Genomic DNA, 127,980 nt, shown 5'->3' on the forward strand with positions numbered 1-127,980 from the left:
GGCAATATATTGGTGTTACATGAAAGATTCATCCATTAGAGGAATGAGGAATTATATTCTATTCAAATAAATTTCAAAGTCAAGTTTGACATGACCATTGGTAATAGATGTGGTATTTGTTTGTAATAGCCATCCTTTTGGATAAGACTAATAAATCTGCTTCAGTGAGAGGAGATGAGATTGCTCCTTTTGTTTTGCAATTCCTGGAAGAAGAAGGAAAGCATGCAGGGAGTGGAGGAGTGGAATTGATTCTTTTATTCTCTTAACATGGGCTAGACCTCTCATTTTAAAGGTGATAGAGATTTTTCTATTCTCTCTGCTAGTGGCATGTTGGAGTGGACATTTCCATCATCTATGTTTATCATTACTCACTGCTTCCCATGTGTGAAGGAGGAGGAGTAACTCATCTGATTGTTTAAAGAGAATCTAGGAAAAAGAGGCACCTTCTGTGCCTTTCCATCTGCCTTCCAAACAAAGCCTGATAGTCATTCTCTCTCCCCATTCATTATCATTCTCTCTCTCTCTCTCTCTCTCTCTCTCTCTCTCTCTCTCTCCCCCCCCCCCTTCCTCCCTCTCCTCTCCTCTTCTCTCCATCTCTCTGCCTATAAACTGATGAGTAAATCAGGCAGTCCCTGCCCCATTTGTCTAGACATCTTCAATTCAAAGTGGAAACCAGGAAGGAGGAACTTCCTCCTTTTTTAAATACAACCAGAGACCCTGAACTTTGATTAATAAAAGAGACTTGGTTGGCTCTTCATAAAGGATGCTATTGAGCTTTCGTTTTTAGTTCTCTGTGAGCACGAATTACCACATAGAACTGGGAAAGAAAGAGGTTGTGTCTTAGGTCTCTACCCCTCTAATACATACACACTCATCCCTAATTTAGAATTAGGAATATTGAATAACTTTACAAACTGAGGGGTGTGGTTTTTTTTGCCAATATATAATTATTTGACTTACATTGAGAAGATGAATTAATAAGCAGCCTGGCCATAATAATGTTTCCTAGAAAGGTCTCTTTATGACCTCAAAGTATCATTAGAGTTCTGTTCAACAATTCCAGTAATTTCAGACCATTTGCTAACACAAGTGAAAAAAAAACAAAAAACTTTTCATAGATCAAGCAGGATTAGAGAGTGACATTTCTCAGGAAAATACCAAGAAATTTTACATGAAGAAAAAACATAAATAAAACAAATGGCTTAATACCTACTCCGATTGATTATAGGATCCAAAGTACCCAATGAAGGTAAATACAAACTATAGAGTTCATCTTTTCAATGAGACTTATATGCTTCAGGTCCTTCTCAAAAATAATAGATTAAAATGCAACTGTGCAGTTGAATCGGGGCTTATGGGAATGTCCTCTAATGGAACAATTTTTTTTGGAGTAATTGCAAAGAAGGCAATTTTGTGATTTTTATTGAACAGCACAGAATAATTTAAGGATGTAAGAGCACACACTTTCCATAAGAGAGAACACTTTTACTGGAAGGGCTGCCTCTGTTTTGCAGCCATGGCTGGGTACATTCCAGGAGTGCCTCCGTGACTTTGATTAATTACTTTCCTTGTATTCTATTTTATTAGGTGGTCACACAGTGAGGAATGAGGACTAACGTGATCAGAAAATAGCTTCTGTTGTATCAAAAGCTTAAAAATAGTATTGAAATGTGGTGAATCAGGGAAAAAGAAAACAAATGGCCGTAATGAGGATCTCAACAGCTGCTTTCTTAACATGGGATCTCCTGTGTCTGCATCCTGCACCCCGGCTCTGGGGTTAAGAATTCAACCCAAATTCAATTATTTTTCAACTATATCATCTATATATCCCTCTATGAAAAGGAAATGAGAACTTAAACAAAACAATAAACAGATGTCTTAACACTTCACAGTCCAAGCTGGTTAGACTAGTTACAGAAGGCAGTTATGCATGTTGAATGAGCAACCATTACAACTGGAAAGACGCAGAGTCGGCACGATGGTTTATACAGACCAAAACTGAGAGCTTGGAAAATCCTAAGCTCTCAGATTGGCTTGAAGAACAGTAAACAGTATGATCCCACATGGAAACTGATTAGGTGTGACTCTCTATATGTACCCTAGCTGTCAACCCACTGACCTCCCGTTTTTTGACTTTACCCACAATGCAACTCTTGGTGGTCAGAACCACTTATTTGGTCTACCGTGTGGTTAATACTGGAAATTGTTCACTAATTATTTTGTTTGTTTCTCCTGTCATTCCAGCTAAATGTACTTAGGGGGCCACAGAGCAGCTATTCCACTTTATTAGAGTTCCCAGCAGTGCCTGGACAGTGCTGGGAAAAAAGAGGTGATGAGCATCAATATTCAGAATGTTGCTCCCTGCGGCCCTTAAGATAAAATTCAAATAGCTTATCCTGCTCAACAGGGGCCCTTCATCCTGCCCTGCCAAGCTTTCAGCTTTATGTCTCAGCACTGCCATTATCTGCCTCACCGACACTATGTTCCACGTATACTGAATTTCTTGCAAAGTCTGAGTCCGCGTCGTACTCTCTTAATTTAGAACTTTGCATGTGCTATTCCTTCTTGCAGCTACATTTTCCCTTCCTCCCAATCACCTGAATTATATCACTAGTGACTTGACTTAGATATTCTTTATCATTACTTGCATATTCTTCACGAGGCTAGCCCTGAGACCCAAGACTGGGGTCCACATCCCTGCAGGGCACCTCTGTCATACCCTATGCCCACCACTGTTGTAGCACTTACCAGACTGCATATGAAGGCCTTATAAATGCCCCTTTAGCTGGACTGCCTGAAGTCAGGGTGTGTGTCTGGGTCATAGTTCTAGCTCTTGAAATCAATAGTTCCTGCTACATACCCAGCCTTCATTTATATTTGCTGAGTTGATCAACAAATGGATGATTGAATGGATGTCCTAGCCTTGTGGGTGACTCTCAGTGATCTCTGCTAATAGAAATTATCTTGCTTTAAGGATTCTAAATATTTCGTCTCTCATCCCAGACATTCTGTTTTAGGAGGTAGTCTGTTCATTTTGACATATTGTGGGTACCAACTGAAGATTGTCCTGGAAGCTAAAACTTAGAATATAGTTCTTTGTACAATTGCAGGCTTTGGTGTTGATAAAGTAATGTGCCTTTTATCAAAACTATTTTTAAAGAGTCTGTATTCATTTTCACATAGAAATCATCATAAAGCTTTTAGTGTGGTACGTTATACACAGCAGGTACTTAATAAATGCTGGCTAAGTGAATGAATGCACAGAATAAGTCTTGCCCAGGAAAACACTTTACTAATAAAATCAGCCTATACCCATGAAAGTTCCCACGGATAGATCAAGAAAACTGAACAAATTGAGACAAACTTGTAAGTTTAGCTTGAAAATTATTAACCAAACAGATACTCAAGGGCTTGGTTTACATGACTTATTTGGCTTAACAACCAATTTAGTGCAGTTTTTAAAAATTATTTTTTTTATGTTCGCATGTGTGTTTATAGTAAATATACTATGCCTTAATTACTATTTTAATTAATTTTTCATTTTTTTCCTACTAGCTGTTTTGGCGATCAGGTAGACAGGTGAAAGCATTGAGGTCTGTAGTCTTGCCTCACCTGAGGAAATGCGTGTCTCTTTATTTCCTTTTTCATTTCCTAAGGTGGAGGGAACTATGAAGTCCGGAATGCCCTTTTGTTCTTCTCTCTTCTTGAGGCTCTTCTGTAAACATCCCAGAGTCTTTGCTTTGCAAATAACATTTCTGGCCTGTCCTTGATTTTCTGAAATCCTCAGGAGAAATCAGTCTAATCAAAGATTATTGAAGTCTGTTGGCATTATGGAACTCACTTGAGTCAGGACTGAAAAAGTCAAGTGGTGTGGAACGGAAAGCAGTCATCCAAAGCAGCTCATCCTTGGAGGGATTTGAACGAAATTTTTAAAATTTGAGAGATGAATAATGGAAAACATTTAACCTTAAACAACAAAGGTGACTAGTGGTATCAGTATCAGTAGGAGTTTTGCTAATAGATTTGCTTTCTTATTCAGCAGGCATGAGTCTTCTGGCAGTCCTTATGTCAAACTGTCTATTTTTCCATTGCATCATGCCACAGAGTTGAATCGAAAATCAAAAAGAATTCAGGAGAATGTGGCAGGTAGATAACGATGTCATGCACTACTAAAACTGAAGAAAGAAAACCATAAAGAAAATGTAAAAGTCCAAATTATGGTTTAGTTTGATCACTAAAAAACTCTGTTCAATCCCTCGTAAAGCTCAAGAGGAATTTTCATACCTTGCCAGATGGCAGTTAAAAATGATCTAAATCAATGTTTTATAAGATTGATATACTCTTTAAATAGCACAGTTTTGTGAAAGATTCGGGAAATTTGGATTCTCATCATGTAAATAATAACGTAAGAAATTATGATTATGTGACCTTTTTCTTTACAAAGCACTTTCAAGGGATTTATTAACTTTATTTGCTCCTATAGTAAACCTGTGGAATAGCCGGGATACTTATTTTCCATTTCACAGATAAAGAAACCAAGAATTAGATGGGAAGGTGAAATGAGGTGGCCAGAGTTAGTTATGTAAGTATTTTCCCTCTTTTCACTAAATCCACAGACATTTTATTTTCCTCTAGTTGACAATCTAGAGTAGAGCAAAATGCATCACTTTTTTGCCAATGTCGTTTTAATTCAATTTGGTGATAAGTTAAAATCATTTTGTACTGGGGAACTAAGTTTCTACAAAGAGAAAATAGATTGTTTCTCTTGCTCAAAGATGGGAGAGCAATGAGGACAGAAAAGTAGATTTCTCTATCTGGAGTTCCATGAAGTCAGCTAGTTGGCTCCTCAGGGTCCAAATGTGAATGACATTAACAACTATTACTTGGATTTGAAAATGAGTTAAATTAATTTACAGATGCTGTAACTATCCACCAGGAAGGGAATGGATAAATTATCTGGGATCCAAGCGTGTGATAAAACATTGTAAAATGAATAAGCTAAGTAGAATGAGTAGGAAAAAATCACAGAACATAATTTTGAGGAAAAAAGTCAGAAAATATATTCTGGTAGGTATATCATTTATAGAATATATTATTTAATATAACTTACACTAAATGTATATGTTAATAAGCTATATAACTTTTAATATAGGTAATATATGACATATCATTTATTAATACACATATGGTAAATATATGAATACACACATAGGTATGACATACATCCCTCATGAGTGGAGCATGCAATCAGAAATTAGACTGTATATTTCATGAGGGCAGAGACTTATTTACAGATATTTTCCACACCTAGAAGAGTACTAATAAATGGTAGGTATTCGATAATTATCTGAATAAACAAATGAATGAATAAATTACTATATCAAGAGGAGAATGAGAGGAATGGAATGGAGGAGGCTTTTAGGTATATTTGTAACATTTTCTTTATAAAGGAGTTAAGATGCATATATAACAAAATGATGTCAATTAAGTCTGAGTGATGAGTTTTTCTATTTTTTTGAAATATTATGTGATTTATTATTAATATTTAAGAGCATGTGTAACACTTTTTTCTTATATTGGATATAAAAGAATTACTACCCCCCTCCCACTACCACCAAAAAAAAAAATCTTTAGAAAGTCCACTTTCTGTTCCATAGGAGAAACCTTTCCATGCACAAATCAGAGATTCGTCCAAATTTTAGATGTTGTAGAATAAAACTTGAACTAATAGTTGAGCTACCACTCTACTTAAAGTCACAAGTAATAATCTTATTTTGTAGAAAAATTGCATTATCTCCTTGATAAATTTTAAATGAATTTCTAGAAGCAATAATTAACTATAAGATGAGAAAGAGTAGGTATAACTTTAAAGCAGAGTTAACTTAAATCATCTATCTTTGGTGTAATTACGTTTATTCTGATTTCATTTCTCTATGGAAGAAAACACAACAAATATATACAGCAGGCTAGACACTACAATAAGAACTAGATAATCAGAAGTCCAAGACATAGTTCTTGTCCTCCATCATCTCACAGTCTAGCAGGCAAGTTAGAGAAGTAAATCATTAATTGTGACACATCATGATAACTGCTGTCACAGAATTATTCAGAGGAGTTTTGAGCACAGAGAGAGGGTTCTTGCAACCTGGGGATATGAGGAAGACTTCTGGAGGGAAATCATACACGAGCTAGACTTGAAGGATAAGAGTTTGCCAAACAGAAAATTTAATAGGGCGAAGAGTTGGGGGTAGTGAGGGATTTTTTTCCAGGCAGCAGGGCCATATTTGTGAATTCCCAGTGGAATAAGAAATCATAGCATATTTGGAAAGTTACAAGTAGGACAATCAGCTATAGTCTAAAGATGTGTTTTGGATCATGGCAGAAGTTTGGAAACTGAGACAGGTATAAGACCAGGAAGTAGCTTACAATGCCAAAATAATTCTGGACTCTATCTCACAGATTATAAGGAACTATTAAAAACATTAAAGCAATGAACTAACAATCAGATTAGGCATAATGTCGATTAGAGGAGGATGGTTTGAAGTGGGTCAAATTGGATATAAGGAGAAAAACTAAAAATCTATTAAAGTGAGAAATGTTCAGATTTCCCTAATCTATGACAGTGCCATCGAAATGGAAAGGAGAATATTAATTAAAGACACATTTAGGACATCAAATCTATAATATCTGTGGGTACAACTTTCAAGAGCAAAGATTGTGGCAGTTTGATAAGATTGCCATAGTTATTGCCTTCTGTATCTGTCTCTTTGCAGTGTGACTTTGCAGCCCCTTCCATCAAAATATGGAGCTTCTTGCTCCACACTTTGAATGAAGGCTGGCTTCATGCCCTGCTTGACCACGAGAATGAGGCAGATGTGACACCATGCCACTTTGAAACCTAGGCCTCTTAGCTCTGGAAACTGATGTGTTTAACTCTGTTCTCGCCTAAAAATCCACTAAAATAACAGTGAGGGAAGTAGTTTTTAAAATGTTTAAATACTCATGGGCGTCAGAGGAAAAAAGCATCAGAAATGATAAAAATACTGGAATTAAATTAATTAATTTACTATCAAAATATCTAATAACACAGATATTAAACTGGTATAATTTGTTTACAAAGTGTTTCTGTTCATGGATCCAACACATTAACAACTATTACTTGGAACTGAAAATGGGTGAAATTAATTTACAGATGCAGTAACTTGATCTAAATAAAAAGTCATAATATGTAACTAAATCGTCTACAGCTACGCATATTAAATCATCGGGGTGTTAAAACTTTGGGCATAGTTTCTACAAAACACTGACTTTTTTAATTATTAGTTTCAGGTGTATAAAGCAACATAATAGTTAGACATTTACACCCCTCACAAACCCCCTTCCCCAAGCTACTACCCCTCTGACATCTTGAAATCATTGCTGATGTTACTTCAGAAGATGTGTCTTCCGGTTGTCTTATGGTTGATTTTATACTACAATTCCCATGGTGGATGACAAATGTGGGCAATATTTTAAGCAAATTATAAGTTCATCATCATCTTTCTTGAGAAATAGAAATTTAGCCCCTAATTGATTATTAAGTATGCACTCTTATCATTCTTTACCTCATTTCTGTTTTAAAGATTTATTGTGAAATTTAAAAAATGTTATCAGAAAAGTATAAATAAGCAACTGTTGAATTACAATATACAATAAATTATAAAACCACCTTATCAAGAATGTTCCAGTAACCTTCTAAGCACTCTATGGCAGAATAGATTAGTCTCTATTTCCCACACCTGTTTTGTGTTCACTTAACCTGTAATTTCTGAAGTTTTCCACCGACCCCAATTCTCACTCAATGGCAGTCTCGCATCTTTCTGAATCTCACAGGTCATAGCATCACTGGCTAGCACAACTAAAGCTAGCAATAGCTTCACATACTTCTCCCACCACCCTCTGGAACTGAGACGAGTCATCTTCCCCTAACTTCTTGCATCTGAGTGTATTCCGTTCTATCAGCAAGCACTCTCCATGCCGTCTTTGAAAGGAAAGCAGTTGTTACCTTGCATCTGCTGTAGAAAGGGTTGGGAAGAGAGGAATGAAATGAGTCTTTAAGTGTCTTTCAGATTTAACCATGTGTTAAAGAACTCTGTTCCCTGCACAGGAATCTCAAAACTATGTAACTATGGCAAAAGTTGGAAGTGCACAATGGAGGTCTATGAAACCCATCCCAACTTAGTAAATGTACCTTCTAATCATAACGCTTCACTTCAAAATGAAAAATTCAAGAAAAATGTTAAACAGGACAATAAGCTTCTATCTGACCTGCTTTTGGCAAACTGGGACATAAAATCTTCTATTTTGTGCCCTCTATAGTCCATCCCCAGTTCTTGATCCAACAGCGTAAACCAGGGCTCAGGCTCCAGTACCAGGAAGCAGAACCAGTCAGAAGGTACCATGAAAGCTGCAGGGAGGAGACTCACTCTTGGCTTTCAGATTTCAGTCTCCCATCCCTATAGCTGCCTTGTCTTTGAAGACTCACACTTTGGTTACACAGATTATAAACCCTCAGCACCAAGGTACTCCAGTTAATACTTCATTTCATATACGATGTTTAAGGATCTAATATGTTCAAAGATGCATACAAGGCACAGTCATTGTCCTAGAAGCAGCTCCCAGTCTTATGGAGATAATATGTATGCACCGGGGGGCGGGGGAGGGGGCGGGGAATGACAGCATTTCTCCTTCTTGACTTCCTTTTTAACGTAATATCTCTTCAGGTTGAATAACTCCATGGTCGTCTCCCCCTTCTCATCTCTGAAAGAAATATTTATTCCTAGTCAGCCCAGGAAGTTGCTCATCAGAATGAGGTAGAGAAGACTGGGGACAGAGAATATGTTTAACCAGCAGAGTGTGTGATTGGATTAATCAATTCTGTGAACTCTGTAGGAGACATGCTATGCTTCCTGATGCCCAATGACCTACTGAGATTTCCTGAGTCACCTAGTTGTTCCTTTCACAATCAATACGTATGATTTGCACAGGGTCAGGATGTCATTTCAGAACCATGAATATGTGCCCTGGGCAACTTTTGTACCTTCTCACCCATGGCCTCCCTTATCACTCTAAAAGGCAAAAGGCCTAAATTATGCTATTCCTCAGAAAAAGCAGTGGAATTGTTCCATCTTTTCTTATTCTCATCCAAAGCCATGTGCTGTACCTTATGGAGGAAGAGACAACTTCTGTACTCAAAGTTCAAAGACATTAGGAAGGGCCTGTGTCAGCACTCACCACATGTTTGCTGGGAGGGCAGTCCATTAGCAGGGGCTCAAACCTTTCAGTGCACCATTAGAGATATTGGAAATCCAGTGCCATCCTCTTGGAGAGAAATGGGTACCATGGTATAAAACGACCACAGTGTCCTTATAGACAAGGCATTCACCCACCCGTAAATACTCCCACTGAAGTGGGTAAGCATATAAATCATCTGGTCCATCATTGTTCTTACAAATGAGGAAACTGAGACCTGGAGGAAGGTAAAGTTGTCTCACACACAGTTAATTGTGACCAGGACTCAGGTCTTCTGATTCCTCACCCATTGTTCTTAGAGGAAAAAGATAAAGCTGAGTATAGAAGACACCAGGTAGGGTATGAATAGAAGCGAGAAAGGGGTCCAGGAAGAGAAAGGGAATAAAATAGGAAATCCAGTGATAGCAGCAAAAATCATTTATGTCTCAGGTGCCCCCAGATTAACTATAGGGTCAGTAGGAATAATAGCATTGCAGGAGTATGTCTCTGCTCTCACCCACGCCACCCAGAAACAGTATGTTCCTGGGCCTTGCTACTCCAACTGTAGAACTCAGACCAGCCACATCAGTCTCACCCAAGGCTTTGGTAGAAATGCATAATCTCAGGCTCCACCCCAGAGCTACTGATCCAGAATCTACATTTTCACAAGATCTCCAGGTGATCCAAGGGCACGTTAAAGTGTGAGCAGCACTGACTAGGATGCAGGGGGGTAAGGTCCATAGGCAGCAACTCAGATCACCCTCCACTATCCCCCTCACCCAGACTCTCCTCCCCACCATCATCCTCCTACAGAAGCCAGGACCAGCTGGGCTGATACAACACCTTGTTATTTCAAGACCCCAATTCACAGGATTTTCTATATAGCCTCAGAATTCTCAAAGAGGAGAAAGGGAGAGTCACGATACATGAAGGTGGGGAGGCCACAGAAAAGTGCCTGGACAGTTTGAATAAAAGATTCTAGGACTGTACAGATGTGCATATAACTTAGATCTGATTTCAGTGTTTTTGTTTGACTTGGTTTGATTTGATTTGATGTGTTTGTTTTGTTTTGTTTGCTCATATCAGGTATCCACTTCACGAAGCAGGCAAATTGAAACTGTCCCACAGACTATTCCCTAAGTGTCTCATTCTTCCTGTTCCATAGTAGTTTATACATGACTCTATTTTATAGTTTTTTTTTCCAGATAAGCACTCCTAGAAGGCAATCTTCCTACTAGATTGTGAGCTCCTCATAGGCAAAATTGCATGTTTATTTTACCATCCTAACAGTTAGTGGCCTACATTGTATAAGCAACCAATAGTGAAAGATTTAAATAGCGAAATGAAAATGAATGAATTGAAGCAAAATGAAGGAGAATGAATAAATGAAGTAGAAAAGAAAGTCCTCACTCTGGGCTTAAACTCTGCTGTTACGTATCTTGTAGCTAGACGGAGTCACATGAGTCCTGAACTTCCGGTTGCTTCATTCGTTACAGAGAAGTCAGCCAGCTGTGTCCTGGGATGAGGTAAGAACCCAGGAACTACAATTTGTAACACACAATCAGCAAATCACATTACTTTGAAATTCTTAGGTGAGAGTCACCATCCAACATGCATTCATTACACAGACCCAACTTTCTTTCTTATACTCTGTTCTTGATTTACAATATATATGAAAGGAAAAAACACCTTATCAGAGGGGGGAAAAAGGAGCAATTTTGTTTTCTCTTTTCCTCAATACTCCTAACCACCAAAAAATTAAAATATTAATAAAATGTAAGTGAAATCTTAAAAATAACCATTTTCTAGAAGTACTTTACACAAACTCATGGCAAAAGTGTTCTCTGTAACCATTTGCTGGCACACATTATGGATCTAACAGTAATGATAACACCAATGACAGTCACAAAATTTAACTACTACTTAGATATGACAAGAAAATGTAAAGTCTCTATTTTTCCTATAACTAGTCCAGTGTTTCTCTCAAGCCCCCGTCACTGGACTACCAGAAAAATAAATTAAACTAATGTCCAATACAATAAACAGTCTCTTTAGGAAATAGCTTTCCATTTGTTAAAAATACTAGTTCTCTTTGATATGTCTCACCTAGTCTGCTTTTCTCCTTAAAATGGTTTCTGGCTTGTAGGGTAAGGGGTTGGGGGAAGGCTTCTGTGTCTTTGGAATCCCAGGAAAGAATTGGGGTCCTGTGGAGCAATGTTATCATCTCTCTCTGGTCTCTACATGCTGCAGACATGGAGGGGCCTCTCAGATCTCACTTCTAAAAACAACTCTGCCCAGTTGCAAGGGATTTATGGATAGCCTCTAGCTGTTAGCTCCTTCAAGTTCTGCCTCAACTTTCAAGCTAGGGTCACATCTGGGAGGGAGTGCTTTGACCAATATCTGAGCAAGGGAATGATAATCTAGCCATCCACTTCTTTTGGTAGTCCCCTGCCAATGCATGAGCGAGGTGGTATGGGGTCCTGGACATGTCTATTCCATGCAGACCAACTTTGCTCTGGAGTGCCCCATTGGACCAGCAATGACTTCCATGACTGCATTTCAGTCGCATGGCCTCCCCTGCCCGATTCTTCCTCTTCCATTTTTCATTCACGGTCTATAGGATGGGAAGTAAGAGAAAGCAATGTCTAAAAAAGCTTCAGAAAGTTGCATCTTCAATAATAAACAAAAGCTTGGTAGAAAGACAAGATGGAGAACCATCCAGATGGAAGGAATGAAATATGCCAGGTCTCTGAGGTATCATGGCGGAACACTCTTCCTCCCCTGAAGTTCCTATTGGAGCATCTCCATAAAGGACTAGACACCACACATTTAGTCCTAATGCACCCCTTATCCCAAGACCCTTCCAGTTCACAGCAAATAAAAATGAATTGTGCATTTAAGAAATCAGGCTGATCCATTGGCTTATCTATCTTTTTATAGCTATTTTTATTTAATTTTTTAGTCATAAAATCGTACACAGAAAAGGTTAAAATTTCAGCTCTGTAAAGGAGAGATAATAATCCTATATGAAGAGAGAATGGGGAGGGCATATAGCGATTGTTAAACTTATTAAGACTTTAAATTTGTAGAATAAATGATCAGTATATTTATGTATATTTACATATATGTACATGTAAGAGTGACATATGTGGAGTTTGGATTTGTTCCAACATATGGATTTGTTCATTATATGAAAAAAGCCTTTTTAATGAACATATATTATGTACATGTGCATAATATATATTCACATGTATTATCACATATATTACATATCACATATAACATATATTTACATATATTAAGAAGACATTCTTTACATAATGGACAGAATCAAAAGTGACATTTCATATTATATTGAATTCTGTGCTTCAAGGGTTCCAATTATAATACAGTCTCAGTATATCTGAATATATACATATTAAAAATTAAACCTTTAGTTTAGCTCTGACTGGAAATGAATAGAAATACAGATCACAAAATAGAAACCCTTCTCATTTATTTTTGTTGCATGTAACTTTCATTTAATAATATGACTCTTATGAGGATCAAATCTTAAGTGCAATAAAGGAAAAGCACAGATCACGGCTTGCTTCATCCAATACTCTGAAAAGGCTGTTAAACCACTAAAGGGGCTCAGGTTGGCACGGCCACCTTTTTTTTTTTATTTTCCTAAAAATGCAGGAAGCCTGAAGGTTAATACACAAAATCATTTCCACCAGTCCCATGAATTTTGAAAAGCCTCCTGCACTGCGCTGATTTTAAATTGCAGAATGGTTCAGTGCTGTAACCCTGACTCTCCTGCTACCATAGCAACCTGTTGGTTCAGAATGAATTGAACTATGGGATTATCTCTAAAGCAGAGGGGGGAGGGGCTTCTGCTTTATTTGTTTTTTAGTCAGCTCACTGTGTAATGCCTATGAATGGGAAGGACAAGAAGGAATGATTCTTTTTCCTTTAAAATCTATGTAGCATTTTAAAAACACTATGTTTATTAAATAATCATGTCAAGTCTACAAGATGTAATTTGTCATTGCATCATCATTAAAATGTAGAGAACAAATAAAATCAAAACTAAAGTCTTCATTATCTCATTGAAAATTCACTTTATTTTAAAAAGATGGGATTTGGGCGGTGTGCAGAAAGGACAATCATATGAAATTGGAACTTGATCTTTTCAGTTTTCCCTGCCCATATTGGGTAACTTTAGCATAAACGGGGATTTTAAGCTTAAAATAAACCTGAAATGTTGGTTCCTACCACCTACAGACTTCTGAACATTCCAGTTCCCGGGAAATGGCCCCAGCTAAATTGGAACCCATGACAGATGGAATCAGAAGTCATTGCTTCATCACAAACCACTTTCTCAAAATAGCTGCAGCACAAGAAATGATCCTGTTTGTAAATGGAGCAAAAGTGCTTTCACAATGTGGTCTATTTTTGTGGAAATACATTATATACACTTCTTACATCCCTCTCTCTACGTAATGTCCTCTACTAGGATTTACACAACACAAATGGTTAATAGCTGTCGAATAATTGATCAGGAAATTCTACCTTATATTTAGCAACTACCTCATTCTGGGCACTGTAAAGCCACTTCACAAACATTATTGATAAATTCTTAAAATAGCTTGTAAGGTAAGTATAATCCTACCTCAGATCCAGTCAGAGTAAGTGCCTGATCTACTAAGTAGCAAAGCCAGGATTTTACTTGGTTTTGTTTTGTTTTATTAGCCCAAAGCCCCTTCTCCAAGTAAATGTTCCATCAGGTCAGAAGACTTTCTGGAATTGAAATCTGAATGCCCTTTGATCTATGATACTGAACTGATATGCCAATCAACATTAGAAAGACTAAATTATTATGTGGTGGTCCAAACTCACCCCATAATACGTGAGTGAAAACTTAATTGTTTCAAACAACAAGCTCTTGAGAGTTTCTAGATCTCAGGATTAGAAAATTGTCAGTTAAAAAGTGATGTCAACTATAATTTAATACATATAGATGTATTAAATATATATGTATATATATACACATATATAGTCACAGGATGTGGAGTACAGCATAGGGAATCGAGTCAATGGAATTGTGACAGCTATCTACAATGTCAGAGGAGTAATAGATTGGGGGAGGGGTTTATCACTTTGTGAGGAGTAAAATGTCTAACTATTACATTGTTTTGTACATCTGAAACTAATAAAAATTAAAGTATGGCAGCTGAACAATGCTGTAGAGGGATTTAAATTTTAATAAAATAATAAAAAGCTCTAAAAGAAAAAAATTAGTGATGCCAGAGTGAGAATTTAGGGATAGATTCAAACCCAAGTTAAAGCAAATATTAAATTCTGTACTTTTTAAAGCATAAACCCCGGCACCAGCCTGAGATGTCAGATACTCTGAAAACACCAAGGTCAAAGAGCTTCTCATACAACTATGGGGGATGCACAATAGGCACTTCATCTTTTCTATTAAATTGAACTGAGGTTACAGAGGTACATGCACAGACTCCATACAGCAGAGGACAGCAAAGAGGAAGGTACGCTTGATAACATCTACTCATTTATTCAATACGTGTATAATAAACAGCTGACATGGATGAGGCATCGGTTGGGCATTGTAGAGGCTATCGAGGCTGTTCAGAGCAGATCCCTGACTTTCAGAGCTGATAATTTAACAGTTGAGATAGATGCATAAACATGACTAGCCATAGCTATATAGCAAGACCAAGAGAAATAAATATTGCAATGAAGGTAAAAGAAAATCACTGTGAAAGCCAGGGAAAGGAGCCATGGGTGTACTGTTAATGGAAGTGGCAGCATGTGCACTAAGCCTCAAAGAGTGACTAAAACATGGAAGAGTCCCTCATCTGAGGAAGCAGAAGCATCAAGATATAAACGTGCTGGAGCAATGGGAAGTACCGATGTGATTCTTACATCGTTATGTCTTATCATAGACTTTATAGACCATTCTTCACCCAATCCTTTCAACCCTCCACCCACTGTTCCCCTGATGTCTAGAAGTCATGTCAATGATATTGAATTAATGAAAGGGCTTCAAGGAAAAAAAGAGTCTGATAAAATAACAAACCTCAAGGTATCAACATAACATTTTTACTTGAAAATATCCTGAGAATAGGAAAAAGAGTGGTTACAGACATATGTAAATGATATGGAAATTTGCTATAAATACACATGTGGCTTTGGCTTTCCAGAAAAAATCTTGCTGGTGATTGCTATAATAAACCTTCTGGAAAGCGATACTATCTGAACACTTGCAGACAAATTGTCATCTTTGTTCCAAATCAAAAGGCTTAAACTCACCAGGAAAACCACTGGCTTTTCAGTCCCTGGTTCTTTTCAGCCATCAGAAGTTTCCTGGTCAAAACCCAAAGGATTCCCTAGACTCCCAACTCTCCGAAATAATAGTCCCAGCACAAATAGTTTTAGCTGTAGTAGCTACGTATTTGGGCTTGCTAACGTACATCAGCATGTGACTAATGTCCATTGCATTTATAATAACAGTAATCTCTTTGTTCTATGGAGGTAAAATAACTATAATTCTCACCTATGTTCATAAAAACGACAACGTAAGTTTAATTTTGTAATGCTAGAAAGCATCTTAGAGACTTGCCTAATCGTGGCATAAGTCCTTCCAATACTACATAAGTTAAGTTGAAAAATATCTGGGCCCAGTTGTCACAAGCTGACATCTCCTACCTGCCCTCGTCCTGCTAAGTCACAGAGGGAACTGAGCCCCAGTGCTCCTGCTACACTTCCTTTAGGTGAAGATGAGACTTGCCATAGAAGGACATTAAAATCTGCATCAGGAATTTTATTTGATTAATTTAATTCTGTAAATTTTTAATTATTTCATTAACATCATTAACTTCCATCAATTTAATTCTGTAACATTTTTAAATGGCCTTAAATCTGTATCAATATAACAAAATTGATATTTCTTTTATTTTTTCAATAAGAAGTTACCTTGTTTCACTGTTCCAGAGTCAAAGTCAATTTCCATTATTTCTCTTTTCTTTTTTATGTCCCTCATTCCTAATTCATTAATTTAGTCAATAACTAGTTTCTATGAACTTCCGATTTCCAGTTACTGATCTAGGGAGCTGGAGGTATAACAATGAATAAATAAAACAGTAACTACCTTCAAGGAGATTACATTCTAGTGAAGGAAGAGTAGGTAATAAATAACATAAAATTATAAATTAAGAATGTTAGATGTAATCATGGTAAGGATACGAAAAGTGTGTAGGATTTGAAGTTTTATAAAGAGTGGCATTGAGAAGTCAATATTTGTACCAAAAGACTTGAAAGAAATAAGGGGGGAAAATGCAAACTTTAAAGGAAAAAAACTTCTGAAAGAGGATATAGCAAATGCAAAATGTTGAGATGGGAATATTCTTGGTATATTGAAGGAACAGGGAGCAGGCCAGTGTAAATGGAAAGGAGGGAGTACTGGAGAGAACTAGGAAGTGAGGTCAGAACCAGCGCATGTAGGCCATTGTATTAACATAGCAGTAATTTTGGTTCTCACTTTTCAGTATCATTCGATCTAAATTATAACTGGATTGTGCTTGTTGTTGTGTTTAGAATACTGTGAAAGGAGAGTGGACACAGGGAAAACCAGTAGACGGATATCCCAATAACCTAATTTAGAGATTATTATGGTTTGTAGCCTGTTGGTAGTAGTGAAGTGGTAGGAAGATGGTTGAGACAACAGGATTTGAAGCCAATTCATAAAGATGTTAAAAGATAAAGAGAGGAGTCAGGGACAAAACAATGGTTTGATCTAAAGAACTGAGATGGAAAAGGCTGTGAGAGAAGCTGGAATTCTGTCAAGGAGTAGGAAGCCAAGACTTCTTCGATGGCTATTTTACCTATTGAATATCCATGTGGGGATGTCACCTAGACAGTTGAATTATTGAGTTTGGAGTTCAGGGAAATATTGTGGGCTAAACATACAAATTTGAAAATTGTTGACCAATATTTGGTGGTAAAGACGTTAGGCTTGCATGGGATCCCCTAAGGAATGAGTGTAGATAGAAAAGAGAAGGGTTCCAAGGTCTAAGCTCTGATCTGCAATGTTCAGAGATTGGGGAGATGAAGAGGGACAGCAAAGGATACTGAGAAAGAGTAGCCAGTGAGGGAGGGAGAGCCAGACATGTGTCGTGGCCTAGACACCAAGAGAAGAAGGTATTTAAAGGTAAAAAAATAAATAAATAAAAAATAATAAAAAATAAAATAAAGTAAAAAGTAATTACATTGTCAAATGCTGTTAAATCAAATAAGATAAGGACCTGGAATTGATTTTCAGACTTGGCAATATGGAGGTCATTGTTGATCTCACAAGACTCATTTCTGTGAAGTGGGGCCAAAAGCCTGACTGAGAGGGTTTGAAAATGTGAGGGAGAATTTGACTAAGTCCACCCAACTCTTTAAAGAGTTTTCCTGTAAAGGGAAGAAGAGATATGAGCCAGTAGTTGTAAAGGGCAAGTGGGGTCAGGACAGGTTTTTGTTTGCTTGTTCATTTATTTTGTTGGTTTTGCAAATGAAAGAAATTGCACCCTATTTGTATGCTGGTGGGGATAGTCCAGTAGGAAGGCAAAGCTGATGCACAGAGAAGGGGAGAATTCCTGAAGCAAGAAGGCAGCATTGAGTGTGCAAATGGATGGGTTAATAAAGCTGGAAGCACAAACAAGTTACCCACAAGAACAGAAGAGCAAAGAGTGTGTTGCTCCAAATGCAGGTAGGCAGGTAAAGGTGGACATGGTAGTCTGTAGATCTTCTTCTCAAGTTGCTTTATTTTTTTCACTGAAACATAAAGCAAGATAATCACATGAGAGTGTAGATTATGGAGGCAGGGCTGGATATGTGTGGACGGAGGGGAAAATATTATTGTCTAAGGAGAGACTGAATGGGTTAGAGGTACATTAAGATTCCAGGAGAGCATTTTGGGCCACTTGAAATCAATGACCATGAATTTAAAGTGAAATCAATCATCAGTGTGGGTATGTGTCATTCTCCTGCTATGTTCAGTTGTAGGAGAGAAGGTACAAGTGGGTGGAAAATTGGACTGAACTAGAATTCTTGGTGAGCAAAGAAATTACAATGAAATATGAGAGACTGAAGGGAGTTAAGAATGTTTACAAAGGAGTCATTATAATGATGAACACAAAATTTAAGCTTGACAAGGTGGGTGGTGAATCACAAAATGGATGAGAGAAAGTGGAAAGATGGTAGAATCCATGGGTTACATTTTTTGGTGGGTGTGGGGAATTATTGGAACTAGGGCACTAGAGGGAGTACACTGGAAATATAGAAGGTGGTTATTAGAGTGAAGTGTTTAGAATTTAGATTTAGGGTAGGTTGAAGTTAATAGTAAGGAAAAGATCAAGGGCATAGCTATGCAAGTAAATAGCTGACAGAGGATGGAGCCTGGAAACTGTTAGAGAGGTCATCTTCAAGGATATTGAAATTGACAAGTACTAAGACAGGGGCAGTGCTTTAAAAAAGTAACAGTGAGCCGGAGCTATATTTTTTTTAATGCATGAGGGGAAGTGACCTGGGGCAGTAGATGACTGCAATAGCCAGGGGTAATGGGTGGGGTACTGGCCGGTTGCATGACATTTAAAGTAGCAAATCGAAATAGTGTACACCTTAAATTCAGACAATGGTATATGTCAAACACATTATAATTTTTTAAGTCCATTATTCCAGCTGTTATGGCTGTCCGAAGTGTTGGCTTGACCTTTACTTGGATTTTGTGAACTTCTGTTTATGCTTTTGATACATCTCATTAGACTTGGTTTTGCTTTCACTTGCATCTAAGATAATCCACATTAATAATAAAGCTGTATATTAACATACCACACTCCCCAAAAATATTGAAAGAAAAATGTCCCATAAGCAGCCAAAAGGAGCAAGGAAGAGAGTTTTAGGGGAAGCAGCAACCTCACAGGAGACGTCAGTTTGCTTTAGAGCCAGGAGGTAAAAAGAATATTCACCGAAGAGGCTGAGGATGCAGGATCTTTGCTGATGACTGACCTTGAGTGCCAAAGGGCATAATTAACAGTGTTATAGATTATGGGAAAGAGTAGAAACTGGAGTCCAAAAAGGTGATACACAAAGTTTGGTGGTGAGGGCGGGGTGGGTGAGTGTGGGAAATGGGAAGTTTCCAAGTAACAAGACTTGGAAGTTTCGTTATAAAGGGCACAATCTGTTTGTCCTAATTGTCCCACAGGCAGGTAGGCTGTGGGTGTTGAGGGGAGGGAAGGCTTAGTAGGTGGGGATCTTGCCAAAATCATACAGAGTGCTAGGCTCCTATCTGACTCCTTCTGATGAGGCATGGACTCCTACAAGGGGTGCAGTCTTAGGGCACAGGCAGTTTCTTTCTCCTTCTAGTGGTAGCCTGCAGACAGTGTCTGCTTGAAGGGCTCAAGCTCCTCCTTGACTTCTGCTGAAAGAGGCTTCTGGGCAGGGAAAGGGGCAGTGTTGCCCTAATCCCAACTAATTTTTCATCCACATCCTGGATGGTACATAGAGGTTTATTTTCTTATGCTAGTGAGCCATGTATTAAAGCACTTATGAAAAAAGAAATCTTCGGATCAGAAATAAATAAATCTGATAACTCAATAGCTGGGGATATGGTGGTACTGCAATAAGGCAAAGATGTTTGCTGACTTCTGTCTGAGAGAAGTCAGGAGGAGAATATAGATCCCAAATTAAATACCTCCCCAGCTGTCAATCCTGATGCTTGCAATGCCATCATTAGAGAATCATGGAACTTCAAGCCTGAGACTAAGATAAAAGCATCCCATTGTAGCTGAACGCATGTGGGTTTGGCATCCCATTGGTTTGTGTATAAATCCCAGCCTACATCCTCATCAGCCATGTTGTGTCAGTGACTTGCTTTCACTTCCTAACCTCTCCATAGGGCAAGTTTCCGTTGGGTGGAGACATGTGCATAGTTCTCATTTCATGCTAAGGACTCTCATGGAAATAGTCACAGGGCTGATTTAGTATACTAGGAGTGACTTACTGCATGAAGTAGAAAGTTGCAGAGAATACACAAAGGACAGAAGGTGTATGTGGACATCAGCAAAGCGTGGCACGTAAATATGTACCTAAACTTTCAGTCTCACAAGCATCGTGGCTCTCTCCATAATCTTCGATTCATAGTACTGTCTTGTGAGGTAGTAACTTTCTATCTTGCACGTATTTGAGTGAAGACCACTTATTAGAAACACCATAGAGATAATGCACCTGTAAGTTCTCTTCCTCTTAAAGATTTTAGAGTTCCATGAAATTGCATAGAATAATTGTACAGAAAAGAGTCTGGGAAAAGTTATAAAGTAGGAAAACCTACATTCAGTGTTTTCCTCTTGAATTGCCTTGTGACATTCAAGGATTGCCTCCCCTCCCTGCCCCTGACGAGAGAGAGAGAGAGAGAGAGAGAGAGAGAGAGAGAGAGAGAGAGAGAGAGAGGTGTCCTCATTTAGAAGTGACTCATACCTCATGAGCCCCTCACCATCACACCTCCAAAGTCCCAATTCTCAACTCAAAGGGCATTTCCCAGAGAGTCTGTAGTTATGAACATAAGCTTTGGTAACTCATTATGCTGGGTGACTCTGGGAAAGTGATCTAACCTAAGTTTTGTTTTTCCTGATGTAAAAGAGGGATAAGAGACTCTTGACAGTGGTATAGTAGAGACCAATTGAAGTAAAGTGTGTGGAGTGTTGAGTGTAATGCCTGGTGCACAATAAGCATTCAATAAATAGTAACTATTATTTATTTCCTTGTTTTTATTTCCTTGTTTTTAAACATTGTTGTTTTGTTGCTCTGTATAGTTCCTTGCTGCTGTTGTTTTTGCTTTGCGGCTGATTCCCTGTCGATGTGTCAGGATGCTAATATCTCCCCTGCTGCCCGAAGTAATGCATGTTGTAACAATTATGCACTGCCTAGCCCATTGGGGATTCTCTCTAGCACTAGGGCTAAAGAGAGGGAAGCTGGTGTGTGTGTTCCCACTGTATCTGCACCCACTGACTTACCTGACAGTCAATTTGGGGGTCCTTTAGCCCTTTTCAAGTCATGCTAAAGAGGCAGAAGCCTTGTATTCTGGGGACCAAAGTGACCTGGGAATAGATAGGTTGTTTCCAAGTCTATAGTTATTTCTAATTGCCCTGTTCACAGCTTTTTTTTTAATGCTGGCTATGGGTATGGAAGAATTAAATGTTTTTATTTATGTAAATCAAGGGGGAAAGGTATAAATATGACAACAAAAGGCAATAAATATTCCATATGTCGTATATATGAGAAAAATCTTATGCAAGCCTTAGGTAATGGGCTGTTAGAGGATGTTGCATTCCACAAGCATATAGTATGATCACATATTTACAATTCATCGTTTCTTACCTGGGTTGGCTGTGAAGCTAATGATTTTCTTTTGGCTCCATACTGCTTTGCTCCATAGTCATTGTCTCTGGTTTTCTAGAATGAAGAGTCCACAGTTGTCCAGAAATAGCATTTATTAATCAACAGTAAAACACACAATAGAAAAGGCCTTATAAATAAAACTATATATTTATAATGCTTTATTTTTTTTTGCTTCAGTACTCCACAAAACACTACAGACAGTAACAAAATAATTCAATAAATATTAAAAACTTTCAAGAGAATTATGACACTCTTTATCATATGTGAGCATAAACAATGCCACAACCATTAGATACACTATTAAACACGACCATAGATATCTTTCTCAAGTAAGGGATATAATTACTTTTTTTATCCAGAAGTCATAACATTTGCACATATCAATACACAAGAGAACAAGTCAGAGTAAGTGAAGCAGACACCCAGTGGAATGGAGTCATCTGCCTGTACATCATTTAAAGGTATTACAGTGTTAATAGGAGAGAAGTCAACACACTAAAGAGAAATGCTGGGGTTTCCGTAGGTGGGAGGAGTGAAAGTAGGGCATTTCATGAAAGCCGCTTACATATTTTCCATTGCTCTCTTAGCAATATGCTCCCTTCCCTTTTCTGCCTTTTCTTGGTTGAGGTATTCCAGCACTTTCATTAACAGATCTTCATCCAAGTACTGTCTGTTTGGGGTATCATCATTCTTCGGGGGCCCCGCAGGGAGCCTTTTGCTTACCGCAGCCAGTTGGTCAGTTTCCTGAGAGCTGCCTTGACTCGAATGCTCTTTGATGGTCTGCTGGATTTGGTCCCCCTCCTGTGGGTCATCTTCAGAGGAGACTGGACTGGGAACTCGCTTCACCTGGTTTGAATTCATGATCTCAGGGTATTTAACCAGCATCCTGGCCAAATACTCTCCCAATTCTTGATCCTGGTCATTCAGGTTTTCATATGCCATTTGTCTGTTTTCAACCTCTGGCATCCAGGCACCTTTGGAAAGCTGGTTTGCTCTAGCTCCCCCACGACCATATGGGAGTCTCGGCAGAACTTTCTCTCGGTTATACTGACTGGGAAAATATGGAGGCTTTTGATTTGCAGCACTCTCCATCCCTAAAAGATTTAAAATGTCCTCAACACTGAGCCCATCTTGCAGGGCCTCTGTCACAGCACGACCAGGTGTTTTGGGGTAGCCATTCTTGGAGATTACCTTATTTTGGAACATACCTGGCTTATCTAAATCAACCTCAGAGATATCATCTAGGTCAGCAGGAAGTTCAAGCTCTGGTTCCATTGACCCATTTGGCTTCTCTCCAGTTTTGAGCATGTCAATTAAGTCTTCAGGGGGTATCTGTAAATTTCTTGAAATTTCAATCAGCTGATAAATAGATTGAGAATCAAGTGGTTTCTCAAGAAGCCTGGTTGTTCTTTCCCCAATTTGCCCACTCAGTGATCTCCCACTTCCTGCAGCATTCACTAACCTTTTCAGATAGGCAATTACTTTGGAGACATCATTGGAGAGTTGATCTTTACTCTCTTTTCGGAGATCTTCATCCTGGAGGCCCAACTGCCCTGAACGCTTCATTTCGTCATTGATTTGTTCATTTTTTTCAGTATTCTCTTTGCTGTCCCTTACCTCTTCCTGGGTTTGACTTTCTATTTTTTCCTCTACTGGGTTCCAATCTTCTCCACCAACCACATCTTCATAGGCAATGTTATTGACTTTGTAGATGTCATCTTCATCATCTGCGTAAAGCTTTTGCTCCTCGTCAACCCTCTCACGCTTCTGATTGTTTGGTCCCGTCAGTTTCCCCAGCTCTTGGAAGACAGATTCCAGGGTAGCAAGACTTTGAGGAGTATATTGTTCCTCCACTATTTCATTTGTGCGTTTAAAGGGATTATCCCTGGAATTCTCTTCATACATAGGAGGAAATCGCATGTGTTTGAGTTTTCTCTCTGGCCACTGTAGGGTCTCATAGTCATCAGGCATGTCAATTGGAAAGGTCTTCTCTGAATTCAAGGCATAGGGCTGGTTTTCTTTCAGTGCAGACTGAGGCTCATTTTCAGCCTGTCTCAAGGCTTCAAGTATGATTCTCATCCACTCATCTTCACTCAGGGAATCCCTTGAACTTTCTGGCCAGTGACTCTCATCACCATTTTCTTTTTGCTGAGGGGGAACAGAGATACTTTGGTAAGGCTCATTGTCTGGGCTGCTTTCTTCTTTGTGAGCTTGTTGCCGGAGTTTTTCTATGTACTCCAAAGCCCTGATCATTTCAGGACTGGGAAATCTTCGGACATTTTCCAATCTGAGGTCCGGTTCTTTCTGAAGCAGCTGGTTTCGTTGAAATGAAGCTGCTTGGGCTCCAGAGATGAGGAAAATTAAAGGGATAAGAGACAGCGCTGCTCCAAGCCAGTGAATCTTAGTTTCTGCCATGTTTGAAAGATTTCCTTAAAGACAGAAAACATGCGTTAACACAAATGAAGCACAATAGAGATACTATAGCAAAAGAAGTAATTAACCATTGAGGGAGGGGGAAGGAAACATAGCAGAGATTACGTCATGTTCAATTTTGGGTGACTCTTTTTAAAATCCATAAATATTTCCTACATGATCCTCACAAGCTAACCACAGAAATCTAGCAAAATCGTTACCTATTTGCATCAAATTTGCACGGCATTCACTTGGCTAAAATAGTGACAAAAACACTGATATGGGGTTTCTCTAATTTTATTTTTTAATTTATAAAACATATAGTTTGTTTTTAGTACACATTGTTTCTCTATAAAAAAGACTTTCCAAAATGAGTTTTAGTTATGTTAAGACACACAAATTATTTTCTTAAGGCTGTATCAAAAAAAAGTGTGGGTTAGTTCTTAAATTGTTAATCTAATTTTGTCGTAGAACTATAGCAGCAGTGACGTTATTACATATGATGAAATGTTAATGTCATTCATACTGAATTACCTTGTGGATGAGCCCCACTCACAGACATTTTTCAGAAATAACTTATCCTCATTTTGACACCAAATCCAACTATCAATTTTGGAAGGTCTATACCATAATAACCACCACAGCATGGATCTTCTTAGATCCAGATCCCAGCTACATAGTAGGCTAACCCAATGAAGTTTCTTTCTGTGTAAACATATTAAAATAATAAATTAACCTGCTGTAAAATAGCAATACTCTACATTTCTTCTAATAATTGTATTGTCAGTCACTGTCTTGCAAAATGCAATTGTGGTTATATTTTTCATCAGCCCTCGAGAGTGTATAGTAAATAATAACAGATGCTACAGAGAGAACATAAATTTACTTAACCAGTCTATTTCTGAACTTGTGAGTGTTCAGATTCAGCTTGAATAATGTCTGTGTCTATTTTAGTATGGACCTGTGAAATCTTAAATGACTCATACTGTCTAAAAAAAATCTTAAAATAACCACTGTGTAACTCCCAGTTTAGATATACACAGACGATGTGTTGAATTCTTCCTACTGAAAAATTTTCATTCATTTTTTTCCTCTACTGCCTTATTGTCTCGTATATGAATTAACACAGGTATTAGTTCTTCTATGCTTTACATTTGCATTGCTAATATTGTAAAACTATTTTAACACTTGCAATTTTGTTGCAAATAAAGTAAACATAAAGGAAGTTTACAAGTTTGTTAATGACATCATATCTGGATCATGGTTTTGTGATATATAAGCTATGTAGGTACAATTTTCTGTTAACTTAGATATCAATTATAGAAAATATTGTTTACTAGATCATATTGGTATTTAAAGTAATGTTTCAGTCTTTAGAGCTCCAAATGGTTATAGTCATAGAAATTTCTTTAGCACAGATGCATATATTTATTAAAATGATTCTCATTAAGCAGGCTGTGAAAAAATCTCTAAAGGCATGTCAGAGAAAACTTCTAAAATATTTACTATGAATCAATGTTTACTAAAATAAATTTTATTTATAAATCCTGAGGTCTAAGTAAAACTACATTATACATTCTTCTTTATATTATTTAAGGATTAATTTAGCTTTATTAATATATTTCCAACATTGGCACTTGAAATAGTAATTTTAAGAACCTTATTAGTAAACTTATTTTCTTTTAATCCACTATCCTGAAGTATTTTTAACATATGAGTTATGTGCTTATATTTAAAATCATTATCTTGTAGGTGAACTTCACTGTCGAGTTGGAGCACAATACTCAATGAAGTTATTTAAAACAAACTAACAAGTGCTACCCTTTTGTCATTTGTAAGGTTCAGTTTGGATGACATAGTGCTTGCCTTTGAGTAAGACTCAAGGGATTTCTTTCTCGGGTAGCAGCTCTTAAGATGGTTTCAAAAGCTCTGGTATTCTATGTAGGGTTTGGACTAAAGCCTCATAAGTTAAAATGTCTTTTCTATTGAAATTAGACTGGAACATTGACAAACACAGGTAGATATATCTAATTTGAGCAATTCAACTAGTTAGGATACAGAAAAAAGAAACATTTTTCCCATTCAAAGTCTTCAGCAAAATATTGTACATCCTTTTTCAATCAAAGCATAATAATAATAGTTTATACAGTTATGAATGTCTTCCTAGTATGTTCAATATTACCATCGCTCTGTGATTCATGGTCATATCCAACCTATAACCCAAGATAATATTTTACCCTGAATAAAGGAAGAAGCCTGTGTTCAAGATCATTCTCATCTTCCTTTTCTGGGACTAAAATTGGAAAATACTGTAAGCTCCTTCAGACTATACCAATTCCAAAAAAAAATTGACATAGTTAATTTTGCAAGGTAAATGTCAAAGAAAAAAATAGTTCCAAAATTGATTCCCTCTATGACTGATGTGTTTAACAGCCTTTTGGTCGTTGAAAACTTACTGTTAAAAATATTCAGCATATAAATTATATCCCTGGCTTTGTATCTGGTTCTTCATGGAAAAAACAATAAATCGAGGAAAGAAACAGAATATCAGGCTTGGTTAACTTTACATTAATATGTGTACTGACACTAAAATTCTTAACTTTTTCATGCTTCTTACATATGACTATCTAAATAACATTATGGTTAATAAATATCCAACAGCAACTGATATAAATCATAGATTCAATCCCATGTTTACATACACATATAGTATTTTTACATTGGCTGGTGAGCAGCAGGTTGCTATTCATTTATTCTATAGATATAGGCTTGTCAAACGATCTTTTCTTCTCAGCTAGGCATTAAAGAAAGAACAAGCAATGTAGAACTTTCCAGTAAATCAAAGGGAAAAGCAGTCTCACCTCCTTTTTATATGGCAGAGAAGGTCCAGAGCATGTTCCTGCTGGTTCGCTCAGGGCTGCTCGGCCGTTTCAGCACCCGGACAGCTCCTCGGCTTATAGGGAGCCGCGGCGCCTGACTCCGCACTGCCACACTGACGTCACTCTGCTCGGCCACAAACCCGAGCACAAGCGAGCTTTTTCAAAGAACCCGAGAGAAAATAATCACTTTATGTATTTTTTTTTTAATGCTGCCTGCTTACGCCACCTGTCTTTTTGTGGCAAAAATTGCAGTTTTCTTTTTTCTTTTATCCAAATCTTTGAGGCTTCAAACAAAATATTCTGCACAATTTCCCTTGGAAAGAAAGAAACCTGTCAGACAGACATGGCTAATTGCAATATAATCTCAACTGCATTCTAATATCTTTTGATAAGGTTTTCTTGTTGCTGTTGCTATTGTCGTCATTGAAAGAAAGTTCTACAGGCAAGGATTTTTTTTTTTTTTTCATTGCCCACAAAGAAATTCTATTACCATTTCCTGGTATGCTCCAAGAGGAACGGAAGACACATTATGAATACGAAAAGTCATATTTCATATCACCACAAGCAGCATTATTTTTTAACTCATATTTACCTGAATAAAAAAAGAAAGTTTTCTTTTATATATATATATATGAGTAAACTTTAAGGCTCTGATGACTTGGAATTTTGCTTTAGAGCTTCAATGTAATTTTGAAATTGAGTATTCTTAAGATTTCAGGTCTAGTAGTGATAATTCTGTGTGAGTCTGTTGGTATCTTTTTCAATATCTTATCTCAAAAAGGGAAGCTCAGAAGTGTTAATGAAAATACTTCCATTAAGGAAAAAGAAAAATTCTTTCACAGTTACAAAAAGAATGTGACACATATATAATTGAAATTCATTAGCAATTGAGAGGAAGTTGGACTATAAATATTTTCTTTCTTCTCTTGAATCTGATTAAATTAAATACCTTCCGTAAGTGTGACCAATCCAGGGAATAATTTGGTACTAACTCCCAACTTCATAACCATTGTTATGCTTTGCCAGGTAACCTGACTATGTGTTTTAATAATTTGTATAGTATAAATTTTAACTTTATCTCCTTAAAGATATGAGTTTCTAAAAACTATATAATTTGAAATATACTTTAAGTATGCAAAATAATCTTGTTATTTAAGAGATCCCTTTATATCTCTGTTAATAAATAATCAGCCACCAATTTATCCATTCAATAAGTTGCAATGCATACTAAGTACCAGATACAAAGATTATATATACATATATATACATACATACATATATATGTATGTATAGTTTTTGAAGGTCCTTTAGTGTACATGACAAATAAGACAAATCAATTATTTTGACATACATTGGAAAGCAGTAAGAAAGAGGTTAGCCAGCAGTGTTTGAGGAGCATTGTGGAGAGCCAGTTGGTTCAATCTAGAAATTCAGGGGGAAAAATTCAAGAGGAAGAAAACCTCCTGGGAAAAGAAGCTTGAGCTGAAATTTCTCATTATCAGGTTTTATAAAAATGATATCTATGCTAGGTAAATCACAGTAGTCTTGAACTCCTCAAGGAAATAAGAACAGTTTAAAACCTTAGGTAAAAAACAATTTTGGGAAAAGGGGTCTTTGGTTTCCCCTCTTTTCTCTTCCGGTGCAGATATTTGATTTTCCTAGATGAGCTGGAGACTAACTATGGATTGACATGGAACTCATACAGGATCAGACTGGAGTCCTACGGCCAATTCACCCAATATACTCATGCTTCGTAATGGGCTCTTAGAGCATGATCAAGTGCTAGGTTGAAAAGACATGAGTAAACCTTATTTCTCAAGCACCATCTCCATGACACCAGCTCATTTTCTGATATCTCTGCTAGCTTTACACAAATGATAACATTTTCTTAAATCTTGACAAAGGCCACTCTGAGTTTGACCTGATTTGCTTTCCAGTAGTTCTGTGTGGTCAGTTGAACTAACCAGTATCAACTCAACCTCAGAAAATTCTACAATGTTACTCTTAAAGAGTTGAATTGGTTCAGAATAGGTCTCAACAGTCCTCAAGAAAGTCACCTTCGACCTGGTTAGTTCACATATGTAGAACTGAACATTTTTGACAAGAACAGGAAGCTATGTTCCTTCAAAGGCTCCAAAGTCAACCTCTTTCTGAGAATGTCTTTAATCATCCAAAAATCCATATAAGACCTCACTCAAAAACTCCAAGTAGAAGTGAGCTGTCAGGAGACAGCTGCTGGGATGGGCTGGCTCCATCAGCTATAGAAGTGGGTATAGAACGTAGGTAACTGAATTCCTGCCTACTATAACATACTATGATAAATACTTACCATTTACATTCCAAGCACTGTACTTAGACATTCAGCAACCTCATTTAATTCTCATGACAACTATAATGGATAGCTATTTTTATCTCTGTTTTGCAGATGAAGAAACTGAAAAGCAGAAATAAGAAAGAAACTGAAACCCAGAAATAAGTTAGTGAGCTATTGTTCCTTCACTCATAATTCATAGAGGTAGGCTTTGAACTTAGCTCTTTCCAATGGTATTTCCATAATAAAGACTGTGGTTTAGGCCCTCTGCTACATGCTGGGAATACAGAAATGAATATGCAAGGAACCATTCATTAAAGATCCCAAGTCTAGAATGTAGTCACTTTGACCACATTCCATTTACCAGAGGCCTGTGTTTTATAGGTTTTTTCAATGAGTTATATTTAATATATCCCTATAAGTCATTAATTTTTGGCCAGAAGTTGTTTGTTATAAAGGGAATTATTTTCTTTAATAGAAATCTAACATATATATATATATATATATATATATATATATATATATATATATATATGGTGCCAAAAAAATGTACACATTTTAAGAGATGTTATTTATGTATTACTTTTCAAAGTTGAATTCAGTTACAGTAGTAATGAGTAGTATGATGTTCGTTCAAAAGATGGTGTTAATCAAATGAATGCTAGCGTCATTCATTGTACTACAATTTTAATATAGTTTTTTCCTTTCTTAAAATGTGTATACATTTTTTGGCACCCTACGTATGTATGTGTATGTATCTCTCTCTCTCTCTCTCCCTCTCTCTCTCTCTCTCTCTCTCTCTCTCTATATATATATATATATATATATATATGATCATTTTAAATGTTCTTTACAAAATTTTAATTTTCTGTTAGGTCTAAATATATATATATATATATATATATATATATATAGAGAGAGAGAGAGAGAGAGAGAGAGAGAGAGAGAGAGAGTCAGAGAGAGACAGAGAGACAGAGAAACCAACCTTTTTGTTGACATGAAATCTTTTAGAGCATGTATAATATATTAAAGAAAACTTATAAATCTTTTTTATCACTAAACCAGACATAAGATCATTTTAAATGTTCTTTACAAAATTTTAATTTTCTGTTAGGTCTAAATTGCAAGCTATCATTGCCTCCAAGAAACAAAGCTCTATATCTTGGACATTTTCAAAACAATTATGCACTGTGTATGATAATGGTTTTTACTAAATTAGTTTGCAACCTCATTATGGTGTAGTTAAGATCAAGCTAATCAGTCACAACTTAAATCTAAGCAATTAGAATGGACTCATTTGTTTTTATAATCATATTTTTTCATCTTGGTCATTTTATTCTTTGTTGTTCAGCTTCATATTTCATTTAGACCAGATTTTGATTCTTCGGTCGTTTGTACAAGTAATCCTCTACCTTAGTAATCCTTCAGTTTGAAATTAATCTCTCTTCTGCGCCATTGCACTTCTCATTTTGTTTCAATTTATTATGCATGAAGGCGATTAAGATCCAAAAGGCCCATGTGTCTTCTTTCTCCTGTTTCCCCTATCTCCTTCTTTCCTGTCTCTGACCCCTCCTTCATCCTTCTCTTCCATGCGAAGACAAGACTCCCATGGAGGAGTCCAGTCTGCTGTAGTATAACCTGTGGTTCTCCAACATTCACTGGCGGGGGCGGGGATTGTCTGCATTGCCTTCCCCTGGCCCCTGAAGGCCTGAGCGACTTTTCATTGCTCACTCCTCACCTGTCTTCCCTTCTTTTCCTTTTCCCTCTTTATACTCCTTGTTAACTCTTTACCTCCCTGATGCATTGCTTCCAAAACTTACTTAACCCTTTTCTTTTAGTTATAGTGCACTTTCTTTATTAATAAATGTTCCTGTTATAAGATCACTTTTTTCAACAACTATCAGAGAAGAATGAAGTGTTTTTCCTCTTCCGTTGCAAAGGCAGAGCTGGCCAAATTGCTATTCAGAGAACGTATAAATCAGAAGCTGGGTCCACTTAATTGAATACTTTAACTACCTAGTTTCCCAGATGAAATCTATTAGGAGTCAGGAACTCTGTTTTCTACCACTGTACCCTCATGTCTAGCCCAGTACCTTGCACATAATGGCTGGTCAAAAATATGTTGTGTTGGACTAACATTTTCTCAAAGATTCACAAACTCCATGTTGGAATGTTTTAAACCTTTCAAAGTGTCTTTAGGCAAATGAACCGGCTTTATTCATCTGAGCTTCAGACACTGCTAGCAAATTAATTTTTGGTTTTTAAGGATAATGTTCCTTCACTATAGGAGCATTATATGTTTTTCTACTCTTTCTCATTTTATAAAACATTTTCCTGGTATTTGACTTATAATTGGAAATTGCACGTAAAGTAAAATGAACCACTTGTTTATTCTTTGTCTTTTGTGCGTGTTTTTTTTTTTCTTTTTTTCTTTTCTTTTTTTTTTTACTTTTATGAAGGTGTTGATGGCCCTAAATGGACTAGATAACATTTAAGACCCCTTCTAATTCTTGGACATTGTGCCTCTTTTCTGTATGAAATTGAATTCAGCTGTGAAGTTATTTTTGCATTTATCTGCTAGATATTAAAATATGATCTTTCTCATAAACCCTCAGTGAGAACCATTTAAACCAAATAAATTTAGGCTATCGTCTCCATTGCCTTTGGAGTCTGGAACCATCTGGTGCTTGGAGAGAAAGAAAGTGTCATCCTCTTAATCTAATACCATGCGTGTTTGAGCATCTGCTCCCTCAGTGGGTTTGGGGAGAAGGAAGTTTGTGCACTAGGAGTTAATTACTTTGCTTAAAACAACACTAAATGTCTCAATTTTTCTAATTCTTCAGGCATCATTGTTTGGCAGATCAATGTTTTCAGTATTTACATGCAAATACTTTAATAAGGATATTTTCTGTTTGGAAACAGCCCAACTACACACTCCTTCCCATCCTTTTTATCAGAAGACAAGGGCCATGTAGGAAAGTCTTCAAGGTCAAAGTCAAGTATCTTCATGGTTGAGTTTAGCATTTTGTGTCCAGGGCTCCCACTGATTCACCAGATGACTTTCATAGTTCGCTTTGAAGGGATTTTAGAGTGCTATTTTGGTAAAATGAATATATCACCTCTGGAGGTAGGTCACTTGCATATGTATGAAGTAGGGAGCTAAAAAAAGGCTCCCCGACCTAAAACCTTCTCCCCTAAATCTAGCCACTGTGTCTGTTTTCCACATCACAGGCAATTTTTTTCTTGGAATTTTTGGTACAGAGACCAGGAACAAATCAAATCATCTAATTACTTTGACACTGAAAAAAGAAAGCTATGTTACAGGTGGGGTAATTTAGAGCACATGTTAGAACATGCTGTGATTCTCAAACTGTGGTCCCAGATCAGCAACATGAGCATGGGGAACTTGACAGCAATGAAAATGCTCAGATCCCACCAAATCTACTGAATCAGAAATTCTGGTAATGGATCCTAGCAATGGGGGGAGGGGTTTAATCCCTAAAACCTCTCCAGGTGATTCTAATAAATGCTAAGGTTTGATGACCACAGAGTTACAGCATAAGAAGGCAGACCTGAGAGAAGGGATAAAGGGTGGGCCCTGAGAAGCCTCAAAAGTCAGAACAAAGACCCTAGAAGAGAAGTAAGAACCCTGACAATGGGGAAAGTCCAGCGAAAAATGAAGTCAAAAGGAACAAAGAGTGATATGTCTGACTAATTTACAGTTTTCCTTTGCCCAGCCCCTTTTTTAAGTTCCTTAGTAACCCTGATGTGCTTAGAGATCGAAGCCCCCATAAGCAAACATTATCAGAATGAAACATATCTGTAGCGCAGTTCCTTTATGAGTACAGGTATTTGAGTACAGCAGCAGCTTCAAATATATGGGGGAATGAAGCCCCAGCATTGCTGCATAGGGCTTAGAACTGGGAACATTTCAATATATTACCTCTGGTATAAATACTAAACACTTGACTACTTAAAGCAAGTCATGTCAATACTATAGTAAATTCATTCCCTATGTCCATCAAAAGATACAGTATTATCATGCCTTTTTCTTTTCTTTAAATATTTTACTTTAGGGGGTTAAAGTTTCAGTTGACTTCTTTTGACATTCAATATTATTTTATATTAATTTCATGTATATAACAGTGGTTAGACATTTATGTAATTTAAGAAGTGATCCCCCTTTGCTGTGAAAAAACTTCTAAATTTGATGTAATCCCATATGTTTATTTTTTCTTTTACTTCCCTTGCCCCAGGGGATGTATCAGTAAAAATATTACTCAGAGTAATGTCTGCAGATTTACTCCCTATATATTCTTCTAGGAGTTTTATGGTTTTGGGTCTTAAAAGGGAACCCTGAATCATTGTTGGTGGGATTGCAGATTGGTGCAGCCACTATGGAAATCAATATGGACGTTTCTCAAAAAACTGGAAATGGAACTACCTTATGACCCAGCAATTCCACTCTTAGGTATCTATCCAGAGAAATCCAAGACGCTAAATTGAAAAAAATGTATGCACCCCTATGTTTATTGCAGTGGTTTTACAATAGCCAAAACTTGGAAACAACCGACATGCCCTTCTATAGACAACTGGATTAAGAAACAGTGTTACATTCATACAATGGAGTATTATGTGGCTGTAAAGAAGGATGAAATCTTACCATTTGCAATGATATGGATAGACTGAGAGAACATCATGCAGTGAAATAAGTCAGTCGGAGAAAGACAAATACCATATGATCTCACTTATATGTGGAATCTAAAGAACTGAGCAAATGAGCAAAGTAAACAGAAACAGTCTCAGAAATATAGAGGAAAAACTGACAGTTGCTAGATGGCAGGGGGTGGGGATGAGGGAAAAGGGGAAGGGATTAGACAGCATAAATTGGTAACTACAATATTGCCACAGGGATATGAAACACAGTTTGGGGAATATAGTCAATAATGTTGTAAAGATTTTGTAGGGTGTCAGATGGGAACATGTCTTATTAGGGAGACCACTTCATGGACAGTGTAGATGCTTGACCACTGCACTGTACACCTGAAGCTGAAGTTGAATAATATTGTATGTCAGCTATAATTTAATATATACTATATAGTCATGGGATGTGGAGTACAGCATAGGGAATAGAGTCAATGGAATTGCAATAGATACATACAATGTCAGCGGGGCAATAGATTGGGAGAAGGGGTTATCACTTTGTGAGGGATGAAATGTCTAACAATTGCATTGTTTTGTATACCTGAAACTAATTTAAAAAAAAGAAAAGAAAAAGAAAACCCAAATTGGAGGAAATGTTAAAAAAAAAAAAAAAAAAAGAAGGGATTCCCCCTGACTAGTGTAGTACCCATCTGGAACTATACATACTGTGTTTCCCTGAAAATAAGACCTGACCAGAAAATAAACCCTAGCATGATTTTTCAGGATGACATCCCCTGAACATAAGCCCTAATGCATCTTTTGGAGCAAACTTTAATATAAGACCCGGTCTTATTTTCGGGGAAACACTGTAGAAATTACCATATCATTGACTATAATTCCTATGCTTTACTTTATACATCCCCATGACTATTTTGTAATTACCAATTTGTACTTTTTAATCCCTTCCCCTTTTTCACCCACGCCCAATCCCCCTCCCTCTGGCAACCATCAATATATTCTCTCTATCTATGAGTTTGTTTCTGTTTTGTTTGTTTATTTTGTTCTTTAGATTCTACATATAAGCAAAATCACATTTCATCTGTCTTTCTCTGTCTGACATACTCCACTCAGCATAATACCCTCTAGGTCCATCCATGGTGCCACAGATGGCAAGAACCCATTCCCTTCCATGGCCAAGCAATATTCTACCATATATATGTACCACCCACACTTTATTCATTCTTTCTTCGATGGACAGCCAGGCTGCATCCACATCTTGGCCATTGCAAAGAACGTTGCAATGAACATATGGATGTACATGTCCCTCGAAGTAGTGTCAATGGGTGGGACTGATCCTCTGGCTGATTGGTTATAGGGTTTGGCCATATCCACAGCTTGCAGGCTGTTATGCAGGGGGCTTACCCCACTAAGTGGGATTCACCCCAGTAGGCTCTTGTGCCTGTTGATACTGCCCTTTGTGTGTGTCACTTGTGGGGCTAATTGGGTGGTGCTCTGCTGTGGTCTGAAGCCAACCTTCAAGTCTGTTCATTCTGGGGTCTCTTGAGAGAGACTCCAGTGCAGACCCAGATCACTCACTGCCTGTGACTGGCCGGGGACTACCTGGTAGGAGTTACAAAGCAATCTGCAGTTGGTTCACTGTCTGTGCTAAAGTTGTAAGTGTGTGGGAGAGGCCACACTAGGAACCGAGGATGGCTGCCACCATTACTGGGCTTGGGGTAGCTCTGCAAAAAGCCAGGCCACCCTGAGGCCTCCTGCCACCTATCAGCTCCCTTAAGGTTGAGCCACTAATATAGATTCAGGTGGTATGCAAGTCAGGTGAGGCAGGGTCTCAGGGAGTCAGTAGAGTGGTCACTAGGTTAATGTAGATTCTGATTTGGTGCCAGTGCTGAGCCTACAAAAATCTCAGAGCATTCTGAGGCTATGGTAGTCGCCACCCACGTAGGGCCTGTGGACTCTGATAGGTTTCCACAAAAGGATGCAATGCAGGTGCAGTTGGCTGCTCACTGAGAAAGTGCTTCAGGTGTTTGGGGAATTTGGGGGAGGCGGTATCTCAGGGAGTCAGCCAGATGGAGTAAGCGGAGCTCACCAGACCAATCAGATTCAGATTTGGCCTTGTGGGGGGTGGGCTCAACACAGGAAAGATGGCGTCCGCTTGCTGGCTGCATACAAGGAGGACCCCAAACAGAAAAAATGGGAGGCTCCAGCCCTCCCAGCAAAGCCACATACCTAAGCCTGCTCCCTGTATGCCTCTGATGCCTCCTAAGTCACCGTCCTTCCGCCAGAGCCCAGGGTAAGTGCCTGCAAGTGCGTCTGTGCATGGGTCCCTTAAGAGTACATCTGGGTTTCCCACAGCCTTTCATTCCACCCAGATGGTTGGAATGCTGTGGGGACAGAGCCCCAGAGAGCAGTTTCCAGGCTCTCGGCCTCACGTGGAAAGGTCCTGGCTCGGATAGAAGATGGCCATCAGCTGTAACTAGTTGGCCATCAGTTGTAACCAGGTAGCCATTGGCCATTGATATAACTGCCATGGCTGAGCTAGCAAGCACAGATTGCAGTTAGCAAGGGATTCGCTGGTAGGTTGATTGGCAGAGAAGTGGATGGTGGATTGCAGCTAGCAAGTGGCGTTGGTTGACAGAGAAGCGAACGGGCTTCTGCTTCCTCCAACCCAGCGGCCAGCAAGAATATAGTGGTATGACTCCCCTATCTTTGGCTCCGTTGTTGTTCCTTTTTGGCCTCACCATATCCTATGTTCTTGTGCAGGGAGCGGGACCAGGGTCCTTTCATGACAAATACCCACTGTTTTTCATAGCTAGATATTGTGGGGGCTCCTCTTCCTGGCACCAGTACTCTGGGACAGAGGGCCTGGTATGGGGCTGGGGTCCCACATTCCTCTGGGGGGAACCTCCATGGCCAAGGTATCCCTCCTGATTTTCAGCCATCACATGCAGGTGTGGGGCCCGTTTCACATCTCTGCCCCTCCTACCAGTCTCGATGTGGCTTCTTATTTATATCCTTAGTTATAAAACTTCTGTTCAGCTAGACTTCAGATGGTTCTCCAGGTTGATTGTTCTATAATTTAGTTGTAATTTTAATGTGTTCATGGAAGGAAGCATGCACAGTGTTTATATGCTTTGCCATCTTGGATCTCCTCCATGCCTTTCTTAGATGGCACACTAAAACGTTTTTGTTTTTTTCCTTTTTTTACATCTTTAATTTTTTTCTCATGTCAAAATAGTTTTAAATGTAAAATGAAATTTCGATTTAAATATATTTAACCTTTTCCTCTAGCTTTCCTAGAGATTTGCTCACTAGCCCATTATTTATTTCTGTTGTGAAAGCTATTGATATTTGTAAAGAACATCTCTTCCTCAACTTATAAAGGTTTCATTTTGCTGATTCTTGCATAAATACAGATGGGTTTATTTGAGTACAAACTAGCTCATAAATTATGATTGGAAGGTATATAAAATGTCATATATTCTAATCTAGTCTATTGCTTTTATCTGTCACATTCCTGACAAATAGCCTTTCAGCATATACTTAAATACCTTCAATGAAAAGTAACTCATTACCTCCCAATGTCACCTGCTCCATATTTGGGCAGCTTTATCCTCAAATATTTTTTCCCTTGTACTGGATTGGAGTATGACTCTTTGTGGGCTTCAACATGGATCCTAGTTACAAACTCCAGGGCTACATGGAGCTAGTCTCAGTCCTCTTCCCTGTGACCAGAATCATGCCTCAACTCAGTCTGCTTTTTGTAAGTGAAACAGTTCTATTAAATTTTCTTTGTGAGTCATGGTTCTGGGCCCCATCCCCAAAGCCCATTCTTTGGCTCAATTCAATTTAAGACTCTCAAACAGCATTTATCTCAGAGTGGACATCCTTCATCCCAGTCTCTCTGCCTAGAAAGACTCCCCACCCCCCACACCGCCTGCTTTTCCCAGTCAACCTCTTACTTAATATGAAACACAGTCACCATTTCCTCAAGAGAATCTTCTCTGATTTCCCTGACACAGAAGATTCTCTCCAGAATATTCTCTCATGGACTAAATATCACTCCTGGTTAGTACTTATTACAATTCTATTGTAGCATTTAAAAAAATATATAGATTATTCTCTTCCAAGTTGACTGTAATCTCTTGGAGGACATGAGGTCAGGGATTATGTTTTGTTTCTTTCACTGTATACCCAAAAGCCATCCAAACCAACCTTAAAAACAATAACACCTACAAATAAACATATCAAGACCCAAGCTTACCCCATTCCCTCCCAAGCTCTTATTCCTTTTCAATGTCCTCACATGATCAGTTATAATCTCCAACCTTCAGTTTTAACCTTGGAGTCATTATCTGCTCAGTTCATTCCTGCACCTTCTGACTCTCCACTCACTCACCCCTCTTCTTCCCCAGCTATTGCCAATTCTTCCCAGTTGTTCCTTTCTTATTTATCCATTTTCATAGCCCCTTCATATCCCCTTATGTTGGGTTTTTCTGAGACTCTCTCTAATCTTTCATACATGTCTTTTTCCTCCAGGAAGTTAAGTGTCGGCACCTTAAGAGAAATAATTTCTACTTCTAATCTGAACCAACACTCAGGAAATGCTGTTGACAGAATGACTGGGGTGTTTGATTAAAAAAAAAAATCAAACAGCTCATTTATATTAATTTCTTACTAAGTACAAACCATGAGTCTTGATCCTTAAAAATACAGTAGCAAATTATCTTTCAACATTTTTCCATTATGAGTCTCCTCTGCTTAACTGATGCCAACTGGATTAGCTTTTCATAGTCAAGGTCTTTCACTGCTTGTTTTTTTTGTTGTTGTTTTGTTTTGTTTTTTGTTTTTTGGTTTTTTTTCTTAATATTCTCCCATACCTCTCCAGTCTCAACTCCCTGGATTTTTTTTTTTTTTTTTCAGTTATATAAGCCTCTCTACCAGAAGATATGTTCCTCTCCTCGGGCCTATCTTCATCCACATCATTCTCCTTGCCCCAAAATGGTCTACTCCTCTTCTCCACCATTTTGATTATTTAAACAGATATTAGTTGATTCATCCCTGCAGTGAAATCTTCTTTGATTAATCCCAATCCTCCCCCTTATGCAGTTACTTCATTTATTAGCACATAGATTTTTAACTTGTAGTCCATAAATCCCATAAAATTTAATGAAAATGTATATGGCTATTATAGTGTGCTTTTTATGAGGGAGCTCCAGAGCTGTAAACAGATGCTCAAGTGAGCATGTGACCTTAAATTTTGTTGTAGCTCTTAGTACTATTCACTAAATATTTCTGATTCTCCCCACTTCTGGGCATATAATAGAATTATACTTCTTGGACACTATGGTTGGGTGGCACAGTGCAATAAGTTCTAGCTGTAGAACTTATAAGCTTAGAGTTAACATATTACAGAGGTTACTTTCCTTCACCATAGCAGAAGATAAGGTTTGGAATGGGGGCTGCTCACACAGGCTTCTCCCAGAGTGACTGCCATGTGCAGAGTTGCCTTCAGACTTTTCATGGGCATGTAGTGTGAGCAAGAAATAATGTTGTTTTAAGCAACTGGTTTAGGGGGATTGTTTGTTACCACATATAACCTAGCCTATCCTGACTGATACAAATATTGAAGTCAACTAGTTTAACTTAAATATCTGTAGCCTTACAGATAGTCTTATCCAGAGAAGAATGATGAGTTGGCAAAGAGGAATTTGTGCTATTTTCTGCTGGAAGCTCCTGTTTTCAAAGGAGACAATCAGATGCATCTGTGTTTCCCAAAGTATGGCAAGCATATCCTCAGTACTATTGGAAGTGATTTTATGCCAGGCATAGACATAACATCAAGTAACATTAAATTACATAATTTAAAATGTATTCCTTGTGTAATTTTCCAGCTTATATAAAGAAGAACATTTCAGTTGGGGGCTGGTATGTCTTCAACACTTTTCTAGCACTTGAAAATCTTCCTTTTTTTGCATTAGGTCCAGAGCTTTCTGCAGGTTACAGGATCTAACCAGAAATGTATTAATATCTTTATATTTTTATTGGATGTATGGTTTGTGTTGCCTCCTATTTATGTAGGTGATAAAATTTTCAAGTTGGAGCAGTGATACAAACCTCTTTATATTTAGGCTTAACAAAATACTCAACATGGAAAAAATATAGTAAGTAAATAATAGTACTGATAATACTTAGAGATAAAAATAATTCTTCAAATGACTAAGTTTTTGAAAATTTTGTGTTCATTGTAGTTTAACCTTGAGTGAGGCTTAATCCTCGTGTTTGGATCCAAAACTATGGTTGTATAGTCCCATCTCCCTTCCTCTTCTTCCCATCTCCAAGAATGCTGTATTCAATGACAATTTTTTTTTTTTTTTTTTTTTTTTTTTTTTTTTTTTTTTTTTTTTAGCTTTAAAAACATTTTAGTCCTGCAGTAAAATTTGCCTTAGAACAAATTCCACAGGCAGCAGCTGTGAATGGCATATGCTAGAATACTACTGGGCCTCTGTCTCGCTGTGTGGCCTCAGGCAAATTACTCAACTTCCTTGGGCCTCAGTTTCTTCATTTGCCAAAGGAGGGTAATATTACGTAGGTTGAGGGCCTCTGAGAGTTGCTGCAAGGATCCAATTACATTGTAGTCGTGGAAATGCTCCGGAAAGTTTGAGGCGTTCTGCAGAAGCACTGCCTGATTATTATTTACCTTCCAATCTCTGGGAATTCACTGACACCGGGTTTGCAATGTCTGAATTGTAACCAACCCGAAAAAAGCAAAACACAACTTCCTTTATCCCCAATGTGATTAGATTCATGACAGCAGTGCCAGACAAGTCATTTGCCACGTCCCCTCAATGAGAAAGAAGGAAAGAAAACGCAAGTATTTGCGTAACTGCTGGAAGCAAGTTCCGCTCGACAGGCAGGCGGAGGTGGAGTTTCTTCTGGGAGGCTGCTGGTAGCACGAGTCGCCTCGACTTCAGCCGGGGGTGGCGTCAGACGGATGCATTTAAAGTCAAAACGCACACAGCTATAGGGACTAAGCCGTGAGTCATGGCCGCTGGGGCTGAGAAGCCGGCGAATCGGCACCTCTGAGTGAGAGCGAACACCTCCTTTCAGACCAGCGCAGCCGCAGCAGCCTCCTCCGCTCAAGGCCAAGTTCACGGCTTAATCATCAGTTTCTCCGCACAGCCCCACAGGAAGGGGCCTGGTGGAGGCAATTTGCACATTATGCATTCATAGAGGCGAAGCCATTCATTACATTCACCCCCTGGCTCTGTCCTAACGAGTCTCGCGAACAAGGCTGAAATGTCAGGACGCTTTGGCGTCTTTTCTTGATAGAACTAACGACAGGGTGCCCATGATGCAGACAGCACAGCAGCTGTGTTTCCTAGGACGTAGGAATGGGGCTTCGCCGCTTCAAACCCCGGAGTGACTGTCACCCGGAAGGTTCCCAGCCACGGTGGCTGCTGAGCCTATTAGAGTGTTCTGAGCCAATGAGACTCTTCCGAGCCCCTTTTGGGCTTTTATTTCCTGACCTCAACTCTGAAATCTCTAAATTGCGTGGGTCTGTGTCACCAGTATACATTAGCTGAAGCAGAATTTGGGGTCTTTTAACAATAGCGATCAAAAGCCAAGGATACAAATTCCTGATTTTCGCCTACACAGGTGAATTCCTTCCTTCTGAACAATATGCTTCATTACTCTTCCTTTCAGCCGAAAGTCAAGAATCATCCATCTATTAAAAGGAGAAAGAGGCAATTAGTGGGCAAGTTCTGGCCCCGCCCTGCCTGAGTATGAACCTTACCTCTGCCACTTATTAGCTGGGGAGGCCTCATCAGGTTATTCTCTTGGGGCCTCTGCTCCCTTCTCCATAAAATAGAAATTATAAAAGTAGGTACATCATAAGGCTTTGTGTGAATTCAACCAGAACAGTAAGCATTCAATAAATACAGTACTATTATTATTAGCAAATATTTACTGGATGTTTTCTGTGCCAAGCATTGCATTAAGCAGCGAGGTCATAAAGTAGATAAGAGCCAGGGCCGCCCACTCGGAGAGGAGTGGGGAAAACATCTGCACACACCTCAATGCGGCGAGCTGGGCTAACTGTGCACACAAGCAGCCGTGGGGGAGAAAGACCACGATTAGTTCTGCGTAGGAGGGCTGAAGCAGGGAACCTTTGAACTTGGCTGTCTAAGACAGATGGAAGCTGCCAGGAGAAGAATAGAAACATTTGCTTCCTGTCAACGTCTCAGGCGGTCAGGATCTTTACACAGGAGGTTCTTCCCTTGTGACCCATAGGACATGTGGCTGCTCTGGACATTCACCTCTGGGTTCAGAGCCTCTCTCACACACCTGTGCTCCTCCAGAAGACGCTGCATGTCCCAGGAGTTAGCTGTGTTTCCTAAACCCAAAGATACGAAAGCCAGTAAAAGGATGCATCTATTACAAGAATAAGAAAGGGACTTGCTAAAGGCCAAGATATTCTGTATTGTCAGAATATTCTGGTCTTTGGACCTTGGGATTAGAATCGCATAGCTTTTATAAAAAGCCACAATAGGACAGAGATAAACATTTTTTAGGAATTCTTGGATCAGAAAAGGTAACATAGGGAAATGAAGGGTATGGTATAATTATCAGAGCTAATGTTTATTAAGCTTACTCTATGCCTTGCACCTGACAATTACTATATCTCTACAACTAATCTATTAGGGAATATTATATGTTCAACTGTATGAAATTGCCTTTTTGGGGATAAAAAAGTGGTTGAATATAGACAGTTTTATGTGATTAAAACTAATATCACTATTTTGTTGATGAGGAAACTGAGTCTCAGAGAGTGTCAGGAACAGACACAAGTGATCCATAGGTTTAATTTCTAGCTGTACCACATCATATTTCTTAGCCTTATAGCAATATTGGGAGGACAACACGGAAAGGTATAACAAATATAAAGCCTGGTACATTATAAGATCTTTTTTTTTTTTTTTTCTATAGCAACTAGCTCGTTCTTAATGGAGAAAAAAGAAATAGACTGGCCCCATTTCCTAGGCAATCAGGGGTTTGGGGTTGGGAACGGGGCCTCCTGGTGCCATGGGCTGAGCACGAGGTCTAGTTCTGCTTGCCCCAGATTCTAGAATCTGGAAATATGGGGAATTTGGAAGATAGCAATTCAGCACATGGCTAGATTAGAGGCAAAGGGGAAAAAAAGCAAAAAGAAAGAAAGAAAATCCTCCTAAATCAATCATGAACACCAAGGAATTGGACACGGGGGAGAGTCTGAGTAAGAAGCTAAGGGAGCAGATTCTGAAAGAGGGGATTCGATAATGAGTAGAACCTGAGGTCAAGGTCAGGACACTGGGAACGGAGGCCTTTTGTTGGGTTTCTGGAGAGTTGGGATGAGCCTGCCAGGTTTGATATAAACGAATGTTGTCCAGTTGATAAAAGCTGCCAGGATGGAGCATGAGAAGAACACAGAGAATAAAAGAGAGAAAATGTCAAGAGCATGCCATTGGTGGTGTCGCTGATGGCCGTCTCCCAGGAGCCTTTGCAATGGAAAAGCTTTCCAAAAACTCTCAAAAATGTCCTTCTGCTACTATCTTCTCTTTGCTGCCCTGGAGCAATCTATAAAAGGAGGGCTGGACACCTGACAATTATGCTCGATAGTTATAGGAACTCTCAACTCCTGTCAGTGTTCAGATTACAGCTTTCACTCTGACAGTCTCACTATTTTACCCCTCTTGAAAATGTGATTAGTTAAGTGAAATAAATTTAAACTTGAGAATTTGGTGGTCATCTTCTAAGTAAGTAGAATCCCCACTGAACAAATCTAAATCTAATTGGGGCTTGCTGGAACCTAGTTTTGTATAATTGGGTCTCATGCAGGCTACATGGTGAGTGTTCTCCTTCAGCCTCTCACCCTACCCCATGAATCTTTGATAGAAGCAGTTCCCTCCTTCAATAGCCACCATTACTCAGGGAGTTTTAGCTAGGGGTGCAAAATGCAGCAAGATGAATATGGGCTTTGCTAAATTCAGATTTTCACCATTGTGTGCTTGTCTGCTGATTATCTCCCATGTAATCACTTGTCAGCATCAATTAAGCCAAGGCCACGGAGCTTATTTTTAGAAATTTTCAAAAAGCAAGTAGTACTTGTTTGGGGACCTTACCCCTTCCTTGTCCCCACACAGGCCCGTCCCTCTGTAGCTGCATTGCAAAACCCAGAGCTTAACCTCCCATGAGCACCAACCACATTGAAAGTTAAGTTTCTTCGAGTCCTGCTCTCTGACATAACCAATCTGTAATAATGACAGAAAATGCCATTTGAGTAACCTTCCACTCGTGCATTCCTTCAGTCATTTGCTCATTCACATGTTTATTGAACTGATTGCATTATTCAGGAAGGAATGACCTGTGTCCCTTGCCCTCGTAGAGCTCATAGGTTGGTGGCTGGAGGTGAGGGTGCATACGTAGAGGTGGGGTGGAAGAGGCACATGCACAAATCATTGCTAGATAAAACAAAATAAAACGCATTCTCAAGAAAGGCCCAAGGAAAGGGCCAAGAGAGAAGAGCAGTAATTAATTCTCCCAAGAGTTCAAGAAAGCCTTCACGGATACAGTGGCATTTCAACAGCGCCTTGAAGAAAGATTTCAGGTAGAAGAAAGGTGAGATCAGAACATGCTCCATTGAGGGAAAAGGAATGAGCAAGGTGCAGAGTGGGGAGGAAATAGATCTGTTGCAGAAAACGGAATTCAGTTTGCCACGACAGCTACCATTTATTAAGTGTTTACCTTGTTCCAGGCACAGGGTTAAGTGTTTTAAATCAGTTTTAACACTTAATCCTTATAATGATCTTATGAGATAGGTACCTTTCTTACTCCCACTTTATAGAGAAGGAAACTGAAGGCTGAAGAGATCGTGTAACTTTCCCAAGCTCATGCAGTTACTAAGGGAAAGAGCTGACACAACCCCAGGTGGGTTTGCCCTCCGAACCACACCCACACCCCTGCTGGGTGGCATGGAGCAAGGCTCTATGCAGTCTTGATAGAGACCCCCTTGAAATGCCAGGTGAAGGGGTCTGGGCTTCATCGTTGTCACACTTTCTAAGTAGAAAAAGGAAATAAATGACAACACAAGGAAAATTACTGGGGCAGCGCTGTAGAGAATAAATTTGCCTTTTAAGGAAAACATTGGACACCTCAAGCCAGAGACTTTAACCAAAGTAAGTTCAGGCTTTGAGGTCGGCTAAGAGGTTAGACTTGCAGATGAAGCTGGAGATAGAGGCATCATTAGCTGAAGCAGACCCTTCACGCGTCCTCAAGGCTACGATCCCACCCACCCCCACCCTCATCCTCTGTAAAAGAAGTCATTTAACTCAATCTTCTCGTTCTACAGATAAGGAGAGTGAAAATCTGAGGTTTGTGGGGTTTTTTTGTTTTGTTTTTGCCCAAAGGCATGAAGCTGGAATGTGGCTGAACAGAGATCCAAACGCAGGTCGTTTGTCTCCAAGTTCTGTGTTCCTGTCATGGTGCCAGCCCTCAGTTCCCATCCCAGCGCTGGTCGGCCTCTCTTAGTCCACACGGCTGCTGTCCCAGGAAGGAAGGGGCCTTCTGAAGAGGGGTTTACTTTAGTCACATTTGTGAAACATTGAACATCTTGATGAAAAGTGACCTCTCAGCCAGGAAGTACTGTCTCCCAGTGTTTAAGCTTCCCCATATTTAAACTAGCAGAAGCACACCAGCAGGCTTCATCCTCTACCAGTTTCCTCCAGGCCAGAGAGAGCGCGAAGAGCCCTGGTGGCGCTGCAGCTCCCGCTGCTCATGTTGCAAAGGGAAGATATGTGATCTGCCTCTCTTGTCCGCCCCCCACCCTGCGACGTGCACACCGCCCCCAGGCTACTTGGGGTGCTTTCTCCACTGCCTGGCTTCTCCCACTGTCCTGTTTTGTTGTAGTTTTTTTTTGGTTTTTGTGGGGTTTTTTCGTTTGTTTTCCTTGGGGGGAGGGGGCGGGATTTTGTTTTTTTCCTTCAAAGTTTAGGCTGAAGTAAGTAATATAGATGTACCCAGAGAAGATTTAAATAAAACAAATCAGGTTGGGAAGGCAAGTGAGCCAGATGCAGAAAATCAAATTCCTTCTGTATTTTAAACACAGGACTCCAAGAATGAGAAATGAATCTCAAGCTCGCTATGGGACTTAGGCCCCCACAACTTCACAACTGGACACACTATTTGCCTTACACCTAATTACTCCAAATTAGGTTTTGCACCTAATTGCATTTAGGCCTTGCTGCCTTATTTGTGCATTTTTAACGAGAAAAGGGCAGCCTGATTTTAGCTCTGTGCTCCTCTGAATACCAATGTCTCATTCATTAGCTGGGGTGAGTGGAGAGGAAATGGTGCTTCCAGGCAGAAGAGACCCTTTTCATCAGGAGATTCAATATTTTGCAAATTTGCTAAAGTAAACCCCACTAAAGAATGCCCCGTCCTTGGTGAATAGCAGCTACATTGACTGAGAGGAAGGCCAGAGCTGTAGGATGGGAGCTGAGGGGCTGGCACAGGCGACGCTGCAAAGGCATCCATGAGCGGCAAATGCAGGCATGGTTGGGCAGCTGTCTGTCTGAGGAAGCTCCATCTGCTAGGTGAGATACGGGACGAGGGGTGGTACTCCAAATCAGGAATGTAGCAGCACTGATGGTGATCTTAGTAGCCAGATGGACAGCAGCAGGACCTACTTACCCAGAGGAGAGCTTTGCTCATACCCAGGTCAGGTGGGGTGTGAGTTCTTAAGCATACAATCAATCCCCTACATACAATCCCCCAATGCCCAGCCATTGCTCTCAAATTAACATCCCAGTTGCTAACACTGCTCACCAGTTCCTGTAGAGCCTGCCCCTGTTCATCTCCCAAACTCTGCCTCCTTCCACTCTAGTCTTACCTCTCCGTTCCTCAATCGCTCAGAGCTTTCTACCACCCCAGGACCTTTGCACATGGCATCTCCTAAATAAATACGGAACATGGCTCCTAATCCCTCCAAATTAACTTCCATTCAGTCTGTAGCCTTCCCTGTACTTATAATTTCTTCATAAAAGTCATCCCTGACACCCCAGCTTAAAGCAGGTTTCTTTTTCACAAACTCTCAAAGAACCCAATTTTTTATTGTGTTGGCTGAGTTTTTTGTACTCTTGATGCTCTGGCATTTGAGGCCTGAGTAATGGGGAAACCACCCCTCCCAGGGCTAGCTAGTTCCTAAGAGATAGTAAACGACTCCCCTTGCAAATATGTCTTTGATAATAAAACCAACCCATACAGAGCCTGTACCGCACCATCTCCTTTATCAAACTCCCACACTTCAAGTCAATATTCCCCCTGCACTAAATCACCCCAGGGCCAGGTACTAGACAACTAGGGACCTGCCATCCAGAACCTGCCAAAATGATTCAAACTATCCAAGCCTAAGCTTACTCAGAACACCTAGCCTGCCTCACCCACCCCTTCCCACCGCCACACCAGTAAAGGCTCTGCGCTGCCCTTTCCCCTCTCTGCCTCCTGACTAGCCCTGGTCCTTCCCCCTGTGGCCCTGCATGGCGTGGGATGTCTCCTGTTTCTACGGATCTGAGTAGAAACTTCTTACATTATTAAGAAAGTTTCTTTTTCTTCTCCTTTTTTTGTTGTTGTAATCTGTATGATGGATGTTAACTAAACTTATTATGGTAATAATTTCATGATATATATAAGTCAAATCAGTATGCTCTACACAAACTTATGCACTGCTGTATGTTAGTTATATCTCAAAAAATCTGGCGGGGGGACTTCTTCCTCCATGACAATCTTATGCACATCTGTTGTCTTATCATATGTGATTAAAACAAACCCCAGTGTACTTTAACAGATTTACTGTCTTAGGATTTTCCTCGGTCATTCCTATGACTATGCCGTCTCCCTCACTAAATTGTAAGCTGCCTGAGTGAGCATTCCATAACTGTCTGTGCTTACTGTTGTATCCCAGTTCCTAGAACATCTTGAGAGATGTTCTAAAAAAGAATAAATACACCCAGTTCCATGAGAAGTTCTAGCAGGATTACACAGGAAGAGTGAGGCAGAAACCTGCCATGATGACCAGGTTGACACAGCCAAGCATGAGCACAGACTGGACACCGAGATGTAGGTGGGTACCCTGAGCTCCTCTAACATGAAGAGGATGCCAGGTCAGTAGCAGTAAGGCCAGCTCCAGAGTCCATCAGCTGGAGATACAAGCCCAGTTTCAGTCAGGTCTGGGCCACATGTCTGTAGACTAAAGGCAGCCGTGGCTTGTTGATAGGGTCTGGGGGCTTGGAGAGACATAGACTGACCAGTGAATCAGTGTTTTAGTGTGCCCCCACCCTGAGTGAGCCTCCACAGGCCACTTACTTCACCTGACGATCTCTACCACCTAAGCAACATGAGGATGCTAAAATTATACACTAGTGAGGGGCTGCAAAATGGAGGCTCCACCTTGCCAACCAGAAAGTCGTAAGTGGTCAAGAGCTTACATTGTGTTGTGTGTGTGCGCATGTGTTTATTTTTATGTATTTATTTTATTTTATTTTTATTCTGATATAATTGACATGTAACATTGTATATGTTTAAGGTGCATAACATGTTGATTGATGCATTTATATAGTTGCAATATGATGACCATCGCAGCATCATCAATATCTCCATCGTGTCACATAATTGTCATTTCTTTTTTTATGGTGAGAACTTTTAAAATCTAGTCTCTTAGCAATGTTGAAGCATATAATACAGTATTGTTGACTATAATAGGATCTTGCTTTTCACATTTGAAAGAAAGCAACTGTGTTCTCAGCACACCCTTAGGGCACAGCAGTGTGTTTCTGGGAATATGTCCATTGATGCCCGAGGGTATTTTGGAACACAATCTGAATGATGGTTGACATAGCTGTAACTATAAAATAATAGCACTGATAACTCCCAGGCCTTAATCACAGGATGCAAGAGTGTCACTTTGCTTCTCACTTTTTGTTTAAAATGCGTCACAGAGGCTAAACAGACATCCTGTGTGTTGTGCTGGGAGACTCTGCTCTGTGCTCTGACACAGCATGTCCAATTAGAAGCCCAGCATCTAGCACCTCTGACCCCGTCTGTGGGAGGCAGGCTCCCAAGCTCCGCTTCTATTTCCAGCCTGTGATGATGAGCCCAGGGAGGTGACGCATCCAAACACCTCGCCTATTGTTTCTTAATTGACAGCCTGAGCGCATCGCATCAAATGAGCCTTCCTCCAAACCCAATTAAGTAGCTTGCCTCTCCCAGAAGGCAAATTTTTATAAATTCCCTTTTATCACCATTCTCCATTGCCATTCCCCAACTCCTAACCACCTACCCATAGCCGAGCATACTGATGTGTTTAATGTGTATCATTTTGCTTGTTTGTATGCTTGCAAAATGGGCCTTTTTCTATGTGTGTGTATTTTTAAATTTATGTAAATTGTATTGTTAGCTGTCACTTTCATTTCTTACACTTTTTTTCACTTGTCACTGTGCCTCTGTGGTTTAGTTGCTAGGCGTTCATCTAAGCTGCACGGTATGAATGCCCACACTTTACCTGGCCACTGACCCAGTGATGAGTACTCTGAATGCTGTCAACGCTCCATCATTGCAAGTGGGGTTGCAGAAGACAGCCCCACGCATGCCCCTAGCATGTGCACATAGCCTTATCTTTCTAAGGGCCAGATTGCTCTCCCGAGCTTTCTGAGAGCTCCTCTGTCCTCACATTCCCATCCTGCAGAAGCCTTTGGCATTTTCCAGTCTCCCACTTTTGCCAAACTAATATGTGTAAAGGAATACTTCATTAATTTAATTTGCATGTATCTGATTATTAATGAGTGTGAGCACTCCTCCATATGCTCGATAGCCTTTTGCATTTTCTCTTCCAGTTAAATTGTCTATAGCCTTTACCTATTTTTCTTATGTGGTTGCTATCTTATAAAGCCTAGATATTAATATCTGATCAGCTTTAGACATTGAGACTATCTTATCCCATTCTGCCATCTACTAACTTTGTCTATAGCATACTTTGTTTGTTGAACAGAAATCTTTAATTTAGATGTCATTAAATTGATCATTTTTTTATTCTAAGATATTCATTCAAGGTTTTATTTAATAAGATTTTTCTTACCTTTGTGTCACAAAGTATTCTACTTTTTTTTTTACAAGTAAGTTTACAGTTTTACTATTTATATTTAAATCTTCAATTTCTTTAAGGTCCAACTTTGGTTGCGGTTTTAGTAGAAATCTATTTTTATTTTATTTTTCTCCATATAATGAGCCCTTTTTCCCAATCTCATCTACTAAAACATTCGTCAAGTCCCCACTGATTTGTGGTGCTACATTTATTGTATATAAAGTTCTATATATTCACAGAATTCTCAGCTCTTCATTGTGTTGTATTGGTCTATGTATTTACTCTTCAACAGATGCCATACTTTCTTATTATAACAGCTTTGTAGGATATTTTGATTTCTGTAAAGGCTATGATGCACTCTTAATATTTTAAAATTTAACTTAGATATTCTGGGATCTTTCTTCTCCCAAATAAATTTTAGAGGTTTATCAAATTCTATTTAAAATCCAACTAGAATGTTCAATGGTCTTCCAATGAATGTAAAGATTAATTTTTTGAGAATTGATATCTTTACAATATTAAGTCATTATATCTAATGTCTCTTCATTTATTTATATAATTTTAATGTCCTTAATTAGAATTTTAAATTTTATGTCTTCTTGCACAAGTTAATTCCTGAATACATTATGGGTTTTGTTGCTATTGTGAATAGTATCTTAATTTTCATTATATTATATTTAGTTCTGATATAGAAAAACTCTATTGCTATTTAAGTTTAATCTCTTATCTTTAAACTTACTGAATTCCCTGTTGGTTCAAATAGTTTGCATGTTGATGTTGTTGGATTGTTTTACATTAGTGATTATATCACCAGCAAATACAACAGTTTTATTTCTCTTCCTAAGTCCTTATATCACTCTTGCCTGGGCCAGTACTTCCAGTTCTCTGACAATAGAAGTGCTGATATAAGGATCTTTGTCTTTTGTTAAAATGTAATTGATGACTGATTGATTTTTCTGACATACAATATTATATTAGTTTAGGTATACAACATAGTGATTAGACATTATATACCTTACAAAGTGTGCGATCTTTGTCTTTTTACTGATCTTAGATGTAATATATTATAGTTTCTCTATTAGATAATATTTGTCATAGGTTTCTGAAATATAACTTCATTCAAGTTAAGGAAATTCCTTTTTACTCCTAGTTTATGAAGAGTTTTTATCACAAGGTAAATTTTAAATCTTATGAAATTATTTATGTACATGGATTGCAAAAATCATTTTTCTCCCTTAGTTTATTAATGTACGTCATTTCATTGTTAGATTTTTTTTTATGTTACATCATCTTTACATTCTTTGGGAAATCCCTGCTTGGTCATTACATTTTAAAAGATGATATTTGTTTGGTTAGACTATTTTATTCAGAAATAAGTATGTGTGTTTTTTTAAATCTGGTTTTAGAATCAATATTATACAAGTAAGTCTCATAAAATATGCTGGGTTGCTCTTAAATAGCCTAACTCCATTTATTTGTAGGATTTTGTCTAATTAGCTCAGGTTAAAAGATGCATGTTGAAATTTTGTTTGCAAAATTCGAAATGTCTGGATGTGACAGTGTATCATGGAGGGTCTGTTTCTTCTCAGCTCCTAGAGATAGTAATAGAAGCTTGTTCAGGGGAGAAACAAGGTACCAAAAGTCAGGTACATCCACGTGTCCTACAGTTTGCACAGTGAGCTCATATACTCCATGGCTGAAGGATAAGACATTTGGCTAGCAGAAGGGCACTGGTGAAAAGACTGTCCAACCAGCAACCAAACGCACTTATCATTTGAAAGAATTCCCAAATAGATGAGAGGCAGGCTTGGGAAGGAACCGTACTTTGCAAAACAAAGGAGATAAGATATTTCTCAACTTTACCCCTGGCAGTCTTTTTTTTTTTTAATTAAATTTATTGAGGTGACAATTGCTAGTAAAATTACATAGATTTCAGGTGTACAATTCTGTATTACATCATCTATAAATCCCATTGTGTGTTCATCACTCAGAGTCAGTTCTCCTTCCATCACCATATATTCGACCCCCCTTACCCTCATCTCCCACCCCCCACCCGCCACCCCCCTTACCACCCAGCAGTCTTATTATTTTCAGGAAAAACTTAACATAAATTAGGAATCCAGTGTTCCTTATAAGTTTAGTGGAGTTCCCATGAAGCCTCTGTGCCTGGGTTGGGGACACGGACTGAGTAAGAGCATAGGGGAAGTTTCTTTAATATTTATCGGTGCACAATTTCTCTACTATTTCTTATTACATCAATTTTGGCATTTGATTTTTTTTCAGAGTAATTCATTGACTCCATCGAGTTTACCAAAGAAGTAGATGCACTTATGGTAAGAGTCATTTATGATTTTTAAAACTGTTGTATCCGTACTTGCTTCCTTTTTTTCTCCATTTTATTATTTTTCTAAGTTTTCCCTGTTTTTCTTAATTCTTCTTGCTAAAGATTTCTCTTAATATTTCAAAGAACCAATTTTGAGTTTGGTAATCTTCCTATTATCCCTACTTCATTGATATCCGACTTACATTCATTGCTTCTTTTCCTTTTTCATTCACTTGTTCCCCTGATCTTTTTCCAATGTCATAATGCTTAGCTCATTTATTTTAAAACATTGGTGTTTTCTTATGAGTGTATTTAAAGCTATATATTTCCCTCAAAGTTCTTCTGCAGATGTGCCTGACAAATTTTGCCATTAACACTTTCGTTATAATTTAAGTTAGGTATGTCTTCATTTCCTTTATGACTTCCTTTTGAGTCCAGGTTTTTTTTTTAGTACTAAGATAGGGATTTCTTTTAACTATCCTTTCCTTATTAATTTTCCATTTTACTGCATACAGTTGGAGTGCATGGTCTGTTAGATATAAAGTCTATGGAGTTTTCTAAAAGATGTCGTAATAGATACTCCAGCCATGCTTCCCAACCATAATATCTGGGGGGGGGGGGGGGGAGTAGTTTCCAAGCAGGGATCCATTGAGTATTGACTGTGCTCAATACTGAGCTGAAATTGAGGGAGATTCAAGGAGTGGGTATAAAGTCATCTCCTCTCAATCAATGAACTTACAAACATTCTGCTATGTCATGACTGGACCACTTGAAAAAAGTAAGTAGCAAATTGTAGCCCACAACACAGTTGAAACATTTGGTGGTTTAGAATGCCATTTAGAAATCAAAAGGAGAGCCAACCAACAATAACTTAACAAGGAGAAAGGCTCCATGAGCTTGAACAGGGCCTTAAGAGTGTGGAAAGTTTCTAACAGAAGGGAAACAATCAATAGAGGCTAAAGAACTCCGGCGAGGATTAGTATTTGGTACAAGGCAGGCACTGAACTAGAGCAGAAAATAGTTGAGGAGTATGAAATAGGTGGGGGAGGCTTGGTGAGGCCAGAAAATGAAGGGTCTTGAAAGTCAGCAGAACACCTTTATCTTAAAATGGTGAAAACTAGAGGGCCATTGAATGTGTTTGAACAGAAGATGAATATAATAGAGTGTTTTTAAAATTAGAATTTCTAATTCTATGAGAAATATTTGTATGCATCCTTTATAGCATGGATCCACTCAATAGGCGTTAGTATGTCAGACACGGATAGAGTAGATGTATAGTCTAAGATTCAGCTGAGTGTTCTGCTTAGACAATAAACCAGACCTTCCCCGGAGGTATTTAGATTATCCTTTATATTCCTTGTCTGCTTGTTTATTAGTTGGTTTCTTTCAAGGTTTAATTTAGCATGTCCATTTATAAGAAACAACTTACATCTTAACAAAGGATTTTTGATTTGTCCCTGCTTTACACAATATAGAATTTTCCATTCATGCTGACCAGAAAATAGGCTTACTCATTAACTTACATTTTTACTAAACTTTTTCTGTGCTAAAATTTTTTGAACAGAACCGTTTATTTATTTGACTGGTAGATTAATTGGTTGGTATTATGGGTTAAATTGCATCCTCCAGAATTCATACGTTGAAGTCTTAAGCTCCAACACCTCAGAGTGAGAACTTATTTGGAAATATTGGTGCTGCAGATATAATGAGATTAGGTTATACTGGAGCAGAGGGGACCCCTAATCCATTATAACTAGAGTGTTTATAAAAAGAGGAAATTTGCAAACAACACAGACAGCAAAAAGCTATGTGAACATGAAGGCAGTGATAGGGGTGATGAATCTATAAACCAAAAAGCCACCAAAGATGGCCAACAAACCACCCAAAGCTAGAGGGAAGCATGGAACAGATTTGTCCCTCACAGCCCTCAGAAGGAACCAACCTTGTCGACACCTTGATCTTGGACCTCTAGCCTCCAGAATGTGAAACAAATTTGTGTTGTTTAAGCCACTCAATTTGTGGTCCTTTGTCACAGCAGTCTTAGCAAACTAATACATTTGGTTCAACATTTTGCACTAGCTTGCCTATGTTAGAAGAGCAAGAGTGACGCAGAGCCAGAGTGACTCAGAGGTATAAGAGGAGGGAGGAAGCACACAGCCTAGCTCCGTTTATTTGTAGGACTTTGTCTAATTAGCTCAGGTTAAAAGATGCATGTTGAAATTTTGTTTGCAAAATTCGAAATATCTGGATGTGACAATGTATCGTGGAGGGTCTGTTTCTTCTCAGCTCCTAGAGATAGTAATAGAAGCTTGTTCAGGGGAGAAACAAGGTATCTCCCAAAAGTCAGGTACATCCACGTGTCCTACAGTTTGTACAGTGAGCTCATATACTCCATGGCTGAAGGATGAGACATTTGGCTAGCAGAAGGGCACTGGTGAAGAGACTGTCCAACCAGCAACCAAACACACTTATCATTTGAAAGAATTCCGAAATAGATGAGAGGCAGGCTTGGGAAGGAACTGTACTTTGCAAAACGAAGGAGATAAGATATTTCTCAACTTTACCCCTGGCAGCTGGGTTTTGGACATGTGACTGAACTTAGCCAATGAACACTGAGGACTTTGAATCTTGATGAGTGTTTCAATGAAGCAGGAACAGTTAGAGGCTTTCAAGGACGTGAAGCAGAGTCCATTTGGTGACAGTTTCTGTCTGGGAAGATGCCAATGATGGCTAGCTACACTGACTAGTATGGTGAGGTGACCTTGCCTTGAACTTATCTTCCAAACTACCCTACTTTTGCTGATTTGCCAAGTCTGCCTCTGTAGCCCTCCGTTGTTTAAAGGAGCTGCCTTCCATTAATCGCTGCTTAAGTTCACCAGCATTGGTATGTATTGCTGGAAACCAAGAACACTCTCTGGTGTCATCCCTTACCAGTCTACCCATGTGGGTCCCCGACACTGACGACCTTGAGTCTCCAGACTCTGGGCCTCCACCTGGGCCCTAAGTTGTGCTTCCTCAGCACCCTGTGCATGACTCCATGACCCCACCTGCAATCGTCCACCTGTTCTTCTGCCTTGCCAGCATGACTATGAGTTCTTTAAAAGATAATAACTAGGTGATATTTGGCTTTGGAGCCTCAGACTCTATCCCAGTAGCGCATGATAAAGGTTCTTTGAATATGTTTATTAATAGAGCAGTTTCTCATTTACCCTAAACCTCTTCCTCACTTTTGAGGATTTGAGAATAATGTGGTTCCCAGAGGAAAAGTAGGAATGACACAGGGAATATAAGCAGGGAGCATCAGGGCTTCTGTAGGTGTCCAGATGCCTCACTCTCGGGCGGGCTTGAGTCTCTAGTCCTACCCAACCCTTAACCTAGTTTTCCTGCCTCTAGATGAACACTTTTTCACTACTTCTGATTATTTGTGTATCAGCACCATCATTCCTTTCAGTCATCCAGCCAATAATCGAATGTTGAATACATCATATTCTGAATTTATTTTCTTTTTTTCACTAATTAACTAGACTCTCCTAAGGCAGCAGTAAACCTAAGAAGTCCTGCTCCATGCCTCCTCAAGCATTTGAAAACTTGGGGTTACACTAACATCCCATCCCCCCACATTTTTTGGCCCTCTTGGGCTTCCATTTTTCCAATTACTCTTTGGTACCCGGAAATTCCAACTCCAGCCGGCAATAATACTTAATTAAGGATGTTTGTCTACAATCTTTAAGTAAGCTTTTCTAATTGCAACAGTTTCACACATCACTTTTGTTCATGTTGATAAGTTATTTAAACACCATGAATAATTCAAAATCAGGTTTTAAATTGTTAATCAGAATAATGATAGCAGCAATTTCTAACAATTTGACTTGCAGTACATTTGAAAAAGACCCTAAAATCATTTCCTTCAACAACTTGAGGCTCTGCTCTTAAAGCAAAACAAGGAATATCCAAAACAGAAGATCTGCTGCCCCTCAGAGACAGCCTTCCTCCAATAGTGCTTGTGTTTATGTTGGTGATTTCGGACATCGTAATACAGTGGAGACCTGGCATCACTCCATGGGTACATTTCACAACTGCGAATATCTTTTCATTCTCCTTCACTCTGATTTGCAATCTCCCAATTAGAGACACCACTTAATGGCAATGGAAAAGCCTCTTTCTGCTGAAGGTCATTCAAGTAGGCAGAATTTACAAGTGTCCCATTTGAGAACAGTTACGATTTGTTCTTTGTACAAGATATTTCTTGCTTCACCTATGGCCTCTTGGCAGTCTACTCACTTCTGAATATGTGACTTCAGGTTTCTTGTCTCAGAACAAGCCCCAGCTTGCATGTCCAAGTGGCCACCAGATATGTCCACTTGGTTGTCCCATCATCTCAGCACACCCACTGTTTAACTGATTCCCCATAGCTCAGTTTCTTCCAAACACTATGTATTGATTGATGCTGGGGAGGCAGCTGATTACAGAGGTTAAAAGAGCATTCGTAGAGCGAGCCTTACTCCTGAGATGGAACTCCCAGGTAGAAATTCTGACTTGCTACTTACAGCTGTGTGACCTGACCAGGTTTTTTAGCCTGTCTGTGGTTCAGATTTGTTCGTTGGTAAAATGGACATGATAATGCTAGTGTTTATTTCATAGAGTTATTATGAGGATGAAGTGAGTTAGCATTGCTAAAGCACTTAGACCAGTTCCTGGCACATAATAGGAATGCTCAACATGTTAAATAAAATGCTGCTCCACCCATGGATGACTCCAGTAACTATCTTGTCTCCATCTTTCTTTTCCTGGCTCATGCCCTTCCTCTCCCATGAATCCCTTCTTTGTCACATCAGTACTCAGTGGTCCCTCTCTTTCTCAGATGCAAATAACACATGCAATTGATGGAGTTCTGTTCCTTAATTGGTACATACCTATTATGTTCATTATGTCTCCCAATCATCTGTCATTTCTGCTGGTGTAGGCATCCTTGGGTATTGACGGACTTTCTCTTTTATTGACCATCAAAGATCAGGGCATTCGTAGTTCCCAACCAGCCAAGTGCTCAGCATGTAGTAGGCATTGGATAAATAGTGATTAATCAGTTTCAGTAGTGGAGTGAAAGAAAACAGACAAAAAGAAAAGGTGATGACAGAGAAACATAAGAACATAAGAAGCTCTGAGCCTGAGCGAACAGGTCACGTTCCCTAACCCTCTCACAATTTTAATTCTTTGTTTAGTGATTATGTCTTCTTCTAGAAAGCAACCTCCAGAAAGGTGAAGATTATGTCTAAAATCACATGGGACATAACACCGCAGGGAATGTATTTCCATTGTTTCTGTGATTGTTAACTGAAAGTATGTGGCTAGAATCTGGTAAGGCCTCTGGTCCTGGCAGCTGTGATGTCCATGTGCTGGGACAGAAGAGCCGAAATGTGAGAGCAGCCCACTTAGTACCAATCGCCAAAAACCACCACAGTTACATTTGTGCAAAGAAAAGAGAACTATTTATGCCAGATTAGTAAATTACCCTCTACCAATAGTTCAACTCTAGAGACTTTTAATAACCTAGACTTGAAATTTAACATTAGGGATTGACTATTCCACCTTAATTTCACTTTTTTTTTCCTTTCCTGACACATAGGAAAAATCTACAAATTTAGTTTGGTGTTGAAACAAGAATGAGGAAAAAAGCCCTAAAATCATCATAATTTACCATGTCACCGAGTACTATCTGTCTCTGCAATTAATCCTTACAGGCACCTCATCGTTTGACTTGGTGGGAATAAGGTGCCTGAAGGGTGACTGACATTTGATTTGCTCCTATTAATTTGTGGGATAAGAGAAATAAAAATTTTAACAGCCACAAATGGCTCTGGTGACATTTTATCTGTTTTAACAGATTGCCAGTGAATAGAATGTCCTAGTTCAGTACACTCAATCTAAAATACCTCACTTGCCCTATAAAGAAAGACAACAATTGGGGGAAAGGTTATTTTTCAAAAGTGAAAAAGAAACTGATCCACATCATTGCCTGTTGCAGAGTGTGCCTTGATGTCCCAGATTTTCATGCTAAACTACTCAAAAGAGAATCTCTAGAATGACTGCAAAGGTACATGAAAGACACTAAACTATAAAATAGAGAGTAGAGACCCATCAGGAAGGAATCTTGACTGTTACAAGTGCTCTTTCTTAGAATGCTTATTCCTGAGTCAACATATTTCAGCCAGAGGCTGTTGTTCTCTATGCACTAACTCATTAATGTTCCTATTAAAACAGAATTTTCCAAAAGTTAAAAACATGATTCACATACACATACAAAATGAACACATGTTGAATATTGCATTCAACTCATTAATTAAGGAGCAACCCAGTAAGATATTAAGACTGATTCAAAGGGAATTAGAGTCAGACAGTCCATAGAATGCTGAAATGAATTTGCTAATGGTTACAAAACTGGTAAATGTTCCACTAGGCACTAAACTGTAACTGAGAGGGTTACCTATTTTAGGAGTAGGAATTATTTGCTTTGCTGCCAAACAAACATAATTTGCATTGCTATTGGTTTTCTGCAAGCTATAATGTCTACCTTTGCAGAGTTATGAAATTGCCTCATTCATAGTACATAGGAAGTCAAACAAAGATATTCCCCTTGGAAAATTAGATAATCCCCAGGAGGGGTGGGTCTGCTAGAAACATGCAACTTGGCACTGAAAGGACACTCCATAATGTTGTCTTAGTCAGCTTGGGCTTCCATACGAAAATACCATTTATAGGCTGGGTGGCTTAAACAACCAAAATGTATTTCTAGAGTTCTAGAGGCTGGGAAGTTCCAAATGAAGGTAGGTTTCAGTCTGAGGCCCCTACTCTTGACTTGACTTGTAGGCAGCTACCATCTCTGTGTGCTCACCTGAGCTCTTTCTGTGCACTGGGACAGACAGGGAGCAAGCTCTCTGTTGTCTGTTCTTATAAGGGCACTAATGCCCTCACCAGGGCCCCATCCTCACGACCTCATCTATCCCTGATTACCTCTCAAAAGCCCCATCCCCAAATACCATCACACTGGGAGTTAGGACTTCAACATATGAATCTGGAGGGGAACAAAAGCCTTCCGTTCATAGCAGATGCCTTTGTCTATTTCCAAGTTTCAGGTAATTTTCTTAAATCCCTAAACACTTCAGCCTCATAAGTGGAAAATATTATCTGGTCCACTTCAAAGGTGAGGAAATTAAGCCACTGGAAACAGTTTTGAAGGAATGAGTTGGAGGAAAGATACTCTGAGAAAACAGGAGAACTAAGTACAATGTGAGAGATTCAAGGTCTGAGATGGTGAGTTTGTGAGTGAGGAAGAGGAAACAGAAGAGTTCTCACTTCCTGGCCAGCTGAACTGTCCTGGAGTTTCCTGGCCTTTTATCTGAATGACTCCGGAAATCAATAGTGTTTATAACCAAAATGAGGACCACCATCTGCTGCTTGCCTACTGTGTGTCCGTCGTTTTATGTATCCTGCCTTGAATGCATGCCATCCTGCAGTGCTATTATTCCCATGAGACAGGAAAATGATTTGGTCATGAATGTTGAGTGACTCGCACAGGCCACTGCTAGCAGATGACGAATTTGAGAGTAAGTCTAGTTCTGTCTGTCCCCACTGCACTTGATTCACTCCGAGCACAGCCCCCAACTCCATGCTTCACCTACAAGCGCTGCATTCCTGGTGAGGCACCACACACCCATTTACTCTCTTTCTGAGCCCCTAATATGTGGAAAAATCATGACATCCAAGACACTCCAGGTCCCTGGCACCTTCGAGGTGGGAAAGATGAGAAGACGAGCAGATCCTCTGTGCGGGAGAGCCAGATTCTGCTTTGGAAATGTGGAGTCTGCTATGCCTAAGACATCCAAGCAGAGATGTCAAGTAGGCAGGAGAGCAGAGGAGGGCTAGACATGTGAATTTGTGAGTCATCGGCATGAATAAGTTATCTAATGTGATAGGCAAATTCATGCCTCCAAAATAATGCTCCTCTGTAAGAATACTTATCAGAATAACAACCAGGCCTGATATTCAGAAGTACAGTCATGCCAGGTATTAAAATATTGAAATACTTCTCCACCAGTTGGTTAATAGTGGCTGCCTCATGTGTCCCAAAGGCTCTCTCCCTCCCTTCACGCCCAGCACCCCTGGGCCTGTCCACTATCCAGTTACTAAAGGTATAACATCTCCAAGCAGTGACAATTTAGATTGGTTTCTATGCATGTCCTACAACTCAGAACATTTCAAATATCAGCCTGGATTAACAGCTAATATTTCTTGAGTTCTTAATATATGCCTGGCATATGCCAAGCGCTTGATTTGATTGCTTCCCTCTGTCCTCACAGCCACCCTTTGTGGTAAATATTAACATCAGCCCCCATTACACAGTTGAGAAAACTGAGGCTCAGAGAGATTAGTAGCTAGTCCTAGGCCACACAGATGAGACTGATGGAGCCAGGACCTGAGTCCAAATAGCCTAACTTTGGAGCCGCTACACAACCCTGTTTCCCAAGCTCTGACGAGCCCATGTCCTTGGCTGTGTGGCATGATTAGGACATGGACACATATTCAGCCTACAGCCCTAACTGCCTTTCCTGCCTGGACAGTGATGGAAAAAGTTCCTTCCTGGCACTGAGCTCATAGCTGCTGCTTATGTTCAGCCCTGAATGGTTATTTACTTCCTTCAAACTGGCTCATGTAAGATGTGACAAGAAAGCAAAATGGTTATAGACACTCTTTCATGTCAGACTGTCTAGATTATTTGTATTGCCCTTATGTTTTCACTAGCTAATCACTTGGTGTCACCTGTCACCCTTGGTAGCACTTAACTGATATGATTGTCTAAGCATCCCCATTCATACATCAAGAATAATGTTCAAAGACACAAACAACATAGTTTTGTGGATGATTTTTCCTTTATTTCAATGTCCTAATAATTCAACGATGATGGTAAAAATATAAGATTTTAAAGTAGCAAGTCTCCTTAGAAGATGTTACCTGCTATAGACTGAATGTTTATGTCACCCCCGCCCCAAATTCGTATGTTGAAACTTAGTCCTCAGTGTGCTATTATTTGGAGGTGGGGCTTTTGGGAGGCGATTAGCTCCTGAGGATGAAGCCTTTGTGAATGGGATTAGTGCCCTTATGAAAGTGACCCCAGAGAGCTCCATGTGAGGACACAGGGAGAAGACTGTCATCTATGAACCAGGAAGTAGACCCTCAGCAGACACGAAATCTGCCTCTGAAACTGTGAGGGTTAGTTTCTGTTGGCTATAAGCCACCCAGTGGTCTGTTATAACAGCCAGAATGAACTAAGTCCCTAACACACACACATACCCTCTTCCCCAAGCTAGAGAATTTCTGACACATGATATGTTGTGGATGAACCTTGAAGACATTATGCTATATATGAAATCAACCAAACACAAATGTACCAATATTATGATTCTGCTTATAGAAAATATCTAGAATAGACAAATTCGTAGAGACAGAAAGTAGAATAGAGGTTATCAGGGGCTGCAGGGAGGGGAAAATGGGGAGTTACTGCTGAAGAGGCACAGAGTTGCAGCATTTTCTGTCTAATTTCTGTTTATGCAACTGGGTGAGGAGATCAGAGCCCTATTATCCAGGAACCCTAGTTCTAAGACAGAGGAGGCTCTGTGGAATTCTTCAGACCAGCTTTCCCATTAAAAAAGAAGATCCTGCGTTTTTATCCCTAATCGGCTCTTTGTACCTTCCATCAATTGGTTAGAACCCAGGGGAGAGCGAGATGAATGACTCCAAACCCACTACACCTGGCAAAAAATAGAGAGTTAGTTATTGTTGGAGGTGGAAAATTGTTCACCTTGCCCAAGCAAATGTTGTGCATTGTGACTAAAGATGAAAGAAGAAACTGAAACTACTTAATAGCAAACTGTGCCCTCTCGTCCTACCCCCATTATGTCTTCTGAACAGGAAGAACAAAAGTGTTGACACTGAACTCATCCCAACAACCTCCAGGTGTATAATCCCTTTGACAAATTCCTACAGTTACTCTGGAGAAACAATCCATCTTCCAGTCTAATTAGACAGGAAGCAGGAAGTCATGAAATACAGATGTGGAGGATGTGAAGTTGATGAGAAGGCCCCTTTGCTGAGAGATATACCTGCATAAATCAATTGAATGAAAATGATTTTACACTTGTTATACACAACACTCGGGACAATGGCATCATTTGGGGTCCTTATGGAGCCATATTTTCTCTCTATCCTTCTCTAAATTCTTCTTTTGCTTTTAATTCTTTATTTTTCCTTTTTGACAGCAGGAAATAGCCATATTTCTAAGGTATAAAGGGGAAATAAAACATTTTCCATGTCAGAAGAGAGTGGTGCAGTTGGGGGAAAAATGTTTCCTGCTGTAAATCAGTATGTTCAGTGACTTATGTGCCTTTGCAGAATACTTGCATTCCATGACTCAAAATTATGTAAAAAAAAAAAAAAAACCTGTATGTGGAAAAATCCCTAGAGGCCGTTTTACCAACACATTACCAATTTTGTCTTTGGATGACAAGATTTCAAATGATTTCCTGTAGTAATTTCCTGTGTCAAGTTTCTTAGAGTGATTCACACTTTATTCTGTTGGGGACCCAGAACTCTTATGATTTAGACCAGTTTTTATGTTAATTTTTCTTCTTAGAATCATGAACTAAGTGGTTAGTAATATTAGATCACAAAACAGCCAAGACTGCAGAATTAGCTTACATTTGTTACAGGAAACTACTCCCCACCAAGTGGACAGGTGGTTTCCTTGTCACTGCTCTAGTCTGGTAGGTAAAGATTTTATTTCTTCTTTTTACAAATGAACCCATCACACCTCTACCTTTAAGCCTTTTTTTCTGTTCCCCACTGGTTGTTAAACCCCAAGCCCCAGCCCCCAAAACTTATATCCAGTGCTACATTATTTTGATCCTTGGCAAATCAGTTTCTCTTCAAGCTTCCAATATGACCTTGAATTCTCTCCTTTTTTCTAGCTATGTTGAGGTAAAATTGACAAGTAAAATTGTAATATATTTAGTGTGGAATATGATGATTTGACATATGTATATGTATATGTATATGTGAAAGGATTCCACCATCAAGTTTACTAACACATACTTACTTTTTCTTCTTTTTGGTGAGAACACTTAAGTTCTACTCTCTTAGTAAATTTCAGTTATCAGCTATAGTCACCATGAGATACATTAAATCCTCAGACTTCATTCATCTTCTAACAGCAAGTTTGTACACTTTTACCAGCCTCTCTCTATATCCGCAGCCTCTCAGCCCTGGAGAACTATGAGTTTGACTTTTTTCTTTTTAGTTTCACATATGAGTGAGATCATACAGTCTTTGTCTCTTTGTCTCCTTATTTTACTTAGCATAATGTCGTCAGGGTCCCTCTATGTTGTTGCAAATGGCAGGATTTCCTTCTTTATAAGTCTGAATAATATTACACTGTACATATACACCACATTTTCTTTTTCCTTTTACCCACTGGCGGACAATTAGGTTGTTTCCATATCTTGGCTATTGTGAATGATGGAGGTACAGATATCTCGTCAAGATAGTGATTTTGTTTTCTTTGGATATATACCCAGAGGAGGGATTACTGGATCATGTGGTAGTTCTAGTCTTAATTTTTTTAGGAACTTTCAAACCATTTTCCATGGTGGCTGTACCAATTTAGATTCCCACCAACAGTGCACAAGGGTTCCCTTTTCTCCCCATCTTCACCACCATTTGTTATCTCTTCTCTTTTTGATAATAACTATCCTAACAGCTCTGAAGTGATACCTCATCGTAACCTTGATTTGCATTCCCCTGATGATTAGTCAAGTTGAGCATCTTATCATGTACCTGTTGGCTATTTTTAGGTCCTCTTTGGAAAAATCTCTAATCATGTTTTTTGCCTATTTTAAAGGGGTTATTTGTTTTATGCTATTGAGTTGTATGAGTTCCTTGCACATTTTGGATATAACCTTATCAGTTATGTGGTTTGCAAATATTTCTTCCCGTTTCTATAGGTTGCCTTTTGATTTTGTTGGTTTCCTTTGCTATTCAGAGACTTTTAGTTTGATGTAGTCCCACTTGTTTATTTTTGCTTTTGTTGCCTTTGCTTTTGGTGTCAAATCACAAAAAATAATTACCAGGAACAATATTAAGGAGCTTACCCACTATGTTTTCTTCTAGTACTCTTGTGGTTTCAAGTCTGACATTCAATTCTTTAATCTTTTTTGAGTTGAATTTTTTTATGTGGTGTAAGATAGGAGTCCAGTTTCATATTTTGCATGTGGCTGTCCAGTTTTTCCATACCATTTATTGAAGAGCTTAGCTTCCCCCCCATTGTATATTCTTAGCTCCTTTGTCATAAATTAATCGATCATAGATACATAGGTTTATTTCTGGGCTGTCTAGTCTGTTCCATAGATCTATGTGTCTGTTTTTATTACCATTGTTTTGTAATATAATTTAAAATTATGAAGCATGGTGCCTCCAGTTTTGTTCTTCATTCTCAAGATTGTTTTGACTACTCAGGGTCTTTTGTGGTTTTATTCAAATTTTAGGATTTTTTTTCTATTTTTATGAAAAAAAGTCATTGAAATTTTGTAGGGATGGCATTGAATATGTACATCTCTTTAGGTAGTATGGACAGTCTAGCAATATTAATTCTTCCAGTCTATGAACACTACATCCCTTTCCATTTATTTGTGTCTTCTCTAATTCATTTCACCAATGTTGTATAGTTTTCCATGTGCAGCTCTCTCACTTCCTTGGTTAAATTTATTCTTAAGTATTATATTTTTTCTGATGCTGTTATAGATGGGAATGTCTTCCTAATTTTTCTTTCTGATAGATCATTGTTAGTGTATAGAAACACAACTGATGTTTGTATGCTGATTTTGTATCTTACAACTTTATTGAATGTGTTTATTAGTGATCACCATGTTTTGGTGCAGTCTTTTGGGTTTTCTATGAGTTATGTTCCATCTATACCTAGGGTGTTAAGAGTTTTTATCACAAAAGAATGTTGAATTTTGTAAAATGCTGTTTCTATGTCTATTGAGATAATCATGTGATTTTTTTTTTCTTTCATTCTGTTATTACGAGAGCATTAAAGCTGCTGTCTTCGTTCTTAGTTGAGAATGTGCTAAGACCTGTTATTGACCCAAAGGGGAAGATTGCAGTTAGTGTTTAGATGCAGACTGATTAGAAGTCAGCAGCTCATAAAGTATGCAGTCAAACTCCTTCCAGAGGAAGACTGGGAGATGGGCGTTTTTACCTGCTGCCTCTGTGTTGAGCCCTGCGAGGAGTAGCCATGACAGTGTTTAAATATCCATAAACAGCTGCTTCCTTGTTTGCTATATTCCTTTGAGACTCATGAACACAAGCCCTATTGGCTTATGAGTTGGATATTTAGACCTGTCCCTCAAATGGGAGTGTTAAAAGTTGGGGCACTTCATTCCTCAGGGACAAACTGGGACTTGGGTTCCCTCCCAATTTGTATAGATCTGTGCAGGTGTGGGGTTTGTGGTGAGAGTGTGACTCCACCCTTCCTATCATTTCGATGTGGTACTCTCTCATTCTCCCAGGAAGAGAGCTCTCACCAGAAACCAAATCATCTCACACCTTGTTCTTGGACTTCCCAGACCCCAGAATTGTGAGAAAATAATTTTTTCTTGTTTATGCCACCCAATCAATGGAATATTGTTATTGTAGCCTAAACAGACCAAAACAATTTGGTTTTACCTGCTTTTTTGTCTTCTTATGCATTTGTATTTCTTTATGGAGGTTGTTCTGTTCAATAAATATTTCTGGCTCTCTGCTTTCCAAGCCCATATAGAATTTTACCCCTTTATCTCCTCTGATTTTAAGTCTGGCCATGGGACTACCTGGCAAATTAAAAAAGCCAGGCCAGGATATACCTCTTTCTCTTCCCTTAGCTCAGGTGATCCTAGAAACACATGAAGTTGATGTAGGATTCCTGTCATCCAGGATCTTTGAGTGACTATGATTAGCAAACTTCCTATCCAATGGCAATTGATTGATTGAGAAATAAATCTATGATTTCTGGCATTATTTGTTACCACAGCATAGCCTATCCTCTCCTGACTGACATAACTTCTAAGCCATAAAAAGGAAAAAAAAATTAACCTTTTATAATTTAAATAACATCAGCTTTTGTATAGAATTAGACTGTACTTGGGACAAATTAAGCCATGTCTGTTTTCACCTGCCTTGTGGGGTCAATAAGCATTAAAATATCTCTTGAACCCGAACACTCGTTATACTGCTCTGTTTTCAATTGTTGGTAGTTTTATCATAGTGAAGTCAGGTATTTCTATCTTCATACATTCTCTTGCTAAATGGTCATACCCCTAAGAAGGATAATTCATTAAGAAATTTTTCATCAAGAGTAGCTTAGCATGAATACTGGGCTCCTTTATTGACAGATTACTGAATTCTTGAAGGGCAGGGTGAGGACATTGGGTAGGTTGCCACCGTGGAGGGTGTTGGACAATAAAGGCATGAATCTTCTGGAAATAAATAGTGAGAGGTGACTCACAAGGAAGAAGTTTAACATGTCTTCACAATGTTACTCAGGGAAGACGTCAAGACTGCTCAAAAAGTGTAATGAATCCTTTTGTCTATGGGAAATTATTTGTCCTATTTATCTATCTTACAAATCAGAAAAATCTGGAGGAAAAACATAGGGTTGGAGATGTGCCAATTAGAAAGAGGCAGCAAAATAGCAGTGGTGAGATGGAAATGCTTGCTATATATGTATAATTATAGGGCCCTCATCAGAAGCACAACACAACTTCCTTCTAACTCAGCATTCTTTGTTTCACACAAAGTATGAATAAAACATTGGGCCCAATTTCCAGAAGAATAACCTGTTATGAAAATGGCATCAGTGAAAGAAATGGGGGTGGCAGGAACAGTCAGGCAGTTATACTATGTATGCCATAGCACAAACATTTCCATTAAATGTAAATATGCCCCACATAAAAATGCTCTGCTTTACAGTAACTACTGTTTTGTAGCTTCTGTGAATCAAGTTTCAGCTATTAAATGCATAAGAGTGAACAACAGTGTGCTTTGCTAATTATGATCTTCTTTAGTTGGCATAGTGCCTGGGTGGGAAAAGACACAATTTGCAGCTTCCTATTAAAGGTGAATCTCCCTACAAATGTTCTCTGAAATATATATTTCCAAAATATATGAACACTGACAACATACCCTTACTTTTCCCACTCCTGCTGTCAAGATTCTATATTACTTCTTCGGTAAGGACACTCAAAATTACTGAAATAGAGAGCCAACTGAATCCTCAAAATGGTAATATTAAGAAAATGCCAAAGAATTTGAATAAGTTCCGTTCTTCTCTCCCGAGTTTCTCTATCTTTATCACTTAGCTACTCCCAGCACCTTATTTCTTTGATGTCTTTGTGAGTTTCAGGCCAAGAGCCCTCTACTTTATCTCTGAATCAGCCCTCCCCTGTCATCATTTCCTTTCCTTTCTATCTGGGTCTGCAGGGTCTGTCGCCTCTAGCAGGATCTAACCAATATCCTCTATGCCTTCTGTGCTGCTATCTTTCCAATGTGCAGGTACAATGTTTTCATATTGAAACCAGGTACAATGTTTTCAGATTAAAAAAAAAAACAAAAAAAAACCTACTCAAAATGACATAAAAAATAAGGCAGAGTAATTATCTCACCCAACAAGAAGGCCAATGGTTCAATGTTTTGTTTTGTTTTTCCAAAGGCCAAGTTTCATCTTTCAACCCTGAATCCTTATATGTCACCTTGTCTTTAGGCTAGTTCAGCAAAGATCAGCTCCAGGCATGACAGAATCCCAAGGACTATCTCTTCTTTCTTTCTCTTTTTAGAAGCAAGATAACATTTTCCTGTCCATGGGATCCTCCCCAGTGCCTGGAATTACATCACATGCTCATACCCTTGCTCAAATCAGACATTGGTAAGGGGACCACCGTCATGGTTGGCTTAGACTAATCTGGACCACCCTTCATAAACGGTGGGTGATCCAGCCTCCCTTGAAAAAGAAGTCTAATATGAGGAAAGTGGTTACTTAAACAAAAATAAAGTCCTGTTAAGAAGGGTGATGAGTGTAAGCTATCAGTCAAGCTTGCGTTTTAGTGCAATCCTACTACCCGTCTTTCCTCCAGCCAGCCACTAGGATCTGCGGACACAATCACATAGCATGTAGGAGGGATGCTCACTAATGGTAATTTGACAATGGGACACTAATGCCTCCTGACAGTTCTTCCCAGAAGGATATTTTAAACTTCCATGTTGCTTCATCCCCTAATACTCACATCACTCCCTGAAAATTATAAGGAAAACTGCTTATATCAGACAAGAGCTCCGTGAATTTTCTAAACCAACTCTACAAACATACTTATACCTGCCCCAAGCTGTTTCTTCTTCCTTCCTGTGACAATGAAAAGTTGTCCCTATCCTAAATAAAGTGAGTATTTCACCTCTATGATGGATCTTGTCTTTTTCCCCTTGCCAGGGTTCGTTGATAGTAGATCCCTTCGCTACACTATTTTCAATCTCTCCTTCACTGACAATTTAATCCTAACATCTGAGGGATGCTCAACTCTAGCCAATTAAAAAAAAATACCTTCATTATCCCACATCTCCATTCACTTCCACGCTATCTGTTTTCCCTTTCACAGGCAAACTCTTGAAAGTGTAAATCTCCATTTCCTGTCTCTTCTTCCCTGCTTCCCCTCACACCCAAACCATTAAATGTGGCTTCGACTTCCATTTTTCCACTAAAGCACTCTCACGTGCTTGCTAATGACTTCCTTACCACTTAACCCAAGTCGCTTTTCAGGCCTGCCCTTACTTGACCTCTTGGCAGCATTGGCACATGATTGTTCACTCCTTCCTCAAAGAAACACTCTACCTTTGAGTTTCATGCCATCACACACCCTCATTTCTTTCCTGCTTCTCAGGTTGTTCCCTCATCCTCTGGCCATCCATGTAGTATCAGTGGATTTCTGTCTTCTGTGCAGGGTTCTCTTTTCATCTTATTATATGCAAACTTCCTGAGAGACATGACTTCCTCTCATGCCTTCAGTGATCATCTGGGTGGTACATAGGTGAGTGCACCTGTACAATAAGGCAACCTGGGCTTAATGCCAGGTTTTACCACTAACCATTAATTATACAACTTGGGCAAGTTACTTAATTTCTGTGAGCCTCAATTTCCACATTTGTATGAAAGGCATAATAGTATCTACTTCACAGTGATGTTGAGAGGAAAGCAGTAATGAATATAAAGCACTTAACTCAACGCTGGTATCTAGTAAACCTTCAAATGTTCATTTTGGTCATTAATTTTATTATGCTAGTGACTTTCAAACCTGCTTATCTGATCCAAATCTCTTCTGAGATTCAGCACCCTTTACTCAATTGGATATTCAGTAATTTGACTTGATGTCCAATGAGCCACTCAAATTCAGGAAATCAAATATTAAAGTGATCATCTTCCCTCCCTTTGTTGAATATGTTCCTCTTCCTGTGTTTCCTCTGAGAATGGCAAGTCCTCCCATGTGATTGTGAACAAAAAAGGGGCCACATCCTAAGCCTGACAAGCTCAGGGGAGGCCTGCATGGTGGGCCTTACAAACTCAGAGACCGAAGGTAACCACAAAGGATGGTCTAAACATAAAAATTCCTAACTAAACGTAGGTCATGGAGGGGCCTATCCTAAACCTGTCGCTTCCTTGATCAAGGTCAATCCTTACCTTGAGTGAGCCTTTCTGTGGTCTTTTTGTCTCTAAGATAATATACCTTTGAAATGTCAGAGTGATCTCCTTTTCCAGACCCCTCAGGGCACACCCTCCACACCAGAGCACAGACCACAGAGACCCTGACTTTTATCTTATTCCCCGATTACCATCTCTATGTGCTGTAAATGTTAATTACTAATTATCCTGTACCCACCAATGTAAAGGTTCATGTCTCTCCATTTTACTTTTTATCCAATCCCAGAGCTGGACGCTTTGCTTTCTCCCATCCCCTTAATCTATCACCAGTGGATTTCATGTAACCCTCCTTATGTCTTCTCCTCTGACTTTAATGTATAAAATGAGCTGCAAAACTCCAGAGCATTTTCTCAATTGATTGAGACTTTGCTTCCTGGAAATTGTCAGTTTGGCTCAAATAAACTCATAAAAATTCTCCACAGGTTTGGCTGTTTCTTACATTGAGATGATTGTCCAAGTCAGTGGTAATGGGATACATCTCTGAATCCTCCTATTCTGACCAGTTTCAAATCTTCTGCAGCTTCCCTGACTCCCTCTCCACCTTTCTCGTCATCACTGCCACCACCCTGGTTCAGACCATTATCTCTCACCTGGGTGACTGCTGCAGAGCCCTCTAAAATCCATTCTCCACCTAGAAGCTGGAATGTTCATCTTATAACATAACTGAGCAATTCTCACCTTGCCTTCCTCACTAGCCCCACTCCGCTATGTCCCCACCTTCCAGCCTTTATGAATTTTTTTGTTTCTCAACTATACCATGCCTGTTATGGCCTCCTTGACTTGACTTGTGTTCTCTTCCCTCCTCAGCTCCTACCTCCTACCTACTCTTACTTCAAATCTCCCCGTAAGTCCTATTTCCTCTAAATGTCTTCCCTTACCCTTACTCCCTACACATACACAATTGAGTTAGGTGGTCCTGCCCTTTGCTTCCAAAGTACCCAGTATTTCTCCCTTTCTAAGACTTGAATAATTAATCTTCCTCACTAGGAAACATCCATGACAGCAAAGTCTTTATTTATCATCATATCCTCTGTGTCTATTCCTAAGCTGGGCAATTCAAAGGACTTCTTCAAGGAGTGAATAAAGTTCCATTCCCTGTGTCTTTGGTTTGCAACCTGCCTCTTTTCCATCCCTTACGTCAGTTCTCTTACGTTGGTCCAATTCCCACATATTTCTAGGTAATGCTCCTTTCATCAAATCTTGTATTCTTTTAGTTCCCAAACCAGGCTGGCACTGAAATCACCAAAGAGCTTTTTACAAACAGAGTTTCCTGGTCCTGTTTGCAGACCTACAAATGAAGGACCTCCAGGAAGTTAGAGTTTTATAATATCCTAGGTGATCTTGATAATTACTTAGTACTGAGAACCCCTGCTGTATATAATCCCAGTACCTGGTTTATATGAATATTTCTGGATGAAGAATTGCTCAGATTGACGAATCCCAAGTGATACACTAGTGAATTAGTATGATACCCTTTCCAGGAAATCTAAAACAACATAATGCCTCATTCTAATTAAAGTCACTGTCTCCAAAAGCCTGCCCCCCAAATAACTGAATTTAATGGAAATTTTTTGGGGGTAGATTGATGGGAGATATTTCACTCAAGAACATTTATCTGAGCAACTCTGGTGTCCTCATTTCCAGGCCAGTCAGTCAGAAACAGAGATATATAAAGTGTGGAATTTATTGCCTAGTGGAAAAAGAGTCACATGTCTATGGGCAGACATTTTGTACAGTGAAACAGTCAGAAGAGGTATAAAACAGAAGGGGCATAAAACAACAATGGAACATAAGAGTATCACTTGGGCTGAGCCTTGAAATGTTGGCGTACTTATATGTAGATTTGAGGTAAAGAGTATTCCAGGCCATAAGGATATGAACAAAGGTCAGGCAGTAGGAGACCATGTTTAGGAAATGGAGAGTTCCTAGATCCAACTGGAACATGGAGAAAGGAATGGAAGTGAGGTGGAATAGAAAATATGACAGATGAGAATGAGACTAGAGAGTTAGATTGGAGTTAAATTAGGGTTGGCCTTGAATGTCGAACAAAGGACTTAATTCTACAGGTGCAATGGGTGTTGATGTTGGAGTGGGCCAGGGAGAATAGGGGAATATCATAGTTAGATATCCTTTTACTCAACAAAACATGTTGAATGCCAACTAGGTATGGTACTATTCTAAGTGTTGGGTATATGGTGGGGAACAAGGCAAAATGCCTGTTATATTACAGTGCAGCAGGCCACTCTAGTGTAAGAGAGGTGAACACTAGGATTACTTAGCAGATCATTATAATGGTTTACCTACTAGACAGTTAAGGTCTGAACGAGATCTGGGAAAACAGGTAAGAAAATGAGACAGTGAATTGGAAAGGTTTGTAATCTGTCAAAACCAAATTGTTCAATGTTTCCTTAAAGGGGATATTGGAATTGATTATTATAGAACTTAAATATTGACCTTCTGAGCAAAAGACCATTATTCTAGGTGGTAACAGATACAGGTACAGGGTTACAAGATAAGTTGAGTTTTGAATAAAGACAAAAATTAATAACACCAGCTTTTTCTTTGCAAGTTATGGAACTTTTCCCTTTTTTAAGGGAAAAGCTGCTCTAACCGATGTGTACTAAGGCAACTAGGAATAAAAATACTTATAGTCTAGTTTTTGATGCTGCATAAGTTATTTTTTTGCAATTAACAATGAAAGAATACCTTTCATTATTGTACCATCTAATCCCTAGAATGAAAGACATCACATTATACACACACAAAATATGTAATATGGATCATTTTTAAAGATCTAACTTTAAGTAGAGATGTTGATCACTTTGGACTGAATCATCCCAACAGATCTGATCATCATTCTACTACTAATGTCTACCTTAACCTCAGTAAAAAATTAGTAATGAACTTGAATAACTTGAATTAAGCATGTTTTTAATTTATACTTTTAAAACGTTTGAGCCAAAATGCAAATGCAGAAATGTACAAGATTTCCTAGACATCAAAGAGAAGGATGAAAGATGTTTCAAAAAGCTTATGTATGGTTGGTTTAATCGCCAAATACAAACGCATCACATAATCAATGCATGCTGAACGGTTAGTATGTATACAAGTCCTGGACGAGACTGTCACTCAACAGTGTCTCTACAATGAGCAGAGAGGCTGGTGGCTCTCCATGAAGTCTTCACTTCAGTTTAGCGTATATCTGTTGCGTGTCTGCTCTTCTCAAACACAGGAACACCCCTCCCCCATCATTTTAATAACAAGTCCATTCTAAAACTGATTAAAAGTTTGAGTTCCTCTCTTGAAAAAGAAAATAGCATGACAACCTTATTCCAAACATTCATGTATTTACCTTTTTTTTTTTTTTCTCAAGCTAGCTGGTTAAGAATAGGTGTGTATTTGTTTGAACACAGGATAATCCAACATGTTTAAACCACGCCTTCCAAAGAACTATAGCTTAACATGATGGTCTTACAGGATAGATTCCACAATACTTTCAGAAAAGTGTGAGCAAACCCCAGAGAACAATGTGGATTTTTCTAGATTGGCTTGGCCATTTTAGGCTGAATGATCATAGGAGGCAGGTACTATGTTATTGATGAGGAAACTGCTGCAAGTAGAGTTAAATATCTTTCTCAAGGTCACAGCTTGCTTACTTTACCCAAGATGTGACACCTTGAGGAAGACATGTAGTAGCCTCCCTAGCTTTAGGAGCATTGTCTATAAAAAACGAAAATGTGATAGAGTCTTAACTGAATAAAGGACTAAGACAGTAAAAGTTTTCACAGAGAAGTGAACATTCCTTTCCCTCTCATTCAAGTAAGCGCAGATAATTCAAGGACCTATGTGGGCAAAGAGCATTCAACCATCTTGCTATGGCCTTTGGAAAACATCTGCAGAACTTTATCCCTGTTACTGTACAACTGGCTGGGACTTCTTGGCTGTATCTGTTGCAGGAATGGAGTCATATTTTTTAAAAACAGAAAGTTAAGTGTCTTGGAAGGAAAGATACAACCTAACCTCTAATTAACAAAGGAAGACTTGCCTGTATTGCCAGGGAATCAAAGAACAAACAGAATAAATTTGCTTATTGATTGGATGAACACAAGGCCAAATGGGAGGGGGGGAAATGTCCAAAAGAGGAATTAGGTAGGAAGAGGGCAAAAAAAAACATTTTTTAAAAATCATCAAAGCTCCATGCATGGCTTCAGTAGACTCTAACAAGTTTTCATCAGGCACAGGAACCACAGACAACATACGCAAAGGAGCAGGCACTGGAGGTGGTCAAACGACCAGAATAAGAGCATTGCTGTATCGTAAGAGAGGAAGCCTGAAACAAAGAGACAAGAAATGAAGGTGATACCCACACTGGAGGCTGCAGAAATAAAGTACCACCAATCTTTTTCTTTTCCAACATACAAAAGGCATCAGGAGAAATTTTACCTGCAAAGTGTCACACAACAAAACATAAAATGCATGGGGAAAAACGTTTTAAAGAGCTTTTGTGTAAAATACTTGCTACTGTAGGGAGGAGGGAGGAAAGTAATAAAGAGCAGGAAATGAGTTGATAGAAACAAACACAAATAATATTGAGAGATGTAAGCCTGGAATTGTTAGGCTCACAAAATGCTTCTCAGTATTAGGAAAGATACGCTAAATAGGTAACTGATTTAGTAGCACACACAGTTTTGCTCTATGGGCCCTTTGTCCCTTCCTTTGCTTGGCAAACTCCTTCACTTTCTTCAAGACCCAACTTAGATCTTATTCCCTTAGTAAACTGTTGGTTTCCACCCTTGATAGTTCCCAAGGTGAAATTCAAAATTACACACACACACACACACACACACACACACACACACACACGGCAAGGAGAGACCCGAGAAAGAGGCAGACTTCTCCAGATTGGTAGGCAGCAGATGTAATAAGCAAGGGAACTTATATATACAAGCCTTGGCCACAGCAGCCACAAGACAAATAGATCTCCACACCCGCCCACTAGACTCTTAAAAGTTTATATAGAGGCCTTAATGGGGTTCAGTCACATATACCGTCCAGATGGTCTCAACAACACTTTACTCTCTCAAGGCTACATTTTTGAAACAGCTCCTAGTGTGGAAGTGGTGGGAAGAATGTACATTCCAAGGACAGGGCAGGGGGTGAGGAGCCTCTCATTGCCCAGGTCCAGTTTTGAGTCAATGGGCAGTCATGTCCTCTCAACGACCTCCTTCCACACAAACTTTCCCTGACACTCATGTCTGAGGTTGACAGCAGACATCTAAGTCTTTGGTTCCTCTATTAATCTCCTTGTAGACTTGTATTGTTGATGTTTGTTTGTGGCTATCTGCCCCAATTGGCTACAAACTCCTTAAGAGCCAAGATTTACCTTAGAAATGTTTCTGTTCGCAATGCACACGTTACATTCTTCTCACCCTGTATGAGCTCAGGTTTGTGGATTATGGTGGCAATTTGTATAAAAAATACAACATTTGTTATAAGAAATGAATGAGGACTTCCGGAAAAATGGCGGCGTGAGGTGAGCCTCTGTAAAGCTCCCCTGGAATTTACAACGAATCGAACAACAAAAACTCCACAAAGGACTCCCTGCACAGCACACAGGCAACACGAAGAGGCCCACTACAGACTGAAATCACCTATAGGAGTAAACAGAACTGCTGAAACCTACGGGCTCTGAATCAGGAGCTGGAAGAGCTTTGGAACATCAAAAGCTCTCCGCATACCCACCGGGACACTGCGCCCTGTGACCTAGACGAACTATTAACAGAGGAGAAGCCCGTCTCCCAGGGAATCCCCCCATTGTGTGAGAAGTGGGAATAGTGCAGAGAAAACATAGCACTACTGTGTGGGAGAAGGAAAATAAGTTGCAGTTGGAGAAATAATAAAACATTCTACCAACAAGTACTGGCAAACAAAAGAAAGACCGCTTTCTATCAACCTGTTGCAGAAGCCACTCCTGTAGATGTCTAGGAAGAGAAATAGTAAACCAGTAATCGCCATGAATAACCAAGGCAACAAGATAACTCAGAAAGAAAGTGAAAAATCTCCAGAGAAGGCACTTAAAGATTCAGAAATATGTGACTTAAATGACAGAGAATTCAAGATTGCAGTTCTGAAAAAACTCAACGAGATACAAGAAAACACAGATAGGCAGTTAAAGGAACTCAGAAACTCAATCAAAGAACAGCATGAGCATTTTACGAAAGAGATTGAAATCTTAAAAAAGAACCAAACAGAATTTCTGGAGATTAAGAACTCAATAGAAGAAATTAAGAATGAAATAACCAGCATAGGTAGTAGAGTTGACCAGATGGAGGAAAGAGTCAGTGACATCGAAGATAGAAACCTGGAAATGACACAGAGAGAAGAAGAAAGAGACTTGAGACTTAAAAGAAATGAAAGAACTCTACAAGAACTTTCTGACTCCATCAGAAAGAGCAATATAAGAATAATGGGCATACCAGAAGGAGAAGAAAGAGAGAAGGGAACAGAGAATATATACAAACAAATTGTCGATGAGAACTTCCCAAATTTATGGACAGAACTGGACCCTCGAATCCAAGAAGCAAATAGAACACCTAGTTACCTCAATCCCAACAGGCCTTCTCCAAGGCACATTGTATTGAAGCTGTCTAAAATCAACGACAAAGAAAGAATCCTCAAGGCAGCCAGAGAAAAGAAGACGGTAACCTACAAAGGGAAGCCGATTAGATTATCAGCAGATTTTTCAGCAGAATCTCTACAAGCCAGGAGGAAGTGGAGCCAAATATTCAAACTATTGAAAGAGAGAAATCATGAGCCAAGAATAATATATCCAGCAAAGATATCCTTCAGATATGAAGGAGGAATAAAGACCTTTCCAGACATACAGAAGCTGAGGGAATTTTCTAATACACGACCTGCACTACAAGAAATACTAAAGGAGGCTATTCGACCACCATCAACAGGGACAATTTGTGGCAACCAAAACTCAAAAAGGGGGAGAGTAAAGGCCTGAACCGGAATATGGGAATGGAGAGAGTGAGCGTGCTGAAGATAATGGAATACTCTAAATATCAAACTTTCTTTTACATAAACTTAAGGGTAACCACTCAAAAAAAATCCAGAACTGAAATATATACTGAAATAAGAGAAGAAACAGAGGGAAACATCATAGAATACCACCACACAGAAATAATAGACAACAACAAAAAGGCAAAGAAACAATGGAGACACAGCCTTACCAGAAAACTAAAGATAGAATGACAGGAAATCCTCACATATCAATAATCACCCTAAATGTAAATGGACTGAACTCACCAATAAAAAGGCACAGAGTAGCAGATTGGATCAAAAAACTAAACCCAACCATATGCTGTCTCCAAGAGACACATCTCAGCTACAAGGACAAGCATAGACTCAAAGTGAAAGGGTGGAAATTGACACTCCAAGCAAATGGTACCCAGAGAAAATCAGGTGTAGCCATAATGATATCAGATGAAACAGACTTCAAGGTGAAAAAGATAACAAGAGATAAAGATGGACATTTCATAATGGTGAAGGGGACTGTACAACAAGAAGACATAACAGTCATCAATATTTATGCCCCCAATCAGGGAGCACCGAAATACACCAAGCAACTACTAACAGAACTAAAGGGAGAAATTGACCAAAACACAATTATACTAGGGAACTTAAATACATCATTGACAGCTATGGATAGATCATCCAAACAGAAAATAAATAACGAAATAGTAGCCCTAAATGACACATTAGATGAAATGGACATAATTGACATTTATAGAGCACTTCATCCTAAAACATCAGACTATACATTCTTTTCTGGTGTACACGGAACATTCTCAAGGATAGACCATATATTGGGACATAAAATCAGTCTCAACAAATTTAAGAAGATTGAAATCATACCATGCATATTCTCTGATCACAAGGCTTTGAAATTGGATATCAACTGTAAAAAGAAAGCGGGGAAAAACACAAATACATGGAGATTAAACAACATACTTTTAAAGAAGGACTGGGTCAAAGAAGAAATTAGAGGAGAGATCAAAAGATACATAGAAACAAATGACAATGAAAATACATCCTACCAAAATTTCTGGGATGCAGCGAAAGCAGTTTTAAGAGGGAAATTTATCTCATTACAGGCCTATCTCAAGAAACAAGAAAACTCCCAAATAAATAACCTCATGTTACACCTTAAAGAACTAGAAAAAGAAGAACAAGTAAAACCCAAGGTCAGCAGAAGAAAGGAAATAATAAAAATTAAAGCAGAAATAAATGAAATAGAGAACAAAAAGACAATAGAAAAAATTAATGTGACAAAGAGCTGGTTCTTTGAAAAGATTAACAAAATTGACAAACCCTTGGCTAGACTTACTAAGATAAAAAGAGAGAAGACACTGATTAACAAAATCAGAAACGTAAAAGGGGAAGTTATCACGGACACCACAGAAATACAAAGGATCATCCAAGAATACTATGAAGGACTATATGCCACCAAATTCAACAACCTAGAAGAAATGGACAAGTTCTTAGAAACATATAGCCTTCCAAGGCTGAACCATGAAGAACTGGAAAATCTAAACAGACCGATCACCAGTAACGAAATTGAATCAGTCATCCAAAACCTTCCCAAAAGCAAAAGTCCGGGACCAGATGGCTTCACTAGTGAATTCTACCAAACCTTCAAAGAGGATCTAATACCAATTCTGCACAAACTCTTCCAAAAAATTGAAGAAGAGACAGTACTCCCTAACTCATTTTATGAGGCCAACATTACCCTGATACCAAAACCTGGTAAGGACAGCACAAAAAAAGAAAACTACAGACCAATATCTCTAATGAATACCGATGCAAAAATCCTAAATAAAATTCTAGCAAATCGAATACAACAATGCATTAAAAAGATTATTCATCACGACCAAGTGGGGTTCATCCCCGGGGCACAAGGATGGTTCAACATCCGCAAATCCATCAATGTGATACATCACATAAACAAAATAAAGGACAAAAATCATATGATTATATCAATTGATGCAGAAAAAGCATTTGACAAGATACAACATCCATTTATGATTAAAACACTTAATAAAATGGGTATAGAAGGAAAATACCTTAACATAATAAAGGCCATATATGACAAGCCCTCTGCTAATCTCATAATTAATGGAGACAAGCTGAAGCACTTTGCTCTACGTTCAGGAACACGACAGGGATGTCCCCTATCACCTCTGCTTTTCAACATAGTGTTGGAAGTCCTTGCCAGAGCAATCAGGCAAGAGAAAGAAATAAAAGGCATCCAAATTGGGAATGAAGAAGTTAAATTATCACTCTTTGCAGATGACATGATGCTATATATAGAAAACCCTAAAGACTCCACCAAAAAGCTACTAGAAACAATCAACGAATACAGTAAAGTTGCCGGCTACAAAATCAACGCACAAAAGTCCATTGCCTTCCTATATGCTAACAATGAAATCTCAGAAAAAGAAATACAAAAAACAATTCCTTTTGCAATTGCAGCAAAAAGAATAAAATACCTAGGAATAAACTTAACCAAGGACGTGAAAGACCTGTATGCTGAAAACTATAAGACATTTTTGAAAGAAATTGAAGAAGACACAAAGAAATGGAAAGACAATCCGTGCTCATGGATTGGAAGAATCAACATAGTTAAAATGGCCATATTACCCAAAGCAATATACAGATTCAATGCAATCCCCATCAAAATCCCAATGGCATATTTTAAAGAAATAGAACAAAAAATCATCAGATTTGTTTGGAACCATGAAAGACCCCGAATAGCCAAAGCAATCTTAAGAAAAAAGAACTATAATGGAGGTATCACACTTCCTGACTTTGGCCTGTACTACAGGGCCACAATAATCAAAACAGCATGGTATTGGCAGAAAAACAGACACATAGACCAATGGAATAGAATTGAGAACCCAGAAATAAAACCACATAAATATGGACAGATAATTTTTGACAAAGAAGCTAAAAACATACAATGGAGCAAAGACAGCCTCTTCAATAAATGGTGCTGGGAGAATTGGATAGCCACGTGTAAAAGAATGAAACTGGACTGCTATTTGTCACCATGTACCAAAGTTAATTCAAAATGGATCAAAGACTTAAGCATAATACCTGACACAATAAACTGCGTAGAAGAAAACATGGTTACTAAACTTATGGACCTTGGGTTCAAAGAGCATTTTATGAACTTGACTCCAAAGGCAATGGAAGTAAAAGCTAAAATAAACGAATGGGACTATATGAAACTTAAAAGCTTCTGCACAGCAAAAGAAACCATTGACAAAATAAAGAGGCCACCAACTGAATGGGAGAAGATTTTTGCTAACAGTGCCTCCGATAAGGGGCTAGTATCCAGAATATACAAGGAACTCATGCAACTCAACAACAAAAAAACAAACAACCCAATTGAAAAATGGGCAGAGGACTTGAAGAGACATTTCTCCAAAGAGGACATACAAATGGCAAATAGACATATGAAAAAATGTTCAACATCACTAATCATCAGAGAAATGCAAATCAAAACCACAATGAGATATCACCTCACCCCAGTCAGAATGGCTATCATCAACAAGACAAATAGTAACAAATGTTGGAGAGGTTGTGGAGAAAAAGGCACCCTCATACACTGTTGGTGGGAATGCAGACTGGTGCAGCCGTTATGGAAGGCAGTGTGGAGGTTCCTCAAAGAATTACGAATAGAATTGCCGTATGACCCAGCAATCCCTCTCCTGGGTATCTACCCAAAAAATCTGAAAACATTTAGAGATAAAGACACGTGTGCTCCAATGTTCATTGCAGCTTTGTTTACGGTGGCCAAGACATGGAAACAACCAAAATGTCCTTCGATAGATGAATGGATAAAGAAGTTGTGGTACATATACACAATGGAATACTATTCGGCAGTGAGAAAAGATGATATAGGAACATTTGTGACAACATGGATGGATCTTGAGAGAGTAATGCTGAGCGAAACAAGTCAGACAGAAAAAGCAGAGAACCATGTGATTTCACTGATATGTGGTATATAAACCAAAAACAACAAAAGAACAAGACAAACAAATGAGAAACAGAAACTCATAGACACGGACAATAGTTTAGTGGTTGCCAGAGGGTAAGGGGAGTGGGGGGGGAGGTGAGGGTAAGGGGGATCGAATATATGGTGATGGAAGAACGGACTCTGGGTGATGAACATACAATGGGATTTATAGATGATGTAATACAGAATTGTACACCTGAAATCTATGTAATTTTACTAACAATTGTCACCCCAATAAATTTAATTTAAAAAAAAAAAAAAAAAGAAAAAGAAATGAATGAAATTAGAGAGTCCATATTTTCTTCGTAGTTTACAGAATGGTCACAAAAGAGGCCAGGGGAATTGTTTTTTGTTTGTTTGTTTGTTTGTTTGTTTGTTTTTTCATAGTGAGATGTTGAATTTTGTTTTTAATTTATTGGGGTGACAATTGTTAGTAAAATTACATAGATTTCAGGTGTACAATTCTGTAATACATCATCTATAAATCCCATTGTGTGTTCACCACCCAGAGTCAGTTCTCCTTCCATCACCATATATTTGATCCCCCTTACCCTCATCTCCCACCACTCTCCCCCCTTACCCTCTGGTAACCACTAAACTATTGTCTGTGTCTATGAATTTTTGTTTCTCATTTGTTTGTCTTGTTCTTTTATTGTTTTTGGTTTATATACCACATATCTGTTGGTGGGAATTGTTTTTTAAGAAATGGAAGAATATTATAGTTTCTTCTTTTAACATCTTAGTTTGGAAATATGACAGTATACAATTGCAAAAACTGAGTTAAGGTCCTAAAGCACTCACCTGCAACTGAAGTGAAATTAGAAATCCAGTTCTTTAAAAATGGCTGGAATAAACTTTAATTTTAAAAAAATGGCTGGAATAATTGAAACTGCATAAGAAAAATCTGATGTTATCAGATTTTGAAATGTGGAACAGCCTTAAAACTGCCTTAGTAACCACCACTGAATTTTAAATAGTTTAAACATTAACTCTTTGCTGCAGGGTGTCTCAAAAGCAAGAGATCTTGTAATGCTAATTGCTGAAATGCTCCTAATTTGTTTCTAAGGGTTTGCAGCAGCTCTTAATTGCTGCTCTATCTTTGATCAAAGAAAAAAATCATTAATGTTAAGTTCATTCAGCATTCCCAATGCCCAACAAAGGGCATAAATGTTAAAGTTTTTTTAAGTACAACCAAAAATTAAAAATTAGCCAATTGGCAGAGACTTTAGTTGCTAACGACCATAGAGACGGACTTGACTCTTCCACCTGTAAGTCCCAAAGAACAGGGGTTCTCAGTCCAGTGTGTGGATATCTCCTCATCATTCACTGTCATTTTGCAGAAATTATAAGATTGCATTTTTACTCACTTGAGTATTGAAAATATTTCAGGACCATTCATTTCAGTCGCTTGGATATCTTTATTCATGTCATTTAAAAAGTTACAAATCACAAATAGACTACATAGAAATTACCAGAAAATTTGCCAGAATAAAAAAATGGTGTGGGTTTCATCAAAAACTATTGATTACTTTTACCACAATTCTTCATTTATGGTCAGGAAAATATTTTTAAAATATATTCAAATGAACAGATAAATGCATCAGAAAAAAATTAAGAAAAATAAGGATGAAAAGAAGAGAGCTGCTAGCAGTGAATACTAAAAGGAGATCATAATTCTTTTTTCAATTCCACTATTCTCTGAAAACATACAATAATTTCACTCAAACAATACCAGCACATATCAATATAATATTAGGGCACTTCTGGTAGACACTGTTGGTTGCCCCTCCAACATCATCCTCTAATTCTTTCTTGCTGAGTGTGCACCCTCTTCTATGAAATATGCTCAAGGAAGAGAGCCCAATCCCCAGTCTCAGGGTGAATCTGAATCAGCCTTAGCCTTTCATGGCAATCTTGTTCCTTTTGCCAGTGATTATTTTAAGGGTGGGCACATGTTCATCACCTGATCAAGGCAAGACTATCCCTCTTCTTTTATTGGAATTGTCATGTCAGGATCTGATACATAAAACTGGCAGCCATCTTGCAACCCTGAGTTGGGTGAGCCTGGGAGTGTGCTGCCATTCTGAAGACGGTGAAATAGACAAGTGTAAAGGACCTAGACCCTCAATGACTTTATCAAGCTCCTCAGTTAAGAAACCCTGGAGTTGCTAGTTCATATATAGAGCTTTTCTGAGACACAATTGTGGTTATTAATTGTAGTTGATGACTGCCTTTAGGGTCATAATCGATCCCAAATTTATATTTATGTATTTCTAGATTAAGCTAGAGCTAGTACATCTGCTATCCCACCTGGATTAAGTGTTGCTTTCCTCAGAGAATTTTTGCAAAGATCAGAAGAATTAATATATTAAACCAGTTATAGTGACTGCCACAGAGTATATGGTCAATGTTGGTATTTTTATTGTTATTGTTTTTATTGATAGTTTTCTCAGTTCTGATTCTAATTCATTAAATTTTCTTTAGCTGTACCTACTCTGCCATTTAACCTGCCCCCTGTGCTTTTTCATTTTAATGTCATCTGATTTTTTTCTGTAAGTTATCTTGTAACTTACTTTCTGTAAATTATTTGTTCTGTAAGTTATCTTGAAACCTGACTATTTTTTATAGTGTATTGCTTTATTTCCACGTGCATCTTATACTCTTTTCTTCTCTTTAAAATATTTTAAAAATACTTTATAGACTCTTATTTCATAGTCTTTCCAGTTCCTAGAGAGGACAAGTCTCTCTTTTTTAGTCATCTGATAAAATACAATGGAATGTTTTTATGTGGTTTGTAATTTTTTTATTTGACCTCATTTTAAGTGACACTTGTTTTTTCTGTCATGTCCAGGTTATTGAAATATACCTCTGGAGAAGATTTAATCTTATTTCTACCATGTATCCCAGTAGAATCTCTGCTTTAAGTCTAATTTTTATGTTAATTTCTTATCCTGGAATTTCCTCAGTACACAGGTAGTTGAAATTTAGACTCCAAACCTATGAGATCATAGTTTTTATTTCTCAGTGGAGGCTTATTTTCTTCGCACCCTGATCTATACCTGAGATAAACTTCCTTGTTACCTTTTAGAGTCAATAGGTGGTTTGTTTGTTTTTTTTCTCAAAGTTTGCTTTCTTTAGAACTGTGCACATTCCAGCTTTCTGCGGGAACTTTGGTTTCAGTACTCAGCCCACACTCACTCAAGACATTGTCTCCTCCGACTTTGTTCTTTCTCCAGTTTGGTTTGGCTAATTCAGGTTTTTGTGGTTCCATATGAATTTTAGGATTTTGTCTATTTCTGTAAAAATTACCATTGGGATTTTCGTACAGATTCCACTGAATCTGTAGAGTAATTGAAACCATATGGTACTGGCATAAACATAGACATAGACAAATAGGATAGAACAGAATAAAGAGCCCAGAAATAAACCCACACACAACCAGTCAACTAACCTTTAATGAGGGCGCCAAGAATACACAATGGGGAAAGGATAGTCTTTTCAACAAATGGTGCTGGGAAAACTGGATATCCAGATGCATTTCGACCTTTATCTTATACCATATACAAAAATGAACTCAAAATAGATTAAAAATTTTAATTTTAAGACCTGAAACTGCAAAATTCCTAGGAAAAAGCATAGAAGAAATGCTCCTTGACATTGGTCTTGGCAATGATTTGTTGGACATAATCTTAAAAGCACAGGCAACAAAAGTAAAAATAGACAAGTGCAACCACATCAAACTTAGTTTCTGCCAACAGAGCACAAAGGCAACCTACAGAACGGGAGAAAATATTTACAAACCATATGTCTGATAGGTTGTTAATATCCAAAATATATAAGCAACAACTCCTACAACTCAATAGCAAAACAACAACAACAAAACAAAAACAAGCTTATTAGCCTAATTTTAAAATGGGCAAAGAACCGGAATAGACATTACTCCAAAGACACGCAAATGTCCAACAGATATATGAAAAGATGCACAACAGCACTAATGATCAGGGAAATGCAAATCAAAACCATAATGAGATACCACCTCTCCTGTTAGAATGGCTATTATAAAAAAAAAATAACAAGTATTGTTGAAGATGTGGAAAAATTGGAACATTTATACCCTGTTAGTGGCAATGTAACATGGTGCAGCTGCAATGGAAAACAGCATGGAAACTCCTCAAAAAATTGAAAATTGAACTGCCATATGATTCGGCAATCCATTTCTGGATATATGTCCAAAGGAATTGGCATCAAGACTGGAAGGGATACCTGAACCCCTATTTTCATTGCAGCATTATTCACGATAACAAAGATTGGAAACAACCTAAGTGTCCATCAATGGATGAATGGAGAAAGAAAGTGTGATATATACATACAATGGAATATTATTCAGCTTTAAAAAGGAAATGCATCCTACCATTTGCAACAGCTTGGATGAACTTGAAGGGCATTATGTTGACAAAAATAAGCCAGTCACAGAAGAACACATATTGCCTAGTTACACTGATATGAGGAATCTAAAATAGTCAAACTCATACAAGCAAAGAATGGAATGGTGGTTGCCAGGGATTGGAGGTAGCAGAAAATAGGGAGTTGTTTTCAACGGGTATAAATTTCCAGTTATGCAAGATGAATTAGTTAACAATGGTGCATTATGCACTTAAAAAAATTATTAACAATGTAAATTTTGTGTTAAGTGTTCTTATCACACACAAAAAATGGCTGGGCATGAGGAAATTTTGAAGGTGATAGATATGCTTATCACCATGATTGTGGTCATGGGTTCATGGGTATATGCATTTGTTCAAACTTATCAAATTGTGTACATTAAATATGTGCAGTTTTTTATATATCAATTATACATCAGTAAAGCTGTTAAAAATATTAAATGAAAAATGGTGATTGTAGCGAAACAAAAACAAACCAAAAAAGACCCACTGTCCTCTGTCCTATCATAGCCCATGGCATAACCAGGTCCAGTAATGTCCACCAGGAGGCTCCTACGTTGTGGCTTTCATTATTCTCCACAATTCTAGTGCACGTACATTTCTCCCCCCTTTTTTTTCTGGTGAAATTAGCCATTGTGATGGTTAATGTTATGTGTCAACTTGGCTAGTCCACAGTACCCAGATTTTTGGTCAAACGCCAGTCCAGATGTCCTTGTGAAGGTAGTTTTTAGATGAGATTAACATTTAAGTCAGTGGACTTTAAGTAAAGCAGAGTAGTCTCCAAAATGTGATTGAGCCTCATCCCATCAGTCGAAGGCCTTATGAAAAAGACTGACTTCTTCAAGGAAGAGGTAGTTCTGTCAGCAGACTGTCGCCTTAAGATTCGAGCTGCAACAACTCCTCCCTGGTGGTCAGCCTACCAGCCTACTCCGTAGATTTCATGCTTGCCAGCCTCCACATCTCCAGAACCAACTTCTTACACACACACACACACACACACACACACACACACACACACACACATCCTATTGGTTATTTCTCTGGACAACCCTGACTAATGCAGCCATGTTTTAAAAAAAAAAAAGTTTCTTATTTTTATTTTATCTAAAAACTCTAGATGTTTACAGAAATTTGTATATTACCTGAGTGTTTTTCTTAAAGCGCCACCCAAATAATTCTTAATAGCTTTAAAGATAATTTATTTTATCCACAAAACAAGAGTGTTGTGGCTTATGTCCCTTCTCTTGCTAAAAGGCTATACTATAAAAGTTAAAATTTATAAATTTGCACTGAAGAAAAACTTCCTGGGGTAACATCTATGACAAAAACAAACAAGCCAAACTCAACTGGGGCTACATATCACATTTTAATGATCAGAGAAAGGTGCTTAGATGGAGCACATCCACATTTACATGTGAAGTGATATGATGCTTTAATTTCTAATTAATACAAAACCATCATTTCAGAAGACCAGTCAGCCCTTCAGCCATGTCAGAGTTGGAGTATTCTGATTTGTCAATAGGCAATAGTTCAGAGCTTCCAAAGAAAAAAACAAAATGTGAAGAGCTTTTTATGGAGATCTACTAGTATTGAAATAGAGTTGTTAAAAGATTGCTGTTTGATCAGCATCCATAGGTCCCTGCTTCTGAATATTAATAAAAGGCAAAGTTCGCTGTCCACTTCAAAGTGGCCTGACAACCTGACAATCTGGTAGACCAGATGTCTGATGAAGCTGACTAATCTGTTTTGGCCACACTGTGGTTTGCTTGTCCCATAGGCCATAAGATGATATTCTGAGTGTGTGTGAGCAAGTACCTACTTACACATACACAAAATGTCATAGTGAATAGAAGTCACAATTACATCAGTAGTAACCACAAACACATAGTGAGCATTTCCTATATGGCAGTCCCTGTATTTGACATGTGTTGTGTCATTTAAAGCTTCCCACAACACTGTGGGGTAGCTACCTGTGTTTGTCTCATCTTCTAGATGAGGAACCTTAGGCTCCCAAAGGTTTAAAAATGTCATAGCTAAAAACTGACAGAGATGTGGAACATAAAGTTGAATCAGGCTGAATTTATTGATGGGGGCTCCTTAAGGAAAGAGTCCGCATTTAATGTTGCAGGTGAGGGAGTTAGAAAGGGCTCTAACAGTAGTTATCTTTGGTAAGATTATGAATGCTATTTTTCCCTACATTCTGATCTTATTTACCATTTTCTTATACAAAATGGATAACTTGCATAATTTTTTTTCATAAATAGAAGTATAAGCAGATATTAGATCACACTGGAGAAGGAACATGCTTTTGAGTGAGGCAGGCTCGATCAGGTCCTGGCTTTTCTCAACGACCTTTGTTCACTTGAGTGATAAGCAAGTCATTCAACCTCCCCGAGGCTCTGTTTTCTCATAAAGCTGTTGTGATTAGTGATACAAAATATTTTGTCTTAACACAGTGCCTGCATATAAAAAAAACACATAGTAGATGTTATTCTTGTTTTTATGATTATTATTTCATCATTAGCATTACTATTAAGGCAGTCTCCATTGTTTATAAAACAGGGTTTTTAAATATCCACACAAACCAGTGGCCGGAGCATGCTACGTGGAGGGCTTCCTTAGTCCAAAAAGCTAGACATCTGCCAATCCCCCTCCAGAAGAAGAAATAGTTCCCAAGCCACTGCGTTCCCTTGTCACTGGAGAACATTTTACATTATAATCGTGTAATAACTATTAGTTGTGTTTCTCTATGAGACCATCGAAACAGACTTAGTTTATAGCTTACCTGTGCTACTATGTGGTAGAAATGAAAAAGTGGGAAAATGTTATTGCCAAGAATAAACTATTTCAGAAACAAAGAACTCATTGCTATGTGACCTACCATGGACTTATCCACCTTTGGTAAAATCAGAAAACAATAATATGATAATATGTTATAACAAAAATAAATTGTTATATAATTTAAAATGTAATATATATATATATCATTTTTATAAAATATACAGATATTACAATATAATAAGTAACATTATATCAGAAATATGGCATTTTTCCAAATTCCAAGTAACTGACTTCCAAATGAACCTGTGAACTGTAATATATTTCTGATTTGGGGACAGAATAACATCTACATATCTATAGCTGTATATAATATTATTTCATATTAAAAATTTTTAATTTCGTTACATATCATGTTACATCTATATCTGCATCTATATATAAATATACATGTATATAATCTCTATGCTGTCTATATAAAAAAACAAGAGTTCTAATTATCATTTAATTATTTTGATTTTGTATACTTTTAAAAAAAATTAAGTTATGCAACTCAAGCCATGTCTGAGGACGTGACTGATTATACTTCTAAAATATTAAACCAGTGATTGAAGAGTCTCCTCTGATATCCTTGAAAGAATTAGGGAAGTTATGGATGTGGACAGCTTTTGGTTTCCCCTAAGGAATTATGTATGTCTCATCTCCCTAATACAAGAAAATATCAAAAAGGCAGAAAGCAGTTATTTTGCTAACAAGTCTCAGATAGAGGGGTAAAACAAAATTGCTAGGCAGACTAAGTCCCACTCCATTCACTATAGTCACCCAGTAAGGTATGTATCATTTATATGAATGACTCATTTCCCAAGGTTTCTCTTCATTAATATGTTTGATCTGCTGTGCACAGAAATGCATTATCATTTTTAAATTCAGAGGGATGGCTGGATAATGCATGTTAGGTTACAATGGGTCACTGCTACTGGAAAAACAAAATTAGAGTTTTAGGAATGTTAAATAAGTAAGTAAATAAAAAGCTGTGACCTCTGCTCTGATGAATAAGAGTTAGTGTTAAACTAGACAGAATCTGGCTAACCCAACCCTACCGGTCAGCTTTTTGGGAGTCAGTAACTTACAGGTAACTTAGTGGTGGGCTTTGGATGAGGGCAAAATTGTTTGCATAAAAATGACCCAGGTAGTAGATTGAAACAGATTCCCTGGGTACACCAAGGAATCTGCACCTTTTAAAGGTACCCCAGCTCTTTAAAATTGATGGAAAGCTTAATTTGAAAACACTGACTTAGGAAGTAAAAATGACAATCAAATCAACTTTTGGTAAACTAATCTGCAACCACCCAAAGATATTTCAGAGCAAAAAAACCAAAGTTGGTAATCTTTACTTTGAAGCATATCTTGCCACAATGCCTAAACAGCCATCTTTGAAATAGGAAAGATTTAAATATTCCAGCAGATATTTTTGCCTTTGAAGTGCCAATTTGATATTTTTTCCAGTCCCCTACCCCATGCAATTGAGCAGTTCTTTTGAGTTATAAACTCACAACTTCCATCTCAATATCAAATGACATTTAAAAATGAGCGACAAAGGTGAACAGGCATTTTGAACTCTATAATGATATTACGAAGGTTAACATTACTCATTATCGATTATTACGTGCCTTCTCAGAAATCTAGATTTGAATATACAGTAGAGAGTGATGGTTTATTCCCACATAGCTAACGCAATGGGTAGAGCTCAGTCAGCAATTCCATGATGCTCTGAAAGTCAACCTTCAAGTTCAGGCAACCTGGGCAAAAGCATGAACAAAGTTGCAGAGTTTCCACTGTGTCCTCCTCCACAGTTTTCAGCCTTCACTGACCACGTGGTCTAGTGGCAATAGTGCTGGGAAAAGTTGAAGACCTGGGCCCGTGATTCCCAAAGTGCCCTTCTTTCACCACCAAAATAAGAATCACCCCAGAAACTGAGGGGAGCCTTGGAACCTGCATTTTCACAAGCTACAAAGGGTGATTCTGATGTGAGAACACTGCTCAAGATTCTCTTCCCAACTTTGTCACTAAATGTATTGGCCAGGATAGGTAAAGGACACGATCTTTCATGCCTTGGTTTGCCAATCTATATAGCAGAATAATGACATTTGAATTTTCCATTCCCCTGGGAATATCGGAAAGATAATATTAGTGAATTTATATTTAAAAATTAAACCTGAGGGTTATGTTTAAAAGCGTAGTTAAAAATAACAGAATTAGCACTAGAAAAATTTGGATCTACAACCCAGTCTGCCACTTACTTACTCAACTTTTGTCTCAAATTCATATCTGCAAAAAAGAGATAACACCAACCTCACAGAGTTATATGAGATTAAAGAAGATATATGCAAAGTACTAGCCTCGTGATTGTCACATTGAATATACTCAGTAAAAAGACGATATTACTAAGGAAGAGAGGAGCTATCAATTTGCTGGATTTTTGCCAAGTAAGAGTGATAAATGAAACTATGTTGTTGTCGTAGCCACTAATATTTGGGGAAATGTTTGTTACTGTTGCGTAACCTAGCTCTACTGATTAATAGAGAGGTCCGTTGATGGTAGAACATTTTACTGTTAGAGAAAGTAATTACTAAGTACAGCTTTCTCTATGAACTTTGGTCACCATGGATATCAAACCCTTTCAGCAATGGACCATCTGCCGGGATGCCAAGCCCAGATCTTCTACTTATAAATATCACTTGCAGAGGCAAACAAAAAGAACCCCTGACAGGAATACATGTCTCACCAGATGTTCAGTTTTGTGTTTAACCAGATGCCCAATTGTTTTCACTTTCCTGCCATGATTCAGTGCTAGCACTCATGAGAATGAGATTTTGAGACGCCCTAAGAGAAAGCCTCTCTTGGCGAGTTTCAAGCGTCTGTGAACTGCAGCAGTGTGGGTTTCCTGACTGCTGGCAAGCCTTGGCAGCTTCCTCAGGAGCCCAGCCTCTGTAGACAGCAAATCTGCTCCCCTGAGACCCAGCAGTGACGTGACCACGGGAGACTCCAACAGCCCTCTCTCCACATGTTTACAACCCTGGCAGCTCTCGGCCCTTCCTCTCTGCGGCCTGGAGGAGGACCCCTGAGTCTTGTCATCATCTGTCACGAATGAGGACTGTGCATGGAAAGACACTGCTGAAACATGTGTCAGGAGAGAGAAGCAATGATCAGAAACCACTAGGAGGGGAACATAAAGCTTATTGTTGTTATAGATCAATACCACTTACGAAAACAGAGCAGAGAGGTAGTAAGAACACAGAATTTGGAGCCAAAAAGCAGAGGTTTGCATCCCAGCTCCTTCAGCCCTACCGGTAATAATCCTACCTAACATTTTTGGAGCACTCTATGCCCATTACATGCATCTTCTCATTTAATCTTCACAACAAACATGTGAGATAGATTCCACCATGTCATTACCCTGGTTTTCTAGATTGGGGCACTGAGGGAGAATGAGGTGTACTACAAACAAAAATGGTCCTTTCAGTCTATAAAAACGATTCCTCTTCTATGATGGCCAGTTTCTCTGTACATCTGCCAACTATATGCAGAAAGCTAGGAGTCTGAAAATTTTGTGCAATAAACTTCTGGAACAATTAAGGGACAGGGAGTCTGTTAGGATACAGCTCATGCAAAGCAGCACAGCGACATTTGCTAAAGGTGAGATGTTGAGTATTAGAAGTGGCAGAATCAGACAGAAATAAGGCTACGTCATTTACAGGCTAACGTGAATTTTTCAGTTTCCTTACACTGGGTTACACGAGCATGTCCTCAGATATTTTCCTCCAAAAGTGTTTCGTGTAAATAAAACTAATTTAGATAGCTCTAAACATCTCACCCTCCCCCACTAGAAACCTTCAACAACTCCTCAGCACCCAAGGAGAAAGGTCCATAACCCTTAACAAGGAATTGCAGACTCTTCACAATCTTCCCAAACATACCTTTTTGGCCGCTCTTTGCCTTCCCCCCAGGCACACACACTGACTCTGTGTCACACCTACCTCACACCTCCGTTACCACAACATGCCTTTATCTCTATGTCTTTGCTGTTCCTCCTGCCAGGTATACATTCTTCCTAAGAGTTGTCTGTCAAAACAATACCCATGTGTATTAGTCTGCGAGGGCCGCTATAACACAGTACCACAAACTGGGTGGCTTAAACAACAGAAATTTGTCTCACAGTTCTGGAGGTTGGAATGTAGTATTTAAAGGCCTGCATCTAAAATTAGAATTTAAAATCAGTATTTAAAGATAAGAAAGCCTGAGCCATTTGAGATGCCTCACCTTTTACGATTTAGTTCTTGCTCATCAGTTACTATTTGCCTTACCTAAGGTTACCAGCCTGTTTTACTCTCTCCTCTCAGATTTCCAAGAGCCAGTATGGAAAGGTTGGTACATCTTTCTGCCACCCCAACTGTCCCCGGCTTCATTGTTTGTGCAAGAAGTTTGTTTGTCAGTAGGATATTTAAAGTGGCAGAATCAGTCTCATCCCTGACTGCACAGAGATTTTAAATGATGCTGATATCGCAACCCCTGGATTTTCTGATTTAATTAGTTGAAAAAAGGGCACAAGCACAATCATTACTTTGACATTTTTTGAAAAGCTTCCCAATTGTTCTAACATTCAGTCAGTTAAAGATCCACTGAACTAATTTTAGCCTATCTCTCAAAACCATTCTTTCTAAATGTGTGACCCACAGACTTCCTGTATCAGAATCATCTTAGAAGATTAATAGAAAGATAAGTCTCCATGTTTTATCCCAAAACGAATGAATTTGAATGTGCAGGACTCAGGGGCAGACACCAGCTTTCGACAAGTTGTAAATGAAACTGAAAACTTGAAAATTATTGGTTTAAAACAGTATTTTCCCAATTTCTTTTATTAGGACTCATTTTTGTCACTCTGTCATTCAAGGGTAAGCCCTGTGAAACTGACATGCCGTGACACACACTGTTGATTGGTTTATCCAGCAGCCAATTCTAGCTGCGTTCTCCTTCTTTGACTTCCACTGTGGATGCCGGGAAAGAGATTATAAATACCTGTTTTTTGTAGGCTCACACACAGCTACTAGCAACAGGATGGCACTCTAACCCGAATTGGTGAATAACTAACTCACAAGGGCAAGACTGCTGGTGGAACTGGGAAACCCTTACTTTTTTATAAAAAGGACTTGTGCCAGCCACATGCTCCTGGCGTCACCCCTTCCCTATTCTTTCTGTCTTGAGACTTGATGCGATGCCTTCTTGTGATCACAGAGGGGCACGTGTAAAGGCAAAAGACCAACACACTGCTACAGTTGATGAAGTAGAACAATGGAAAGACCCTGGGCCATTGATATCTTTAAGAAACCCACAAATACTTTCCACATTCCTAACTGATAACCCCCCTCCATAATCCATTCCACAGAAGAAGCCAGGCTGCCCTTCTGAAGAACGGAGCTTTCCAAATTACAGAAGCCAGACTCTGTCCCCAGAAATGCAGATTCAGTAGACCTGGGTGGGACTCAGTCCTCTGTATGGACTCAGATATGTCACTACTTGATAATGTTTTCCAACATTTCTTTTTCTTGGCTTTCCATCTCTAAAATAAGCATGAGCATCCACCATGACTGTCCATCTCACCAGCACTGTGAGGCGCTGAATACTTTTGAGAGAGTAGCATGTTTTGAAAAGTTACCAAATGAAAGGATGAATTCCATCGCTAAAAGATGTTTGTCATTAGTACCAGTTATTAGTTCATTTATTTAAGTGAAATGATTCTCAATAGAAACTGATCTTCCTTCACTGAACATGCAGAACCCACAAGAAATTGAAGCCTTGAACTTACCAGGAGTTGGAAAGACCAATTGAATTGATACTGTTCCAAAAGGCTGTAATTTTCATTTACTTCTTGTGAATTGTGAACTTCAGGGAGACTTCATACCCCATACTTTTCATTAAGGAGCAGATAATGCATTTAGCTTCCTTTTTTATGATTCAGTCTAGGCAGCACTGTGATCTGGCCCCTGGCATTTTGAAATAAACAAATTTTCTCGTCAATATTAAGATAACCTCAGAGGAGCAGAGATCAGTTTTACTCAGCATAGGGGGAAAAAAAGTGCATTTTACAAAGGCAGTCCAGCAAGATGATAGAATTTGTCCGCCGAGGTGTATGGCACAACGCCCACGTGGGCCTGCAGGCCAGGACAGTAATTCGCTTTGCCACAGCAGCTTCCAGGTCCGTTCTGAGAGGACGGCCAAGGACTGTTTCACCACCCACACTGAGTACAGATTCGCATGGTTCTCCTGTTACAGGCGGTAGATCACCTATTACCTTTCATGCCCACGTTGCCATTTAAGGCGCAGTAATTCTAACTTCATGGGGAGCAATGCTTGGGACTGGGTGGGTCAAGGGGCAGGGCATCTGTGTCCTTTGTGGTGTGGCAACATACAAAGGTCAGATAGTTAAGTGCGCAAACTTAATTGTCTGACCTTCGTATATGTGTAGCACCCCACCCCATCCTCATAACTACCTTCTCTCTATTTCAGTCTTAGTTTTTCTAACATGTTGTCATCCCAGCCTTCCCTATTGAGTTAATACATTACTCTTTTCTAAACAACTTTATTGAGGTATAATTCATATGCAAAAAACTGCAAAAATTTCATGTATACAATTTGATGAGTTTGGACATATGCATATACCCATGAAACCATCACTGCAATCAAGGTAATAAACATATCCATCACCTCCAAAAGTTTCCTCTTGTCCCTTTGTTTTTTTAATCCTTTGTTGTTATTTGTGTGTGTGTGTGTGTGTGTGTGAGTGTGTGTGTGTGTGTGAGTGTATGTGTGTGTGTGTTACACATGTTATCTACACTCTTAACACATTTTTTTAATGCACAATACAATGTTGTTAACTTTAAGCAACATATTACTCTTTATACTGGTAAATTGTTGAAAAGGAGCCACATTTGCAGAATATGCTCAAGGAAAAGACCATTTATCTGATCTTATCCTAGCAATGCTTCTGGTTTTCATTCATGGATGATAAATGTTCACCAAATAATGTCATCATTGTACTAAAGAAAGAGAAACTATGGGATGTATTCTTCCAAATGACTTTTTATGGACTCTTGGAACAATCCAAAGTCTAAGCTATATGGACCTTTCCCAGGTCTTCTTCTTTCCCAGAGATTATTTCTTACCTCAAATGACATTCATTCTGTTAGAAAATATGTCCCAATATATTCTTAGCATCTTTTGAGCTCTCCCAATTCCATAAAATCCAGCACACATTATTTATGCTCTTTCCTGGCCATTCAACAAAATTTTCTCTAAGATTTCCTTCTCTCCAATAGAAGAAATGGAGATTGACAGAGTTATAAAGTCTGCACACAGTACCAAGTGAATGTCCTTATTATCCTCATTATAAGATAAGAAGGAATTCAAGTCCTCTGCCTCTCAGACTTCTACCTTTGTGTTGTGAATACAGCCACCATGTCCTCTTAAGAATGGTTTTATCATCCCATCTCAGCAACTAGCCTTTCTAACTGGTTGGGGTACTAGGACATGACAGAGAAAGAAATTATTACTTTGGTGCAGAAAGTAAATCCAAGAAGTGGGTGGGATCATTCTCAGGTAGCTAAAGGAAAACAACCATTAAAAAGGAGTGGATGTATGACTCAGTTTTAAAACTTCATCTCTGGCCTGGGCGAAGTTCAAATCAGTTCCAGTCAACAAGGTTAGTTTACTTGAATTGTGTTAGAGGCAGAAAGAGTGATGTGAAGGCTAGAGAGAGTTTAAAGGAGATAAAGTTTACAAGATAGGAAAATGAAGAGAAAAAGTCTGAGCCATCTAGTCAATGTTTAATGATATCTCCTGTTGCTGTCCGTCAGATCATTTAATATGTATTTGAAAGAAAATGGGGATGTACTTAGACACCTGTCTACCTAGTTAAAAAGAACATAAGGTACTTTAGTGTTCAACTTGAGACCTCTTGCGTAGATATGATAAACAAAGATGAGTTATGACTCAGGGATTAACTAGAGGAAATGAGTCATAAGATGCTGTACTTAGCTGTTTGAGCTTCAGTGTCGCACTCAGCCAATCTGACATACAGTTTGTTTGGAAGTTGAGAAGTAAGCTTACTGAACAGTTTCTATTGTTAATGTATTTATTTTCCAGCGTCAAGTACTTTTCTTGATCCTATAACTTTGGATCCAGCCATGTAATGAAGTTCATTCTCAAAAGCCAATAAATTTTGATTTCCTTCTAGTGTTTTTTTTCCAAGTAAATATCTGCATGAATCATGAAACTTACTAGAATTACAGTAAACTCATAAATGCAATGAAATAATTTATGCTCTTTCACTATGGGGCATGTAAATTCATATACATGCATATTAAAAAAGAAGTTCAGTTAACTATTTCAGAAAGCCAATCATGGCAAGTCTGCAGCAGGCACATAAAATATACAACCTCAGGGTCTAGAAAATGTTTGGTAATTTACCCAGTGCAATACAAAGTATCACATTTTTCATGTCAGAGGGAAAGATGGTTTTAAATATCTGTTGCAATTGGTTCTCTTATATCCATCCAAACATTTGGATTCATATTCATGATGAATAAAAACATCTTTTTAAAGCAAAGTGAGACCATGAGTATAATAACATATTTTTTTTCCAGTTTCAATTATTGAGGTGTAATGGACAAATGAAAGTAAATATATTTAAAAGGTACAAGTTGAGGAATTGATAAATGTATACATGTGTAATGATAACCATGGTGAACTTAATTAGCTCTCCATCACCTCACATAGTTACCATTTGTTTCATGTGGTGCAAATGTTTAAGATCTACTCTTACTCTCTTAGTAAATTCCAAGTATATGATATAGTATTATTAACTACAGTCACCATGCTGTACATTAGCTTTCCAGAGCTTATTCATTTCGTAATTGTAAGTTGTACCCTTTGAACGACATTTCCCTGTTTCCCTTCCACCCACTCTTGATAACCATCAATCTACTATTTTATAAGCTTGACTTGTTTTTCTTTTTGAAGAGTCCACATAAGTGAGATCATATCATATTTGTCTTTCCCTGTCTGGTTTACTTCACTTAGTATATTGTGCTCCAGGTACTTACATGTTGTCACAAATGGCAGGATTTGCTTGTTTTTTCTGGCTGAATAGTATTACATATAATATTACATATAATATTATAACACACACACACACACACACACACACCGGGGATGCCAAAAAAAATGTATACACATTTTAAGAGTTGTTATCTATGCTCAAGTAGTAGTTTGCTGTAATCAGAAGTGTATGGATGCTGATGGTAACCACTTTGAGCTCCTCTGGTAATTGCAGAATTGTGACTTGTATTCATCTTTTGTTATTGGTATGTATTGAGAATTACAGTTTTAATGCAGTTTTTTTTCTTTCTTAAAATATATATACATTTTTGGAGATATATATATATATATATATATATATATATATATATATATATATATATATAATCACATTTTCTTTATCCATTCACCTGTTTCCATATATTGGCTATGTGAATAATGCTGCAATGAACATAAAAGTGCAGATATATCTTCAAAATAATTATTTTCATTTCCTTCAAATATATAGCCAGAAGTGGGTTTACAGGACCAAATGGTCATTCTACTTTTAATCTTTTGCAGAACCTCCACTGTTTTCCATTATGTCTGTACCAATTTACATTCACACCAAAAATGCACAAGGATTCCCTTTTCTCCACATCCTTGCCAATACTTGCTATATCTTGTCTCTTTGATAATGGTCATCATAACAGGTGCAAGGCGATATTTCATTGTGTTATTGGTTTGCATTTCCATGATAATTAGTGATGTTGAGTATCTCAGTATTTGTTGGCTATTTGTAAGTCTTCTGTGGAAAAACCTTCAATCAGGCCCTTTGCACATTTTTTTAAATGAATTATTTACTTTGTTTTGCACTTTTTTTTTTTTTTTTTTTTTTTTTTTTTGGTTTGGGGGAGTTGCTATTATTGCGTGTATGAGGTCCTTGCATGTTATGGATATTAATCCCTTATTGACTATATGGTTTGCAAATATTTCCTCCCATTTCCATAGGTTGTCTTTTCATTTTGTTGATGGTTTCCTTCTTTGTGCAGAGCTTTTTAGTTTTATGTAATCCTGATTGTTTAATTTTGCTTTTGTTGCATTTGCTTTTGGTGCCAAATCCAAAAAAATCATTGCCAAAAACAATGTTAAGGATCGTACCCATATGTTTTCTTCTAGGAGTTTTATTATTTCAGGTCTTGCATTCAAGATTTAGTCCATTTTGAGTTGGTTTTTGTACTTAGTGTAAACTCGGGGTCCAGTTTTATTTTTTGTATATGGCTGTCTAGTTTTCCCAACACCATTTATGAAAGAGACTGTCTTTTCCCTATTGTGTGTTCTTAGAAACATTGTCAAAGATGAGTTGACTATATGTATGGTTTTATTTCTGGGCTCTCTATTATGTTCCATTGATCTACGTGTCTGTTTTTATGCCATACTATATTTACTGTTTTGAGTACTATAGCTTTGTAATATAGTTTGAAATCCAGAAGTAGATTCCTCCAGCTTTGTTTCTCTTTCTCAAGATTGCTTTTGCTGTTCGGTGTCTTTTGTGGTTCCATATGTTTTAGGATTGATTTTTCTATTTTTGTGAAAAACACCATTAGGATTTGGGAAGGTATTGCATTGAATCCATAGATTGCTTTGAGTAGTATGGACATTTTTACAATGTTAGTTCTTCCAATCCATGCATATGGGATATTTTTCCATTTATTTGTGTCTTTTCCAACTCTTTTATCAACTGTTTTCATCATCTCCACATTTTTATGAATTTTCCAGTTTTTCTCCTGTTTATTGATTTCTAGTTTCATATAATTATGATTGGAAAAGATACTTGATATTTCAATCTTCTTAAATTTGTTAAGACTTGTTTTGTAACTTAACATATGATGTATTCTGGAGAATGTTCCATGTACATTTAAGAAAAATGTATATTCTGCTACTATTGAATGGAATGTTTTGTTATACCATTTTGTCTAAAGTGTATATCATGACTGGTGTTTCATGATTGATTTTCTATCTAGGTGATCTAGCTATTGTTGACTGTAGGGTATTGCAGTCCCTTACTATTATATTATTGCATTGCTGTCTATTTTTTCCTTCAGATCTGTTAGTACTTGCTTAATATACTTGGGTGCTCTGATGTTATGTGTATATACTATATTTACAATTTGATATCCTATTGATAAATTGACCTCCTTAGCATTACATAATGACTTTCTTTGTCTTTCGTTATATTTTGACTTAAAGTCTTTTTTTTCTGATATAAGTATAACTACTCCTACTCTCTTTTGGCTTCCATTTAAATGGAATATATGTTTTCTATTGCTTTACTTTCAGCCAATGTGCATCCTTAAAGGTGAAGTGAGTCTCCTGTAGGCAGCATATAGTTGGGTCCTTTTTTTTTTTTTTTTCTATAAATCCACTCAGCCATTCTATGTCTTGTGGTTGGATAAATATTTCATTTAAAGTGAGTATTGATAGGTTAGGTAAGGACTTACTATAGCCATCTTGTTATTAATCTTGGCTTTTATTTGATATCTTAGCTTCAATATGTAACATCAAACATTGAATATACTCACATTTATTTAAAATGATTGATCAATTATTATCATTTAAAGGTGTTGGAAGGATTTACAATTTACTTTTGACAAGTAGAAAATCAAATAGATGCTCAAGATTTTTATTTTCCATTCATGATCTTCATGTCTTGACATAACCTGAGAAATGTAGCCTTATCTGGTGTAGAAAAAAAGAATGATAATGACCCAAAGATTCACTAATTTTAGAACTAAAGATTCACTATCTTTAAAGTATTATAGCATTTATTTAAATCAGGCCTTTTCTGTAAGAAATAATATAGCAAATACTATAGGTTCATTGGGTCATATAGCCTCTGTCACAACTACTCAACTCTGCTGTTTTAACAAACAGAACATATTTAAAAGAATGGACTTTGCTGTGTTCCAATAAAACTTTATTTACAAAATCATGGGGCAGGTTACATACGGCCTATAGCAATAGTTTTCTGACCCCTGACCTAAATTATCACAGGGAATCTTATATTTCCTACTCTTCATTAATCGGGTAATAATAAGGAAATGAAAAAGAGAAAACAATTAATTTTAGGCATGAGAATAATCTGTAAGACTTTAATTTCTCAGAGAATAACATGATAAACATTTGTTCCCTCCATATTTAACTAAGTAATGTCTTGGACTATTATATGAGCTCAGGGTATATTTTTGAAGAGAACCAACAGCAAATAGGAGTCACTAATGGATTAAACATAGAGAAGAATCAATGATGACTGCAAACTTTCCAGATGAGTAAATGATAATGCCATTTATTGAAATAAGAAAGACTAGGTAAAAGTATATTTGGGGATGGTGGGTAGAATTAAAAGTTCTGGATTGAAATGTCTACAAAACTTCAAAGAACTGCCAGATAGGTTATTAAATGTATTCAGAGAAAAGTTCTGACTAAAAAGATAAATTCAGGCGTCATCAGCTCTCAGAGGCCATGAAAATGGATGAAGTTAACAATGCAGAGAATGTATATAGAGAAAGCAAAACAGAGAAAGATGTTGATGTACTTTCTGAATCACCCAAGAAAAAACTAATCACATTCAGCATAGTTAACCAGTGCCAAGAGGATTTTATTGTACTTCCAATCTTGGTAAATCTGTAACTTGTGGGTGGTAATAAACCTCCATTTCTGTTCTCAAAATAGTTGTGTGTTTTTTCTCCAGATTTATCAAATCATTTAACCCTTTTTCCAAGAAATATGTTGGGATACATTCTCATCTCAACAATATTTGGGAAATGCTATACAAGACAATAATGATTAGTGTACTATATTTAATTTGATTTTTTTATAAATTCATTTTCTTATACTCATCACCTGTGGTTTTCTAGTTGAAGAGTTAGTATTAGCTTTCCAATCATGTGGAAAAGCAGCAGATGTCAAATAATCTCTACAATTCAGACTCACACTGCATTTTATTGCTATCTATGTACTATATTCCTTTTGAGGTGTTACCAGCCCAGAGGTATAGGCAAGTTCCTTGAAGTTTAATAATGTGAGGAGAACAAGGAGTAAGAGTGGGTACTTCTTTGTCAACTGCTCAAACATTTCACCCTTCACATGTACAACACCACTCTCTTTTTCAGGAAGGTAACAGAGAAAGGAAAAAAGAACAGTAGATGAGCAAAGATCAAGAGAATGCTCAAGTAATGAATTTAGTGCCAACATCCATTCCTTTTGGAGGAATGGGGAAAGAAGTGGTGTAAAACGCTGAAATGTTTTTTTAATAATGAATGCAAAATTTAATCTTTAGCAAAAATATCCTCAAAAATCAGGATCAAATAAAGGCATTTTCAGATAAGAATTTTTATCTGCAGACCTGTACCTCATAAATGCTACAGAAGTTCTTGAGGTTGAAGGGGATGGAAACATAAATTTTTAGGAAATAATACAGTGTTAGAATTGGCAAATATATGGAAATATACAAAAAGCTATTTTTCTTCTTAATTTTAAAAATACATATGACTACTGAAAGAGTCACATTGACCCAGATATTTAAAGGTAGACTGAATTTTTATTTTTTATCTAAATGTTATTAAGCTCACATCTTAAAATGTCACCAATTTTTTTTCTGACCTGAAACTGACATTTGGATATCATGTGATTGTTATTTTCTGAAGTAGATATATATTTTCTGTCAATATTTACCTGTAACATTCATTCTATTTGGGTTTTTTCTTCCCCTTTGTAGAAAATATGTCTAAAGTTGATAAGCTTAGCAAGCTTCTAGCCTAACAGGATTATTCTCAGAAAATCTCTTTTAGAAAAGGGAGACATTTTCTTTTTTTTTTAATCCGAATATCCAGAAGACCTTTATTTAATCTTGAGATTATAATGCTAACCGAAATAAGTCAGACAGAAAAAAGTAGAGAACCATATGATTCCTCTGATATGTGGTATATAAAACTGAAAACAACAAAGGAGCAAGACAAACAAATGAAGAAACAACAACTCATAGACATAGACAATAGTTTAGGGAAACATTTCCTTAAGGGAGTTCCATTCTGAGAGATTTCTGAGTTGCTACTCAATAAAGCAATAATTAATTAACACACCCGTGTGTAGTTAGAATTCCTAAGTTCTAGGAAGAATGCTTTGTTCTTTAACTCTTCTGCCATTTAAGTTAAAGAGCAAAACATGTTCAAATAAGGATAAAATTATTGGAGAAAAAAAATTAAATTTGCCACCCGCTGTTTACAATGTAAAGTTCCTCCAAAAAAAGAAGTGTATTTAAAAATTAAGTTAAAAATGTATTCAAATGCTGACGGACAATAGAAGGAAATTATATACTATTAAAAATATTGAGCAAAACTATCCAAAATAAAACAATCAAAATCATATTGAATCTTTCCATAATTTCTAGAAGTAAACAAAAATAAAACATTTTCCCAATTGTTGCATTTGCCTGCTGGACATTTGTTCTGGATGCTCTATCAATGCCTAAACATCTGTATGTCAGCAATTAAACTCTTCATCTTCTGTCTCAAAATATGTTGTCTCCTAACTTCCCGTTCCTTAACATCACCATCTTCTTTGTCGATGAAGTTCGAAACCTAAAAATTACCCTTGGTTTCACTCTCACCTCTCAAAACAGGATTGACTTTGTCCTATTTTTGTCATTGCAAAGTCTCTGTAAGCCAACCTTTTCTTTCCCTTGCCCCTGCCTCCAATCTAATTCAAGCTATAATACATATAACTTGGGGCCAAGAAGCCTGCATTCAGGGATAAAGGATATAGAGGTAAAGAAAATGTTGTCCAGGCCTTAATATTTAGCTGGTGTGTGTTAAGCATTTAAATTACTTCACCTAATCTTACTATAACTCTTTGGCAGAGACATTATTATTATCTTAGCATTAGAGAGGGAAAGACTACTATAAAAAGATACTAAGTAACCTGCCCGTTAACACGTATATGTACAGTAAGAAGTGGGGCCTAGCCTGAAATGAAGTCTGTTTGCGTCCCAAGTATAAGTCTTAATCAGTAAAAGTATTAGCTTCCGGGGGCAGATACTGAGCCCGTACAGTAGCCTGCTGGCATCACTGTCCCTTGACTCCAAGGCAAGTCCTCTCAAATCAATTAAGTTCAATGTGCAAAAATATAGTTGTCACAGAAATGTGTTCCATGGATCAATACTTTGTGTATTCTGGTATGATCCCCTTCACCTACAGCTTTAGAAGAAGTATAAAAATGGAATCTATCTAGCTAATTGGGGATACTCGTGTAAGGGGAAAATCTATTCAGAATCCCAGTGGGTTCAGCTTCGGCTGGCTTGGTCCTAATTATTTATAAGTTCCCTGCCCTCAGTCACCAAAGCCCTCCCTATCCATAGGAAGAAGTGTAAAATGAAAAAAATATATATTTAAAGCAGCTGGAGTTTAAGAGAAATGTCCCTGACAGCACTGGAGGAAGATAAAAGAGCAGTTGCTATTGAAAATGCTAGTATCACCAACAGAAAGCCCTTCCTTTGTGCGTCTGAAGATACAGAAAGAGAAGGGTCAGAGAGGGAGAGGGGAATACACTGGGCTGCCAGTGCTGCCTCCATGCGCGGAAGTTTTGGCTTTGCCTTTTGGAATGAAACTTCTTAGTACAAAATTCATCTTCAGTTGTGCATGAGGGTAGAACGCTGGTCACCTCTAACCTCATTGCCCTTTGAGCACAGATTGGGAAGAGCGTCCCAGAGACAGGGCTGGAATAGCCTGAAGGACAAGGAGGATTTACTCCATGGGGACCCAGGAAGATTTCATCCAACTGTCTATTAATCATCTCAGCAACCAGTGTCTGCAAGCAGCTTTCAGCCAGAGTCATGGCTTATAGGGCTGTACTCCTGGGTGAAATTGGCAGCATCTGAGCTTTTTGCCTGTCAAAATCCATGCTGGCTGGCACAAGAACAGAGATTCCTTTTAAAATTGAGCGTGTCAGCCAAATTAATCCCATTAAACTCTAAATGACCTTCCATTGAAGAAAGCTCCCTAAGAAGGATGTTACTATAGTACTGTTCCTTCTCCACCATAGAAATCTTCTTAGGAAAACAGAATTTCTTAAGATGTCAGAATGTCAGAGGTAGAGGTATGATCGTTCATCTAACCATTTTATTTTACAAATGCTTGGCATAAGGAGAAAGAAAATTCACCAGAACATGCGAAGTACTTAAAGTTTTTGTTGTTATTGAAACATAAAATACATGTTCTTCTTAATAGCTATAATTTAGTTTATAAGATAAAATAGTAAATTTTGATATTTTTAGTCCCTTAAAATAAATCTCAATACAGTCTAATCCAATGCCTTTTTCAAAGATAACTTGAAATCGCTCTTTATGTAAAGTTCTAATTTACTATTCCAGTATTGATTCAAATGTCTCTTCTGGCCAGACCAATCTTTTCTCCACCATTAAAAAGAGCCTCATAAAGCACTTTCTTTCTAAATTCTAACCCATTCTTGAAACTTTTTCACAGGCTAATTTCACTGTCCTCTACTCTATATCACTATACATATCTTGATTTTCTTTCTGTGTACTTATCTCTAGGAGGAAAGTTTTTGTACTTATTGGTTGAGGGCTTCTTCCAATGTCAGACTTTAGAAAAAACAAGCAAAGTCCAGCATGAGACATACTGTTACTAATTATTACTAATATAGCTATTATGTAGAGAGTGCTTAGTAAGTGTGGGACAATTTACTAAATGGATTACCTCATGTTATCATGACACCTGATTTTATTAGGAGGTTGGTGATATTAAAATCTCCGTCTTGCCAACAAAGAAATAGGCTCAGAGTTAGCAAATTTGCCCACAGTCACACAATTAGAGGTGGTAGCCCCAGGATTTTAGTTCTAGAAGTCTGATATCAGAGCCCTCTTTCTTAAACACTATGCAAATCTGCCTATAAATTTGTGGGGGAGATGAAGCTGGAAAATAATTGGTGACTAGATTTATTAGGAGGTTTCTAACATTGTACTAAAGGGCTGAGTGTAAGAGGAGCACCGAACCCAACCTGGAAGACTCAAGGAAAAAAAACAAAATCACAAATGAGTTGCGTTCAGAGCTGAGTTTTGAAGGAAAAGTAGGTGTTACACAGTATGGCAGAGGTGTTCTCCAGTCAGTGGGAAGAACATAGAGAAAACAATAGAGGCATATTCTTTTTTTTTTTTTTTTACTTATCAGTTTATTGTGATTTATAAGTGTTATTTAAAAAAAAAAACAAGTCTATTAAACCACGTAGAGACAAGTATACAAAATGTCTGCAAAACAAAATATACTTTAAACATGTTTCAGTCGATAGATTACCTGAAATTCCAGATTTTTCAGTCACTTCATTATTATGCTATGGCAGCCAAGTAATCTTTAATTTCAGTTGGAGTAAACTGTCTAAATCTGGCTTTGTTGCAGATTCCAACTTCTGTTTTCCTCTGTAATTTGCCCTTCAAAGGTTTCCTTCGTGGTTAATATGTCTGTATGAATAATGTCTTCAAGTTCTAGATCTTTATTATATATTTTCTCAAGGAAACTTTTCCCATTCACACAGTTCTTTCCCATTAATGTGACTTCCCAGGCAAGGTAAGCTCCAGATGGAGCTGACTGAAATAAATATGGCCATCCCTCATTCTAGCCACAAACAAGTAAAGAAACTCTGAATGAAGGACCAACCCCTGACTGGGTATATTCTTCTATCACAGAAATGACTGTCTGTACAAGCTGAGTTGTGGCAATGGGTTCTTGGTAAACAAGATAGTATTGTGCAGCCAGATTTTGACTTCTGTGTGTAGGCACTGTGATCTGGGCCCATGACTCTCCACACCAAATCTGTATGCTTGTAATTGGTTTCACTTTGTGTACACTTCACTCGTTATACAGAATGGATTTGTTTCTTCTCAGTTGCTAATATCACACCATTTGTAGTTATAATTCCCACTGAAGAGACTCCTCCAGCTACAGCAAACAAATCACATTCAATCTGGACAAGTTAAACAGAAGGTCTGAGTGCAGTCAATGAAAAGCAATAACCGCGCTCTTCCATTTTACCCAGAGAGCCCTTTTGTTTGTTGTTTATAGTAGCTTTATTCATAATTGCCAAACTCTGCCAAACTCTCAAATGTCCATTCATCTATGGGGAAAACAGAATGAGTTGACTGACTGGTGAATAGGTAATTACTGGGTGTAAAAGGACACCATTAAAAACTCAGAAACTAGATAGAAAAGATTAAATAAGGGAAATGTGGGACTGGGGGTGTTTCTTAAAAGGTATCAGTACCAAAGTAACTACTAGAAAAGCCTCCTGAATATTAAAAGAAAATTAAAAAGAAAAAACAAAGGAAACACATCACATAGAGAAAGAAACATAGAAAACAATATAGTACACATAGTGCTTATAAGATAAATATACACCTGAAAATAATTTTAAAAAAAAGATATTTTGACAAAGTTAAGACTAAACACAAGTCATATCAATAAATGTAAATGGTCTTAACTCACTTATTAAAAGCAAAAGAATCTCAATTTTGCTCACAAAGCAAGACCTAACTTTATGCTATATTCAAGAAGACACACCTAAAATGAAAATAATAAGAAAGCAAGCCTTCAGATTCTGATGTCTCTAACAGATAGAATTGAAGCAAAAGTCATTAAAGATAACAAGGGCCGTTTAAATATTAAGTGTTAAAATTCACAATAAAGCTCAGCTATAAGTATCAATGCAGCAAATGAAGTAGAAAACCTTTATAAAGCAGAACCATAAGAAATGCAAAGCGAAATAGATAGAAACATACTAATAATAGGAGACTCGCACTCCCAGTACAAGACGGATCGAGTAGACAATAAAGATACAGAAAACCTAAATAACATATTCAATAAAATAGATCTTATGGATCTATACTCAACTCTAACCCTGATAATAGAGACCACATTTTATTTTCAAGCACACATAGAATATTTACAAAAGTAATCAAATACTAGGTCACAAGGAAAGTAAGTTGCATAAAATGGGAAAATAATACTCTGTGATGACAATGCCATAAAATCAATAATTATGAATAAGATATTTTTTAGAAAGCTAAAAGACCCTTCCTCCTGGAAATTTAAAAACTAGTATTTAACTGTACTAGGCCAGAGGAAACTCAGGAGACATAATAAGTAAATGCAATGTGATACCCTGGATTGGATCTTGGAACAGAAAAAGACCATGAATGGAAAAACTGAAGAAATCCAACAAAAGTCTGGCATATAATTCCCAGGAATGCAGCAATGTTGGTTCTTGGGTTTAACAGATGATATTACCATGATAACACGATATTAACAGTAGGGGAAACTGGTTGACGAGCATACAGGAACTCTGTACTGTCTTTGCAACTGTTCTATAAATATACAATCATTCCCAAATAAAAAGTTTGTTTTAAAAACTTTAAATTGAAAAGCACTTCTATCAAATTGTGATTAAATAAAAGAAAATATCAGTAGTGTCATAAAAATGTATACACATGACTTGTATTAATCTTTTGTTATTAGTATATATCAAGTATTACAGTTTTAATACAGTTTTTAACTTTCTTAAAATGTATATACTTTTTTTGGCACCCTCTGTGTAACTGAAATAGCAGAACTTCTAAAATTTATCATTGTTATTTTTGACCTAGACATTTATTACTAAGACATGTCCAAATGGACCTATTAATCATTTTTTAAAATCTCTAAAAGTTGGTTAAGCTCTCTAGGGTCTATATACTGAAATCAATACTACAAGCCATATCATTAAAGATTTACGATGGCAAAATGGAGTGATAAAGTGCTTTTGATATGCAGATGAAGATACATAGGTAAGCGAAGCCAAAAGAAGATCACTGTCCCTTTTTAATCTTCATAATTGGTTGAAACACTACAATTCAGAATCTATGGGATATATTTAAAGCTGTTAATAGAGGAAAATTCATAGCCTTAAACATTTCATCAATACAAAGAAAATGAAAAAATCAGCTAAATTCTCAACTCATAAAAGCCAGTAAAGCAATAACCACCACCATGGCAAAGTAAACAAAAACATAACACAAGGAAAAAATAATAAATATAAGCCAGAAATTAATGAGGGAAACAATAGGAAAACAGCAGATCTAATTAGTAAAACAAGATATTTTTTAAACATCTACAAAATAGACAAAGTACCAGCTAACTTAATTGAGGAAGAAACCACAAATATGCAAAATTAATGGCAGTGGGGGAAATAATTATTGAAATAGAAGAATTTTTTAAAATGAGACTACTGTGCAGACCTCTATACAAATACCTTTGAAAAACTAGATGATATGGCTAGCTATCTAGGAAAATGTAGTTTTCCTAAGTTGACCCCAGTAGATATAGACCAGGGGTGTCCAAACTGTGGCCGCGGGTCAACTGCAGCTCGCAATCCATTGTTAATTGGCCCGCAGCAAATTCCAAAAATATATTTAGTTTACTTAAATAAACCAGGTGAGGCAATACGTACTTCACCTCGAGTGAGTGGCCTGGCTGTTTGTGTATTTTACCGCATATGGCCCTTGGTGAAAACCGTTGAAAAAAGTTTGGACACCCCTGATATAGATAGTTCAAAAAGACATATTTCTGTGGAAGAAATAAAGTTCCTAAATTGCTTGTATCAATTAAAATAAAAGAGAAGCAAAAATAACCCCCCCAAAAAAAACTTTTTAAAAAATTTAAAAGATAAGAGAGTGCCGGTCCTATTCTGAAGTTCTTTGTTTTGGTTCATTTCGTTTTTTTCCTTTCTGTTACTTTTTTTCTGCCATTTCTCTATCTTCACATAAGTCCATATTTTTCAGGATGAGCATTGGTTCAGAAAAAAATTTCTTATGTAAACTTCTCTTTTTGGCTCCAATTCATGTTAAGACATCCTCAGTAACTTCATCAATAATGTAATTTCAGTTTATTGTTCTTAGATCCAATCCCAAATGGTAAATATATCTTTCATATGTCCTTCTGAAAAATCTTACCCCTGCTTGAAATATTAATTTGCTAACAGCTAGGGGGGGTATAAATCAAATTCCAGACAAGAGACTTGGCTTTACATTTGAAATAGGTCTTTTTACAATCGGACTTGATAAATCTCTTTCAAATTGTCTTTGAATTTAAACCTGTCATGCTTCCTTCAGAACTTCTCTTGCAGGTACTATCTCAGTGCTCTGATCTCGCCCCATAGAAGCATTTCTCCTTTTCATACACCATCAATTGAGTGGGAAACAATAGCATGTTTTGATCATTTCCTCATTTTGCCCTCTCTGACAATACTCTCATCATTGTGATATTGTTTTGTTTTATTTCGTTTGTTCCATCAGCCTTCTAGCTAGTTTCCTCATAAGCCCTAGTGGACATCACTGGCATGAATAATCAAAAGTTGTAAACCATTTGTGTGGTTCATGATGAATTAAAGTCATTCTTATTTTAATGGGAATGACCTTTGTCATCAAGTGATAATTAAAAATACTACTATTTTCTGATTCTTTTTTCTTGATTTCCTTGGTTTTTAACTGAGCTGGACGCATAAGAAATAATGTTAATTAGACTAGAGCTATTTTTTCATTTTTAAGTTTGATGTTGTCAACAGAATTCGTCTTTACTGCCATTTAAAATTTAAAAGTAAATCAAACTTTTCTTCCAAAGATGTTATAATAAACGCACCCGTTACTCTGTGAAAAAGTCAGATAACACAGTGTCAGTTTAGTTTCAAAGAGAAAAATATGATTATGATTTTTAAAAAATATTCTCATTGGAATAAAACTTTAAAGATGCTAAAACGTTTTCTAGTTTTATCTTTCATTTCCCACTGCTATCTCTCTTCAATTTCTTCTTTTTGTAACTTCTCTTTTCTTCTAGCGCTCAGGACAAATTTTGTTTTTCATCATTATCTCGGGTTACTTTCAGTTGGGAAGGAAGTAAGAAGCATGGGAGTTGATAAGCACAAAGAGTCAATTCACATAAAACTGGCTTTTGAATTTTTCAATCTTCCAAGAAGAGTCACAGTTGGGTTTAGGAGGAGATTCATTCTGCTGCAGTATCGATGCCCAGTTATTCAGTATTTCCTACATGACAACCATTGGGAAGGGGTGTTGCTGGGCTTTGGGGATATATTAGTGAGAAAAACAAGACAGAAACCTGGCCCCACGAAGGGTAGAATCTACTCAGGGAGACAGATTAATTAAATAATCACTTAAATTAATGTAAGCTATGGTACATGCAAAAAAGTTAAGGTAGATGGCATGGTGAGCATATATTACTGGGAGGCCTGGAACATTCCATTAGGGTCAGATGAAGTTTCTCAAGAAAATGGCATTGTAGTTGAGACTTGAAGATGGGTAAGTTGTAGGTAGGTGTGGGGGTAAAGGATAAGCAGAGTATTAGGACAGGGGAATGGGTCATATATAGCTTCTGTGAAGAGGAAGGTTGGTATAACAAGGAATCATACGAAATACTTCAGCATATAACTTCGCAGTAATGCATCAGTAATTTTGAAGGGGAAAAAAAAAAAGAAAAATGGGTCACAGTACTTAACACAGAACGAGTACTAAATAAACTCAGGCTTCCATTACTATCATTTTCCCTTTCAACATGCTGCCTCCAACCTCTCTCCACAGCTGCAGCTCTCCCAGACTGTTTCTGCGGAGCTTCCTGGAATGATTCGACTGTTCAGCTCCCAGGTAGGAACCCCTTTCAATGTGTATTCTAAAATCTGATCTGTGACATAGCAGAAGACTTCTTTGAATACATAACATCAATGTATTGGTCATTTAGCAAATGCGTGTTAAACAGGTACGAGTATGTCGTAAACAATAGTGACAGTTAATATTTGCTGTCGATGTACCATTGGACGATGTACCATTGTACCAGGGATGTCTTATGGGTAGTGAACTCTTCACAACAATTTTAGAAGGCAAGTCCATTCACTGTGTTCATTTTACTGATGAGGACAGGGCATCAAACAATTTTCCCAGAGGCACATATCTAGTAAGTGGTAAAGCTGGGCTTTGAATCCAAGAATCTGTCTCTAGAGCATGAGAGCTTAACCACTGCTCCATACTGCCTCCTTAAAGACAGACAAGGCTCTTGTTCACATAATGCTGACAATTTACTTGGAAAGAGGCAGGGAGATGGTAGACATTCAATTAAAAGTAAGTAAATAAGCTGGATAATTGCTATTTGTGATTAATTGTGCAAAGGTATTAAATTAAGTGATGTCACACACAGGAATTGGATATGGGCCAGGAACACTGATTTAGAAAAAGTATTCATAAATGGCTTCTTGAGGGAGCGCTCAGAGAACTGAATCAAAAGATGGAAAAGAGACAGCTGTGTGAAGAGGTAGGGAAAACATTTCCAGCAGCGGAAATAGCAAGTGCAAGTATCTTGAGGTAGGACAAGATTGGTGTATGGGAGACACTGAGAGAGGCCAGAGCAAGGAGGTGAAAGTGAAATGCGATAAATCAGGTCCCGTAAGATCCTCCTGCCATGGTGGGAGGCTTGAGTGTCATCTGCAGTATGGTGAGAAGCCAGTGGGCATTTTAAAGCAAGAACCAGAGTAATAAGATCTGATTAACATTTTTAGAATTCCATGTTAACTTTCACATTGGAGAATAGATTACAGAAGTCAAGAGTGAAAGAGAGACCAGTTCAGGGTTACTGCTGTCAACCCCATAAAAAGTGGTTGAGGTTTATATGAGGGCACTGACATTGGACGTGGAGAGAAGGGAATAGAGATAGAAATGAAAAAGTCTTGCTAATGATCTGGATGTAGGGAATGAGAAGAACAGGGAAATCAAGTATGATTCCTCACCTTTTTGACTTAGAAAACTACAAATGGTGGTCCCTCCTCAGGGAGACAAAGTAGGAGCAAGTTTGGGGGAGTGGGGGAAGAAGTCATGAGTTGTAGTTTGAATGTGAAGTTTGAAATACTTATTGGACCTTCATGTGAATGTGTAAAGTTGAACACATGCAGTTGGTGCTTAGGATTAGATAGAAATATATGACTCCTCCACATGTAGATGGCATGTAAAGCCATGGAGATCACTGAAGAGGGGAAAGAAAAGAGGGCTTAGGCCAGAGTTCCTAGACATCAGTGGCTAATTCACCATCCCTCTACGGGTCTCAGATTCCCGACTAGTTAAATAGGAGCAAAGCAAAAATGATACATCCTGTCTCAGGTTGGAGAAATCTAGGACTAACACTCTCTTGTCCTTCATTCTTGATTGTTCCTCTACATTGCTAGCAAATAAGGAGACTCCCCCCACCCCAACCCCCCAGCAGGTTCTCAAATGGGTTGAACGCTTGCTTGGGGCTTCCTGGAGCAAAATGAAGACTAGTTCTTAGATCACAATTCAACTTTCTTTGCACTGAATCCCACATGCGCCCATGCAGATAAAATTCCACAAGGGGCCTTATTCATTACCCTTTTCAGAATGTTCGTGGAAGTGGGGTCAGAGATGAATCAGTGTGGACGTTCCCTCCTATAGAGGAGTGAATAGGCACAAATGCCTGTGTACCGATCACATAATCATAGCTGAAAGTTAAGTTTCAATGCCAAGTTTTACAAGGACCCAGCAGATCCTCTTGTCAGTCAATCGACAAGAATTTACTTGTGAGCCCTTAGGGTGCCTGGTACTGGATGAGGCTGCTTTTGTGAGCAAGCAAGTAAGTTTTTTCTAATGAAAAAAGAAATTTAATCACTTGTTCATCCAAGCATTTCCCTTCAGCTTTCCCAATATGCTGGTTTGTGTGTGTGTGTGTGTGTTTTTAATGAATGACTAACAAAGTCGTTGCTGCAAAGGGAGCCTGCAAATCCCAGCCAGAGGCCCTGAGAGGAAGGATGAGTCACCTGCGTCTGACGTCAAAGCCTCTGTTCCTTTCAAAGGAGTAGGAAGAGAATGGTAATGACCTGGGTGAAATGACCTAAATGCCCTCCTGAGTCCCACAGGGTCCATAACGACTTCCTCTTCCCCTGCCTGGTAATGACGATTTCAACCCAAAGAACGTTTCAAGTGTGAAAACTCCGATCTCATAGTCAAGTTGACTGGAAAGCTAGAAACAGGAGTTTCTCTTCCTGTCAAGCAACACCACATCTTGGTTGTGAGTTCTCCTTTGGTAAATGCTGAAGGAATGCAATTCCTTTCACAGCATGTTTTGTACTGATTTGTGTCTTAGTTCAGGCTGCTGTAACAAATACCACAGACTGGATGACTAAAACATCAAACATGTATTTCCCAGAGTTCTGGAGACTAAGAAGCCCAAGAGCAAGGTGCCAGCAGATACCTTGTGTAGTGAAGACCCTCTTCCTGGTTGGCAGATGGCTGCCTTCTGGCTGTGTCCTCACATGGTGCAGAGAGAGAGGGGCTCTAGTCTCTTTCTTTTCTTATAAAGAAACTAATCTCACTGCGGGGGCTCCGCCATCATGGCCTCACCTAATCATAATTACCTTTCAAAGGTCCCATCTCCAAATATCATCACATTAGCAGTTAGGGGATCAGTGTGACTAGCCGGGGATGGGAGGGACACACAAACGTACAGTACACAACAATTTGCTCACAGCATGTTAACAGTAACCACTTCCAGTTTGCCTTTTACTTCATGATTTCCAAGGACTTTACAGGTTATGCATAGGGCTACTCCACTGCTCACTCTGGTACTTATTCAGAGGGTTAAGTGCATCAAATAACCCCCAGGTCACAATTCAATAAAACTCTGACATCCCTGTGCAAATGGTCAAACAGATGTGCCCTTGGAAACTTTCTGGTTAAGTCACAGTTCAGCCCCTCGGTATTTGTCCTGGGGCCTCCCAGCCAGGCTTGTCTGATTGTTTTGTACCCTGGGCAGTGCCATCAGATCCACTCTAAATCCTTCTATTCTTTCCAGGGAGACTGGAGAGCTAATACAGATCAAGCCTAAATTATTGGTGACTATGATTGGCTACTTGGTCTTCCAATTCCAAGTCATATGTCTGGCAACTCCAGCCCCCCTGATCACTTAGTTCTTAGAATTTTTATTGCATAACGATTTTTATCACTCCTTTGAGTATTTTATATATGTACTAACTTTTCACTGTATCTTAACTATTTGTTTTATGGCTCTTAAGAGCGGTCAACTTATTTTAACATCACCCTATTTTTCCTTTTGTTCTTTTACTCAAAGCACTCTTCACACTGCTTTGCACTAAAGGTTGACCCAATAAGAGTTTGTGAAGTTGAATTGAATTTGAATGATGGCAACTTCTAGAACTACATTCTAATAGCACAAATCTAAACATAGGATTTCAGAGAGCCACCCCGGTGGCTCAGGCGGTTAGAGCTCCATGCTCCTAACTCCGAAGGCTGCCGGTTCGATTCCCACATAGACCAGTGGGCTCTCAACCACAAGGTTGCCGGTTCAACTCCTCGACTCCCGCAAGGGATGGTGGGCAGCGCCCCCTGCAACTAGAAACAGCAACTGGACCTGGAGCTGAGCTGCGCCCTCCACAACTGAGACTGAAAGGACAACAACTTGAAGCTGAACGGCACCCTCCACAACTAAGATTGAAAGGACAACAACTTGACTTGGAAAAAAGGCCTGGAAGTACACACTGTTCCCCAATCAAGTCCTGTTCCCCTTCCCCAATAAAATCTTTAAAAAATAAATAAATAAAAATTGAAAAAATAAAAATAGGATTTCAGATATTATAACAGAATATCTGAAAGATAATTTTGGTTTAGAAGGACTTTGCAGACCCCTTAACATATCCAGTATACACTATTGATGTGAAAAACTAGCCCTAATTATTTTGGTGCTAGCCTTGCCCCAGCTTGGGCCTCAGTGTAACATTATCACCCAAATTCACACAGGACTGGCTGGTAACAGGAAACCAATTACTAGTTTACTAAATTATAATGAGAGAAGGACCTGGGCCATGAATCACAACACTACCAGAGGGCACTACTTCTGAGCATGCAAGTCTGCTGAGGAAAGCAAACTAGAATGAGAAGTGGATGCCTGATGAATACTGAGTAAGAGTTAAACACAGATATTTTTCAATAGGCTTTGGAAAGCTGATGAGTGACCCTTTCTTTCTCCAGAAGGATAAGCTTTTAGTCACTTGGAATAGGAACCCCAATCCTTTTGGAAATGCCTAGCGTCACCATGACAAATTCTTATTCTGACTGTTTTTTCTGAAGTTTATGGAAATCTGCATCTTCTGAATTGCCTACCTTCATCTTATTTTCAAATCTCTCTGCCTTTTCCCCTTGTCTTTAGGGGGTCATTTCTGTGCTGGTAGTTATTATTACCGCTCTGATTGAGACTCTGCCTGTTGTACTCCTGAAGTACCTCTGCCTGAGAGCCTTTCTAGTACTCAGTCTGGGTCCTACTGAGGAGACAATGGCACAGATGACATCTTCACACCATGACACTGGACTTTTTCCCAAATTGGCCAAAGCTGTAGGCTTTTCCAAGCCAGCACAGCCTTGCTTTTACTATTTGCCCTTTGAATAGAGACTGACTTCTGCCTAGACCTAGATAGTAACCTCACTGTCAAGTGATTTAATGACTGTTTGGGTGCTATTTCTACTCATTTAATGAGGCTCTAGTACAAGAGACAGAGAAAGAGGAAGAGGAGGAGAAGAAGGAGAGGAAGAGAAGGTGGAAGAGGAAAGGGAGGGAGGGAGAAGGGAGGGAAGGAAAGTAGGAAGGAAGGAAAGAGGGAAGGAAGGAAGGAAGGAAAGAAGGAAGGAGGGAGGGAGGGAGGAAAAGAAGGAGGGAGGGCAACGGCTCAAACTGCCATGCATGCACAGGTGAGGCAGGGCTTATAGATAAACTACCAACACAGGGCAAACAGCTTTTGTATGAAAACAATTGAAGCCAATCCCTTTGGAAAAAAGAGGGAAGGAAGAAAGGAGAAAAGTGATAAAAACAAAAAGCCCTAAACCCTGCTTTGAATATGTTCTACACTGTAAGTCACAGGTGGGGGTGCTTTTTAACCTTAAATAAGGATATCGTTAATAAAATATTCATTGCTCTTGGTTTATCCAGATAAGCCAATACAAGAGGGACTGGCTCAAATGGGTGCTTGATGGAAAACAGGAGATAAACTTTTGGCCATGGCTCCTATAAATTGCCTGGGGCTCTGGTGCTATATTTAGCCTTCTGAATTCAAGTCCACATCATAAATACAGTAACTTAGAGGAGCCTGATGCAACTGATAAAGAGGCTGCTGAGTGTCCTTGAAGAGCATAATTCATGTATCAACAACAATTATTCTTGGTTTTCTGCGTCATCCCTCTTCAGGGACCATTTTAAATCATCTGTGGGTAGACAGTTCAGCCAACTACAAGTAACATTTTCAATTTCCATAAAATAAACTGTGCAAATCAAACAAAAGAGCACAAGGAATCTCATTCTCCTTTTAGGGTAGTTTTCTCTCTATTTGCTTATTCCTTTAATATAACAGCTAATGTCATTCACCCCAGAATGCGCTGACTACATGCTGAATGTACGAGTATAAATATAAATATATATATATATATATATATATATATATATATATATATATATATATGTAGTATATATACTCATACCTTCAGAAAATATTTGGCGACCACTGCCGTGTACCGTGACTTTATGGTAAGCTCTAGGGACAAAATGATGACCAACACAGAGCTCCTGGTCTCTAGGAATGCATAGTCTAGAGAAGAACACAGATTAATAGGCAAACAGTATGAAATTACTAAGAGAGGGAAGTACTATGAAGTACAGAAGTACCAAGCCTGAGTACGTCACTATTGAGTAGGAGTAAGCAGGTATCGGAGAAAATCTCCCCAGGGTGACATAAAAATAATTTAATTTTAGCCTTTATTCAACAAATTTTTGTTGAGCCTCTCATTTGCACAAGCATTCTTATAGACCCTGGAGATATATGATGAATAAAATAAAATCCCTGCCCTCTGGTAATTTATTGAGATTGACAGTTGATAAGTGGATGATAAGTATGTACTATCACTTTAAGTAATACTAACTGCTCAAAGAAACTAAAGCAAAGAAATTGAAATAAAGTATTCCTAAAGAAGTAGGAATAAAGCAATAATATAAATAAAATAAAGTTTATTTTATCGAAAAATAAAATAATAAAACATAAAGAAACAAAGTGACGGGACAATCAGCAACTGCCACTTTGAGTAGGAGGCAGTCAAACATGAGTAAAGGAAGCCAGCCCAATGGCTCTTTATCGCCCAATGGTGCCTATAACAAGCGATCACAAAACCTCTGTAGAATACAACACTGAACTTGAGCTGCCCATGTGTCTAGGAGCTTGGCTAGGGGGCTCTGCTGACCTTGGCTGGGCTCACTCACAAATCGGGGTGAAACCAACATGGTCACAGTAAAACTGACAGAGGGGAGAGCAACCTGAAGATAGAGATGTTGGCAGAAGCTGGATTCATGCAGATGATGGTAAAGACTGAATTTGATTCAAGGTGTGATGGGAAGCTTTTGGAGACTATTGAGAAATGAAATGCCATGATGCATAACTCTTGTTATTACAGGAGACTGTAGTGAAGCAGGCGTGGAAGTGACCAGCTAAGGGGACTTTATGTATCCTGGCAATAAATTCTGAGTAGCAAAGGCAGTGGTGATGAAAATGTCAGAATGTTAAAAATCTTTTGAAGATACATCTGACAGGTGTGAGAAGTGGACTGCAGGTGGGTCAGTGAGAGAGAGGAAGAAGCAAGGCCTAGAAGCAGAGACGACAGGCTGGATTCACCAGTCCCCACAGGAACACAGAGTGGGATCCCTCGTTGCCCAAGACACTTCTCCAGAGAAGTGGCGTTGCCCCTCTCCTGCCCTTCTGACAGGTGGCACCAAGTGATTTGACATAAGATAGCATGTTCTTCACCCCTAATTGCTGGTGGGAACACTGGTGGTGCCCAACAGGACTCCAGCAGCTCAGGGCTCAGCAGTCCCAGGGTTAAACCCAGTCTCTGCAGATTACTAGCAGTATGAGTTCTGCAAAACTACCGTGTTTCCCCAAAAATAAGACCGGATCTTATATTAAAGTTTGCTCCAAAAGACACATGAGGGCTTATGTTCAGGGGATGTCATCCTGAAAAGTCATACTAGGGCTTATTTTCCAGTTAGGTCTTATTTTCGGGGAAACACAGTACTTCACCTGTCTGAGTCTCAACTTCCCTCTTAAATTGGAAGAAACTACTAACAGCACCGAATGCTGACAAGGACGTGGGGCAGCAGGAGCTTACTCATTGCTGGCAGGAATGTAAATGGTACAACCACATTGAAAGACAGTCTGGCAATTTCTTAAAAACAGAATACAATAAAATGGGGTAATACTATTCACTTCATAGGGGTGTTGTGAGGACGAAGTGGAAAAACTGTATGGCCCAGCCCCTGCGATGGTGCGACAGTCTCCCCACGGGAGTACCAGCTTTACAGAAAGTGAAAGCAGCATTCTCCATGAGGCATTAGTTCTCTGGGTTGTTCATAAGTGCTTTCTGGAGAAATGTTTGTATTGCTCAAATACAATTATGAAACACTGAGTTAAAAGGTCTCTTTACAACAGGTGTTTCCAGAGCCTACAACATACAACAGGCTCAGATATACTGTAACTCTGCACGAGGGAGGAGAGACTGTACAAAATTTCTCAATGTTTCTAAGCATTTTTCAGCATGGGACCTTGTTTTGTTGAATATCTCCTGTGATGACTTGAATATGTCACACCTCGGGAAGGACTAGGGTAAAAGCAGTGTATCCCAGAGACCCCAGGAAACACGACACAGAAATCACCGTTTACCCATGCACCCTCTCTGGAGGGAAGTGGGTGTGCCGAGGTCCAGTCTCAGCTTCCAGAGCTGCCAGGAGGGGCAAATACCAGGAAAGATGCTAGAGCCACATGGTACTAGAAGGAGAATGCAGGCAGACAGTCTAAAGTCAGATGTCAAAGGTGGGGGAAAAAACCCTCTAAGAGCCACAAAGCTATCGGACAAAAGAAGAGAAGAGGGAGAATGAAGTGAGGGTTGAAGACAGGCTGACAGAGACGGAGGAAAGTTCAGTCTTGGCTCCAAGCAAATGTTGTGACTATGGAATTGTGGCCCTGTGTCCCTCCCTACCTTTGGCCTGACATGTTCTGTGTGAGCCAGGAGCAGTGCCCTTCAGAGGGCAGGACTGATTAGACGATTGGATGTTTGTGTGGATTTGCCAGGGGAACAGAAATGGGTCTCATAGCATCAAGGCAGGGGTACGACTTCTGGAACAGTGAACGTGGAGAGGCCCCTTGGAGAGGGCTGTGGGTGAGGTCTCCAAGCAGGGGTGTGCGGAGAGGAGCCAGGGATGCGCCCCAAGGGTGAATGCCTTGTTTCTCAGTGTTACAGAGGCTTAGCTCAAACTCACCTCCATTTCTCTTTAAGTCACACATTCACAGAACAGCCCTGTGCAGGACTCCAGGTGTCTCCGAGAACATCCAGACCTTCGAAGCACCTGAAAGACACAACCACCTTCCTCTCTTGCCGTCCTCCTCTTGTATGAACTTCCATTCTTCCACTTTGAGCACATTCTTGGCAAGTCTAGGAATCTTCAGAAGTCCATTTTTAAAAACATGTGCCAAAAACATCAGCTGTTTCTTTGGCAAAGTTCCTCAATGCATTTATTACCTGCCCACTCACCAGGATCACAAATCAATTTATTTTCTGACTGTTTCAGAAGAATGTCTGACTGTCACTGCAACAGCTCAATTCCACTCACTCAAGTACCCAAAACTGCCTTTAGCTGACATTTATTAGCCCATTCTAATTGTCAGGCATTGAACCCAAGCTCTTACAAGTTTTGCTGTATTTAATTCCCAAAACAACCTTAAAAGAAAAGGGGAACCCCCCGCAGTTTTATTGATAATTAAAAAAAAAAAAAGAAAGAAAAAAGGAAAGTTGGGCAAAACCCAAGGTCCCACAGAGATTAAGTGGCAGAGCTGGGATTCAAACCCAGGTCCAACTCCACAGCCTTAAATGTAGTTGTTTCTTTGGGAGCAGCTCCAATCTGAAATTGAGCCACCTGTGAACCTCTCCCAAGTTAGTTGCTCTTTTATAAGCTCATTGATTCTTGTCCATGAGCATAATTCATCCCAAGTTTTTCTGTATTCAAGCGAGGTGTCACTAAATAAGGGATATATGAATGGGCGAATGGATGGATGAACAAGGGATGAATGAGCAAACAATCTTGCCGTCTTCGTTGGATCTTAAACCTCAGACATCTAAACAATGTCTGCCCACGAGCCTTTATGCCAGGCACTCTGCAGCCCTGGCTCTGACGAACTTGGTTCTTTGTATCTGAGGTGTCTGGCCTGAATACAATCTCATCTAATGGAAAAATGAAATGAACTCTTTGAAGCTGTTTCAAGAACTCCATTTTCCATGGCACTGTAAAAGCCTTTAATGGGGGAAAAAGGTGGATAACAGTGAAATAACAGCTAAAAGTATTATGCATTCACATGATTTCTAGAGTTTTGTTTGTCTATCAAGTTTAGAAAGAGAGTTAAGGAAGAAAAAAGAAAGCTAAACCAAATATAAATCAAGCTTGCCTTCTCCACAAAGGCTCGTATTTTTAAACCTGAGTAAAATTAATATTTGCTTAATAGAGACAGCATAATATTAGAATAATAAATATAGCAATATGTGTGTTTTTTGTTTCTTCCTGTTTAAGAAAAAGGAATTGACTAATTGTAGACTCAAGTCAACTCAACATAATAACAAGTATACATTGGGAAACTAACTGTGGATTTCTTCATTTGTTCATTCAGGCAACAAAAGTCTGCCCCTACCAGACGCCAGACTGAGCTGTAGATAGAGAGTCCAGGCCTCACCTCTGCAGGCTCCTCACAGGTGAGTGGGGTACTTGATACATCACTTGACCACAACAGCCACTTTGAGTTTTGTCGGCAGAACACAGAGGAGGGTGCGTCCTCGTTTTCCTGAGAGGGTCTGGGAGGGTGACCGTTGGATCCTAAAGTTGAGGAGGTGTCCTCTGGCACATGATGGAAAAAGTGGGCCAGGCTCTCTTCTAAGCAATGTTCTAAGTGCTGGGGGTATATGTCCCTACCCTCAAGAAGCATACATTCTAGTGAGGGAGGAGAGGGGAGAATAAAAGCACAAATACATACACACACAGGTAAATAAATAGGAAGCAAACAAACTAGTAGGATAATTTCAAATAATGTAAGTGTTACAAAGAAAATAAAACAGGGTTATGGGAATGGAAGTGACAGAGGCAGGACTGATAGGTTGCTGCAATCATCCAAGGACTGTCTGAGGAGGTGACATATAAGTTGTAGGTTCCAAACATGCGAAACTGCAGAAGAAAGAAAGAGTGTCACGTGTTGGCAGCACGGCTGAAAGAGGGGTACTGTGGTCAGTGGGCTGGAGAGACTATGACAAGACCTAGGAGCTTGGACGTTATCTTACAAGCACCAAGAGACCATGGCAGGGTTTAGAGTCACCGAGGGGAGAGATCTGATCTGTGTTTAGCTGCGATTTGCTCAACTGCTAAGAAATCACTGGCACATGGCCTGAGTTAGGAAATTCCTCCCAAATTCTTCATTGGAAAGACTGAAACAATCGACATTGTCTCTTTCCCTGAAAAGGGCAAGTGGTGTAAACTACATCCAATGCTTTTCAATAAAACAAAAGTGTGATATTGATTTTATTCCTGGCCATGGCCCTGAAGCCAGACTTTTACAGAAATAACCACATAAGTCCCATATAATGAGAAACTACATAAGTCCCATATAATGAGATGTATGTAACATGCCGTACTGCACCAGTTATGGAGAGACATATAATTCCATTAAAGAGCATAAGTATCTCACCCACCCACACCAGACTCTGAAGAATGTGGGGTCCTGGGAGCTGCCAGGAAAAGGAGAAGCTTCCTTCAGAGAGAGAAAAACCAGTGTCTTGAACTAGAACGTCTCCCCAGTAGGTTGTGCAACGCTGGGTGTCACCTCCCTCCTACGAGGGTTCTAAAAGCCAGAGCCCAGGTTTCAGGAGCTTTCAGGGTCTATCCCTCAACTCAAGATCTTCCTGTTCTAGGCAAAATATCATCAAATTTTAAAATGTCTGGCTTATCCAACATCTGCGTTGAGCACTGAGGAGTGAGAAAATGTCTGTGAGCAATGGCTGTCCAAGTCCTCCTCAGATGGGCAAATTTGGTCATCATAGACCCATGGTCTTCGCTTGCCCTCACTTTATACTTGTGGTAAAATATCTTTTTACCCGAATTACTTAATTGTTACATAACCATTCTTCTATCCTGGGCATTTAGATTGTTCCCAATCTTTTGAACGACTAGAAAACTACTGCAAAGGTCATCCTGGTTCATGTAGATTTTTCATGTTTTAGATTATCCCTAAGGTCATATCAGAGAAGGTAAACTTGTGGAAAGGGCCAGATAGCAAAAATTGGGGCTTGTGGCCCAAGTAGTCTGTCTCTTCTTCCTCCCTCCTCCACCTCTTTCTCTTTTAACAAATGCTTTTAAACTGTGCAAACCATCCTTACCTTGCTGGCCATACCAAAACAGGCCACAGGTGGGATCCGGCCCATAGGCCAGTTTGCTAACATCCTGCATTCCAGTCTCAGAAGAGGGTCGAAGGATATCATCGTTACAATGTTATGGAGACCCATTAACAAATTCCTCTTCAGAAATGGGTGCTGTTTACCTGTGTTATCCAATATGGGGTGTTATATTTTCAGTTTTCATTTTTTGTTAAATATAATTTGAATTTTTCTTAAAGACAAAGAAACTTTGCTAGGAACTTTTATTCACTTATTTACACATGTCAATTTTATCAAAACTTTTAAGGATTTAGAAATGGAGCCTATGACCCCAAAGAAATAAAATGCCCCATGATGCCTTGTTATTTTTTTTAACTGTACTATGGTGGGCAGCCTAGCCACGTCATATAAGGTAGCCATGTGCCATCAGGCGCTCAGCACACTCATGTAGGTTATTATGTTCTGGAAAACACAACTGGCCTATGGCCTTTCAAATCTGTGTAAAAATAGGCTTTATCATTTGAGGATTATATCCCGAATATGTCAAAAGAAGAGACTACTTTAAACCTAGAGTTTGCCTGTGATTAAAGTTTCTATTATTTTACATTTGCCCTCTTGGTCTCAGGGGTGTCACACAGGGATATGCTTAATTCTCACGCTTGCTTTGTCCGGTGAAGCAAGAAATTTGTCCTGCCTGGCCAGCTGCATGCCTGCAGTCCCCAGGCAAGCAGTGGCTGCCAGGAGTCAGAATAGAAGCACAGGGGGAGGGAAGGAGGAGAAAAACCACCAGGGGATACCGCCCAACCTATTTGCCCTAAAGAAATCCTTTTCCTTGACTAGAATATGTAAGAAATGGTATTTAAGAGCAATTTCTATAATCAACTCACAAATTGCTGACCTAGGTCCAGTCCCTTTTCCTTGTGTTAGCTCCAGGAAGCTATTTTAGGCAGCATAAACCTCTTCCCAAATATCCAGTTCAGGTAGCTCTCCAGCTGGTTATTAGATGGATCCAGAATGGAAACCAGCAACAGTAGCTGGCATTCACTGAGCACTTACTAGGTTCCAGCTCCTGTCCAGACACAGATGAGGAAACTGAGGGGCAGAAGTTACCTGCTGAGAGTCACACAGCAGGCAAACAGCGGCATCAGGAGACGAGCCCTGAAATTCCAGGTCCCAAACCCACCTGATTAATTAACTCAGAGATTCTAAGTGCTAATTTCAAGAGTTTATCAAATGGAATATGTAAAGATATGTCCTTGGTCTTAAAGGGATGGCATGGCCAGTAAGGTTAAGAAGGGCCAGCTGTCCTCTCGCTCCCCTGCAAGTCTGCCTTTCCTGCTGCCCAGTGGGACCTGTCCTGGCAAGGCTGATGGACAAGCTGCCCTGAGTGGAGTCAGAACCCCCAAATCTACTAAATTGCCAGTTATATATCCTTACTCTTTATTTACTTCCTCCCCTTCCCTTGGGTACATAGAGATGCATTTTGTGTCAAAAGTAGCAAAGCTGAGAGTTTGCCCCAGCCATGTCAATTCTGGCTCTAACCACACAATCCCAGCAAAGTGGAAAGAAAGACCCAACTTTCTAAAAGAACCAATTGTACTCTGTCCCTAAAACACCTTCCCAGGATCTCCCCTTCCTGCTCTCCATAACTATTTGTTTTCACATACCACACTACTAAGTCATAGTATCTGAATCGGGGGTGGGGGGTGTCAGGAGTCCCTAAGACCACCCTCAGGTTTGATGATTCACTAGGACTCACAGGGCTTAGAAGCTGGTATAGTTACAGTTACAGTTAATTCAGTGAAAGGATATGGAATAGAATCAGCAAAGGGAGAAGGCACATGGGGCAAAGTCCTTGAGAAACCAGACACAAGCTCCTAGGTGTCCCCTCTCAGTGGTGTCACATGCGGATATGCCTAATTCTGTCAGCAACAATGTGCAACAACATATGCAAAGGGTTGCCAATCGGGGAAGCTCATGCAGCCTTGGTATCTAGGAGTTTGGCTGGGGGTCAGTCACTCGGCAGGCAGAGCCCATGTGACTGAGCTCAGCTACTCAGACCCCAGCCCCCAACCCAGAGCCGAGCTGGTGTTCACCATAAATCACACTGTTAGGTAACAATTGTACAGCCTGGCCCAAGCCCTCAGGCATGCAAACACACTCTGATCTTACAAAACATTCCAAGAGCTCAGAGGTTATCTCTTAAAAGCCAGCCAGATCTGGAGGCAGGTTTTTATTTGTAATATGCAGGGTTGTGATCAGAGAAAAAGATAGTATCTCCACAAAGGAGTGTACCAACAATATCAAGGAATAAAAAGGGACCGTGAGACTCAGACTCCCTAGTCGGCTGTGTCCGGGAGGTTGTGGTATGTGGGAACCCCATGGCCATGGTTTCGACTCTCTTCCTTCCACCTGAAGTTTGAAAGTGTGACATACTTATTTATGGAACAAACATTAAGTAGCCGTCTGGATAACAAGATGAAGTTCACAGCCTCTGCCCTGAAGAAGCTCAGGGTCTGGAAGAAAGGCAGCCTGCTGTCCGTGTATGATTACATGTAACTAAGCCACAATGCTGTCTGCTCCTGAGGCACTCAGTGTAAACCACTGGTGCCGGGGAAGGGGGAATGGGAGCAGTTTGACACCTGCTGACATCTGAACTGAGGCCCCAATGGTGACTAAGAGTTGCTAAGTCAACAGTGAGCAGAAGCCTCTCAAGGCAGGAGAGGAAAATGGAGGTTATTTCAGGCCAAGGGTTCAGCACATGCGTTAGAGACAGGAGAGCTCAGTGAATTTGGGGCTTCTGGACTACATAAGGTCAAGTTAGTAAGGCTAGTTCTCACTAAGTAATTTATGGCAGAGCTTTCCAACCTTTGTCCATCGTGGCACTCATAAAAAAACAATCCAGTTTGGCTCTCAGGCCTCCTTGCAATTGTTGTTTGTTCGAAATTCTTGTTTTTACTACATTCCCATCCACAAACATGTGCAGGGAATGGAAGAATCAAATAAATGGAGGATCTTTACACTTACCAACACAAAATACAATTTTCTTCTCTACTCCTGTCTGTCCTTCCCTTCCTACTCATCTGTTCTAAAGAAAACTTAAAAAAAAAAAAAAAAATAGAAATCGCCTTTCTTTGCCCTTATGCATATGTAATATCTTAGCTAGGTCTGCTGTGAAATGTAATTGGTAGTCAATTATGCCCATGACAAAGACCATCTTCTGCTAGAGTAAGCTTCTTTAAAAGGTATTTTTCCACTTCTGTTTACAAATTCACGTGCTTTGTTTTCAGATCACTTGCCCATGTACGGCTCTCAGATGGTATGCAAAGACCAAGTCAATAGATTTTGTAGCAAAGGGCAAAAAGAGACCGAGACGCAGACAGGAAGTGGCACATCATTGCTGGCTACTTTATAAGTTAGAAAAAAATAAACAAAAAGGGAGCTTTCATTCTAACAAAAAGCTGTGCCCTGTACTAATCTCGTAATAGAGTTATAATTCATGTGATAAAATTAAAAACACAGAAAGTGCACATCTCTGGGTAGAAGTGAATCATGTATTTTTCGAGATGCTATTCTTTGTACAACCACATCAATGAAATTTGGAGTTCTCTTTCATCATGCTGGTAAGAGCTGACGGTGGGTTTGCCACCCAGATGAGTGGCTTCCACCTAAAACCTTACTGTCACTCACATAAACAGTATCGAATTCAGGCTGGCCTGGAAATGCGGTAGCTCAACTTCTGGTCCCAACCCACTTGTGTTCTTGTTCTTCTTTCAATGCTAAGGGCTTAGTTTTAATTTTGATCACTTTACTGCTGTCGTAGGACCAACTGCAGCCAATTAATTGCCATGTTAATTTAGTCTCTCATCATCCAACTTTCATTCAGCAAACATTTATTGATATTTTACTGTGTGTCAGGCACTGTTATGGGTGCTCAGGACTCATCATCAGTTGCTTGTATTAACTCTAAAGGGTGCTATATTTTTCCATTCTCTGAAAATAAACTTGATTACATATATCTGGATCTTGCTGATGGTAGCCTGTAATTATTTTATGTACTAGGGCAGGCTCATTGCTGTAACAAACAACTCCAGGAGTATAGAGTGGCTTCACACAATAGAAGGTTTTTTGTTGTTGCTGTTTCTAAATAGTTAGACATTTATCATTTATATCCCTCACACAGTGACAACCCCCCTTCCCCCCATCCACTATCCCTCTGACATCACACACAGCTATACATTTCCACTGTCTCTATTCCTAATGCTGTACTCCACTTCTTTATATATATATAAAATTGTAGTTGACATTCAGTATTGTTCAGCTTCAGCTTCAGGTGTACAGTGCAGTGATCAGGTATCCACATCTTCCCTGAGGTGGTCTCCCTAATGAGACAAGTGTCCATTGGCTACCCTATAAAATCTTTACTACATTATTGATTACATTCCCTGAATTGATTTTCGTAATCCCGTGGCCATCTTGTGGATACTGACTGTGCTTTATAATCCCTTCACCTTCCCCCTTATCCCCATCCCCCCTCCCATCTAGCAACCCGCAGTTTTTCCTCTATGTCTCTGAGACTATTTCTGATTAGTTCATTCATTTATTCTTTTCTTTAGATT

General features: G+C 38.6%; 1 protein-coding gene, 1 long non-coding RNA gene and 1 pseudogene across 2 annotated transcripts; 1 reads left to right on the forward strand and 2 right to left on the reverse strand.

Moving 5' to 3' along the window:
- Positions 1-21,857: 21,857 nt before the first annotated feature.
- SCG2 (secretogranin II) lies at positions 21,858-27,125 on the reverse strand. The gene is made up of 2 exons (XM_019753692.3): positions 26,988-27,125; positions 21,858-24,143 (listed from the first exon to the last, which is right to left on the reverse strand). Exon 2 carries the CDS (start codon positions 24,127-24,129, stop codon positions 22,276-22,278), a length of 1,854 nt encoding a protein of 617 aa, XP_019609251.3. The 5' UTR covers positions 24,130-24,143; positions 26,988-27,125; the 3' UTR covers positions 21,858-22,275.
- A 25,309-nt stretch (positions 27,126-52,434) lies between these two features.
- Positions 52,435-121,694, forward strand: LOC148754912 (uncharacterized). The gene is made up of 3 exons (XR_016019755.1): positions 52,435-52,485; positions 111,434-111,496; positions 121,612-121,694. It is a non-coding gene; the product is annotated as an uncharacterized LOC148754912 (long non-coding RNA).
- On the reverse strand, positions 106,142-106,839 carry LOC109459316 (proteasome subunit alpha type-2 pseudogene; annotated as a pseudogene).
- Positions 121,695-127,980: the final 6,286 nt, after the last annotated feature.

This window comes from Rhinolophus sinicus, chromosome 17, assembly GCF_057876585.1.
Source record: "Rhinolophus sinicus isolate RSI-liver-muscle chromosome 17, RSI-T2T, whole genome shotgun sequence".
In the NCBI taxonomy this organism is placed as follows: domain Eukaryota; kingdom Metazoa; phylum Chordata; class Mammalia; order Chiroptera; family Rhinolophidae; genus Rhinolophus; species Rhinolophus sinicus.

Excerpts from the sequence above, each read along its gene's own strand:
- SCG2 (XM_019753692.3), bottom strand. The coding sequence starts at position 24,129 with ATGGCAGAAACTAAGATTCACTGGCTTGGAGCAGCGCTGTCTCTTATC.